The 144179-nt window shown below is 41.7% G+C and overlaps 2 protein-coding genes across 2 annotated transcripts; one reads left to right on the top strand and one right to left on the bottom strand.

Moving 5' to 3' along the window:
- Nucleotides 1–1622: 1622 nt before the first annotated feature.
- On the bottom strand, nt 1623–40544 carry LOC139407496 (trichohyalin-like). The gene is made up of 16 exons (XM_071151290.1): nt 38462–40544; nt 38120–38323; nt 37887–37958; nt 37740–37790; nt 37563–37613; nt 36305–36628; nt 35470–35856; nt 35142–35324; nt 34816–34869; nt 34116–34187; nt 33551–33964; nt 32938–33249; nt 31554–31865; nt 30196–30507; nt 29364–29623; nt 1623–2201 (listed from the first exon to the last, which is right to left on the bottom strand). The coding sequence occupies exons 1-16, from the start codon at nt 40542–40544 to the stop codon at nt 1623–1625; spliced, it is 5670 nt and encodes a 1889-aa protein (XP_071007391.1).
- A 2428-nt stretch (nt 40545–42972) lies between these two features.
- On the top strand, nt 42973–66615 carry LOC139406438 (ceramide kinase-like). The gene is made up of 13 exons (XM_071149022.1): nt 42973–43301; nt 59766–59900; nt 61184–61306; nt 62370–62495; nt 63171–63237; nt 63467–63612; nt 64196–64270; nt 64701–64853; nt 64961–65066; nt 65173–65258; nt 65382–65587; nt 65740–65951; nt 66091–66615. The coding sequence occupies exons 1-13, from the start codon at nt 43151–43153 to the stop codon at nt 66179–66181; spliced, it is 1677 nt and encodes a 558-aa protein (XP_071005123.1). The 5' UTR covers nt 42973–43150; the 3' UTR covers nt 66182–66615.
- Nucleotides 66616–144179: the final 77564 nt, after the last annotated feature.

The raw sequence follows: 144179 nt of genomic DNA on the forward strand, positions 1-144179 counted from the left end.
CAGGCATCAGTATTTTCATTTGCCTCTGCTCTTCACTGTTTGTAATATGCATGCCCGCGCTGGAGTAGCGACAGCTCCTCTAATACTTGTGGGGCCCTACCTCATATTGAATGCTATTGTTTTGGGGTGGTTTGCACACAATTCTTCTCCTGCTTGCAAACAGAGATTACTCGGGACATATTTTGGTTTGGAACAATTTGTGTGTGCAGGTGTACTGTTCTGTCACGTACTGTTGAACCTAGAGAGGGAACCTGCTCCTCTGAGAGGAAGCCTGCATCTCCCAATCTATATCATTACTGCCCTCTGATAAGCTGCTCAACTGTGAATGAGAGAACCTGAGGACAGGACAGTCACTGCATTGTTTGCTTCAATGCCCTTCACCACATGGCTTTCAAAGGGTACCACATTACCATATTGTATCTATGTTGTACCTATGTTTGTTTTTCAAATGGTGAGATGAGAAGAAGAGAATAGATTCTGAATCAACCTCTTCTAGAGGGAAAGGCAAACTATTCATGGATTTCTAATTTTTATTTCCCAAGAACCTTCCCGTTTCTCTTACTGCTAAAAGATGCTGGGATAAACCCTTGAGTCTTTCAAGGCAGAGTTGTGTGGAAAGCTGTCACATTGTCAATTCTAATTAGCTGGACACACATTTCTTGGGTATGTATCATCTGGAGCCCATGGGAGTTTGGGAGATTGTTTTTCATGGTTCTGGTTTGCTGTGGAGGCAGTGTTTTTGTTAATGATGTTGAGGTTAAACAGATGTTGAAGTTAAGGTGTGTGCGTGAGTGCCTGTGGTGTGCCATATGAAGAACCCACTTACCGTTAATATAGCCTTAATATGTCTTCAAATGAGATGAGTGGAGCTTCCAAGCACATCATTATTTCAAGAAAAGTCATTAACATCAAGGTGACAGAGAAATACCCACAATTTAAGCCTTGATTCCCTCTTTCAAAATGTGATGCCTTGTGTTTTCTTATGATGGGAATTTGAGAACGTGTGTAAAATTAGCATTTCAGAATCCTCTACTTAGTGAAATAAGTCTATTTTTTAAAGCTGAATCTGGGGGTTATCCATTGAAAAACACAATCTCTTCTCACAGACATCTAGAAATTGGTGTGTCACCTTTCTATGTGACTTGATGAAATTCCTAAATCAATCATGAAAAAGGATGGTTAGTTCGATGGAGCGAAAGGAAAGTCAGTGAACCTTTAGGGGGTCAGTTGGTTGAAGCTACACATTTCCAAGCGATGTTGTTTGAAACTCTCAGAGTTGTTGTCTGATGAAAACAGACATTGTGTCACCTCACGTTATAACCTTGTTCTCCTGTTCATAGACACAATAAAGAGAAGAAGGGGGGGAGGGCTAGTCAGTTGTACAACTGAATGCATTCAACTGAAATGTGTCTTTCGCATTTAACCCAACCTCTGAATCAGAGGGGCTTCCTTAATCGACATCCACGTCTTCGGCGCCCAGGGAACAGTGGGTTAACTGCCTTGCTCAGGGGCGGAACGACAGATTTTTACCTTGTCAGCTCTGGGATTCGATCCAGCAACTTTTCCGGTTACTGGCCCAACGCTCCCACCCATGTGCTGCCCAAAATGTCTCCCCTGGATGATCACATGTGCTGATGCTTCATTGTGTGGCATTTCCCACTTCTTTCAGAATAGGTGGAGTTGGGAGAGTAGGTGGAGTGGGGAGAGTAGGTGGAGTTGGGAGAGTAGGTGGAGTTGGGAGAGTAGGCGGAGTGGGGAGAGTAGGTGGAGTTGGGAGAGTAGGTGGAGTTGGGAGAGTAGGTGGAGTGGGAAGAGTAGGTGGAATTGGGAGAGTAGGTGGAGTTGGGAGAGTAGGCGGAGTGGGGAGAGTAGGTGGAGTTGGGAGAGTAGGTGGAGTTGGGAGAGTAGGTGGAGTGGGAAGAGTAGGTGGAGTTGGGAGAGTAGGTGGAGTTGGGAGAGTAGGTGGAGTTGGGAGAGTAGGTGGAGTGGGAAGAGTAGGTGGAGTTGGGAGAGTAGGTGGAGTGGGGAGAGTAGGTGGAGTGGGGAGAGTAGGTGGAGTGGGGAGAGTAGGTGGAGTTGGGAGAGTAGGTGGAGTGGGAAGAGTAGGTGGAGTTGGGAGAGTAGGTGGAGTGGGGAGAGTAGGTGGAGTTGGGGCAAGTGAAATTGGTTTGTGAGTGGAAAACGTTTATTGGTTGAACACGCTGGTTGAATCAACGTTGTATCCACAACATTTCATGAAATTAAGTTGAACCAATGTGAAATAGACATTGAATTGACGTCTGTGCCCAGTGGGTTTTGTGGCTTCAGCGGTTTTAACAACAGATCTGTACCAACATTATGTGAATGTTTGTGTGAACGTTTGTCAGTGTTTGTGCTAATCCAGAGTGAGTATGAGGTAGGCGACGAGGCATTCGTTGTGATCGAGCGGGTTTCTGTTTCCGCCTGCGACGCTTGTTGGCCATCTGGAGGGAAGCGCATTGCCCATTAATCACCTCCCTCGGGAGTGACTTTGTTAAACATTCTGCTCAGGTGAACTTCACTAATCCACTGCTCTTTCTTTACCTTTTCAATCCCCTCTCTCTCTCCTCCTCTCTCGCTTTTTCTCTCTCGCCTTCTCTCTCTCCCGCTCTCTCTCTGAGATAGTATTTTGATAGTGATAACATTTTCTTCCTAACATGAACTGTATTCAACTGCTGGACGTGGAAAGGGAATCTCATTGGTTCATTGTTCAGTATAGGGATTCAAAGGTAAACTGAAAACTTAGCAGGCAGTGCACTGTCATGCATCCACTCGCCACGACGTGGCAGTGTGTCTACATGAATGACAACCATAGTGCATAAAGGAAGCCACAGTTGCTGGCTGCACTGTTAAGGATGGTGCATAGTAAATGACTGGCCTCTTTCTGTAATGGACTTTCCATCTGTTGTTTTAAGTTTGTACGGTACACACACACACACACACTCTCTCTCTCCTCATCACTCCTTGGAGGAGGAAGGTTGCTAAGAGTTGTACTTAGATCTCCCTTATGTGTGGGCTTCCAAAAAAGACAAATGAATCACTTTGGATAATCGAGTATTGGAGGAGGGCTCCTTCAGTAATGACACACACACACACACACACACACACACACACACACACACACACACACACACACACACACACACACACACACACACACACACACACACACACTCTCTCTCTCTCTCTCTTCCCCCTCAGACCTCTGCTGTACTCCTCTGAAGTGCCTGACCGGGGAGAGCAGTTAGAAGCCTGAAGGAAGTAAACACTGTATATAATTTAGGATGAATGCACTGTATCATCCCACGCTCCTCTCCTCAGCTCACACAGTGGTCCACAGGTGGTAGTTCCAGTACCTGGCCCCCCTGCTTATTGCATTCCAGGTGCCGGGCTGAGAGTGTTTACTGTGAGAATATGCCTGGTTGTGCTCAGAGCCATCCACTCTTTTTCAGAGAACTCATGAGGACTCACAAGACAGGCCACATCGCTTTAATAGGCTGGAAGACAAGGAGAGCAGTAAGCTGGAAGACAAGGAGAGCAATAGGCTGGAACACAAGGAGGCCAGTAGGCTGGAACACCATAGGAAATCAGTTGGCTGGAACACAGGAGAACAGTAGGCTGGAACACAGGAGATCAGTAGTCTGGAACACAATGTGATCAGTAGACTGGAACACAAGGAGGCCAGTAGTCTGGAACACAAGGAGATCAGTAGGCTGGAAGACAAGGAGGCCAGTAGGCTGGAACACAAGGAGATCGGTAGTCTGGAACACAAGGAGATCAGTAGTCTGCAACACAAGGAGGTCAGTAGGCTGGAACACAGGCAGCCAGTAGGCTGGACCACAGGAGAACAGTAGGTTGGAAAACAGGAGATTAGTAGGCAGGAAGACAAGGAGGCGAAACCTCTGGCCTCACTGTCTTCTGTGTGTGTGTGTGTGTGTGTGTGTGTGTGTGTGTGTGTGTGTGTGTAGATGTATATTGCCTAAAAAAAACAATTTGACACATCAGATATACAGTACCAGTCAAAAGTTTAGAAACACCTACTCATTCAAGCGTTTTTATTTATTTGTACTATTTTCTACATTGTAGAATAATAGTGAAGACATCAAAACTATGAAATAACACATGGAATCATGTAAATTATGTAACAAAAAAAGTGTTAAACAAATCAAAATATATTTTATATTTCAGATTCTTCAAAGTAGCCACCCTTTGCCTTGATGACAGATTTGCACACTCTTGGCATTCTCTCAACCAGCTTCAGGAGGTAATAACCAGGAATGCATTTAAATTAACCGGTGTGCCTTGTTAAAAGTTAATTTGTGGAATTTCTTTCCTTCTTAATGTGTTTGAGCCAATCAGTTGTGTTGTGACAAGGTAAGGGTGGTATACAGAAGACAGCCCTATTTGGTAAAAGACCAAGTCCATATTATGGAAAAAAACAGCTCAAATAAGCAAAGATAAACGACTGTCCATCATCACTTAAAGACATGAAGGTCAGTCAATCCTGAACATTTCAAGAACTTTGAAAGTTTCTTCAAGTGCATTCGCAGAAACAATCAAGTGCTATAATGAAACTGGCTCTCACGAGGACCACCACAGGAAAGGAAGACACAGAGTTAACTCTGCTGCAGAGGATACGTTCATTAGAGTTACCAGCCTCACAGAGTTCAAGTAATAGACACATATCAACATCAACTGTTCAGAGGAGACTTCATGAATCAGGCCTTCATGGTTAAATTGCTGCAAAGGAACCACTACTAAATGACACCAATAAGAAGAAGAGACTAGCTTGGGCCAAGAAACACAAGCAATTGACATTAGACTGGTGGAAATCTGTCATTTGGTCTGATGAGTCAAAATGTGAGATTTTTGGTTCCAACCACAGTGTCTTTGTGAGACACAGAGTAGGTGAACGGATGATCTCCCCATGTGTGGTTCCAACCGTGAAGCATGGAGGAGGAGGTGTGATGGTGTGGGGGTGCTTTGTTGGTGACACTTTGTGATTATTTAGAATTCAAGGCATCCCTATCTGGTTTGCTCTTAGTGGGTCTATCATTGTTTTTTCAACAGGGCAATGACCCAACACACCTCCAAGCTGTGTAAAGGCTATTTGACCAAGAAGGAGAGTGATGTAGTGTTGCATCAGATGACCTGGCTTCCACAATCACCCGACCTCAACCCAATTGAGATGGTTTGGGATGAGTTGGACCGCAGAGTGAGAGAAAAGCAGCCAACAAATGCTCAGCATATGTGGGAACTCCTTCAAGACCTTTGGAAAAACATTCCAGGTGAATTTGGTTGAGAGAATGCCAAAAGTGTGCAAAGTTGTCATCAAGGCAAAGGGTGGCTGGTTTGAAGAATCTCAAATATAAAATATATTTTGATTTGTTGAATACTTTTAACGTTACTACATGATTCCACATGTGTTATTTCATAGTTCTGATGTATTCACTATTATTCTACAATGTAGAAAATAGTTAAAATAAACAAAAACCCTTGAATGAGTAGCTGTATCCAAACTTTTTACTGGTACTGTACATCTTCCAGCTTTCTCCAACTCGCTTTCCCCTCGTCCGCTGCTGTTAATGTGTGTGTTTGTTTATTTCCTCACCATAACTATGATGCTATGTATGTATGGAGCCTTGCATCACTTTAGAGACCCATTCAGTTAACTCCCCGCTTGCATGATAAATGGACCCCCACAGGTGTGATGTTTCCCCCCAAATAGCTCAACTAATGTGGGTGTACAGGAGGCATGGTGGATGGGTAAATGTAGTGTTCAGGGGGGTGTACCCAACCTGTCTCAGTGGTCCCCAGGTGATTACAATACTGCAAGCCCACCAGGCACTCTCATGTAGATAGATACACATAAAGGAGAGGAAGAGAGGTTGTTCTCTTTGATTTATATCCTTATCATAGATTATAACTTTGGTGTTAGAAGAGTTCAAACACAGCAATCTGTGGGAAGGTTGTAGAGTGGGGTAATGTCCATGATATTGTACATGTTGCTCCATGCGACTTGCACGAACACATCACAATAGCTGGTACTGGATCATGGACCAACCACACAGGCAAGTAGCAGAATTTGTTATTGCCAGATTTGATGCAATCTCGGAACCCACAACCACATCTAGTTAGCTAACTCAGTTTACTTCTGGTGTGAAACATTAAGCAGGGATCAGCGTACCAAACACGCCAGGATCTGAATCAGAAAATGTTCTAAATGAATATAAGTGCTTCTCTCTGGTCTAATCAGCATCTCATAGGGGTGATTGGATTGGTTTACTCCTTTGAGCAGCTTCTTCCTCCAAATCCCATTGTCTAAATGTCCTCAACATTGAGTCCCCATCAGACTTCAGCTAGCCTCCTGGCCTTCACAGGGAGACAAACACTCAACAGTCTCCACTAGGTCCTGGAACACTGTGTGGTACCTCATCAAGGGCCCATCTGCCATTCACACTGCAGCACTTTGTCCACAGAGGACCAGAGATAATGATAACAGTGAGTACATTTGCCACAAAGCACTGGGTGACCTCCTTTTCAGACACCCTAGCTGGCTGGGTGATTGAGCTAACTGGACCACATCCTGTGTTCTGTTGTTTGTTGCTTAGGGCCTCATCCATCCAGGCAACAGATAGAGACAAAATGCCAGGCAATCATGGACAGTTAGCAAGATACAAACAGAGGCAGTTAGCAAGGCAGCCATTATTGTCTTTCATAATTAGCGAGTGTTTTATAATTAGCCGTTAGCTAATGGACTGATGGCGGCCCTGTTCTGTCACTGTGGTTGCAGAGGCTGGACCGACGCCTCCCATGGTTTTGAACTAAATGGCAAGTTAGTCAGGTCACTTAAATGTGCCCAACAAATGTCCCTGGCTGCACCCAGAGAGATTCGGACTGCCATTTGGCCACGCTCCTAGAACTTTTCTGTGACACTGCCCCTAGGGCTGGATGGGAGGGACAGCTGGTGCCAATGACAAATCGTAGAGGGGTGTGTTTTTTTAAACATTTTTATTACATCGGGGAGTCACTCTTTGGCATCTGGACAAAATCCCAAAGTCTCCACGCGACTCCATTTGACTGCCTCTGCCATGGTCCAACTGCTCTACATACGGTGGAGAGAAACACACATTTCTTCTTAATCGCTATTACTACCAATGAGCCTGTCCTCCTATAGCTCCTCCCACCAGCCTCCTCTGTGTAATTCACTCCCATTAGGAACTCTACTTTCCCTCCCAACACTTTTCACCTGGAAAGGCTAAATAACATATGTGCTCTCAGATTGCAATTAGAGTTCATATGGGAACGCTCTGGTTTCGCAGGCTTGTGACATTGACTGAAATATTGGAGGTCACGTCCTGATTAAGGTTGTATGAAACCATACAATTTTGGCCATAGAAGGAGCTATGACTGTATTGGCTTTTACCTGTCCCATAATTTCAGATCTAGTGCCCACGAGGTACGGACTGTGGTTAGATTTGGGACTGAGTGACAGTGTTTGACCTACTAAGATGATTGATGGCAGTAATTTTGAGCCGGTGTCTACCTGGAGACATACAGGATGTATGGCTGAGATCTGAGGCACGATGGTAGTGATCTGTGGGGAGAAGATGAAAGAGGATGTAGGGGAAAGGTGTTATGACTGCAGGGAGGAGACCCAGGGTCAAACAGCATGGAGGGGAGCTGGAAGAGGGAGTTTAACAGCACAGGTCTCTACTATCGGACAGCGTCAATCTCCCATGTTTTTTATAAGACTCTGAAGACTCAATGCCAAACATAGAAAAATGTCAACTAAATGCAGCAGGGAACATAGCATTGAATTGGATAAATCGTTCCATCCCAGCATCTCCTCTACCATGTGGAATCCTCCTGCATATAACTACAAACTTGGCTTGATTCTGCAATCTTTACGTGGACTTCAGATGATGGAGGTTACAGTGTCTCTCACATAGACATGACATCGTTGTATCTGTCCCATTATGGCGTCTGTGAGAGCAATGAAGGTGCCATTGAGACCATCTCCATTTTGAAGTTGTCCATGTTCTTCTACTACTACATTTATGAGTTGGTAAACAAACTGAAAGGGTGCATACTGACACTGGGAGTGTGTTGTTTGAACATATATAAAGCCAAGTTTGGCGATTTACTGCCACCTGCAGTTATGGAACATTTGCTCATTAATATAATTAATTGGCCTCCTGGTGACCTGGATGGATTTATGTGATCATCCTTAACCCATAGGAAGTCCCACCCAGTTGACTACTTCAAAATGGTGAAAGTCTGATCAAAGATGCTGCTAAAACAGGATTTTGGCCACTAGAGTCCTCTATCTATCTCTATGGTCTATCATGCTAAAAAGCAAGCATAACCATTTCAGTAATTCCCCATTAGGCCAGAAGATGTGGCTATGTCACATGGTTCTGGAGTCCCTAAAGTGTATATGTGTGTACAGTGCGTGCACATCAAATCAAATGTATTCATAAAGCCCTTCTTATATCAGCTGATATCTCAAAGTGCTGTACAGAAACCCAGCCTAAAATCCAAACAGCAAGCAATGCAGGTGTAGAAGCATGGTGGCTAGGAAAAGCTCCCTTGAAAGGCCGGAACCTAGTAAGAAACCTAGAGAGGAACCAGGCTATGAGGGGTGGCCAGTCCTCTTCTGGCTGTGCCGGATGGAGAATATAACAGAACATGGCCAACATGCGTACCCCGGCTTGTGAGTATGCATTCACATGTAACAATCAGTTTGAACACACAAACATTGAGTCATGAAGACCTTTCTCTTTTGCGTGCTCTCCTGTGTAATTGTATTGTATGGTGAGAAAAGGTTTGAGTGAAAACAAATTTCATTGGGGCACTATTCCACAGAGCCTTTACCTTTCACATAAGCCAGAGCCCTCCTTGTACTGTTGGGCTTATCACTAGCACTAATGGGGTATTCTAGAGGGCCCATTTACTCTCCTCAATAGCACTGGTGACCGCTGAAAGTAATGGCCAATGAAACATCTGTGCGAGTAATACTACTTTTTGTTCACTGTCCTTCTAAATTAGATTTTTGGCAAAGTTCAGAGAGAAATCAACTGGCTGTATTGAATACAGCACTTTAGGGGCACTATGTGGTGAGCAGGTTTAGATTTTATGGCAATGTTCCAATTCTCTGAAATGGCTTCTTAACTGAAAGGTCTGGGACTAGGTTCCAATACTCTAGTTTTCCCCTTTCCCAACACATATCCTCATTAGGTTGGCTTACAACAATCTTCGCTTGTGGGGGAAGTTGAGACATTTTTGACATTCAGCAACATATTGAAGCTTATAGAGACCCCAGCTGATGTATAGAACAATCTTAAAATGACCTACTTGGCTTTGAAACAAGCATCATGAAACCTCTTAACACAAATTAATTTGACTTGGAGAAAATCCGTTTTTTGGACCTAACCTGCTTACCACTTTTTCCATGCGGTTTCTTCCCTCAGACTCAATGAAATGGTCAAATTATACATTTTGTGTATGGTTTCCTACTTAACTTACCCCTTTGTTTCAACCTACCCCACTCTCACCTATAAACTGTAATGTGGAAGAGCTTTGGAGAGCTGTCAAAACATTGGAAAAGGGAACAGAAACATCTAGACACAGAAGGGAAATGATAGAGGAAAACCTTCAAGCACTGTGTAATCAAACGTAGGCAATGCTCTTTGTGATGTCAGTCTGGGCCCGTCTCTGGGGCAGCAGAACGGAGATTGGCTTGTGGGTTGAGACCCACACAGCACAGGAAGAGGAAGTGGCAGGGAATACATTACCTGCATGTTTGGCATGACACCCTCTGCAACTTGGCAGATTGATGTTTCCTGAAAACAGAGATAGGCATGAGGGTTCCACTGATGAGGGGATATGTGTGATGTTTCTGAGGGTGTTACTTTCTGGGGAGTTTTGTTTTATTGCATTTGAGGTGGAACTGTCACTGCTACAAATTTCAAATACATTTTCTACTTTGTTACTGCAGCTTGTAAGGAAGGGTATGTTGTCTTCTACAGTATTTTCCACCCCATTTGGTGAGAGTCAGAGGGCATAATACATCAGTTTTTCATTGGCTGAGTGTCGAGAGGGTGAGCTTTTGATTGGCCTGGGGGTGAGAGAAGATGGAGAAAATTGATATTTGATTGGTTGAGAGGAGAAGGCCGACAAGGTCAGTTCTCCCTGCCACAAAGGCAGCCAACCCCATGATCAATATGGTCATTTTCCCTGTTCACTGAACTCTGTATCCCTTTCTCTCTTCCCTCCACTAAATGAATTGACAGTAAATGGACCATAGGGGGAGAGGGACATAAGGATCTAATGATAATCTGTTGGGTGAACTGTGAAGAGGGGACCCAGTTTATTCCCATTACTGGGAGTTAGTTACTTGTATTGTCTCTTTCTACACCTGATGTTCATGCTCTTGCTGTATGCGGTTGGAGTAGAGCAGGCAACCCTGTTCCTGAAGGATTGTTTCCCAACTAGGCACCACACTGAGCTGGTTACTTAATTGATCAGTACGGTGATTGCTTAAATTCAACACACCTGGTGTTCCAGGTCAGTTAAAGGTAGACTCAGCGAAATGCCGTTGCCACGAGCAACACCGCAGCTATTGAGATGAGCGGGATGCAAGACTTCGCTCTGGTTCGCTTCACGGCGTTCACAGCGGGACCGAAACAGCAGTTGAGCCTCATGCTCCAACGCTCTGCGGAAATTGACCACTATACTGTGTACTTTCTGCATCTATATTATCAGTCTACTATTAAAAACATGAAGTTACTGCGACACACAAGGACCAGGGTTGTCTACCCCTGGAGTAGAGGATATGAGTATTTATTTTCAATTAATTATTCTCAAATGTGAGTTCATAGTTTCAGACACACTATCAATGATTTATCTACTTGCTAAGATTACATTGTATTTCACTTTCATTAGAGATGAGCAGAAATGCTGGCTTAGCATTATGCAATTTGCAGTCACCCACATTGGTGCCAACACGGCGCCAATTTAAATTGTGAAACTCAAACCTAGTTCGCCAAATTCAGTGTATTTATGGCTTTGACGCTACGGTGTCATTAAGCTTCTTCACCAGCATGTCTTCAGTAGGAGCAGACCCTTTAGCGGAACAGCGAAAAGGAGCTGAAAGCCAGCAAATGGCAACACATGCTGTTTATGAACACTATTCCTGCTGGATGATCTCCAAATGAATCTATCCAGTCAATTAGACCCACAGTGGGACACCAACCATTACAGTTGCATATGAGTACGTTTGCTTAATAGCATCATTTATAGGAAAGTGTGTGTGTGTGTAACAGCAAGCATTACTGTAATAACTTACAGCATCATTAGTTGTGCAAAAGCACCTGCGTGTATCAGTGAAACAGTCCAGTTGCTCACGTATCAGCCATAGCAGCAGGGAGAGATAGGCAACAGATAAATACAAATGGATTCTACAAATACAAGATACTCTAAAGACCAAAGTATCAAACTAAAATACAAAATACTTTGGCAAAGTATTCTACTTAGATAAAATACCAGTACTGTATTTTGTATTTTCTAAATTTACAAAAAATACACACCTTCACTACAATAACATTCTCTGTAACAGTAACCCCTCCCAAAAAATACAGTGTTTTTTTTGCTATTAATGTTCTATGTGATTGTTATCTACCTTAGTTTAATGCACTGACTGTAAGTTGCTCTGCTAAATTACCTAAATGAATAAATACAAAGCACACAAGGTATCATTATTGGCCTTGGTGTGGAGCTCATGAGACTAATAGATCAGCGTGATTTTTAGTGTTCATTTTTAAAAATTACATTACAATTTTGGTCATTTAGCACACTCTATTATCACAACATAGTGCCAACAACATTTCACATAATAGTGAACCAGAATGAAAAAATTTATAGAAAGATATTAACTAACTAACTAACTAACTATAACTATAGTTTTGGTAAGTCGGCCTGTACAGGGATCAACATCAGCGGACATCAGTGGAAATTTCAGAGTGACAGCTAATAGTACTTGATACAACTCAAACTTTCATTAAAACACACATGCAGGGTACTCAATTAAAGCTACACTCGTTGTGAATCTAGCCAACATGTCAGATTTTTTAAATGCTTTTCGGCGAAAGCATGAGAAGCTATTATCTGATAGCATGCAACCCCCGAAATACACAAAGGGGACGTAAACAGAATAATTAGCGTAGCCGGCGCTACACAAAACGCAGAAATAAAATATAAAACATTCATTACCTTTGACAAGCTTCTTTGTTGGCACTCCTATATGTCCAATAAACATCACAATTGGGTCTTTTTTTCGATTAAATCCGTCCATGTATACCCAAAATGTCCATTTATGAAGGCCGTCTGATCCATGGAAAAGCACCGTTCCAAAACGCACCGTAATTTTTTTAAATTAAAAAAAGTTACCTATAAACTTTGACAAAACACTTCAAACTACTTTTGTAATCCAACTTTAGGTATTAGTAAACGTTAATAATCGATCAAATTGATCACGGGGCGATGTGTATTCAATAGCAGCATGTTTTGAAATCATGGTCCACATTCTCTCTTTCATTACTTCCTGTGGTGTGCTCGACGACAGGAAGTGCCTATTCCTCATGTTACCAAGGATTAATTTAAAATCAATTGACAGTACTGCGTGTGGAAGCTGTAGGCATTGTAAACAGGGACCTATCTATTTTCCCTTGCCATAGACAATACAGAGACTGGCGGAGGGATATTTTTTGGTTTTCCTTAGGATTTTTCCTGCTAAACGCGTTCTGTTATAGTCACAGACATGATTTAACCAGTTTTATAAACTTCAGAGTGTTTTCTATCCACACATACTAATCATATGCATATACTATATTCCTTGCATGAGTATCAGGACGTTGAAATGTTGCGCGATTTTTAACAAAAAGCTGCAAAATTTACTTCTAAAGTTGTGACAAAATGGCTTATGGACAACAAAGTCGAGGTATTGGAGCGGCCATCACAAAGCCCTGACCTCAATCCTACAGAACATTTGTGGGCAGAACTTAAAAAGCATGTGCGAGCAAGGAGGACTACAAACCTGACTCAGTTACACCACCTCTGTCAGGAGGAATGGGCCAAAATTCACCCAACTTATTGTGGGAAGCTTGTGGAAGGCTACCAAAACGCTTGATCTAAGTTAAACAATTTAAAGGCAATGCTACCAAATACTATTTGAGTGCATGTAAACTTCTGACCCACTGGGAATGTGGTGAAAGAAATAAAAGCTGAAATAAATCATTCTCTCTACTATTATTCTGACATTTTACATTCTTAAAATGAAGTGGTGATCCTAACTGACCTAAAACAGGGAATTTTTACTCAGATTAAATGTCAGGAATTGTGAAAAACTGAGTTTAAATGTATTTGGCTGAGGTGTATGTAAACTTCTGACTTCAACTCTGTGTGTGTTTATATATATATATATATATATATATATATATATATATATATGTATATATATATATATATATATATATATATATATATATATATACAGTGCCTTGCGAAAGTATTCGGCCCCCTTGAACTTTGCGACCTTTTGCCACATTTCAGGCTTCAAACATAAAGATATAAAACTGTATTTTTTTGTGAAGAATCAACAACAAGTGGGACACAATCATGAAGTGGAACGACATTTATTGGATATTTCAAACTTTTTTAACAAATCAAAAACTGAAAAATTGGGCGTGCAAAATTATTCAGCCCCTTTACTTTCAGTGCAGCAAACTCTCTCCAGAAGTTCAGTGAGGATCTCTGAATGATCCAATGTTGACCTAAATGACTAATGATGATAAATACAATCCACCTGTGTGTAATCAAGTCTCCGTATAAATGCACCTGCACTGTGATAGTCTCAGAGGTCCGTTAAAAGCGCAGAGAGCATCATGAAGAACAAGGAACACACCAGGCAGGTCCGAGATACTGTTGTGAAGAAGTTTAAAGCCGGATTTGGATACAAAAAGATTTCCCAAGCTTTAAACATTCCAAGGAGCACTGTGCAAGCGATAATATTGAAATGGAAGGAGTATCAGACCACTGCAAATCTACCAAGACCTGGCCGTCCCTCTAAACTTTCAGCTCATACAAGGAGAAGACTGATCAGAGATGCAGCCAAGAGGCCCATGATCACTCTACATGAACTGCAGAGATCTACAGCTGTGGTGGGAGACTCTGTCCATAGGACAACAATCAGTCGTATATTGCACAAATCTGGCCTTTATGGAAGAGTGGCAAGAAAGCCATTTCTTAAAGATATCCATAAAAAGTGTTGTTTAAAGTTTGCCACAAGCCACCTGGGAGACACACCAAACATGTGGAAGAAGGTGCTCTGGTCAGATGAAACCAAAATTGAACTTTTTGGCAACAATGCAAAACGTTATGTTTGGCGTAAAAGCAACACAGCTGAACACACCATCCCCACTGTCAAACATGGTGGTGGCAGCATCATGGTTTGGGCCTGCTTTTCTTCAGCAGGGACAGGGAAGATGGTTAAAATTGATGGGAAGATGGATGGAGCCAAATACAGGACCATTCTGGAAGAAAACCTGATGGAGTCTGCAAAAGACCTCAGACTGGGACGGAGATTTGTCTTCCAACAAGACAATGTTCCAAAACATAAAGCAAAATCTACAATGGAATGGTTCAAAAATAAACATATCCAGGTGTTAGAATGGCCAAGTCAAAGTCCAGACCTGAATCCAATCGAGAATCTGTGGAAAGAACTGAAAACTGCTGTTCACAAATGCTCTCCATCCAACCTCACTGAGCTCGAGCTGTTTTGCAAGGAGGAATGGGAAAAAATGTCAGTCTCTCGATGTGCAAAACTGATAGAGACATAACCTAAGCGATTTACAGCTGTAATCGCAGCAAAAGGTGGCGCTACAAAGTATTAACTTAAGGGGGCTGAATAATTTTGCACGCCCAATTTTTCAGTTTTTGATTTGTTAAAAAAGTTTGAAATATCCAATAAATGTCGTTCCACTTCATGATTGTGTCCCACTTGTTGTTGATTCTTCACAAAAAAATACAGTTTTATATCTTTATATTTGAAGTCTGAAATGTGGCAAAAGGTCGCAAAGTTCAAGGGGGCCGAATACTTTCGCAAGGCACTGTATATATAACGTAAGTATATACATATTTCAAATACAAGTAATATAAATATTACCCATATCTGCCAACAGGATGGGCAATTTGCATATCCTGAAAATAATTGAACTGATAAATACATGAAAATGTATTGAATAGTCACCCATCAGGAAACACGGAGTCAGACGTCATAAGAGCTTTCAACAACGGGCTAGAAAATGGTAATAAAAACATTTAGATTTACCTCCCCCTAGATACAAGTAAATGGGAAACAAAACTGTACACGCTTATGTTCCTCTTAGTCATGAGTTGGATTTTTAGATAAACTCTGCATTGCGGTGGTTCAATGAGTTGACTGATAGTATGGAAGGATAGGGATAGCAGGGGGAGGATGGCGATAGAAGGTGCAAGAGAGAGAAAGGGGTTTCTGACTGGAAGACAGAATTCTGCCAGTTTCTCCATGTGACCCCGGTCTAGGCTGGCAGAGAAGTGAACTGCTGCCTAAACAGCACTGAACACTAACTGCAGCCTGGCTGGGATCTCTTGCTCTCTCGCCAGGCACACTCTGAGTCTCGCCACTCACTGACTTAGAGTGAGGGCAGTTGTGGAGAGGTTTATGCACACAAACACACACTGGGTGGAAACAGCTGTTCATTTGTTGCATGATGGATATTTGTCTCTCTAATGTCCTCGAGGAAACTCAGAATGAGCCTGGATGGTCATTAGTGTAACTATACCTGTGAAGTAAATACATATAGAAAATGGAGAGAGAGTGTGTCTGCATGCGTGTGTGCCTGCTTGAGTTTGAGAGTGTGTGTGTAAGAGAAGGGCTATATAAATACATTTGATTTGATTTGTGTCTGTGTGCGTGTGTGTCTGTTTGTGTGTCTTGGTTGTTTGTGTGAAATTGTCATATCTTTGCAGATGTGACAGCGAGTGGAAAATGACCCTGCTTCATTGCCATGCTGGTCCAGACATCACTGTAATGTGTGACCGGCATCATAACAGTGAGCAAAGACAGCGGTTGGGAGAGGAAGGGAGCAAAAATATATCCTCATCATGCCAGGGGCAGTGGCATTAAAGTGCTGGTGTAGCTTTATTTTTCTGCTCGCTGTCATTTTATGTAACGAGCCCATTAAACCGGGTGGCGTCTAATTTGTCAACTCCCTCGCAAATATGTGTTCGTCAACAAAATGGGGCGTGCACCAGCATTTGGTGTCATTGAAGGTCCTTTAAGATAACAAAAGAGCACGCACTGGCTTTGTGTCGCAAATCTGTATTGATAATAGAGTTGTGAGCCTTGGAGACAGGCGGCTAGCTTTCATCGACTTGGTAAAGCCCTGAATCCAGGTCATTTCTCCCTTAAGTTTATTGACCTGGCTTTTCAAACAGATATTGCACTAACAAATGCTTTCATTTGTGTCACAAAATAATTGTATTTAAACCGATAAATCAGATTCTTCACTTCTTGTGTAAGGTTATGCCCAATCGATTTACTTCTAGTCTCTTTCACCCGCTAGTCTCTTTCAACCGCTAGTCTCTTTCAACCGCTAGTCTCTTTCACCCGCTAGTCTCTTTCAACCGCTAGTCTCTTTCAACCGCTAGTCTCTTTCACCCGCTAGTCTCTTTCACCCGCTAGACTCTTTCAACCTCTAGTCTCTTTCACCCGCTAGTCTCTTTCAACCGCTAGTCTCTTTCACCCCCTGACAACAAATTCTGACTTATTGAATAGACAATGCATTATCTTAGTGTTGGAAATGAATGTCTGGCAAACCATCCTTACATTGGCCGATTGCAGCAGTCATAACACAGTCCACACACTCATTCAGAAGTTGAATGACTATTCATTCAGTCATTTACTAAGAATCTTACACTTTCTTCATATAGATCTGTAACATCTTGGAACCTACAAGATCACTAAGGGGGCTTTCTGTTGTACGCTTGTTTGGGGTTTTATTGGTGCAAAAAGTATTATTATCAGGGTCTCAGTTGTAGCTTCATGATGATTTTTTTGTATTTATTAAGCGACGGCAATGGCAACAGCTAGTCTTACTGGGGTTCGACATAACGAAAATTACAGACAGAAGACTTTAAAATGTACATATATTTAAAAACATGAACATGTAGTGTGTATATCTATCAGTTACACATACATGTCGGTACATGCACACAACAAGTAGGTCACATGGGGGAGAGGCGTTGTGCCGTGATGTGTTGCTTTATTTGTTTTTTGAAACCAGGTTTGCTGTTCACTTGCGCAATTTAAGATGGAGGAAGTTCCATTCACTCATGGCTCTGTATAATACTGTACGTTTCCTTGAATTTGTTCTGGACCTGGGGACTGTGCAAGGACCCCTGGTAGCATGTCTGGTGAGGTACGTGTGTGTGTGTCAGTGCTGTTTGTAAGTTGACTATGCAAACAATTTGGAATTTCCAACACATTAATGTTTCTAAGAAAAACAAGAAGTGACGCTGTCAGTCTTTGCTCAACTATTAGCCAATAGAGACTGGCATGCATAGTATTAATATTAGCCCTCTGATTACAATGAAGAGCAAGACGTGCAGCTCTGTTCTGGGTCAGCTGCAACTTAACTAGGTCTTTCTTTGCAGCACTTGACCACATGACTGGACAATAATCAATAAAAGATCAAACTAGAGCCTGCCGTACATGCTTTGTGGAGTTTGGTGTCAAAAAGCAGAGCATATTATGGACAGACCTCTCCCCATCTTTACAACCATTGAATCTACACTATATAGACAGAAGTATGTGGACACCCCTTGAAATTAGTGGATCCACCACCTGTTGCTGACAGATGTATATAATTGAGCACACAGCCATACAATCTCCATAGACAAACATTGTCAGTAGAATGGCCTTACTGAAGAGCACAGTGACATTCAACGTAGCACCGACATAGGATGCCACCTTTCCAACAAGTCAGTTCGTCAATGGTTTGCCCTGCTAGAGCTGACCCGATCAACTGTAAGTGCTGTTATTATGAAGTGGAAACGTCTAGGAGCAATGACGGCTCAGCCGCGAAGTGGTAGGCCACACAAGCTCACTGAATGGAACTGCCGAGTGCTGTAGTGCATAGCGTGTAAAAATCGTCTGTCCTCAGTTGCAACACTCACTACTGAGTTCTAAACTGCCACTCGAGCAGCCGCACACAAGCCTAAGATCACCATAAGCAATGCCAAGTGTCAGCTGGAGTGGTGTAAAGCTCGCCGCTATTGGACTCTGGTGCAGTGCGAACACATTCTCTGGAGTGATGAATCAAGTTTCACAACTTGGCAGTCCTTCGAATGAATCTGGCTTTGGCGGATGTCAGGAGATTGCTACCTACCCCAATTCATAGTGCCAACTGTAAAGTTTGGCGGAGGAGGAATAATCGTTTGGGGCTGTTTTTTATTGTCGGGCTAGGTCCCTGTGTTCCAGTGAAGGGATATCGTAACACTACAGCATGCAATTACATTCTAGACGATTCTGTGCTTCCAACTTTGTGGCAACAGTTTGGGGAAGGCCCTTTCCTGTTCCAGCATGACAATGCCCCCATGCACAAAGCGAGGTCCAGACAGAAATGGTTAGTCGAGATCGGTGTGGAAGAACTTGACTGGCCTGCACAGCACACTGACCTCAACCCCATTGAACACCTTTTGGCTGAATCATTGACTGTGAGCCAGGCATAATTGCCACAACATCAGTGCCCGACCTCACTAATGCTCTTGTGGCTAAATCAAGCAAGTACCCTCAGCAATGTTCCAACATCTAATGGAAAGTCACCCCAGAAGAGTTGAGGTTGTTATAGCAGCAACGGGGGGACCAACTCCATATGAATGACCACGGAATGAGATGTTGACGAACAGGCGTCCACATCTAGTGGTCATCTAGTGTATGTATTTTGACAGTTTAAATTACTTTGTTCTATCTGAGATTGTAGTCTCCTTAACTTGTTCAACAACCACACCATTCATTACCAGATTCAGCTGAGGTCTATAACTTAGGGAATGATTTGTACCAAATACAATGCTCTTAGTTTAAGAGATGTTCAGGACCAGTTTATTACTGGCCACCCATTCCAAAATTGTCTGCAACTCCTTGTTAATGGTTTCAGTAACTTCATTAGTTGTGGTTGCTAATGCGTATATGGTTAAATCATCAGCATACATGGACACAAATGCTTTGTTTGGTGCAGTGGCAGGTCATTGGTAAAAATAGAAAAGAGTAGAGGGCCTAGAGAGCTGCCCTGCAGTACACCACACTTTACATGTTTGAAATTAGAGAAGCTTCCAATAAAGAAAACCCTCTGTGTTCTATTAGATAGATATATCTGAATCCACAATCCACGTCAATAATATCAATGGCTGCACTGAAATGTATCTGTACAGCTCCCACAATCTTCTTATAAACATTTATTTTAACCAATCATCCAGTCATTTGTGTCAGTACATTACATGTTGAGTGCCCTTCTCTATAAACATGCTGAAAGTCTGTTGTTAATTTGTTTACAACGAAATAGCATTGTATTTGGTCAAGCATTGTTTTTGATAGGTCTGCTGTTAGAACCAGTAAAGGCTGCTTTACCACTCTTGGGTAGCGCAATGGCTTTGGCTTCCCTCCAGGCCTGAGGACAACTAATTTCCTCAAGGCTCAGATTGAAGATATGACAAATAGGAGTGGCACTAGAGTTAGCTACCATACTCAGTAGCTTTCCGTCTATGTTGTCAATACCATGAGGTTTGTCTTTATTGATAGATAATTATTTTATCTCCCACACTAACTTTTCAAAATGTTAACTTACAATGCTTTTCTTTCGTTATAGTTTTTTTCCTGCATTAGTACAATGTCTCATTGTTCATTTAAAAAAAATATTCGGCAAGTCGGTTAAGAACAAATTCTTATTTACAATGAAGGCTAAACCGGCCAAACACAGACGACGCTGTGCGCCGCCCTATGGGACTCCCAATCACAGCCAGTCGTAACTCCCTGGTTCGAATCCATGCTGTGTCAGTAGTGAGGCCTCTAGCACTGAGATGAAGTGCCTTAGACCGCTGCTGTGACAACGTTGCGTTAGGAGGTAGGTGAAGGAGTCATGCGCAGGAGAGCAGAGATGTCTGAGATGCGTACTTTTAATAGGGAAGTCCACCAAATACAAGTATGGCACAATCCAAAAGTAAAACGCCCTCGACAACAGAGACACCCGTTACTCACGCAAGGAGGAACAAACAAAGCTCCTAAATAACACACTCTTATTCAATGCGTGAAACAGAAAATAGGGCGAAACCTCACCGAGCTACATCACAAAATAAAACAATCCCGCACAAACCTAGGCAGGCAACAGGGTAAATATATACACACAGAAATGAAGGCAAATGAAACCAGGTGTGAAATAACCAAAGACAAAACAAACAGAAAAGAAAAAAAGGATCGGTGATGGCTAGTAGGCCAGCGTCGCCGAGCGCCGCGTCGCCGAGCGCCGCCCGAACAGGGAGAGGAACTACCTTCGGTGGAAGTCGTGACAGCTGCACCACTCTGGAGCCCCTTGTTGTTGGCATTTCCTGCTTAAGTCTGCCCATTTTGCCAATGAAATCATAATTAAAATGATTGGCAACATCAAATGGTTTTGTGATGAATAAGCCATAATTTTCCCTACATTATTTATGTTATTGAACTTAACTTCATAATACGGTTTCTGCTTCTTTTTGTTGAGTTTAGTCTCATCATTTCTACATCTGTAGGAATTCAGCCAATCAGATGTGCAGCCAGACGTATTAGCCACTCCTTTTTGTTGAGTTTAGTCTCATCATTTCTACATCTGTAGGAATTCAGCCAATCAGATGTGCAGCCAGACGTATTAGCCACTCCTTTTTGTTGAGTTTAGTCTCATCATTTCTACATCTGTAGGAATTCAGCCAATCAGATGTGCAGCCAGACGTATTAGCCACTCCTTTTTGTTGAGTTTAGTCTCATCATTTCTACATCTGTAGGAATTCAGCCAATCAGATGTGCAGCCAGACATATTAGCCACTCCTTTTTGTTGAGTTTAGTCTCATCATTTCTACATTTGTAGGAATTCAGCCAACCAAATGTGCAGCCAGACGTATTAGCCACTCCTTTTGCCCCATCTCTTTCAACCATACAGTTTTTCAATTCCTCAACTATCCATGGGGCCTTAACAGTTCCAACAGTCAGTTTCTTAACAGGTGCATGTTTATCAATAATTGGAAGAAGCAATGTCATAAATTCATCAAGTGCAGCATCTGTATGGCCCTTACTGTTCACATCAAACCAACAAATATTTGTAACATTATCCACATAAGAATCACAGCAAAATAATGGAATGTTGTATTTCCTGGATATAGCCACTATATTGTGATCACTGCATCTAAATGTGTATGGATACCGCTATAGAACAAATTTAGAACAAAGAGTGCTGTGTACAGTTGAAGTCAGAAGTTTACATACACCTTAGCCAATTACATTTAAATTCAGTTTTCACAATTCCTGACATTTAATCAGAGTAAAAATTCCCTGTCTTAAGTCAGTTAGGATCAACACTTTATTTTAAGAATGTGAAATGTCAGAATAATAGTAGAGAGAATGATTTATTTCAGCTTTTATTTCCCTTCTGACTCATTCCCAGTGGGTCAGAAGTTTACATATACTCAATTAGTGTTTGGTATTTGGTTTCACTTTAACTTGGGTCAAACGTTTGGGTCAAACGTTCCGGGTAGCCTTCCACCAGCTTCCCACAATAAGTTGGGTGAATTTTGTCCCATTACTCCTGACAGAGCTGGTGTAACTGAGTCAGGTTTGTAGTCCTCCTTGCTCGCACATGCTTTTTCAGTTCTGCCCACAAATTTTCTATGGGATTGAGGTCAGGGCTTTGTGATGGCCACTCCAATACCTTGACTTTGTTGTCCTTAAGCCATTTTGCCACAACTTTGGAAGTATGCTTGGGGTCGTTGTCCATCTGGAAGACCCATTTGCGACCAAGCTTTAACTTCCTGACTGATGTCTTGAGATGATGCTTCAGTATATCCACATAATATTCTTACCTCATGATGCCATCTATTTTGTGAGGTCCACCAGTCCCTCCTGCAGCAAAGCACCCCCATAACATGATGCTGCCACCCCTGTGCCTCACGGTTGGGATGGTGTTCTTCGGCTTGCAACCTCCCCCTTTTTTCTCCAAACATAACGATGGTCGTTATGGCCAAACAGTTCTATTTTTGTTTCATCAGACCAGAGGACATTTCTCCAAAAAGTACGATCTTTGTCCCCATGTGCAGTTGCAAACTGTAATCTAGCTTTTTTATGGAGGTTTTGTAGCAGTGGCTTCTTCCTTGCTGGCCGGCCTTTCAGGTAATGTAGATATAGGACTTGTTTTACTCTGGATATAGATACGTTTGTACCTGTTTCCTCCAGCATCTTCACAAGGTCCTTTAATGTTGTTCTGGAATTGATTTGCACTTTTCGCACACAAGTACATTCATCTCTAGAAGACAGAACGCGTCTCCTTCCTGAGTGGTATGACGTCTGCGTGGTCCCATGGTGTTTAGACTTGCATACTATTGTTTGTACAGCTGAACGTGGGTACCTTCAGTCATTTTGAAATTGCTCCCAAGGATGAACCAGACATGGAGGTATACCATTTTTTCTGAGGTCATGGCTGATTTCTTTTCATTTTCCCATGATGACAAGCAAAGTGGCACTGAGTTTGAAGGTAGGCCTTGAAATACATCCACAGGTACACCTCCAATTGACTCAAATTATGTCAATTAGCCTATCAGATCTGTTAAAGGCACAGTCAACTTAATGTATGTACACTTCTGACCCATTGTAGTTGTGATACAGTGAATTATAAGTGAAATAAACAATTGTTGGTAAAATTACTTGTCATGCACAAAATAGATGCCCTAACTGACTTGCCAAAAGTAAGACATTTGTGGAGTGGTTGAAAAACAAGTTTTAATGACTCCAACCTAAGTGCATGTGAACTTCCGACTTCAACTGTAGGTGGTGTTGAGGGGCAATGGGGGTGTTTGTGCTGGAGAATGCAACTTCATTACACTTGTATTGAGAAAGCTTACTAGACAGAGTTGATCTGTGTCATGCAGTGTAGGGCTTCATTAAGCCTCCTCTGCCATGCTGTGGCTGCGTTTACACTGCACTTCCCACAGTTCTGCATTTGCACCACACATACCAAAGTCCGTAGGGGTGATGGATAGGGCCCCACAGCTCCTAGTGGAGTAATAGCCTCTTAAACACACACACACACACACACACACACACACACACACACACACACACACACACACACACACACACACACACACACACACATCACACTCCGTAGGGGTGATGGCTAGGGCCCCACAGCTCCTAGTGGAGTAATGCACAATTGTGTTCTGCATCACCCACTTCTATATATATATATATATATATATGTTATATATATGTTATATCCTTTTTTGGGTTTGTCAACAAAATGTGTCACAGGCCAGCGTTTGGTGTCATTGAAGGTCCTTTCAGATAACACAAGAGAACACACTGGCTTGGGTGGCAAGTCTGTATTGATAATAGAGTTTGCATTATTGGAAATTGATGGAAATTGATGTAAAAAATGTATCACTAGCCACTTTAAACAATGCTACTTAATATAATGTTTACATACCCTACATTACTCATCTCATATGTATATACTGTACTCGATACCATCTACTGCATCTTGCCTATGCCGTTCTGTACCATCACTCATTCATATATCTTTATGTACATATTCTTTATCCCTTTACACTTGTGTGTATAAGGTAATAGTTGTGGAATTGTTAAGTTAGATTTCCTGTTGGTAATTACTGCATTGTCGTAACTAGAAGCACAAGCATTTCGCTACACTCGCATTAACATCTGCTAACCATGTGTATGTGACATATAAAATTTGATTTGATTTTGAGTTGTGAGCTTTGGAGACATGCTGCTACTGTAGCTTTCATCGACTTGGTAAAGCCCTGAATCGAGGTCATTCCTCCCACTAAGTTAATAGACTTGCTTTTTGAAATATATTTTACACTAATAAATTGCTTTCATTTGTGTTTGTGGTGATTTAAACTGATACATCCTTTCCAATAGTACAGTCTTACTGATTCCCCCATTTTTGTGTAAGCTTCAGCTAGTAGCCTAGCGGTAAAAGAGGTGAGCCAGCAACTGGAGGGTTACCAGTTCGAATCCCTGGTCAAAGAAATGAGACGCAAAGAAGTGAGCTAGTAACCGGAGGGTTGCTGGTGTGAAATCCTAGATACCATATCCTGCCGTTGTGCTCTTGAGCAAGGCACTTAATCCCCCACAACAGCAGTGCCCAGTGTGGCAGCCTCCTGCACCTCTCCTAAACCTGTGTATGTACACTGAGTATACCAACAATTAAGAACATCTTTCTAATATTGAGTTGCAACCCCCTTTTGTCCTCAGAACAGTCTCAATTTGTCAGGGCATGGACTGTACAAGGTGTTGAACGTGTTCCACAGGGATGCTGGCCAATGTTGACTCCAATGCTTCCCACAGTTGTGTCAAATTGGCTGGATGTCCTTTGAGTGGTGGACCATCCTTGATACACAGGTAACTGTTGAATGTGAAAAACACGGCAGGGTTGCAGTTCTTGACACAAATCGGGGGCACCTGCTTGGCACGTACTACCATACCCCGTTCAAAGGCACTTAAATCTTTGGTCTTGCCCATTCACCCTCTGAATGGCACACATACACAATCCATGTCTCAGTTGTCTCAAGGCCTAACAATCCTTCTTTAACCTGTCTCCTCCCCTTCATTTAGACTGATTGAAATGACATCAATAACGGATCATAGCTTTCACCTGGTCAGTCTATGTCATGGAAATAGCAGGTGTTCTTAATGTTTTGTATACTCAGTGTTTGTATTTCGGAGGGCTTAGGTTAATAGCGGAAGTCAAATTTCAGTTGGACCTTGTGTGTAATTGACCAATAAAGTGATCTCCATCTTAATTGCTCTTGGTACTGATTCTAAATGAGCAAGTCAATCTCAAATGGATTTGGCACATTGCCTACTTTAATACATTTATCAGATATGACCCAAATATAGCTTGTGTTTTTCAGAACACTGCTGGTAATTTTGCACATGGAGCATTTCTTTATAGCGGAGGCTCAATTCAATTTCCAATTCCTGAGAACATCTGACCACAGAACCCTGCCACCAGCAGGGCCTGGGGTCTTGAATTCTCTCCGGTGAAATTACCCTACATTGACTGACTCTACAGTCTTGCTTGACAGGTCATCTTTTTCCAGAGGCAGCATGGTGAAAAAAGCTGCTCATTCTATTATCTTCAGGTCCATGTCACAACCTTTCAAATGCTCTGGTCCCTCCACTTTATTAGGTTAGGGAACATTATTTTAATGCAGGTGTCCATTTTCTCTCAGGTGTATTAAAGTTCCCTAACCTTTGTTTCCTTCTGACCGTCTCAGTAAGCTGGAAGTTAATCAAGTCCAGTCACAAGGACATGGGTAAGACAAATCTCTTCCAACAGCATTTTATACAGATGGACATTGTGAATGATCAACTGCATTTTATACAGATGGACATTGTGAATGATCAACAGCATTTTATACAGATGGACATTGTGAATGATCAACTGCATTTTATACAGATGGACATTGTGAATGATCAACAGCATTTTATACAGATGGACATTGTGAATGATCAACAGCATTTTATACAGATGGACATTGTGAATGATCAACTGCATTTTATACAGATGGACATTGTGAATGATCAACTGCATTTTTTACAGATGGACATTGTGAATGATCTACTGCATTTTATACAGATGGACATTGTGAATGATCAACTGCATTTCCAATGTATTTAACTGAAATTGATAATCATAGCTTCCTGTGTGTCTTATTGTGAATTAGTGGGATTTGATTATGCCTAATCAAGTTACTTAATAAGAGAAGAGCCTATCTTCTATGTAAAACTACCTCATCCCCTGACAACAGATTTAGACTTGAATAGACAATTTTAAAAATTTATTTTACCTTTATTTACACAGGTTTTTTTCATTGAGATAACATCTCTTTTCCAAGAGAGACCTGGTCCAATAACAGCAGGGGGAACAACGTTTCAGACAAAACAACTTACATACACAATATTAAACAGAACTATAAACACACATACAGTACAACAAACAATTTACATTAAAAACACAAACATATTGACTAAAAACAGCTGGCCTAAAAACAATTACACTCTTCTATGATATATACGTCGATCAAGTGTTTAAGAAGTACACCATGCTCAACCTTACGATCTACAAGACACTCTTCTTTAAGAAGTACACCATGCTCAACCATACGATCAACCAGACACTCTTCTTTAAGAAGTACGCCATGCTCAACCATCTGATCAACAAGACCCTCTTCTTTAAGAAGTACACCATGCTCAACCATACGATCAACCAGACACTCTTCTTTAAGAAGTACACCATGCTCAACCATACGATCAACCAGATACTCTTCTTTAAGAAGTACACCATGCTCAACCATCCAATAAACAAGACACTCTTCTTTAAGAAGTACACCATGCTCAACCATCCAATCAACAAGACACTCTTCTTTAAGAAATACCACCACCATTTTTTAAATCCAGGATGCATAAGCAACATTCTCGTTTCCTACCTTCTCTCCTACGGCGACCAGAAACTCCACCGTGACAGTAGCTTCAGTAACACACCTAAAGCCGTGCCGAAGTGACAGGGACGGCATCCCCATTCGGGCTGCCATCCGCGCCAAAATCAGGGTCATTTCGATACGAAAAACAAAATACTTAATTCTACCACAACAAAAATAATAACCTTAATCATGCACAGAAGAAAACCAAACAATGCCACCAAGAAATAGCAAACCGAAAGAAAGTTGTGAATATCTAACTCTCCACAACACACGCACTCCTTCACTCAAACAATTCCCAGCATGCACCAAACACTCCCAGCATGCAGAGAGAGAGAGAGAGAGAGAGAGAGAGAGAGGATGGGAGGTAGGGACTATAAGTGTCTTTTAGGAGGTGAAGCCACGTCTTGAATTTCCACACTCTGACCTGGACACTTTTTAATGAAGGCTAGAATAAAGGATGAGTCTGGTGTGGTTCTCTCACTATGAGATGAAAGGATGAGTCTGGTGTGGTTCTCTCACTATGAGATGAAAGGATGAGTCTGGTGTGGTTCTCTCACTATGATATGAAAGGATGAGTCTGGTGTGGTTCTCTCACTATGAGATATGTTAGTATATGATGGTTTGCTAGAGTGTAGACTACCTGTGTTGCTGCTGCCCTGACACACAAGTGCAACTCCCGACTGAAGAAGGGGTGGACATGGGTCGGAGGGTCGGAGATGCAACCACTCCTCTCTATGTCTTTCTGCCTCTCTCTGCTGCGTGTAGTCCAACCAGACCGAGAATTGGTGATGATGTAAATCAAGTGTTATCAAGTGTTAATCAAATGGTATGCTGCTGGGGCAGTACTGTTGATATTTAAACTAAGGTGCTCAGGCACAGGTAGACCCCTATCTGTACCACAAGGTTTCATTTACAGTTTTTAGGACTACAAACTGGCGAGCTCTATGGCCACAACCATCTGTGACAATCCTAAAGAGAGAAAGAATGCTTTGAGTACAAAACTGTGGGTACATTAGAGACCATTTTCTCTGGCACGCTCAATCCTGTAGCATATCTTTCAAGTCTAATGTGACAAAAAAAATATTGGAGAATCTAAGGCTGGTGAATGTTTTTTTGAAAGACTAACCCTGGAGGTTAGGAATCTGGGCTAGTATGCATACTGTTTCTCTCTAGCAAAACAAAGAACACAGAATTGGTCTTGACCTGACCCTTAAAAACAATGTGCACACACAAACCATTGATGATAAAATTATTTTATTATTTTATAATGCTTGAAGAATTTAAAAATGTATATAGAAAACAAGGGAAAGAATGAAAATGAATTTCAGAAAATATTTTTCAAATTGCAGAGGTCACTTCTTAGCAAGGAAAACGTCAGGAACTGAAAAAAGACCCAACAAAAGTATCACTGTTAGAATCATGTAATACTGTGTCAAACAAACTTCACTTATCAGTTGTAACATTCTCCTCTCTTACCTATGCATTCTGACTTTTTTTGCATTCCTTTTTTTTGCGCACAAGGGGTTTCAAGACTTTAGCCAAACGATTTTTCCCAGCTGCAAATATAGAGACTTCTGAGAGAGAGAGAGAGAGAGAGAGAGAGAGAGAGAGAGAGAGAGAGAGAGAGAGAGAGAGAGAGAGAGAGAGAGAGAGAGCATGATCCAAAACAAACATCAGCCATGTATCCTAAAATAGACTTGAGTAAACATCCAACAGTTCTATTCCAATTGAGTACCAGAGCCTATAGTCTGTCTGTCTGTCTGTCTGTCTGTCTGTCTGTCTGTCTGTCTGTCTGTCTGTCTGTCTGTCTGTCTGTCTGTCTGTCTGTCTGTCTGTCTGTCTGTCTATCTGTCTGTCTGTCTGTCTGTCTGTCTGTCTGTCTGTCTGTCTGTCTGTCTGTCTGTCTGTCTGTCTGTCTGTCTGTCTGTCTGACCTTTGCATTTTACTGGCTGTTGATCATACGGGTCCTTGCTCTTTAGCCCTGATGCAGTGAAAATAGAGTAATCTAAGGACAGAAAGGAATATACATGAATGGAGATTTGATAGGACAACAACACACAGCAATAAAAGTATAGTTAAGGCCTATAAGCTGTTTCAATGCACTAGAGGAGTACTGTGTTAATAAACTGCAGTCACACATAACTCAGTACCTTAGTGAGATACAATGATGTTACTTAAATGTAATAGTTTTATTAGCCTCCCCATGAGGATTAAGATGGCGTCGTCTGAGTACAATGTGATGCTAAACCACCCTGAAGGAGGCTGCAAAGCCGAAACATCTGTGTACGCCATCCCTGATGCAGTTCAAATGTATTTAATTTTACTTATTTTAATTTATGGGATTTACGCACCAACCTAACTTTTGGGAGAGAGCAATGGTGCTCTTCGCTATTAAACCACAGAGAATGAAATGTTTTCAGTTCGAGTCCCCTGTCACTTTGCCTGGTCCTACCTATACACTGTGGTTGTCTGGTCTGTTTGCTTGTCCCTTCCTGATTCTCTACACTGTCCAGGTGATCCTGAAGGGCCTTCTCATTCCTCAGCCTGCGCTGCTCTTCTTTAGACTCTTTGGCCATGTCTTTATCTCTCCTATCCTTCTGACCAGGCCCCCGTCTCCCCTCTTCCACCATCCTCTCATATTTTTCCATAATGAGCTCTGCATCTGTCTTTGGCACTGTCACTTTGTCATTCAAATCTTTTTTTTGGACAATCTCACTTTTATTACTCACTTTGGCCTGCTGAACCGGGGGGACCTTGGCCATGCCTGAGAGACAGAGAGACAGAGAGACAGAGAGACAGAGAGACAGACAGACAGACAGACAGACAGACAGACAGACAGACAGACAGAGAGACAGAGAGACAGAGAGACAGAGAGACAGAGAGACAGAGAGACAGAGATAGATAGAGGAAAACAGTGAACATGTGTGTGTGCGTGCGTACGCGTTTAATAAAAGTATAGTTAAGGCCTATAAGCTGTTTCAATGCACTAGAGGAGTACTGTGTTAATAAACTGCAGTCACACATAACTCACTACCTTAGTGAGATACAATGATGTTACTTAAATGTAATAGTTTTAGTAGCCTCCCCATGAGAATTAAGATGGCGTCGTCTGAGTACAATGTGATGCTAAACCACCCTGAAGGAGGCTGCAAAGCCGAAACATCTGTGTACGCCATCCCTGATGCACTTCAAATGTATTTATTTTTACTTATTTTTATTTATGGGATTTACGCACCAACCTAACTTTTGGGAGAGAGCAATGGTGCTCTTCGCTATTAAACCACAGAGAATGAAATGTTTTCTGTTCGAGTCCTCTGTCACTTTGCCTGGTCCTACCTATACACTGTGGTTGTCTGGTCTGTTTGCTTGTCCCTTCCTGATTCTCTACACTGTCCAGGTGATCCTGAAGGGCCTTCTCATTCCTCAGCCTGCGCTGCTCTTCTTTAGACTCTTTGGCCATGTCTTTATCTCTCCTATCCTTCTGACCAGGCCCCCGTCTCCCCTCTTCCACCATCCTCTCATATTTTTCCATAATGAGCTCTGCATCTGTCTTTGGCTCTGTCACTTTGTCATTCCCATCTTTCTTTTGGACAATCTCACTTTTATTACTCACTTTGGCCTGCTGAACCGGGGGGACCTTGGCCATGCCTGAGAGAGAGAGAGACAGAGAGACAGAGAGACAGAGAGACAGAGAGACAGAGACAGAGAGACAGACAGACAGACAGACAGACAGACAGACAGACAGACAGACAGACAGACAGACAGACAGACAGAGAGAGAGACAGAGAGACAGAGAGACAGAGAGACAGAGATAGATAGAGGAAAACAGTGAACATGTGTGTGTGCGTGCGTACGCGTTTAAGAGAGAGAAAGAGAGAGATAGAGACAGAGTGAGAGATATATAGAAAGAAAGAAAATGATCCAAAACAAACATCAGCCATGTTTCCTAAAATAGACTTGAGTAAACATCAAACAGTTCTATTCCAATTGAGTACCAGAGCCTATAATGTGCTTGTGTGCTCTGTCTGTGTCTGTCTGTCTGTCTGTCTGTCTGTCTGTCTGTCTGTCTGTCTGTCTGTCTGTCTGTCTGTCTGTCATCCTTTTTACCGACACCTCACTGTGCCATCAAATACTTTGGGAAAAGTCTGTCCCTCTCTATCCCCCTTCATGTTTTACCTTTGCATTTTACTGCCTGTTGATCATACCGGTCCTTGCTCTTTAGCCCTGATGCAGTGAAAATAGAATAATCTAAGGACAGAAAGGAATATACATGAATGGAGATTTGATAGGACAACAACACACATAATAAAAGTATAGTTAAGGCCTATAAGCTGTTTCAATGCACTAGAGGAGTACTGTGTTAATAAACTGCAGTCACACATAACTCACTACCTTAGTGAGATACAATGATGTTACTTAAATGTAATAGTTTTAGTAGCCTCCCCATGAGAATTAAGATGGCGTCGTCTGAGTACAATGTGATGCTAAACCACCCTGAAGGAGGCTGCAAAGCCGAAACATCTGTGTACGCCATCCCTGATGCACTTCAAATGTATTTATTTTTACTTATTTTAATTTATGGGATTTACGCACCAACCTAACTTTTGGGAGAGAGCAATGGTGCTCTTCGCTATTAAACCACAGAGAATGAAATGTTTTCTGTTCGAGTCCTCTGTCACTTTGCCTGGTCCTACCTATACACTGTGGTTGTCTGGTCTGTTTGCTTGTCCCTTCCTGATTCTCTACACTGTCCAGGTGATCCTGAAGGGCCTTCTCATTCCTCAGCCTGCGCTGCTCTTCTTTAGACTCTTTGGCCATGTCTTTATCTCTCCTATCCTTCTGACCAGGCCCCCGTCTCCCCTCTTCCACCATCCTCTCATATTTTTCCATAATGAGCTCTGCATCTGTCTTTGGCACTGTCACTTTGTCATTCCCATCTTTCTTTTGGACAATCTCACTTTTATTACTCACTTTGGCCTGCTGAACCGGGGGGACCTTGGCCATGCCTGAGAGAGAGAGAGACAGAGAGACAGAGAGACAGAGAGACAGAGAGACAGAGAGACAGAGAGACAGAGAGACAGAGAGACAGACAGACAGACAGACAGACAGACAGACAGACAGACAGACAGACAGACAGAGAGACAGAGAGACAGAGAGACAGAGAGACAGAGAGACAGAGAGACAGAGATAGATAGAGGAAAACAGTGAACATGTGTGTGTGCGTGCGTACGCGTTTAAGAGAGAGAAAGAGAGAGATAGAGACAGAGTGAGAGATATATAGAAAGAAAGAGAATGATCCAAAACAAACATCAGCCATGTTTCCTAAAATAGACTTGAGTAAACATCAAACAGTTCTATTCCAATTGAGTACCAGAGCCTATAATGTGCTTGTGTGCTCTGTCTGTGTCTGTCTGTCTGTCTGTCTGTCTGTCTGTCTGTCTGTCTGTCTGTCTGTCTGTCTGTCTGTCTGTCTGTCTGTCTGTCTGTCATCCTTTTTAACGACACCTCACTGTGCCATCAAATACTTTGGGAAAAGTCTGTCCCTCTCTATCCCCCTTCATGTTTTACCTTTGCATTTTACTGCCTGTTGATCATACCGGTCCTTGCTCTTTAGCCCTGATGCAGTGAAAATAGAATAATCTAAGGACAGAAAGGAATATACATGAATGGAGATTTGATAGGACAACAACACACATAATAAAAGTATAGTTAAGGCCTATAAGCTGTTTCAATGCACTAGAGGAGTACTGTGTTAATAAACTGCAGTCACACATAACTCACTACCTTAGTGAGATACAATGATGTTACTTAAATGTAATAGTTTTAGTAGCCTCCCCATGAGAATTAAGATGGCGTTGTCTGAGTACAATGTGATGCTAAACCACCCTGAAGGAGGCTGCAAAGCCGAAACATCTGTGTACTGATGCAGTTCAAATGTATTTATTTGTACTTATTTTAATTTACGGGTTTTACGCACCGACCTAACTTTTGGGAGAGAGCAATGGTGCTCTTCGCTATTAAACCACAGAGAATGAGATGTTTTCTGTTCGAGTCCCCTGTCACTTTGCCTGGTCCTACCTATACACTGTGGTTGTCTGGTCTGTTTGCTTGTCCCTTCCTGATTCTCTACACTGTCCAGGTGATCCTGAAGGGCCTTCTCATTCCTCAGCCTGCGCTGCTCTTCTTTAGACTCTTTGGCCATGTCTTTATCTCTCCTATCCTTCTGACCAGGCCCCCGTCTCCCCTCTTCCACCATCCTCTCATATTTTTCCATAATGAGCTCTGCATCTGTCTTTGGCTCTGTCACTTTGTCATTCCCATCTTTCTTTTGGACAATCTCACTTTTATTACTCACTTTGGCCTGCTGAACCGGGGGGACCTTGGCCATGCCTGAGAAAGAGAGACAGAGAGACAGAGAGACAGAGAGAAAGAGAGACAGAGAGACAGATAGACAGACAGACAGACAGGCAGACAGGGGATTGGAAATAAACATAATCTCTGTTATTTAGAGCCTAGTGTGTCTCAGTTGGTATTTCATGGTGCTTGCAACACCAGGGTTGTGTTTTCGATTCCCACGGGGGGCCAGTATAGTCGCTCTGAATAAGATCATCTGATCTATGACTAAAATGTAAATGTTAAATGTAAAAAGACAGCTCTACTGGTTATAGCATGGTCCTCCAACCCTCCTGACCTTTACACTTAGCTGGCTGTTCCTGACGAGACCTCTGAAGGACCTCTATCTCTGTCTTCTCTTGGTTCATTCCCCCACTTGTCAGGTCATTTTCTCCTTTGACCTTTACTGGCTGATATGTCTGAGGGTTCTGAGTCTTTCCCTCTGCTACAGCCCTCTGCTCTTGGTTTATCTTTCCAATCTTTTCTCTTGAGACCTCTCCATCAATCCTATCTGTATTCGGTAATGGTGTAACTGTGGAATCTTTGTTTTGTCTTTTCTTCTCATTGTCCTCTTTCCACTTTTGCCATACTTCTTCAGTTATGAATTCATCATCACTATCATAGTCACTCTCTGACCAGTCTGTGTCGATGTCCAGGTCCTGTTCACCTTTGACCTTTGTTGCCTGGTCTGTCTGAGTCTTTCCTCCAGCTGCTGCAAACACAGACAAGAGAAAATAGGAACAGACATAGACAGATATAACAGATATATAACAGATATATAACAGATACAACACAGAGACACAGCTTTCAAGCTAGCTAAGCACTCATCATTGCATCATTGTGGTAGTTCTAGACTTTTTCACCTTTGCACACTGCTGGCTGGTCCTCCTGAGGTTTCAGAGTCTTTGACTCAGTTGCAGTAACCATGGAGACAGCTGACAAGATAAAGTCAAATTACTGGTGTTAATATCAAAAGGAGTGTGTTTGATAATAATACCTTAAACACTAAAAGATGTACAGTGTTGACGATGATTTCATACTGAACATGCTTTCAAATGAACTAAACTCAATGTAGTTTACTAGACAAGTTGTAGGACAGTTTGAATATCAATGGTCCAACATATCAATATATTCATGTAGTAGGCTGCAATCCAAATATGAATGTGTGACTACCATAGACTTAATGGTTTCAGTGTACAAAATAACTGTAAACTAAGATGACAAGAAAATCAAAATATATATTATCCACTGGACACAGACGTCAGTTTAACGTCTAGTTTTAATTTATATTTGATTCAGTTGACAACTAATGTGAAATAAACAAAATGTAAACCATATAATTGGATTTAGATGAAAAGTTATGTGGAAAAAAACATCCTGAAATTCCTTTACATTGATGATGTTTTGCAAATCCAAGTAGTTTTCCATATTGATTCAATGTCATTTCATAAAATAGATACTTTTTTTGTGGAAAGAAGGGTGATTCAACCAGTTTGTGCCCAGTGGGTAGTGGGTCTTATGTGACACAACAATTCATAATGCTGCACCCATCCTCTTTCTTACCTTTGCACTGGTGGGTCTGCTGAGTCTGAGCACCAGCTGAAAAGATGGATAAATCTTTCGGGGGAGAGAGGTGGGCAAGAGGAAAGATTGATAAACATACTGAGGGAATTCATGCTCACTTCACAATCTGAACTTCTCCTTATCATCTAGTGGTCTCTCTCTCTCTCTCTCTCTCTCTCTCTCTCTCTCTCTCTCTCTCTCTCTCTCTCTCTCTCTCTCTCTCTCTCTCTCTCTCTCACCTTTGCATTTTGCTGGCTGGACCTTTTTATTCTCTTGGTTTATGATGTCTCTCTCAGCTGTATTTCCATCATGTTGGACTTGTGTACACGCTTTCTTTTCCTCAATGTCCACGCTCCACTTTGTCCATTCGTCTTTACCTATGAACTCATTGTCACTATCCATTGTTCCCTCACTGTCATAGTCACTCTCTGACCAGTCAATGTCCAGGTCCTGTTCACCTTTGACCTTTGCTGCCTGGTCTGTCTGAGTGTTCCGAGTCTGTCCTCCAGCTGCAGCAAACACAGACAAGAGAAGAGAGAGAAAGTACATTACTAGACAGACATAACACCTTGGAACATGCTTTAAAACTAGCTCAGCACACATCATTTTAAAAATGTGCTTCAATTCAGACGTAAATAAATGGTGTCTTTTAACCTTTGCACTTTGCTGGCTGGTCCGCGCGAGGGTCTTGAGTCTTAACCTCCTCCTCAGCTAAGATGGAGAACTCTGTTTTCTCAAGGGTGTGGTCTGTAATGTCTTCATGACGCATCTCTTTGTCTTTCTTGACGTTTGTTTTCTCACTCTTGTCATCACTGCTATCTGTGGTTTCCTCGTCACTCTTCTCTGTCTTTCTCTTACTTTGGAGGTCATCTGTCTGTTCTTCATCCTTCTCTTTCTTTTCTTCCATTTGGTGAATTTCCTTTATTTCACTGTCACTTTCTATTACTTCCTCAATCTCACTGTTGTCACTCTCTAACCAGTCTATGTCCCGGTCGTTTTCACCCTTGACCTTATCCCTTGCTGCAACAAACCCAGAGAGATCTAACACGAGGAGGAAAAGGAGTGTCATTAAAGGGACTTTCACGCAATGAGAACACAAAGCCATAATGACTTGAACATGGTTTCAAACACACTCAGCACTCATCGCTGGATCCATATACACTGCAACTCCAAATAAGGGCCTTGTAATATTTGCACTTTGAAAATATTCTGCAGTTGAGAAATGCATGTATGCCCTCAATCACCCAAACTCATTCTTACCTTTGCACTGTGAATGTGTGACCTGAGCACCAGCTGAAAGTATGGATAAATCTGGGAACGAGGGAAGTAGGAGAGAGAAAATATATACATATAAGTGAGGGCTTCAAGTGAGGGTTTCAGTGAGGGTGTTTCAGACCACCTTACATTCTGAACTTCAAACACAGTTATTGTTCTACATATCACCTTTATTTTTTTAGAATCCTCTCTATATCTCTCCATCTTTGTTTACCTTTGTACGTTGTTCTCTGGTTCTCCTGAATGACCTCTTTCTTTTCATCTCCATCTTTCTCATCCTTCTCTGAGTTTATTCTGTGTCTTTGAAAATCAACACTATCTGTCGTTTCTCCACCAATCTCATTAGTATTCCCATCCGTCTGGAGTTGTGGAAGACCTTTCTCTTCATCCGTTGGGTATATCTCTTCACTCATGAACTCATCGTCACTGCAACTGTAGTCAGTCTCTGGCCAGTCTACATTAATGTCCAGGTCCTTTTCACCTTTGACATTTGCTGAGTCCTGAGTCTTTCCTCCGGCTGCAGCAAACACAGACAAATCTGACAAGAAAAGAGAGAGAATGGACATTAATACACACAGAAAAACAGAAATAAGAGAAGCGCCTTGAACATGCTAATAAACTATCTCAGCATTCACATTGTATCAATATGTTATAATCCAGGTCCCAGTTTCCCAAAAGCATCATAAGGATATGTTAATCATTAGAACCTTCATAGGAGCATTGTTAAATCTCAGAGCTGTTTCCCAAAACCATAATTAGTAAAGTTGCAGTTGAAAATGCTGCCTCAGACCACTCAAGGTTCAGCTAAGTGCTTTGTTAAATGCTTTTTTTGCCCTTCCGCATCACCTTCTATGCAGAAGATCTCCCCTAAACATAGAAACAAGACGTTTATCTGTCTCTGTGACTGACGATAACTTCGGATTGAAGTTGACTACAAATAAACAGTTGTCAATGTCTTGGCAATTCAACAAGCGAAGTTCAGTAGGCTACACAGGCCTGTATTTCAATCCTATTAAAATATATTTAATCTTCGGTCAATTGACTTCTATTTGTAGACTTTACGGTCCGTAATTTTTGCCTCAATATATATTTCATGATGTTTAACTACATGTGCCAAATGAATCTGTGATTTAGTGCATTATTATAGGTTAAGCATCAGAAAAATCCGCCTCAATATTTTGCAGCCATGAGGTGGTAATAGCTCTCTAGGAGCTGATCCGTCATCAGTACTGTGGAATAATTCTAATGTTAAGGTAAGATTTTAATGGAGAAATCTGATCAAAGAGCAGCCCTGCCTTTCTTTCAATCAATATCGACACCTTCTCCAACAATGCACTTAGTGAACGTTCTCTCTGCGTGGTGTTTTGTTGAAACGCATGTGACATCTTCGGCCGTTATAAGAAAGCTGCATCACTTAAACACTAGTAAGCTTCAGTTCCATCGCTATCGGGAAACCGGGCTTTGGTCTTTACCTTTACACTTTGCTGGCTGCTCCTCCTGAGGTTTCAGAGTCTTTGACTCAGCTGCAGCAACCAAGGAGACATATATGAAGAAATAAGAACATTAAGGATATTAATACCAACAGTGGGGGAGGGGGGTGCAGTTGTATAACACTTTCAATGTACAAAATAACTGTAAACTAAGATGACCTTTGCACTGGGTCTGTTTGACCTCAGCACCAGCCAAGAAGATGGAGGAATCTGGAGGAGAGGGAGGTGGTATACAGACAGTGTAAGTGAAAGTGTTGAAACTACCCTCACATATCACACTTTATTCTCTGTCTATCCCCTTTTTACCTATGAGCTTTGCTGGTTGATTCTTGTCAGGGTCCTGAATCTTAACCTCCTCAGCAACAGAGATGGAGTAATCTGACATTTGAATAAAATGGTGTGTGAAGATGTGGGTGAAAAGGTAATTGTTAATGATTTCATGGGAGTTTCCTACAATTACAAAATATTAGTGATGATTTGTACATGCTATCAAACAAGATCAGCACTCCTCAATGTAATTCCACTGACTGCCTTCTTACCTCCGCACGTTGCTGGTTGGTCTGTTTCCTCATCAATCTCAAAATCAGCTGTAATTTCCTCAGTCTCACTGTCACTCTCTGACCAGTCATTGTTCAGGTCCATTTCACCTTTGACCTTTGCTGCCTGGTCTGTCTGAGTGTTGTTAGTCTTTCCTTCAACTGCTAGTTGATCCTCGTCTGGGCCCTGAGTCTTAACCATTGCCGCTGCGAAAATGGAAAAATCTGAAAGAGATGACAAATGTTTGAAAAGGTAAGTGCCATTGATATCAGTGGAGTTCTCTACATTTAATGACAGATCAGTGATCATTTACATATGTTGTCAAACAACTCTTTTTTTTTTACCTTTGCATGTTTCCGATTGGTCTTCCTGAGGATGCTGAGTCTCTCCCTCTGCTCCAGCAAGTATCCTGTCCTCCTTCTTCTCCTCCTGACTCTCTAACTGTCCTGTGTCCTTTTGGTCATCCTTTTCTTTCTCTTGGTTGGATTTGACCCTCTCACTGTCATTGCTATCTGACCCCTTTCCAGGAGCCAAAGTGAGCTCGTCAGATTCTGTCGCTCCATTGGTTTTGTATGTCTCTGTGTCTTGGCTTTGAACCTCTTTTCTCTCACCCTCCTCTCTCTTTGTGTTGCTTTGGGTTGTCTTCTCTTTCTCAACGTTGTTGTCCGTATTGTCTTTGTCAACCATGCCTTTCTTCATGTTTGGTTTCCCACTCTTATCATCCTCACATTCACTTCTTATCACATTTCTTACTGTTCTCTCATCACTCTCAATATCTGTCTTATCTTCAACCTCCTCCTCCTCATCCGTTTCCTTTATTTCTTCACTAATGTCCTCAGTGTCACTGTCGATTATTACCTCAATCTCGCTGTAGTCACTCTCTGACCAGTCTATATCACCTGCCAGGTCATTTTGAACTTTGACTTTTCCTGGTTGATCATTCTGACAGTAATTTGAAGCTACCTTCTCCTCAACAAGCATATTTTTATGTCCATCCTTTTGTTTCATCTCAGTGAAACCATCATCATCATCATCACTACTGTTACATTTTTCCTCAGTCAGGAGTGCTTCCATCGTTTCATTCTTCTCTTTGTCTGTCTTCTTCTGGTGTGCTTTGGCACTTTTACCGTCATCACAATCTGAACATTCTGAATCACTTCTGTGTTTCGGACATTCATGACTTCCGAAGTGAAATTCCCACACATCCAAGGCTGTCTTGTTCAGCTCTTTCATCCTCACTGTGTCTTCCACCCTCTTTCTTTCCTCCTTCTCCTCCTCCATCATGGTATTCTCTGCATGCTGTCTTTCCATCTTTTTCATCCTCTCCTCCAACTCTCTCATTTTTCCAAACATTTCATTCTTCATGTCTTCCAGTTTCCTCATTTTCATTTCCTCTTCTCTTTTTCTCATATCTTTTCTAATCTGACTATCAAGTTCTCTCTTCCTGTCCTCCTCCTTCTCCTCCCTCTCCTCCAGCTCTCTCATTTGTTTCTCCATATGTGTCATATTTTCTTCTGCAATCTGTCTCTGCCTCTTTTCTATCATTAGGTCCTCTTCCAGTTTCTTCATTTTCATTTCCTCATCTTTTTTTCTCATATCTTCTCTAATCTGACTCTCAAGTTCTCTCTTCATCTCCTCCTCCAACTCTCTCATTTTCCCAAACATTTCATTCTTCATGTCTTCCAGGTTCCTCATTTTTATTTCCTCCTCGTGCTTTCTTTTCTCATATCTAATCTGACTCTCAAGATCTCTCTTCCTGTCCTCCTCCCTCTCCTTCAGCTCTCTCATTTGTTTCTCCATATGTGTCATATTTTCTTCTGCAATCTGTCTCTGCCTCTTTTCTATCATTAGGTCCTCTTCCAGTTTCCTCATTTTCATTTCCTCTTCTCTTTTTCTCATATCTTCTCTAATCTGACTCTCAAGTTCTCTCTTCCTCTCCCCCTCCCTCTCCATCATTTGTTTCTCCATGTGTGTCAAATTGTCTTCTGCATTCTGTCTCTGTCTCTTTTCTTTCAGGAGCTCTCTCCTGTCTCCTTCCCTTGCTTCCTTCACACACTTTTCTCCCATATTATTTTCATCTTCCTTTCTCTCTTCCAGGTTTCTTCTCTTTCCATCACTCAGTGTCTCTGTCAGACTGGCTTGCTTTTTCAGCATCTGTTGTTCTTCTCCCATCTTTCTCTTTCCTTCTTCAACCTTTCTCTTTGTCTTCCTTTCTGCTTTCATCCATGCCTCTTCCTTTCGGATGTCTTCTTCCCTCCTGTAAAACTCTTTCCATTCCTCCACTCTCTTATTTTCAAATATCTCCCACTCATCTCTCTCCTCCTGTCTCTTCTTCTGGAGCTCCATCTGTTTCTCTACCTTCTGCCTCTCAGATTTCTCCCTGAACCTCCTCATTTCCTCCTCCATCCCTCTCTCCCTTTCCCTCATTCTAATATCCATTAACAGCAACTCTTCATCCTTCATTTGATTTATTTTTGCATGCGTAAATATTTAGCATCCTATAGGATGCTGCTAAAGAAAACAAGTCCTTAAACAACCTAAAGACGGCATCGGCATCAAAAGGCATCAAGCAAGTCACTTTTAACAGTTCATTATAGCCATTCAAACTACTGTTAAAGCATTTAACCTATGCGGTGTCTTTCATCAATGCCTACATTTCTAGTGCCTCTAATAGTGCCTCTAATACATTATCTTGCATCTCACCATAAGACAGCCCTGTATCCAAATTTATAAAGCTGTGACCAACCAATTATGCAAACTTCTCTTTATACTATATATTTTGTGTAAATCTTTTCTAAATGTTTATAGTATAGTACACTATGCTGTTAAATGTGTTTTAAGACATTACTAATCAATTGAAACTCCTCAGTAATCAAGCTCAGGTTCGGTAATCCAGATTATACAGTTATCAGTTTAGATTAATGCAAACCAATCTTTAACCAAGAAAATATTAATTTAAACATAAGACAGGAGTTAGATACTTGCAGTAGGCTACGCAAATGGATATGAATTTCTATCGTATTTGCCTAAAACCGTCCTCTCCATTATAGTAGATTCACCATAACTTTTGGAAAAATGTATAAACATGACTTACCAATATGATGACCTTCTCCAACTAACCTTCTCTCGGAATGTTCTCCCACCTAAGATTCTAGCCTAATAGCAAGAGGATTCTATCTTCTTATGACCGCATGATCCCTTATGACATCACTCCAAGAACACAATTACTCATCCTCAATGCTTCACTGTGTGCAACTACAGACTCCAAGTTCATTGTTTTATTTATGTCACCTTTATTTAACCAGGTAGGCCAGTTGAGAACAAGTTCTCATTTACAACAGCAACCTGGACAAGATAAAGCATAGCAGTGCGACAAAAACAACAACACAGAGTTACACATAAACAAACGTACAGTCAATAACACAAAGGAAAAGAGAAAAAGAAAGATCTATGTACAGTGTGTGCAAATGTAGAAGAGTAGTGGAACTCACACAGCCACTACATAACATAGATGTGTTGTGTTCCAATAAAACCACTGAGGCTTTGTTAGTGAGATCATTGATTTTACAGTACTGGCCATTGAAGACATTGTTTTCCTGAATGATCTACTGCAGTGACTAACTGGCACATAAGTTGATCTGCTTTGCAGCAATACATTTGGTAAGAAATGCATTCACTCCCTTTCAACATCCAAACTTCATGGAATTAACAAAAACATAATTTTACAGTACTGTTTATGACCTACTTGAACTTAAAATGAGGCCTCAAACGAGAGACCAGAGAAAGAAGAAACACTGCCTCACGCCATGGAAGATTTAATTACAAACCACCTCCAGTAGAGATTAAAGACCTACTGCAGCCAAATGTACTAGGTGCTTTTAGCAATGCGGCTGTATTTACAGAACATACACTAACATTGCTTCAATTGTACTGGGTGGTACAACAACAGTCCGTGAGAAGCAAGAAGTTAAATACAATTCCATTTAAACTTACTGTACCAGTGGGTAGGGTGGTTGGACATTATGACGGGGGAATACGAGACAAATTATCTAAAGGATAATATTATTGAACAGACTTTACAAATGTGGGTCTGTAGTAGACCCACTTCCTCTTCTCTTACCTCATGTCAAAATAAAACTCCCCCACAAGTGATTCATTTTTTGTCCACCTATAACGGAAGTGCAAGGACTATAAGTGCTGGATAGAACATAGACTTAGATAGACATGGCATCGTTGTATCTGTTCTATTATAGCATCTGTGCAAGCACGGGCAGTGCCATTGAGACCATCTCCATTTTGAAGTAGTCCATGTTCTTCTACTACTACATTTATGAGTTGGTAAACAAACTGAAAGGGTGCATACTGACACTGGGAGTGTGTTGTTTGAACATATATAAAGCCAAGTTTGGCGATTTACTGCCACCTGCAGCTACGGAATGCTTACTCACGAGTGTAATTCATTGGCTGATCCACGCTGGTGACCTGGATGGAATTATGTGATCCTTCCTTAACTCCTAGGAAGTCCCACCCAGTTGACTACTTCGAAATGGTGAAAGTCCTCAATGGTGCTGCCCATGCTAAAACGAGTAGCTTTTGGGCACTAGAGTCCTGTATCCATCTCTATGGGATACAAGTAGTAGGCCTAACATGAAAGTCCGTTTGAGTGTGTCTGAAGTTTTGAAAATACATAACACTTATTTAATTGTATTTATTTTACCCATATATGGCTACACATAGGCCTACAATCATATTCATTCCATTTTATTGAAATATTTGCTCTCTAAACCTGCTCATCGCAAAGCCTCTTTCTCCAGCACCAAAATTAGAATACGTTGTGACGCCATGCGTAATTTTCAGCCCTTCCCCTTTTGATGAATCCGCTATTCAATTGTGGCAGTCGAAAACAGCAACGTTGTTTCCTTATGTATAAAATGGTTCTCAGTAACCTGATAAATTACTAAAGAAATGCTTCGACTAAGATAATATTAATACGCTCTCTAAGTCACCCAGTGCGGTGGCTTACTGGTGAAGGCATGGAAAAACAACCGAGGTTATTGGCATCCCAACTCTTCCTGAAAAACAGCGTCTTCGAAGTATTGTTAAACGGTGTGCTTCTGACATGGAAAGAGATTCCGGCCAATAAAAAAGTAGTTTCGGGCAGCATACATCACCCCTTCAAAGTCGGTAAGTGTCATAAGATAAACAGGGTATTAAGTGTGAAGATATATGCTACTAAAATACTCCGACTGAGATCGATGGACAGAGGTGATTTATAGCCTATAGTATGTTCTCTTTGTTGGATATATTCGCTGTCCAGGTGACGTGCGCAGACTAAGGTTAGTCTTAAAATATGTCAGTTATTCGTTGCTGCACCTAACCTTTTTGCTGATGAAAGACCATACATCATTGTTATTGTCAACGAATGACATGGTATGTTAAAGCCTACTGTATAGGCCTATTCGAAACCGAGAGTGACAATTTAGTGCAGTCTTTTATTTTAATGTACATTTTTTATCGTAGCAGCGAGACTATCCATTTCCCAGAACTATGTTTTAAATGAACGCAAGCCAATTATGAGCTGTTGGATGACAACTGCGGCCCTGGTTTGGGTAGCGTCGCTATGTCGGGTCAATTGGATGGTACGCCATTTGTTCTTGGAGTTCTTCTTTATGAGTTGCCTGACATTTGTCATCACCTCATACGGTAGGGCTAATAACCACTATAGCGCTTGCACGGTAGCCTTCATGTTTTACGCATCCTTCATGTTGTCAGTCTATTCCCAGTACATTTAAACGCACAAAGCATAATAATTCTAGGCTGTTCATTATGTATTAGCCTTTATTATAGGCTAATTAGATTCAGTAATGTATTGATATTCAGATTGAAATTGTTATTATAGCCTACTAGGTTACATGAGCCAACATGTCTGAATGGAATAGGCTGCGTTTGCCTACACAGGCAGCCCAATTCAGAAGTTTGTCACTAATTGGTCTTTTGACCATTCAAATCAGATATTTTCACATTAGATATTTTACAGGTCAAAATACCATTTAGTGAAAAAAATATCAGAATTGGGCTGCCTGTGTAAACTGAGCCATAGTACGACATCCCTTGTCACCTGAGATTCAGACGAAGAGCAAACATAGAGACAGGGGTCTCGTCTTTGTGTCTGTGGCATTATAGGTCTAACAGCATTGGCAGTGCCATTGAGGCTATCTCCAGTTTGAAGTAGTAGTTTTTCTTCTTCACGATTGGCTGATCCGTCAAGATGACCGTTGGACATGACTCCAACAAGTTCACCAGGAAAGATCAGCCAATGAAGTCGAAGTCCCACCCAGTTGACTACATTGAAATGGTGGAAGCCCTCAATGGCACTACCCATGCTAATACGGACTTTAAGCCTCGATCATTCTCCTATGGGAGCAAAGCATATCCACATGGGGACGTATGGAATGTGCTTACGTTTGACATTTGAGTAATTTAGCAGATGCGACTTACAGGAGCAATTGGAGTTAAATGCCTTGCTCAAGGGTGCATCGACAAAGATTTCATCTAGTCTGTGCAGGGATTTGAACCAGCAACCTTTTGGTTACTGGCTCAACGCTCTTAACAGCTAGGCTACCTGCCGGCACTGTTTTACTCTGTATGGTCTGTTGAACTAAATGTGGCAGTAGGCCTACCACCCCTGAAACCAGGCCTAAATGGAAATTGACTCTACTAAAATCCTTTTGGATATTCAAAGCATCTTATTGTGGTGAATTCAAAAGCATAGGCTACACTAGAGATATGAGGGAAGAGAGCGGGTTCACGCTCCTTATGGTCAATGATAGGCCACGTAGAATTTATAGGAATCCACGGACAATTGTCGTCAACCAATCCAAACAATTTAGATTTCCAAGTCAGTAAATCAACAATATAACATGTTTGATGCTAATTTGGATATTTAATAACTTATCTAAAAATATTACGAAATTCTATGATTTTTATGATCGCTATCACAGATTGAGTTGCAGTCTTGTCTGCGGCCTAATTCTGTAGTAGACCCTGTGCCATTCAGATTCTCTCATTCTAACAACGGACAGGACAGCCTCACCAAAAGCAAACACACCCATCACTTTCACTGTCAATGAATAGAGGAAGGCCTAGCACGGGTCTTCCACAATGTAGTTCCTGGCACATGTTTCCATCAGGTGTTGTTGTAATGTTTCAAACAGTCCAATGCAAACCCATCCATATTTGTTTAAAGATTAACGGTGAACACTCTGAATCAGAGCTGAGAAGGGCATTCACTCATGATGTCACTCACCACACTATGATGGATAAGGGCCTACTGTTCTGTTGACATTTTCCCTCTGCTTGCTTGGCCCTTTGACATTTCCATGGAGGGCTAATGTTAGCTAGTCTGATTTGGTGTTAGTAGAAACATGTGTCCTGCAAAGCAGGCCCATAACCCACCAAGGGTTTTTAATTTCTCCCGCTCCTCATCCCCCAACCCAACTTTCTTTCTATGGCTGTTATTAGCGAAACCAGTACACTAGTTGCACAACTAGGAAAGATCTGGCTAGTGCATAGGACAACGGTGACTTGTGTTTTCCAGAGCAGCTCCATACAATATGGCTGGTACAGTATGTTGTTGACCTACCCTTGTTGTGAGGAGCTAATTGATTTCAGTTATGTAATACTGTTCAATAAGTCATTGGGGTCAACCCTGGTGTTCAGTTTGAGCACCAGGGGTATGAGGAGGAAAGTCATGAATAATTGCTGTGTGTGTGTGTCAGTATATTTCAAAGGAAAGAAGATAATCTTCAAACATTCCAAATATCAATTGTATTGATCTTCTCATTCAATGGAGAAACTGTCAAATGAGAACCTAAGGTTTAGGGTCAAACTAGGTAGGTAGGCCTTGATGAGTACAGTTTGTCTGTGATGACTCGGGCTGGGATCCAATCTGAAACTGCGCCATTTAAAGGCCGCTACAGACCCTACTCAAACAGAACGATGGAGTGCCGTATACGGTCCGTTCTAAAATTTGAGCCAAACAAAAGTACGTAGAAAACAACGCCTGTTACCTGAAGCGTTTACCATGAATGCGATCTCTACTAACACGGTCACATTACCTTTTAAAACCTGCCTTGTCTAATGGCATGATCATATTGACTCCTGTCCTTGGACATCATTTTCATTGACAACAGAGAGGAGTTTACATAATGACCCAGAGCACTGGAGCAAAGTAGCCTCGGTTTTTCGGATGACTGCCTTGCCTGGTTCACCAATTACTTTGCAGACAGAGTTCAGTGTGTCAAATCGGAGGGCATGCTGTCCGGTCCTCTGGCAGTCTCTATGGGGGTGCCACAGGGTTCAATTCTCGGGCCGACTCTTTTCTCTGTATATATCAATGATGTTTCTCATGCTGCGGGCGATTCCCTGATCCACCTCTACGCAGACGACACCATTCTATATACTTCCGGCCCGTCCTTGGACACTGTGCTATCTAACCTCCAAACGAGCTTCAATGCCATACAGCACTCCTTCCGTGGCCTCCAACTGCTCTTAAACGCTAGTAAAACCAAATGCATGCTTTTCAACCGTTCGCTGCCTGCACCCGCACGCCTGACCAGCACCACCCTGGATGGTTCCGACCTTGAATATGTGGACATCTATAAGTACCTAGGTGTCTGGCTAGACTCTAAACTCTCCTTCCAGACCCATATCAAACATCTCCAATCGAAAATCAAATCAAGAGTCGGCTTTCTATTCCGCAACAAAGCCTCCTTCACTCACGCCGCCAAACTTACCCTAGTAAAACTGACTATCCTACCGATCCTCGACTTCGGCGATGTCATCTACAAAATTGCTTCCAACACTCTACTCAGCAAACTGGATGCAGTTTATCACAGTGCCATCCGTTTTGTCACTAAAGCACCTTATACCACCCACCACTGCGACTTGTATGCTCTAGTCGGCTGGCCCTCGCTACATATTCGTCGCCAGACCCACTGGCTCCAGGTCATCTACAAGTCCATGCTAGGTAAAGCTCCGCCTTATCTCTGTTCACTGGTTACGATGGCAACACCCACCCGTAGCACGCGCTCCAGCAGGTGTATCTCACTGATCATCCCTAAAGCCACCTCATTTGGCCGCCTTTCGTTCCAGTCCTCTGCTGCCTGTGACTGGAACGAATTGCAAAAATCGCTGAAGTTGGAGACTTTTATCTCCCTCACCAACTTCAAACATCTGCTATCTGAGCAGCTAACCGATCGCTGCAGCTGTACATAGTCTATTGGTAAATAGCCCACCCATTTTCACCTACCTCATCCCCATACTGTTTTTATTTATTTATTTTTCTGCTCTTTTGCACACCAATATCTCTACCTGTACATAACCATCTGATCATTTATCACTCCAGTGTTAATCTGCATAATTGTAATTATTTGCCTACCTTCTCATGCCTTTTGCACACAATGTATATATAGACTCCCCTTTTTTCTACTGTGTTATTGACTTGTTAATTGTTTACTCCATGTGTAACTCTGTGTTGTCTGTTCACACTGCTATGCCTTATCTTGGCCAGGTCACAGTTGCAAATGAGAACTTGTTCTCAACTAGCCTACCTGGTTAAATAAAGGTGAAAAAATAAAAATAAAAAAAATAATAAAGGCCCTACCCCCTTCACTTCACAATCACTGGCCTCCCTATTTCATGCCTGACCCATATCCAGATAGCTAGGTTAGCCTTTATTCTCGTTGTTTGTCTTGAATGTCTCGAGCTGAATGGAGTCGGTAAACATCGGTATCTATTCTTAGCTCGGCACAATATCATGTTGGCTTATTCTGTGACTATGTATTAGGAACACCTTCCAAATATTGAGTTGCCCCCCCCCCTACCCCCCCATAGCTTTCATCTGGTCAGTCTGTCATGAAAAGAGCAGATGTTTTGCCTACTCAGTGTTTATCACTAGAAATATTGTTGATATTAGTAAACCATGACCCAAGGAGTTGATAACATTGGCCAACTAAGTATCTGAGAATCAAGTGTGTTATGTAGCATTTAGGCCTGCGATCAAATATGGTATGACTAACCATTATAATGTCCTCGGCTCCAAAGGACCAATGGTGTACATTCAGCAGGCCAATGTTAAGACCTATATCTCTTACAGTGACATTGTTATAGCTGTAAGTTGTCATAACAAAATGAAATTATCCTGTCATACTTATGTGGTGGCTTCCCATGTGGACAATATATCTGTCTAGAGATAAAACGGACTAGTGACCTCCCTGTGTCGTTAGTTCTTTCATCTTGAGGCTGTCAAAGGTCTCTTCATTTATTTCAGAATGGATGGGCTTTGGCGTCGAATCTATTCATTTCAGGAGCTGGAAAAAGTCCATTAAATTCAGAGATATCTGATGTTCCAAGGACAAAAGTCTGGAAAATGAGCAATCACAAGCAGCGTTGTTGAAATAATCATCTCTCCAGATGAAAGGGGAATAGTCTTTGATAAAAACACTTTTTTTTCAGGCTTAAAGGGTAAATTAGTTTCAACTTATTTCTCATAAGATTATTATTTTCCATTCTCCACCTAAAAGGGATCAAATTACACAAGACCTTATCTCAGAGTAGATTGAAAGCTGGCTCCACTGTCTTCAGTGGCAAAATCTGCTGCACCTGAGAGAAACGCACGTTGAACTAAGACAGAGAGGAAGCGGTAATCTGCTGCATCTGAGAGAAACACACGTTGAACTAAGACAGAGAGGAAGCGGTAATCTGCTGCACCTGAGAGAAACACACGTTGAACTAAGACAGAGAGGAAGCGGTAATCTGCTGCACCTGAGAGAAACGCACGTTGAACTAAGACAGAGAGGAAGCGGTAATCTGCTGCACCTGAGAGAAACGCACGTTGAACTAAGACAGAGAGGAAGCGGTAATCTGCTGCATCTGAGAGAAACGCACGTTGAACTAAGACCGAGAGGAAGCGGTAAAGTGAGAGGCCCAACTATGCTGAAACCCGTCTCCTTTCCTGCAGGTGCAATTTATATTTTTTTCATTCGTTTAAAAAAAAAAAATGCCCACCAAGCAAGGAGTTTTTGTCTGGGGGTCAATGAGTGTCGAATTTGACCAACAAAGAAATGAATGGCTTATTTGTTACGTGAGGTTTCTTTGATTTGAATAGAAGTTTCATAATAAGGAGGACACGTGACATCCCTGCAACCTCCAGAAAAAAGTTGTCTCGAGATGGATGTGCATATTCATGGTATGAGGCTAGTAGCATAGCATCTCTCCATTGAATACAGGCGGTTGATGTAAATAACCCTCATTGAGTATTCAAAAAAAAGATTACAATAATGAGATGTATCCACCAATCCAAAGAAAATATAGACCTGAGCTAGACTGTCTGCTTTAATTGGAGGTTATTTTCATACATATCGGGTTAACTCTTTGTACATAGTCCCCCCATTTTAGGGGACCAAATGTATTGAGAGCGATTCACTTGTGTTAGAGTAGTCAAGTGTTTAGTATTTGTTTCCATATTGCTAGCACACAATGATTACATCGAGTCACTTTTATTATAAATAAGAATAGAATGTTACTAAACCCTTCTACATTAATGTGTAGTAAATTTACAAAGACCTGGGGATTTCTTGGCACTGAATATGAACATGTGAATGCTATCATTATTACGGATAGTCCTGAATAAATTGTGAATATTGAGTGACAATGTTTGCAGCTCAAATATCATACCACCAAGACATGCTCACTTCTCACCATTATAATAATGGGAGATTTGCAGGGGGTCGATATTTATGCCTCTAACTTTCTCATCAATATTCAGGATTATCCATATTCATGGTAGCATTAACAGTAATGTCGTGTTTAGAAACATCCTATTCTTATTTACAAAAGTGACTCCAAAATGACACATTGTTTACTATTCATTTCTATTGTGCAGAACATAATCTGAAACACAACCAAAACAAACTGCAAATGCATCCAACAAGTTTGTAGCGACACAAGCTTGATTTAATCACTGCATTCTAGGAATATGGGACCATATTAGTGAATTTATCCCAATACTTCTGGTCCCCTAAAATGGGGCCACAATGTACAAAAAGCATTGTAATTTCGAACCAATTTATCCGATATGGATGAAAAAACCCTCAAACTTTAACCTAGTAGTCATTATACCAATGTGAAATCCAAAGTGCTGGAGTACGGAGCCAAAACAACATGTGTCACTGTCCCAATACTTTTGGAGCTCACTAGAGTGACTAGTTTGAACTGCGTTTGCCAGCTGTATTTGACGGGGTTCCCTTTGCTTGACAATGTTCCTATATCTCCGATCAGATGTAAAGGACATAAAAGTTGAAGAGATTAAATGAAACCCATTTGCTATGAAGAGGCCTAGTGAATCGGGCTGAATTTTGAAGTTCATCTTGACGAGTATGCTTTTAACCTCTCTAGGGTAGGTGAGATGTTAACGTCCCACCAGGCGAACATCCGGTGAAACTGCAGAGAGCTAACATTCTAAATACACCATTTGTTATAGTAAACATTCTTGTAAATACATGTATTTTACATAATTTAAAAGATGAACGTCATATTAATCCAGCTGCTGTGTCAGATTTCAAAAATCCGTTACTGCGAAAGCAAACATGCTATTTTTAGGGGGACGGCGCCACGCACACACACAAGTATTACTAGCATTTTCCAACCAAGCATTTGCGTCTGGAAAGTCAGAAATAGCAATAAAATAAATTGCTTACCATTAAAGATCATCCTCTGGTGGCAATGCCAAGTGTCCTAACTACACAGTGAATGTTGGTTTTGTTTGTTAAAATCCATTTTTTATAGCCTAACACGAAACACTTGTAAAGCGCTTGCGTCGTGATTTCCATCTCATTCAACTTTGGATGACGCATTTGTGGTAATTACACACACTAAACAAACGTTTATCCAGTCATGGATCATTTCATTGCAATCCTCTGGTTGTTACTAACACAACCATACTTGATGGTTCTTTTCCCGGGACGTATTGACCGAAACAAACCGATTTGAAGACACCAATCAATGACATCATTGCGCACCAATGGTAGGACCCGTCTATCGTTGATTGACTGTATTTTGGCCCAATGACCACTGATCATCTTGAAAGATAGCCTATGAGCTGAGGTAAACAGCAATATGTAATGGTTATAAGTTTGAAGACGAGCCTTTGTCGTAAACTCTGGCGTAAAAGAGGTTCATTCGCCATTGCAAATCCTACTTGACGGAGCCACGGGTGTTACGCATAGCAGTACATATTCAATGAGCCGCCAATGTCTAGGTGTCCATCTCCTTCTGAAGCTTGTTCATCCAGCCGGACCCATGCTGTCTTCGGCTCCACACTTACCCGGCCATCTAGAGTTGTGAAGTCAGTGACAAAGAAGTGGAGGTGGGGAAGAGAGAAACCTGCAGACAGAGGACCAGAGGGTCGTTGGCACTCTGTGTTAGAAGATGATGTGGAACCAAATCCACCAGTTTTTAGACCCAAAAGGCAGCCAGGACCTCAACTAGACATGACTGCAAAGTACAGCCCCCTTCAACTTTTTCAACTGTCTTTCACCTCGTCAGTTGTTGATTTCCCTGGTGTCAAACACCAATAGGTACGGGGCTAAGAAGCAGGCAGGAAAGAAAGAGGCATGGAAGACCATTTCCATGTCAGACCTTTTAATACTAATTTTCAATGGTCATTTACATGGGGCTGGTGAAGTTGAAAACTCTAAGAGCGGACATTTTCCAGTAGTCCCTATCAACTGCCTTTCCCCATGACTGTCATGTCTTGTAAAAGGTTTCTGACTATCTCACGGGTGCTTCACATCAGAGACCCAGAAGTTGATTGGGTGAATGACGAAGAGAGGCACACCAAGGTTTGATAGGCTGTGCAAAATCAAACCTCCCTACCCCAACACCGTTGAGGCCTGCAAGACCTATTTTCAGCCCGCCCAGAACCTGTCCATCGATGAGAAGATGGTAGCCTCAAAGGCCAGAATCAGCCTCAAACAATACATCCGTAACAAACCAACCAAATGGGGTTACAAACTATTTGTTTTGGCTGATTTCTGTGTGTGCCTACACTTGCAATTTTGTTGTTTATGAAGGGGAAAACAGTTTTGCTACCGGTAATGGACTGAGTTATGATTCCGTTATGGAGTTATTGGATTTTCAACTGCTGGGGAAGGGCTACAAACTGTTTGTGGACAACTTCTACACAAGCCCGACCCTGTTTACAGAGCTGAGGAAGCGGGATGTGTGGGCTTGTGGCACCATTCGGACCAACAGAGTGGGCTTTCCAAAGACAAAGGTGAACGACATGCCTAAGCGGGCTGAGCGGGATACCATGCAATGGATCCGTGAAGATGGCCTGCTCTTTGTGAAGTGAATGGATACCAGAGAGGTGGTCATGTGCTCCATTATCCACAAGTCCTTCAGTGGAGATCACGTCGTCAGGCGTGTGAAGGATGGTGACGGGGCATGGACCACAAAAAATATACATTTGTGTGGGACACCTGTGTGACTTCATGCTCAATGTCATGTAGCTCGCTAATTTTCGAAGTTATCTGTCCAAAACTTTGCTCAGCTATTGTTGCCATCTTATGTTCTTCATTCAAATCATCCACAGCATCCTATCTGTTTGTTTGGCTGTTCTTGGTCATTTGAAAGATGATGCAGCAACAATAAAAAACAGAAAACAAACGTTTATTTCCTTGTATTTTCTTCTACCAGATCTATTGTGTGTTATCCTCCTACATTCAATTCACATTTTCCACAAAATTCAGTGTTTCCTTTCAAATGATACCACGAATGTGCATATCCTTGCCTCTGGGCCTGAGCTACAGGCAGTTAGATTATGATATGTCTTTAGGCGGAAATTGAGACGAAGGGGGAGGTACCCCAAAGAAGTTAAAGTAATTGCAAAAAGGTTCCTATGTAGTGACAGGACACAGAACACCCTTGACCCCCATTTAGGCTTACATCAAATACAGTGAGCTGTTTGTGTAGTGGTGCTCCTAGTTGTAATGGAGTGTGGTGTGGTTTCTTGCCCTCAGCCAATGGTGATATTCCCACAGGGAATTTCACACACACATCATAAATGGCTCTGTGTTCACAACCTTGGTAAGTATGTACAAAATGTGTGGTCAAGTATTACCGAGATGTTTGTGTACAATATCTAAAGAAAAGTGGTGCAAGTAAGCACATTCTCTGCTGATGCAGTTGCATGTTTCACATTTATGTGAAAATGAGGGAACTTTTGTGAACACGGTTCTCTAACCGAATTGGTTTGACCTGGTTTGTAAAAGGGTTGGCACCTCTTGGGACATTGTGAAGGATGAGGAGATTAGGGCTGGGTGATATATCAAATTAAGTTGATTATGCGTCTCATATACAGTGGGGCAAAAAAGTATTTAGTCAGCCACCAAATGTGCAAGTTCTCCCACTTAAAAAGATGAGGCCTGTAATTTTCATCATAGGTACAATTCAACTATGACAGACAAAATGAAAAATCCAGAAAATCACATTGTAGGATTTTTTATGAATTTCTTTGCAAATTATGGTGGAAAATAAGTATTTGGTCAATAACAAAAGTTTATCTCAATACTTTGTTATATACCCTTTGTTGGCAATGACAGAAGTCAAACGTTTTCTGTAAGTCTTCACAAGGTTTTCACACACTGTTGCTGGTATTTTGGCCCATTCCTCCATGCAGATCTCCTCTAGAGCAGTGATGTTTTGGGGCTGTTGCTGGGCAACATGGACTTTCAACTCCCTCCAAAGATTTTCTATGGGGTTGAGATCTGGAGACTGGCTAGGCCACTCCAGGACCTTGAAATGCTTCTTACAAAGCCACTCCTTCGTTGCCCGGGTGGTGTGTTTGGGATCATTGTCATGCTGAAAGACCCAGCCACGTTTCATTTTCAATGCCCTTGCTGATGGAAGGAGGTTTTCACTCAAAATATCACGATACATGGCCCCGTTCATTCTTTCCTTTACACGGATCAGTCGTCCTGGTCCCTTTGCAGAAAAACAGCCCCAAAGCATGATGCTTCCACCACCATGCTTCACAGTAGGTATGGTGTTCTTTGGATGCAACTCAGCATTCTTTGTCCTCCAAACACGACGAGTTGAGTTTTTACCAAAAAGTTATTTTGGTTTCACCTGACCATATGACATTCTCCCAATCTTTTTCTGTATCATCCAAATGCTATCTAGCAAACTTCAGACGGGCCTGGACATGTACTGGCTTAAGCAGGGGGACACGTCTGGCACTGCAGGATTTGAGTCCCTGGCGGCGTAGTGTGTTACTGATGGTAGGCTTTGTTACTTTGGTCCCAGCTCTCTGCAGGTCATTCATTAGGTCCCCTGTGTGGTTCTGGGATTTTTGCTCACCGTTCTTGTGAACATTTTGACCCCACGGGGTGAGATCTTGCGTGGAGCCCCAGATCGAGGGAGATTATCTGTGGTCTTGTATGTCTTCCATTTCCTAATAATTGCTCCCACAGTTGATTTCTTCAAACCAAGCTGCTTACCTATTGCAGATTCAGTCTTCCCAGCCTGGTGCAGGTCTACAATTTTGTTTCTGGTGTCCTTTGACAGCTCTTTGGTCTTGGCCATAGTGGAGTTTGGAGTGTGACTGTTTGAGGTTGTGTACAGGTGTCTTTTTATACTGATAACAAGTTCAAACAGGTGCCATTAATACAGGTAATGAGTGGATGACAGAGGAGCCTCTTAAAGAAGAAGTTACAGGTCTGTGAGAGCCAGAAATCTTGCTTGTTTGTAGGTGACCAAATACTTATTTTCAACCATCATTTGCAAATAAATTCATAAAATCCTACAATGTGATTTTCTGGATTTTTTTCCCTCATTTTGTCCGTCATAGTGTACCTATGATAAATTACTGACCTCATCTTTTTATGTGGGAGAACTTGCACAATTGGTGGCTGACTAAATACTTTTTTGCCTCACTGTATATGTGTGTGTGTATGTATGCACCAGTCAGACACATCTACTCATTCAAGGGGATTTTCTTTATTTTTGAGAATAATAGTGAAGACATCAACTATGAAATAACACAATGAAATAACACTTGGAATCATGTTGTAACTGAAAAAGTGTTTGAGGTTCTTCAAAGCAGCCACCCAGCTGCCAGCTTCACCTGGAATGCTTTTCCAATAGTCTTGAATGAGTTCCCACATATGCAGAACACTTGTTGGCCGCTTTTCTATCACTCAGCGGTCTATCATCCCAAACCATTTTAACTTCTCTAGGGGTAGTGGCAGCATTCGGAATTTTGGATAAAAAGCATGCCCAAATTAAACTTCCTGCTACTCGGGCACAGAAGATATGATATGCATATAACTGGTAGATTTGGATAGAAAATGCTCTAAAGTTTCCAAAACTGTTAAAATAGTGTCTGTGAGTATAACATAACTGATTTGGCAGGTGAGAATCCACTTCCTGAAATCCATTCAGGAAGTAGTTTTTTTGGGGGGGAGGTTGTAGTTTTCTATTCAATGCCATTACAGTATCCATTGACTTAGGACTCAAATTGCAGTTCCTATGCCTTCCAGTAGATGTCAACAGTCTTTAGAAAATGTTTTGGGGTGTATTCTGATAAATGAGGGAGTAAGACCAGTCTGAATGAGTGGACCCTGCTGTGTCACAGAGCTTTTTCATGCGCAATCCCGAGAGTGCCTTTCCATTTTATATTGACGACGTTATTGTCCGGTTGAAATATTATTGTTTATTTAGGCTAAAAACAACCTGAGGATTGAATATAAACATCGTTTGACATGTTTCTATGAACTTTACGCATACAATTTGGATTCTTTTGTCTGCCCATTTTGACTGCGTTTGAGCCTGTGAATTACTGAAGAAAACGCGCGAACAAAACTGAGGTTTTTGGATCTATTTTTTTTTCTTAGCTCTCATGGTCTAGTTAAAAATACCTCTAAGGTATGCAAAGACTGACATGAGGAAATCTGATTCACTACCCAATTTAGAAATTGCACTTCCTGCCGACCCCTCGCACCTCACTATTTTTAGGGACAGGGATGGTGCCTCACAGTAGAGGCCTTCACGGATCCAAAAAGTTTATCATACAGACACGATATGCATGAATATATATATTTTTTATATAGATACCTGTTCCAAACGGACCCGAGAACCACTCGACCCATTGCATATAGGCCTGGTCGGCTCTAGACTCGATCCGAGTGAGGGAAGCAGCAGAAAAGTCAATTTTTAATAAACCAGAGCTGAGGTAGAAAGTGGTGACGCTCTAGCAGGTGGCGTGCTGTGTGTAGGCTACAGTGAGAGTGAGTGAGTGACTCAGGGTGCAGGGAGGGAGACGCAGCAACCAATCAAGCCAACTTGCGCTATAGTAGACTAATAGCTGCCAATAGGATTGCGTAGTACTTGTCTTGATTGCATCAAACCGGGATAAGCTAGCTAGCTAAGCTTATTGAGGCTGCATACACTTTCTTGTCCTACACAGTTACAAATAACATCTCCATTCAGAATAATAAGTAACAGCCTACCTGTTGGCTCTTGGTCTTGTAGCCTAATCTTGCCTTTTAACTTCCACCTTCCATTGATTAGACATCTCTTAACTTTTGCCGCACACTGAGGCTCTATGACTGTAGCCTGTTGGTGCTTTCATGACTTATGATTGGTCAACAACAAGCTAAACGCATCACTCATGAAAAGCAAGAGCAGCAGCATCAATTATACAAGCACCTGCTCCCTCGCCTCTCCTCTTCTCTCCCCTGTAGCAGTCTCGTATGGGTCCTTCCAGACGTCAGGTAAAATTGCACATACCCGATAGTAAGACTAATTAAAATCTGATCAGACCCGTCACGGGTTCTGGATCTGGACCCTCTCGTGTATTCGTGTACAGGTGGATCCATGAAGACCTTTCCATCAGCTTGTTGAGCTTGTTGAGCCAAGTTACTCCCGCCATACCTCTCCTCTATAGTGGCCTTTATTTACACTCCTTAGCCAATGGGGTTGTTGGCACCTCCAGCAATGGTGGACTTTATCTTTGATAAATCTCACATGTTATTAACATGTCATAGGTCATGGACGGGTACTTTAAAAGTTGACTTCTCAGTCGACACAAACTGCATTCGAGGTCAGCTTGAAGGGTTGGGGTATGCAGACAGGTAGCGGACAGAAATAAAACACACTACCATTCCAAAGTTTTTTGGTCACTTAGAAATGTCCTTGCTTTTGAAAGAAAAGCACATTTTTGGTCCATTTTAAAATAAAAACAAATTTATCAGAAATACAGTGTAGACATTGTTAATGTTGTAAATTACTATTGTAGCTGGAAACGGCAGATTTTTAATGGAATATCTACATAGGCGTACAGAGACCCTTTATCAGCAAGGTGTTCTGTTCTGTGTTCCAATGGCGTGTTAGCTAATCCAAGTTGACCATTTTAAAAGGCTAATTGATCATTAGAAAACCCGTTTGCAATTGTTAGCATTGCTGAAAACTGTTATACTGATTTAAAAAAAACAATAAAACTGTCCTTTAGACTAGTTGAGTATCTGGAGCATCAGCATTTGTGGATTCAATTACAGGCTCAAAATTGCCAGAAACAAAGATATTTCTTCTGAAACTCGTCAGTCTATTCTTGTTCTGAGAAATTAAGGCGAAAAATTGCGAAGAAACTGAAGATCTCGTACAACGTTGTGTACTACTCCCTTCACAGAGCAGCGCAAACTGGCTCTAACCAGACTAGAAAGAGTGGGAGGCCCCGGTGCACAACTTATCAAGAGGACAAGTACATTAGTGTCTAGTTTGATAAGCAGACACCTCACAAGTCCTCAACTGGCAGCTTCACTGTTGATGTTGAGACTGGTGTTTTGCGGGTACTATTTAATGAAGCTGCCAGTAGGACTGGGCGATATGGCAAATAAATTAGCACGATATTTATATATGAACCTTATCAAACCGTGGTTAGAGCATTGGGCCAGTAACCAAAAGATTGTTCGATCGAATCCCCGAGCTGAAAAGGTACAAATCTGTCGTTCTACCCCTGAACAAGGCAGTTAACCCACTGTTCCCCGATAGACCGTCATTGTAAATAAGAAGTTGTTCTTAACTGACTTGTATAGTTAAATAAAGTTTACCTTTTTTTATTATGTGAGCTACACATAAAATTATACTTGAAGGAAAATTGTTCCATGTTTTCGGCCAGGGAGCACGCACCTGTGGTCAATTAAATTGATAAGCCTCTTGAGACCTTCCTTTTCGACTGTGCTAATTGGTAGCATGTCCTTAGCAATGCAATGTATAATAGCATTTGTGATGTCTTGTCTACGTTGGTTTGTAGGGCATAAACGCTGTCAGTGTTGACTGCTTCGGGCAAACATCCCTAGATTGGCTGGTGCTCGAGGGGCTTTTATCATCAACTCAAACTTCCTACATGTTTCTAAGAGTGATTTTGATTCAGATGTTGAAACAGGTTTGTCGTATTACCAGACTTGGTAGCCACCTGTCTATGGCACAATTTGTACCGAACATTGCTCTGCTCTTTGTCGGACTTCAAAAAGCCAAACCACTTCCAAATTACTGAAACAGTTGAACCCTTTTTAGCAATAATTTCTTCGTTGGAAGCGGCTCCTTCTCCATGGCTATCACTGCCACTGTTTTCGCCTACATTACTCATTTTTCCTGGTTAATAGTGGCTACTCCATGACTTGAGGTGCTAAGTGTTTTTTAGTGGGCGTATACCTCTCCTTGTGCATATTGTCACTTCTCTGCACACTCCTGCTGCGTCACAGAGGTGAAATGGACTGCTGTACCTAACTATTCTATATCAACATTATCAAAAGTGAATCTAAACGTTTTATATAGTTATTGAGAGAAGTAATTATCTCTAATTATTGATATTGATTTATCGCCCAGCCATAGCTACCAGTTGAGGACTTGTGAGCCGTCTGTTTCTCAAACTAGACTCTAATGTACTTGTCCTCTTGCTCAGGTGTGCCCCGGGACCTCCCACTCTTTCTATCATTAATGAATGATCAACACAGAAGTCTCACGAGGTCATTAATGTTTCCCTGATTTCCTATAGAGCTGTTATAGAACTGCTGTGGGCACAAAAACAAATGAATGCAGGGCCGGCTCATGATAATGACTTCAGGAAAATGGTGGTAATAACAGGCACCATTAATGTAGGAGTTGCCCTAACAATATGGTATTGTTTGGTCCATAGTGATTGATCTAATCTTTCTCCAAATGATCCCCTTCTATTATCCATCAGTAGTGCTCTCTATGGCAGGAGCGGTCAACAGCTATACAGCACTAATGGTTCTCCCCCTCCTTGCCTTCTCTGTCCAACACTACCTCCACCCTAATGCTGAAATCAAACTGTTAATAGCCCATTAGAGCTCCCATCTCATCACATTAACTTTATTAGCAGGAAGCTATCCAAGCTGTAATTGATACAGCCAGCCAAGTTTGTTTGGGTAGGTAAAAAAGGGCTTGAGATCCTGGCACATAGTCTCTCTTGTTTTGTGTGTGTGCTTTTCCAATACATTTCATTTCTAAAGGGTAAATCTCTGGTTACTGCCACATTGTGACAGATTGATTTGGTGTGTTTAACAGGTAGCAGCCACAGCGTGTCCGTGTCTGAGATCCTAGCAGTCCGGGAGCTCGATGTGGATGGCGGGACCAAAGATGATGGCAGGTGGCAGAAAATGCCCCAGAAACTGACTGAGGCCTATCCATATGCATTCACAGGTACAAATTGTTGGTCATCTAGAGCAATCTACAGATAATGGATTCAATATGTAGTGTGCTTACCCATAAAATGTATGAAGTCACTCAAGGTTTATACATATGTCCATTCAATAGAGAATTCCTTCTGAAAAATTATAGTCCAAACCATGTCTCTACCATATACACTGCTTTCAGAAAATATTCATACCCCTTGACTTATTCCACATTTTGTTTATACAGCCTGAATTCAAAATAGATTAAAATAAAAATTCTCACCCATCTACACACAATACCCCATAATGACAAAATTAAAACATGTTTTAGAAATTGTTGCAAATTTATGAAAAATGAAATGCATAGATTTAATTTGCATAAGTATTCACATCCCTCAGTAAATACTTTAGAAGCACCTTTGGTAGCAATTACAGCTGTGAGTCTTTCTGGGTAAGTCTCCTGAGCGCTTTCCACACCTGGATTGTGCAACATTTGCCAATTTCTTTCAAAAAATTATTCAAGCTCTGTCAGATTTGGTTGTTGAACATTGCTGGAGAACCATTTTCAGGTCTTGCCATAGATTTACAAGTAACCTTGTCAAAACTGTAACTTGGCCACTCAAACATTCACTGTCTTCTTGGTAAGCAACTCCATTATACATTTGGCATTGTGTTTTAGGGTATTGTACTGCTGAAAGGTGAATTAATCACCCAGTGTCTGGTGGAAAGCAGACTGCTCTTAGCTCCGTTTCTTTTTTTAATCCTGAAAAACTCCAGTCCTTAACGATACAAGCATACCCATAACATGATGCAGCCACCACTATGCTTGAAAATATTAAGAGTAGTACTCAGTAATGTGTTGGATTTGTCCCAAACATAACACTTTGTATTCAGGACAAAAAGTGAATTGCTTTGCCACTTTGTTCGCAGTATTACTTTAGTGCCTTGTTGCAAATATGTTTTGGAATATTTGTATTCTGTACAGGCTTCATTTTCACTCTTAGGTTAGTCTTGTGGAGTAACTACAATGTTGTTGATTCATCCTCAGTTTTCTCCTATCACAGCCATTAAACTCTGCAACTGTTTTAAAGTCATCATTGGCCTCATGGTGAAATCCCTGAGCGGTTTCTTTCGTCTCCGTCAACTGAGTTAGGAAAGACGCCTGCATCTTTGTAGTGACTGGGTGTATTGATATACCTTCCAGTGTAATTAATAACGTCACCATGCTCAATACGGTAGATAAAACCGCAATGTAAATTAGTTTTGTTAAGCCTCTGTACCCTGTCACCCCTTCGCGTCCCCCTTCCACAGTGTCCTATGTGGAGAGAGCGAGGCAGCACCGCTGGCAGTGTAGTGACGTCACCTTTCACTGTTCAGAGGGGGCGCTGCGTCAGCAGTGGATCCAGACCATCAGAGAGCAGCTCACAGCACTAAGTATGGCTGAGTATTACTGACAATGAATATGTTTTGTGAAGTTTGGCTGCAAAGCTCACTCAGAAATGAGTGGCCGCCATTCTGTTCTGTTAATCAGTGTACTGAGCGATTAACCATCATTTCATATTTTTTCCGGTCATTAAACAACTCATTGACCGTCTGTTCAATTACTTGAATTCAATCTAGTTTTTTTTTTTATGTGAGCCCAGAGTGCCATTTCTCTAGAGAGAAATTAAATAATTCACGACAGAAATCATGTAAACTATGTGGGACAAGGGGCTGAAGGGAGTTGTCATTTTCATTAAGCAAATATTCAACCTAGTTCAGCTCAGAAACATGATAATTAACTACAATCCAATTGTGGCAGTTTTTTTTATAGTTTTGGACAGAGATCAGAGCGGTTGCCAACATCAGTCCAAAATAAGCCCAATGTGTTTCTATGTTCTTATTTTGGACCTGAACTTGTCGCCTGCCTTTGACAACGGCTCCCATTGTTAGGGCAGAGACATCATTATATACAGATCTCTGGACGGATACACTTTTACGCTTGCTATGTTAGGTTAGATGCACAAAGAGCGGAATGTACACAATGCTGAGAGGGACAGAGACAGTTTGAAAGTATGCCTTATCTACTTTGAAGAACTAGTTAAATGATTTCGTCAGACAGCTCTGCAACATAAGCTACTTAGGAAGGCTACCTAAATAGAATTACTAGACAGTACAGTATGGGGAGCACAGAGATAATGTTAGTTTTGGCTCGCTGACTGCTACTACCTGAGCAGAGATGAGATGACTTTAAGGAACTGATATTTGATTTCATAGGAAATTACTGTTTTTCTATTGATATCTACCAAGGTGGACCTGACAGAGACAATGTAATATTTTCTATGTTTTGGCAGTTATTTTGTTTTTTAAAGCATTAAATACATTATTGAAAACCGTGATTCTTTTTTCAAAAATCAAACCGAACCGACCTCAAAGAGCACTAATTGTTCAGTACTATTGCTCAGCCTACAGCCTAGAAATTGATCTGGGGAAAAATCTTTCACTTGATTTTTTGCAGCTAGCAGACCCAAGCATTTGCTGGTGTACATCAACCCTCATGGGGGCAAGCAGCAAGGCGAGTGCATTTATGAGCAGAAAGTCGCGCCTCTCTTCGCCTGTGCCTCCATCTCCACAGACGTGATTGGTGAGTTCCTGCCAAAGACATTAAACATGCTTTAATAAAAGATGGGCCAAGTCAAATTGTTCACTGTAGGCAAATGGGCACAAGCTCTCTCAGGCCGCACAGGAATATGACATCATTTACGGCCGCCATCTATCATCCTAGTTCCTCATTGGAAAGGATGATGGTCGATGAATACTGGATTCCTTTACATCCGGTTTACTTCTCAGACTAGAGAAAGACTGGACATTTGTCAAGTCACACATTTTGACGAATTGCATTTAACTATACAGCTGCTTGGGTTGATATCAAGATATTGATACAGTATTTGAACAATTGTAAAAATAAAATAAAAATCTAAGGTGGGTGTGAAAATGTTTGCACATAAAATCAAACTAGTCCTTTGGCTACAAATTGTTTCAATGTCTAACAATTAGAGAAGAGAAAATGTACTTTAGGACTTCCTCTATCTCAGACTTCTTTATGGAAAATGCTTAGTCGATATATTGCTCCAAGCGAGTGAATGATTACTCCCTAAGTCCAAAATATCGATTTATGCAACAAATTAGGAAAACATCATGCGATATAAATGAATCAATTGTAAACCTGTTCATGTTGACATTTCAAGTGTGTATCTCAACTACAAGAAGCACTTGAAAGACAAACGTCTAACTCTTTCCTGGTCATTTGTTGTCATAGTTACAGAGCATGCCAATCATGCCAGGGACCACCTGAAGACAGAGGCGGAGTTAAAGAAATATGATGGGTGAGTCGAGGATGGAGATGTTCTCAATGTCATTGTCGCTATAATGACAGGTCTGTTTTAAAGACCTCTTTGTAGTCTGGTTTTCAGCTCAACCGTCACTAAATCATATTCAACCAATCACAGTTGAACTAAAAACACCCCCAAGTATATTAATCTCAAACGACAAACAAAAATATCAGTTTTGTTGTTCTGACCTTTGTGTGTTACATGACCTTTGACCTCTATGCAGAGTGGTGTGTGTGGGCGGGGACGGCATGTTCAGCGAGATAGTTCACGGCCTGGTCTCTCGAACACAGAGGGAAAACGGAGTGGACCAGAACAGCCCGGAGGAGAAGCTGGTACCCTGTAGTCTCCGCATCGGCATAATACCCACAGGTTAGTCAAGGCCCCACGCAGACATTCACAAGCACATGCATGTATGTACACATTCTATATATGCCATCTGCAAGCATTCTCCTCTCTTTTTGTCTTGTCTTGATTATTTATATTTAATATTTTGGATTTAATGTAACAATGTTCTTGTCTATAGCTATTTTGTTTTATGTGGAAGAGTAGCTCCTGCATGTGCAACAGCTAACAGCTAAAAAACACATCACTATGTTTACACAGCAATGATCACATAATAAGCTATCAATAGCTCAGTTTATAAACTAATGTCAACCATGAGGTCCATTTCATGTACACTAGCTGTGTTGATTTCCGCATTCCATTTTTCCATCTTACACACACACACACACACACACCCTGGCCGTGATCCCACTCTCCAAGGGTGTTGGGATATGCAATAAAAAACATTTCCAATACATACATGCATATTAGTACACACTTGTACATGTATGAGAGAGGACAATTATAAGCACCCACCAAATTATTATTATTACAAACACACACACTGCTAGCTTTTGTCTGTGTAGTCAGGAACATAATGTATCATTGTCTTGTTTTGTGTGGTATCCAGGTTCAACGGACTGCATCTGCTATGCCACTGTTGGCATCAATGACCCTGTGACCTCAGCTTTACATGTCATAGTGGGTGGGTGCAGTTATCTACATTGAAATATTAACAGCACTTCCAATTAAATTGCCTTTAAAAATAGTGTAACTGACATTTGTATACAGCACAGACTAGTAGCATAAGCGTTCTTTGTCACTGTTCCAGGTCATTCCTGGAGATTCATTGTGAATAGAAATGTCTCGTGTTAGACACTTCTATGTTATCGCTATGGCACACTCAGCTGACCAACAATTGACAGCCATGACCTACTTATTCAGAGCTTTTGAGTTAAGATGAAACTGCTGGAGGTCAGTGTGGGTGGGTGGATGGGTGTGCAGGTGTGTTTTTTTTAATAGTAAAAGCACATGGTGTGTCATCATACCTCTTTAAGACACTGTACCCCACACACACAGTATCTGTGGAGGATCACTCATACTAGACTTGGGGGGGGGGGGGGGCGTATTCACAGGAGACTCCCAGCCAATGGACGTGTGCTCGGTCCATCACAACAACACGTTCTTGAGGTATTCCATCTCCCTGCTTGGATATGGTTTCTACGGCGACGTGCTGGCAGACAGTGAGAGGAAACGCTGGATGGGACCAGCCAGATACGACTTTTCAGGTGGGTCAGAGGAGTAGCTTTAGCTGTTTTAGGAAATACAACCATTGTTACTGTTGTGGTAGTCTGTTGTCATTGCAAGTGATATGGCATGATGTCGTTTTGTGCAGGTTTTAAGACGTTTCTGACACATCACCACTATGAAGGGGCTGTGTCTTTTCTACCAGCAACTGACATACTGGGAACACCGCAAGACAAGACCAGGTGTAGAGCTGGGTATGTAACACTGTACACCAGTTGTGTAGTTTAGTATTACATGTTTGTCTAGATGTTGCAAATGAGATTGCTCACTTGGCTAGCCAACTCCATTCCTGCTTTCCAGGTGCTTCATATGCCAGCACGACGGGCAGCTGTATTCAGGGGATTCCCCAGAGGAATCCAAGACTGCTCCAGATGTCTCAGACAGAGGTAGGTACAGTATCTCTGCCTGAACGCACATATGGCCTCAACTCCACACGCCATGGGTCTCTACTGAAACCTGCTCAATGTTTTCACCACAAAGCCCCAACCTCTGTTTCTGTTCTATCCCAGAATATGAAATGGGGTGGGGGGTGGTCAGAGGGAAGTTCCTGGCCATCAACGCGGCCAGTATGAGCTGTGCCTGTCCCCGTAGCCCCAAGGGCCTGTCCCCCGCCGCCCACCTCGCTGACGGCACCACCGACCTCATCCTCGTACGCAAGTGCTCCCGGTTCAACTTCCTGCGCCACCTGCTACGCCACACCAGCAAAGACGACCAGGTAACCACACTGGATGGGGCTACTGCATTGGTTTCTTGATTTCTGTGGGTACTCCAACCCGGGTCCATAGCAGTGGTTGCATGAGATGGTTAACTCGCCACTTTCCTGTATCAGGGATTTCACTTTCTCACTTCTGTTCCTCCCCCCTTCAGTTTGACATGACCTTTGTCGAGGTGCACCGTGTGCGGCGCTTCCGCTTCACGCCACGCCACTGCCAAAACGACTCGGAGCTGGACCTGAGGGAGAACGGCAAGCAGCTCTTCAGCCAGATCTGCCGGGACCACCCGGCCTGCAGCTGCAGCCCTGCCTATAGCAGCTGGAACTGTGACGGCGAGATCCTCCCCCACGCTGCCATTGAAGTCGGGTACGCAACCCTCTACATGGAAATATAACACACTTCTAAAAGTTTATTTTCTGCACTGTGCTGTCTTCAACATTTTAATTGATTTCCTGCCTTTGTTTTTTTCCCTGACAATGTTTTTCTTTGTATTCTGCCCTGCCAGAGTTCACTGCCAGTTGATCAAGCTGTTTGCGCGAGGGATCGAAGAGCAGCCTTTGTTTGAGGACCTCGCCAACCCCCCGTGTGCACTCTAGGTCCCATCACCCCTCCGCTGCCCTACCCTATCAGTCACTGGAACAGTCCTACAGCGTTTCAAAGCCTCCCTCTGCTGTCACTTACCTTAGCCCTGTGCACTACCTTTCTCTAATGTACTTTCTGGGGCCATTTTGGAGGTCACAATTTCACAGGTCAAAGAGTGCTGGTGCTGGTACATTTACGGAGGTTCATTATCCACTATAGCGAAGAAGAAATCATGAACATTTTAAAAGAATGTACCCCCTTCCTGCTATCCTTTTGCAATAAAGATATGTTAACCAACACTTAACGTGCTGTTCAACATTTGTAGAACTTCCGTTTGCACGTGTTGGAATGTATGTTGCTCCAAATGATGAAGAATTGTTACAAAGCTTTGTTTGTTTATTTATCCATTTGGAGAAACACAATATTAAAGGATGTTTGAATGTTTCTAGCTGCTTGCCTTGTTTGATGTTATTTCCCTGCACCTAAAAAGCATGAATTTGAATACATTTGTGTGGATGATAGGATATTGGATGAACCAGAGCACACTATGGGTGCCAGATGCCAGCTAGCCTGTCACCTTAATGTGGTAATTTAATATGTCCTATATACAGTGCCTTGCGAAAGTATTCGGCCCCCTTGAACTTTGCGACCGTTTGCCACATTTCAGGCTTCAAACATAAAGATATAAAACTGTATTTTTTTGTGAAGAATCAACAACAAGTGGGACACAATCATGAAGTGGAACGACATTTATTGGATATTTCAAACTTTTTTAACAAATCAAATACTGAAAAATTGGGCGTGCAAAATTATTCAGCCCCCTTAAGTTAATACTTTGTAGCGCTACCTTTTGCTGCGATTACAGCTGTAAGTCGCTTGGGGTATGTCTATCAGTTTTGCACATCGAGAGACTGAAATTTATTCCCATTCCTCCTTGCAAAACAGCTCTAGCTCTGAGGTTGGATGGAGAGCATTTGCGAACAGCAGTTTTCAGTTCTTTCCACAGATTCTCGATTGGATTCAGGTCTGGACTTTGACTTGGCCATTCTAACACCTGGATATGTTTATTTTTGAACCATTCCATTGTAGATTTTGCTTTATGTTTTGGATCATTGTCTTGTTGGAAGACATCTCCGTCCCAGTCTCAGGTCTTTTGCAGAAACCATTCTGGTTTTCTTCCAGAATGGTCCTGTATTTGGCTCCATCCATCTTCCCATCAATTTTAACCAACTTCCCTGTCCCTGCTGAAGAAAAGCAGGCCCAAACCATGATGCTGCCACCACCATGTTTGACAGTGGGGATGGTGTGTTCAGGGTGATGAGCTGTGTTGCTTTTACGCCAAACATAACGTTTTGCATTGTTGCCAAAAAGTTCAATTTTGGTTTCATCTGACCAGAGCACCTTCTTCCACATGTTTGGTGTGTCTCCCAGGTGGCTTGTGGCAAACTTTAAACAACACTTTTTATGGATATCTTTAAGAAATGGCTTTCTTCTTGCCACTCTTCCATAAAGGCCAGATTTGTGCAATATACGACTGATTGTTGTCCTATAGACAGAGTCTCCCACCTCAGCTGTAGATCTCTGCAGTTCATCCAGAGTGATCATGGGCCTCTTGGCTGCATCTCTGATCAGTCTTCTCCTTGTATGAGCTGAAAGTTTAGAGGGACGGCCAGGTCTTCGTAGATTTGCAGTGGTCTGATACTCCTTCCATTTCAATATTATCGCTTGCACAGTGCTCCTTGGGATGTTTAAAGCTTGGGAAATCTTTTTGTATCCAAATCCGGCTTTAAACTTCTTCACAACAGTATCTCGGACCTGCCTGGTGTGTTCCTTGTTCTTCATGATGCTCTCTGCGCTTTTAACGGACCTCTGAGACTATCACAGTGCAGGTGCATTTATACGGAGACTTGATTACACACAGGTGGATTGTATTTATCATCATTAGTCATTTAGGTCAACATTGGATCATTCAGAGATCTTCACTGAACTTCTGAAGAGAGTTTGCTGCACTGAAAGTAAAGGGGCTGAATAATTTTGCACGCCCAATTTTTCAGTTTTTGATTTGTTAAAAAAGTTTGAAATATCCAATAAATGTCGTTCCACTTCATGATTCTGTCCCACTTGTTGTTGATTCTTCACAAAAAAATACAGTTTTATATCTTTATGTTTGAAGCCTGAAATGTGGCAAAAGGTCGCAAAGTTCAAGGGGGCCGAATACTTTCGCAAGGCACTGTAGCTACAGTATACCACCAGACTGGCTAGAGTCACACTGAAAACTCAATGTACTGTAGCGTATCAACAGTTTATGCCCTGAAACATGTGACTTAGTAGCATTAAAATAGACGCAGCAGACTGATTTTTACCAGGCTATTTCTGCCATTGCTGCGATGTCATTCCATGTTAATATTATGTGGTGTCTGAGGTTGCTGTCAGAAAAGTGCTGCAGTGCTTGGTGTCTTGCGTATCATATTGCCTTCTGCACACGCTGTTCTGGGTGTCTTTTCCCCGCACTGTCAAGCTGGCCTTGCTGGTGTGACCCCGCACTGTCAAGCTGGCCTTGCTGGTGCGACCCCTCACTGTCAAGATGGCCTTGCTGGTGCGACCCCTCACTGTCAAGCTGGCCTTGCTGGTGCGACCCCGCACTGTCAAGCTGGCTGGCTAGATGTGGTGATGCAGCCTGGTTTAGATGTCATGCTGTTATGGTGATGCAGCCTGGTTTAGATGTCATGCTGCTGTGGTGATGCAGCCTGGTTTAGATGTCATGCTGCTGTGGTGATGCAGCCTGGTTTAGGTGTCATGCTGCTGTGGTGATGCAGCCTGGTTTAGATGTCATGCTGCTGTGGTGATGCAGCCTGGTTTAGATGTGGTGATGCAGCCTGGTTTAGATGTCATGCTGCTGTGGTGATGCAGCCTGGTTTAGATGTGGTGATGCAGCCTGGTTTAGATGTCATGCTGCTGTGGTGATGAAGCCTGGTTTAGATGTCATGCTGCTGTGGTGATGTAGCCTGGTTTAGATGTCATGCTCCTGTGGTGATGCATTCTGGTTTAGATGTCATTGTGTAGTGATTTTGCCTAAAACGTCTGGTATACTCCCTCATACCATTGACTTAACACTGCAGCTAGTACTGGAGGTCACATAGCATCCCCCGTGTCTGAAAGTAAAAGATTGATCTGAGATGTGTGTCTTCAGGAATAAATATACACGCTTGATGAAGAGCTCTAGTCTGCCTTGATTTTGGAAGGATATAATTACAATCTCAAATCAAATGTTATTGAATTTGTATGTCACATGCCTTGTAAACAACAGGTGTAGACTAACAGTGAAATCCTTACTTACTGACCCAACAATGCAGAGAGGGGGAGAAATTGAAAAATAGTAACACAAGGAATAAATACACAATGAGTAACGATATCTTGGCTATATACACAGGGTACCAGTACCGATTCGATGTGCAAGGGCATTAGGTAATTGAGGTTGGTATGTACATGCACTCAGTGGCCAGTTTTAGGTACACCCCTCGTTCACCAAAATGGTTCGCTCCTACAGGCGGTGAGTCACATGGCCATGGCTTGCTACATAATGCAGGCAGACAGGCATCGAAGTATTCATTTACTGTTAGAATAGGCAAAGCAAGAGACCTACTGTAAGCGACTCCGAGTGTGTTATGATCGTCCGTTCCAGTATCTTAGAAACGGCCGGCTGGACGTTTCTAAGATACTGGAACCGACGATAATAACAGGCTCGGAGTCGCATACAGTAGGTTTACCGTGATCGGTGAGACAAACCAAAAACATCCAGTCAGCGGCTCGTTGATGAGAGGTTGAAGGAAAATGTCAAGAATCGTGCAAGCTAACAGGCAGACCACAAACCGTTAATTAGCAGCATAGTACAACAGTGGTGTGCAGAACGGCATCTCAGAACGGACAACTCATTGGTCCTTGTCACAGATGGGCTATTGCAGCAGATGACCACACCAGGTCACACTCCCATCAGTTAAAAAGAAGTGGCTCCAGTGGGCACGCAATCACAACAGTGGACAATTGATTTGAAAAACATTGCATGGTCCGATGAACTGGAACACGCTGCCGTATACATCGATCCAGAGCATCCCTAACATGCTCAATGGATGACATGTCTGAGTATGCAGGCCATGGAAAACGGGGACATTTTCAACTTCCAGGAATTGTGTACAGATGTACAGACGACATGGGGTTGTGCATTATCATGCTGAGACGTGGCGATGGCAACGGATGAATGGCACGACAATGCACCTCAGGATCTCTTCACGGTTCCTCTGTGCATTCAAATTGCCATCGATAAAATGCAATTGTGTTTGATGTCTGTAGCTTATGCCTGTCCATACTAGAACCCCAACTCCACCATTGTCCACCGAAGTCTGTTACGATGCCAAACTGCAGTCAGGTCAAGACCCTGGCGAGCACAACGAGCACGCAGATGAGCTTCCCTGAGTTGGTTTCTGACAGAAATTCTTTGGTTGTGCAAACCCACAGTTTCATCAGCTGAACGGGTGGCTGTTCTCAGACAATCCCGCATGTGAAGAAGCTGGATGTGGAGGTCCTGGGCTGGCGTGGTTACATGGGGTCTGCGATTGTGAGGCCCGTTGGAAAAACTGCCAAATTCTCTAAAACGATGCTAGAGGCAGCTTACGGTAGAGAAGTTATCTGGCAACAGCTCTGGTGGACATTCCTGCTGTCAGCATGCCAATTGCCCATTCCTTTACAGCTTGAGACACCTGTGACATTGTGTTGTGTGACAAAACTGCACATTTTAGTGGCCTTTTATTGCCCCCCGCACAAGGTGTACCTATGTAATTATCATGCTGATTAATCAGCTTCTTGATATGCCACACCTGTCAGGTGGATGGGTCTTGGCAAAGGATGAATACTCACTCACAGGGATGTAAACTAGCTTTTTGTGTCTATGGAACATTTCTGGGATATTTTATTTCAGGTCATGAAACATGGGACCAACACTTTATATTTTTGTTCAGTATAGATGGGTGAACCTAATTAACTGTCCACTGAGTGTATAACTAGGTATAAAGTGACTAGGCAACAGGGTAGATAATAAACAGTAGGAGCAGCGTATATGATGAGTCAAAGTTCGTGCAAAAATGGTCAATGCAAATAGCTACCCGGATTAACTATTTAGCAGTCTTATAGCTTCGGGGTATGAGCTGTTCAAGGTCCTGTTGGCTCCAGACTTGGTGCGTATGTACCTTTTGGCCTGCGGTAGCAGAGAGAACAGTCTATGACTTGGCTGGCTGGAGTCTTGAGGATCTGAGGGCCCATGCCAAATCTTTTCAAAGTCCCGTGGGGGAAGAGGTGTTGTCGTGCCCTCTTCAATGCTGTGTTGGAGTGTGTGGACCATGATAGATCCTTAGTGATCTGGAAACTGAGGAACTTGAAACTCTCGACCAGCTTGTGGTGTGTACTTTATTATAATCTAAGGACATGTTAATTCCGCTATGCCACAGAATCTTCTACATGAATGTGGATGATACCATGATTACGGATAATCCTGAATGAATCGTGAATAATGATGAGACACACATATCATACTTCTCAAAAAAAGCCTGTCTTGGAGGTATGATATTTGTGCGTCTAACTGTCTCACTTGGTATTGTTCACGATTCATTCCGAATGATCCGTAACCATGGTAGCACCCATATGAATGTAGAAGTGTTTAGAAATTCTGATTTACAATAAAAGTGACTCCAAAATGGCACAATACATGATTTACTATTAATTTCTACTGGGCACAAACTAATCTGAAACACAACCAAAACAAACAGCCAATGCGTCCAATAAATGTGTCGTCACAAGCTTGATGTAGTCATTGTGTGGTAGGAATATGGGACCAAATGCTTAACGTTTTATTACCTTAATGCACTTAAGTGAATTTGTCCCTGTACTTTTGCTCCCCTAAAATGAGGGGACAATCCACAAAAAGTGTTGTAATTTCAAAATGGTTCACCCGGTATGGATGAAAACAACCTCAAATTAAAGCTGACAGTCTGCACTGTAACCTCATAGTAATTGTACCATTTCAAATCAAACAATGACTATTGTATAAAGCTCATCTAAGAAAACATTTCTTAGAAAGTATACATTTTTGTAACAATGTAGCTGCTATAATACGGAACAATCAAAGACTGAGTACATTGTAGAATACTCTTTCAGAAAATTGCCTTAAAGTGAAGTTACAGCTGTGTCAGAAGCTGTGTCACTGACTGGTCCACCACTGTCACATCCTTGAGCAATTTTTTTCAATATGACTTGGTGTGTGAAATAACAATGTTTGAACTGTTCTGACACGGTATCTGCTTAAAAGCTCAGCAAATTCTCAGCTTGCATTCTGTCAGATTGGGCATATTTGTCAAGGGACTAAGAGACATCCTGACTCATGTCATTTCAAAAGCAAACAACGCCATCACTCCAATCCCCAATCCACTGTCTCCCTCTGTGTATTCCGCAAAGGACTCAGCTTTGTTCATTTTCTACTCTAGTTTTCCTCAAATCCAGTCTCAGAATGGTCTTGTGCGTGCAGCTGAGATGAAGGATGCTTCTTAAACGTTCAGTTTGTCTAACTGTAGTTAGAGATTTTCATGAGCCCCTTGGGGATGGGGTTACAAAGTACAGAGTACATGCAGAGTGCCGAGTTACAACGTGCAGAGTAACAACGTGCAGAGTCAGCCTCTTGAAATCTATGAGGAGAGGTACAGTAGAACAATTGAGCGAGAATCATTCTTAACATGCTAGTTTCTCAATATCATTAATTTCATGAATTGAAAAAGAGTACTATGGGATATGCTGTTTGAGTAAGGTTAAGTGATATTTTCAAGATCTTATAAAATTTTAATGATGTATGTCCTTATGCATTAGTTAAGGGGATGTGAAAGGATCTGGCCTGAGATAGCGGTGTGTAATGTTTGAGTGGTACCCCTTTTCCACTCACTGTAAATTAGCTCGATGTGCATAAGTAGGACATTGCTGCAGATAGAGATGCACTGAAACGTCCTCTACTTGGGGGAAGAGAGAAGGGCTCTTTAATATGATATGTGCCGTCTGGCCTCCTAGATTAGGACCAGGAAAGAGACAAATGAAAGAAGAGGCTGAAGTACAAGAGTATTTTACCCAAGGGGGCACATTGACCAATCCCTTCTCTTCTTTTCAAATTACACCATCTACTTAGGCATCCTCGTTTTGCGAGGAATCTTGCCTACATTCCCAATTCCTCTCTGACCATCCTCTCTGAATTGTCCACCAGGCAGCCATTAAGACAGATGATCCTCCATCCATCCAAGATCCTTTAGCTTTAGCTCAGCAGAACCGAATTATGCCGATTCATCAGCCACTGTGACACCTTCCCCTCCACAAGCACTAGGCTAACTCTTGAACTCCGGTGTGTGCAGTTTGGTTCACCTCCAGACCCGTTAGAAGCTCAACGTATCAGCGGGGCACTCCTAATGCTGCATTCTTAAAGCTGGAGGTGCCTCCTTCATTTATGCCTACCCAATTTACAGTACAGGAGCCCTGAGAGTTGCTGACTGTAGCAGAGTGCGGTTTCCCTTATGGAGTGGAGAGCAGTGTGTGTGTTTGAGAGGCCATTACTCCACTAGGAGCTGTGGGGCCCTAGCCGTCACCCCTACGGTGTGTGGTGTGTGTGTGTGTTTGAGAGGACATTACTCCACGAGGAGCTGTGGGGCCCTAGCCGTCACCCCTACGGAGTGTGGTATGTGTGGTGCCAATGCAGCGCTGTGGGAAGTGCCGTGTAAACGCAGCCACAGCATGGCAGAGGAGGCTTAATGAAGCCCTACACTGCATGACACAGATCAACTCTGTCTAGTAAGCTTTCTCAATACAAGTGTAATGAACTTACATTCTCCAGCACAAACACCCCCATTGCCCCTGAACACCACACACTCAGAATTCTCTCATCATGAGATTACAACTGAGACCCTGATGTTAGTACGTTTTCACCAATAAAACCTCAAACAAATGTACAACAGAAAGCTCCCTTATTGATCTTGCAGGTTTCAAGATGTTACAGATCGGTATGAAGAATGATGTGGAGATTCGTCTGTTTTGGTTGACAGTGTAATATTCTGAGTACATGACTGTATAAATAGTATTTAAACTTCTGAATAAATGTGTGGACTTCTTATTGACTTTAAATGTTATTTTTAACCTTCATTTTAACATGGAGACAGAGACCTAGGTCTCTTTTTCAAACGTGCCCTGTGTAATACAGCTACGCCTGGTGCAATTGGCGGTTTGCCAGACATTCATTTCCAACACTATGATGCAATAATGCATTTGGGCCCACTGTTGTTCATTTTGTATATCAACAACGTTGGGGATCTTATTGAAACAGCGGATGTTCATTTTTATGTAGATGATACTGTTCTTTATTCAAGTGGTAGTAGTTTGTCTTTAGCTTTTGAAAATGCCCAAAGAGCATTTAACATCATACAACAGAATCTGTATGATTTAAAGCTGAGTAAAACAAAATGCATGGTATTTTCAATTGCCAGGCATGTTACAAATCATGTCATTGCTACATTGACTGGACATACTATAGAGCAAATTAAAGTGTACAAATATTTGGGTGTGTGGGTTGATGATAAGCTGAGCTTCACTATGCATGTAGAGAACTTGATAAGGAAGCTCAAGCTGAAAATAGGATTTTATTACCAGCATTGTTTATTACCAGCATTGCAAGGCTTGTTTTTCTTTTGAGGCCAGGAAGGAGCTGGTACGATGTACATTACTGTTGGTTTTAGATTTTAGTGATGTTATATATATGCAGGCCTCAGCCACTACCCTGAGAGCACTTGATTCAGTGTATCATGCAGCCCTCAGGTTCAGTACAAATCAGAAACGTCTAACACATCATTGGGATCTCTACAGTGCTGTTGGCTGGTCGTCATTGACCTTGCGTAGGCTTAAACACTGGTATACACTGATTTATCAGGTCATATTGTAGGCTTAAACACGGGTATACACTGATTTATCAGGTCATATTGTAGGCTTAAACACTGGTATACACTGATTTATCAGGTCATATTGTAGGCTTAAACACTGGTATACACTGATTTATCAGGCCATATTGTAGGCTTAAACACTGGTATACACTGATTTATCAGGCCATATTGTAGGCTCAAACACTGGTATACACTGATTTATCAGGCCATATTGTAGGCTTAAACACTGGTATACACTGATTTATCAGCTCATATTGTAGGCTTAAACACTGGTATACACTGATTTATCAGGTCATATTGGGTCAAATGCCATTTTATCTCCGTTCTTTTTTAGACAGGTCAGTAAATAAATATAAATTATGGTCCCATTCTGATTTGCTTCTAACAGGACCAAAAATTAGAACAGGTCATGGTAGAATTGTATAGTTTTAGTTTTAGTTACTTAGCACCGTGGTCCTGGAATTCTCTCCTGAACATTTTAAAATGTGATGATCTAGTTTCGTTGGTGGAGTTTAAAGAAGAGTGTCTTGTTGATCGGATGGTTGAGCATGGTGTACTTCTTAAAGAAGAGTGTCTTGTTGATTGGATGGTTGAGCATGGTGTACTTCTTAAAGAAGAGTGTCTTGTAGATCGGATGGTTGAGCATGGTGTACTTCTTAAAGAAGAGTGTCTTGTTAATCGGATGGTTGAGCATGGTGTACTTCTTAAAGAAGAGTGTCTTGTAGATCGTATGGTTGAGCATGGTGTACTTCTTAAAGGAATGTTTATTCAAGTTACGCCGCTTTTTTCTCCGTCAACAAGGGTAACGATTTCAAATGTACTGCTGTTTATTCCAAATGAGCTATTGGAGTGCGAGTTATTGCGCTTTGGGAAGTTCGCCAGTTCAATTAAGGTTGTCCCGTTGGGTTGCAAACACCCGGCGTTGAAACAGGTTATGTCATTTCTGCGACAGGTGTTTATGTTTTTGGACTCACCGGAGCAGACTTTAGAGTTATCGTTTAAAATCAAGTATGACAATAGAATGTATATGGCTTATGCTAGTACGGGTAGTCAACAGTGTTTTGAGTGTGGGGATGTTGGTCATAAGCGACATGCCTGCCCAAAAAGGGAGAAGGCCGAGGAAGGGGTGCAGGTAGTCCTCGTAACGCCTGGGCCCACTGATGTAGGGACAGGTGGACTGACAGCGGTAGAGCAGCCAAAAGCACCTGTTGCTGAGGTTATCCGTGTTGAGGGCACGGGTTTGCAACTTGTATTAGAGGGAAATGTTATGCTACAGAAAAGTATTGTTGTAGAAGGTAAGGATGTATCTGAAGAGCCAGTTCCTCAGACTGGTTTGCAGGTGCCCAGTACGAGTGCTGGGGTAAAGGAGGGGGTTCATGTGGAGCTAGGCTCCCAGGTAGTGGAGGAGGTGCCCACTACGAATGCTGGGGTAAAGGAGGGGGTTCATGTGGAGCTAGGCTCCCAGGTAGTGGAGGAGATGCCCACTACGAGTAACGGGGTACAGGAGGGGGTTCATGTGGAGCTAGGCTCCCAGGTAGTGGAGGAGGTGCCCACTACGAATGCTGGGGTAAAGGAGGGGGTTCATGTGGAGCTAGGCTCCCAGGTAGTGGAGGAGATGCCCACTATGAGTAATGAGGTACAGGAGGGTTTTCATGTGGAGCTAGGCTCCCAGGTAGTGGAGGAGATGCCCACTACGAGTGCTGGGGTTCATGTGGAGCTAGGCTCCCAGTTAGTGGAGGAGGTGCCCACTATGAGTAGTGATGTTCAGGTGGGGCTAGTCTCGCAGGTAGTGGAGGAGATCAAATCAAATCAAATTTATTTATATAGCCCTTCGTACATCAGCTGATATCTCAAAGTGCTGTACAGAAACCCAGCCTAAAACCCCAAACAGCAAGCAATGCAGGTGTAGAAGCACAGTGGCTAGGAAAAACTCCCTAGAAAGGCCAAAACCTAGGAAGAAACCTAGAGAGGAACCAGGCTATGTGGGGTGGCCAGTCCTCTTCTGGCTGTGCCGGGTGGAGATTATAACAGAACATGGCCAAGATGTTCAAATGTTCATAAATGACCAGCATGGTCGAATAATAATAAGGCAGAACAGTTGAAACTGGAGCAGCAGCACGGCCAGGTGGACTGGGAACAGCAAGGAATCATCATGTCAGGTAGTCCTGAGGCATGGTCCTAGGGCTCAGGTCCTCCGAGAGAAAGAGAGAATTAGAGAGAGCACACTTAAATTCACACAGGACACCGAATAGGACAGGAGAAGTACTCCAGATATAACAAACTGACCCTAGCCCCCCGACACATAAACTACTGCAGCATAAATACTGGAGGCTGAGACAGGAGGGGTCAGGAGACACTGTGGCCCCATCTGAGGACACCCCCGGACAGGGCCAAACAGGAAGGATATAACCCCACCCACTTTGCCAAAGCACAGCCCCCACACCAGTAGAGGGATATCTTCAACCACCAACTTACCATCCTGAGACAAGGCTGAGTATAGCCCACAAAGATCTCCGCCACGGCACAACCCAAGGGGGGGGGGGGGGGGGGGGGGGGGGCGCCAACCCAGACAGGATGACCACATCAGTGAATCAACCCACTCAGGTGACGCACCCCCTCCAGGGACGGTATGAGAAAGCCCCAGTAAGCCAGTCTCTCAGCCCCTGTAATAGGGTTAGAGGCAGAGAATCCCAGTGGAAAGAGGGGAACCGGCCAGGCAGAGACAGCAAGGGCGGTTCGTTGCTCCAGAGCCTTTCCGTTCACCTTCCCACTCCTGGGCCAGACTACACTCAATCATATGACCCACTGAAGAGATGAGTCTTCAGTTAGGACTTAAAGGTTGAGACCGAGTTTGCGTCTCTGACATGGGTAGGCAGACCGATCCATAAAAATGGAGCTCTATAGGAGAAAGCCCTGCCTCCAGCTGTTTGCTTAGAAATTCTAGGGACAATTAGGAGGCCTGCGTCTTGTGACCGTAGCGTACGTGTAGGTATTTACGGCAGGACCAAATCAGAGAGATAGGTAGGAGCAAGCCCATGTAATGCTTTGTAGGTTAGCAGTAAAACCTTGAAATCAGCCCTTGCTTTGACAGGAAGTCAGTGTAGGGAGGCTAGCACTGGAGTAATATGATCACATTTTTTTGGGTTCTAGTCAGGATTCTAGCAGCCGTATTTAGCACTAACTGAAGTTTATTTAGTGCTTTATCCGGGTAGCCGGAAAGTAGAGCATTGCAGTAGTCTAACCTAGAAGTGACAAAAGCATGGATTAATTTTTCTGCATCATTTTTGGACAGAAAGTTTCTGATTTTTGCAATGTTACGTAGATGGAAAAAAGCGGTCCTTGAAATGGTCTTGATATGTTCTTCAAAAGAGAGATCAGGGTCCAGAGTAACGTCGAGGTCCTTCACAGTTTTATTTGAGACGGCTGTACAACCATTAAGATTAATTGTCAGATTCAACAGAAGATCTCTTTGTTTCTTGGGACCTAGAACAAGCATCTCTGTTTTGTCCAAGTTTAAAAGTAGAAAGTTTGCAGCCATCCATTTCCTTATGTCTGAAACACATGCTTCTAGCGAGGGCAATTTTGGGGTTTCACCATGTTTCATTGAAATGTACAGCTGTGTGTCATCCGCATAGCAGTGAAAGTTAACATTATGTTTTCGTATGACATCCCCAAGAGGTAAAATATATAGTGAAAACAATAGTGGTCCTAAAACGGAACCTTGAGGAACACCGAAATTTACAGTTGATTTGTCAGAGGACAAGCCATTCACAGAGACAAACTGATATCTTTCCGACAGATAAGATCTAAACCAGGCCAGAACTTGTCCATGTAGACCAATTTGGGTTTCCAATCTCTCCAAAAGAATGTGGTGATCGATGGTATCAAAAGCAGCACTAAGGTCTAGGAGCACGAGGACAGATGCAGAGCCTCGGTCTGATGCCATTAAAAGGTCATTTACCACCTTCACAAGTGCAGTCTCAGTGCTATGATGGGGTTTAAAACCAGACTGAAGCATTTCGTATACATTGTTTGTCTTCAGGAAGGCAGTGAGTTGCTGAGCAACAGCCTTTTCTAAAATTTTTGAGAGGAATGGAAGATTCTATATAGGCCGATAGTTTTTTATATTTTTTGGTTCAGATGCCTGGTACGAGTGCTGAGGTGCAAGTGGGGAGTGTTGAAAGGGATGTGGTAGAGGGGAGTCAGTTGTCTGTGGTCTCAGCTGAGGATCAGGAGAAGGATATGGATATCTCTTTTGATATGACAGCTGCTGGTGAGGACTCAGTTTATGATCTAGAGGAGGTAAATGAGTTTCTGGATCAGACTTTTGGGAAATCTGTCAAATTGGCAGATTATTTTGATGTTGATAAGTTTGTGAGGTCAGCTGTGATGTTACAGAAGACGGTGGGGTTAGATCAATTGAGTGAGAAGAAGCGGTTTCGCTTGAGGAAATGTATTACTGCTGTTGCAGCAGCAAAAGGTGGTGGGAAACGTAGTCAGGTTAAGAGAAGAAAAAAAAATAATGATGATGATCATGCTTCATAGGGTGTCTTTTTTCTCGTTGGTTTCTCTGTGGTTTCTTCTGCTTTTCTTTTCTCTTTTCTATATGGAGGTACTAAGGGTAGGTTCTCTCAATATTAATGGGGGAAGGGACAGGAATAAGAGGGCTTGGGTATTAGAAGTAATAAAACAGAAAAGGCTTAATGTAGTTTTCCTACAGGAGACACATAGTGATGAGGAAAATGAGGTTGACTGGGGTACGTGGTGGGAGGGGCAGCATGTACTCAGTCATGGTACTAATTCCAGTGCTGGGGTGGCAATCTTGTTTTCCTCAGGCTTAGGGGTGACTGTGGTATCTACAACAGAGATTGTCAAGGGTTGGGTTTTATTGGTCAAGGTGGATGTTATGTTTTTTTTATTTTTTATTTTTTAATGTTTTGCTCCTAATGAGGGTACAGAGCGTATTGCTATATTTGATCAAATAAAGGAAACCTTAAGACAGTGTGATCAAGAGGGGTGTATGGTTTTGGGGGTGACTGGAACTGTACAGTGGATTTTACTGTTGATCGCACCGCTGAAGAACCTCACCTACGTTCAGCCCCTTGCCTGTCTGGCCTATTAACTGAGTTTGAGCTTTCTGATGTGTGGAGAGTAAGGAATGCAAAAGTTAGGCAATACACATGGCTAAAAATTAATGAAGGTCGTGTCAGTGCAGCAAGGTTAGACAGGTTGTATGTATCTGAGCAATACTGTAGTAGGGTTGGAAAGTGTGCCATTACTCCATTGGATTTCTCTGATCATCATATTGTTACTGTTGATATTCACTTGTCCTGTCCACAAAGGTCATCAACCTTACTGGTATTTTAATGTTAAATTGTTACATGATGTCATGTTTTGTGAAAGGTTTTTGTTGTTTTGGGAAAAATGGAGGGTTATAAAAGGAAATTTTGAATCCTTGAGACAATGGTGGGAGGTTGGGAAGGCCCAAATACGAGTATTTTGTCAACAGTATACTGTTCTGTCTCAAATTGAAGTTAAAGAGACTATCAAGGCCCTTGAACAGGACATCAAATCTATTGAATTGAAGCTGCTCACTCAGAACGACCCTGGACTAGTCATGAACTTACAGGACAAGAGACATGAACTGAGGTCGTTTCTGCATGAAAGAGTGAAGGGTGGCTTGATTAGGTCTCGTTTCGCTTCCCTCAAGGATATGGATGCTCCTAGCGCTTTTTTTTAAACCTAGGGCAGTCGACATTGCAACGTAAACAGATGGTCTGCCTTCGTCTCCCTGATGGGAAGGTGACCACGGATGACAGTGAAATGCGTCAACATGCCGTGGATTTCTACTCGTCCCTCTATAAGGCGGAGGATTGTGACTCTCTGTGTACTGAACAGTTGTTACACGATCTTCCTCAATTGGGACCTGAGCAGAGAGTCGCATTGGACACTGACATTACACTGCAAGAGCTGTCCACAGCAGTTATGCAGCTCTCAACAGGCCGAGCCCCTGGCATCGATGGTTTACCATCTGAGTTTTAAAGGCACTTTTGGGGGTCTATTGGGGAGGATTTTTATGAAGTGGTGTGTGAATCTTTTCATGAGGGTTCTCTTCCTGTATCTTGTCAACGTGCGGCGCTTTCACTGTTGCCAAAAAAGGGGGATTTGGCTCTCATAAAAAATTGGAGACCTGTTGCTTTGCTGTGTGCAGAATACAAAATTGTTTCTAAATGTCTCTCAAACAGGTTGAAAGAGTATCTGGGATTGTTGATCCACAAGGACCAGTCCTACTGTGTACCTGATCGCTCTATTGTTGACAACTTGTTTCTGATAAGAGATGTTTTAGACATTTGTAAACTGTCTGATGTAAATGTGGGTTTACTTTCGTTGGATCAGGAGAAGGCTTTTGATCGTGTGGACCACCAGTACTTAAAACAATGAAAGCCTTTGGGTTTGGGGATGTTTTTCTGTCTTGGATGAATGTACTGTATGCTGGGGCCTCGTGTATGGTGAAGGTGGGTGGTGGTTTGAGTTGCCCCATCCCTGTCCAAAGGGGCATCAGGCAGGGATGCCCAATTTCAGGGCAGTTATATAGACTGGCGATTGAACCAATGCTTTGTTTTTTAAGAGCGAAGCTTACTGGTTTCTCTGTGCCAGGTGAAATGAAGGGTCCCACGATAGCACTGTCTGCGTATGCAGATGACGTGATATTTTTTATTACAGGGGGTGAGGATGTTAAGGTTCTCTCAAACGCTTTAGAGGTGTACGAGGGGGCCTCCTCAGTCAATTGGGGAAAGAGTGAAGCACTGTGGGCAGGTCAGCTTCAGACGGGGTCCGCTCCACGGTTACCAGGGGGGCTTCAGTGGGGCAGAGATGGGATGAAGACTTTGGGGGTTTTCCTAGGCTCCGATGTCTTTCAGAAAAAGAACTGGGAGGGTGTAGCAGAGAAAGTGTGTGCCAGACTGTCAAGGTGGAAATGCTGCCCCAGCTGTCTTATAGGGGAAGGGTCCTGGTAGCTAATAATCTTGCTGCCTCTACCCTGTGGCACAGACTAATGATTTTGCAGCCACCAAAGGGTCTGATAGAAGAGCTTCAGAGGACCCTTGTCAATTTCTTCTGGTCTGGACAACACTGGATTAAAGCTGCAGCCCTGTACCTGCCACTGCACGAGGGTGGGCGAGGCCTGGTGGACATTTCCTCTAGGATCATGGCTTTCCGGCTCCAAGCAGCCCAGAGATTGTTGTACAGAGACTGTTCTAGCTGGGTCGAAACAGCCTACATATTGATGAGGAGAGCGGACTGTTTGGGCTTAGACAAGCACCTTTTCCTCTTAAAGCTGGAGGGGGGTGATTTGCCTGGCCTGGCTCCATTTTATGAGTATGTTATGCAGGCTTGGAGAGTCTTGGTCAAGTCCCGTAAGGCCTGCACGCTTTTTGAAGAGCCTCTTTTTCACAACACTGCCATCCAGTCCCGTGTTCTGGGTTCAGCTAGCCTACGTTCATGCCTGTTAGGCGTGGGGTGTGCTGGGTCATCTGATGCGGAGCAGGAGCAGATCGTTGGAGGAGCTGGGAGAAAGAGCGGGGATCCGATCATCTCGCCTACTGAGGAAGATCGTCGCTGAGGTCTGCGACTCCTTGCCAGTGCTTCATCTGCAGTATGTGACTGACACTTCCAATTCGAATCGGTGGAAGGAGGGTCTGGATTATGTGTTCCTTGCACTGATTGTTAGTGCTGCGAAGGGGGCATTTGAGGAGGACGTGGGGATGCTGCTTCCTTCGATACCCCGGAGCTGGGGGAGTTCAAGGAGGTGGGAAAGAAGGCCATGTACAGAATATGTGTAAAGGTGTCCCATGCCTCTTCCCTGGAAGGGGTAAAATCGACAAGGTGGGCGGGTGTGCTTGGTCCAGGTGCCTCTCCAAAAGGCTGTTGGCGATCATTATACAAACTGCCTATTGATAAGAGGACAGTTGACCTCCAATGGAGGATAATACATGGAGCTATAGCCACCAACATGCATCTGGTACACCTGGACCCTACTGTTGGGGAGGGGTGTCCACTCTGTGCCGAGTCTGACTCTCTGGCACATCTGTTTTTACTGTGTCCCAGGTTGGTCGGGATGATTGAACTGATCACTGATTGGTTCTCAACGTTGGAAGAGGTTTTCTCTTCCCAACTGTATATATTTGGGCCAAAGTACAGGTTCAGTCAAAAGGGTGTTGTGTTGTGTTGCTTAACCTCTAGCGATTAGCAATCCCGTATCCGGGAGCGTAATCATAGCCTCAAGCTCATTACCATAACGCAACATTAACTATTCATGAAAATCGCAAATGAAATGAAATAAATATATTGGCTCACAAGCTTAGCCTTTTGTTAACAACACTGTCATCTCAGATTTTCAAAATATGCTTTTCAACCATAGCTACACAAGCATTTGTGTAAGAGTATTGATAGCTAGCATAGCATTAAGCCTAGCATTCAGCAGGCAACATTTTCACAAAAACAAGAAAAGCATTCAAATAAAATAATTTACCTTTGAAGAACTTCGAATGTTTTCAATGAGGAGACTCTCAGTTAGATAGCAAATGTTCAGTTTTTCCAAAAAGATTATTTGTGTAGGAGAAATCGCTGCGTTTTGTTCATCACGTTTGGCTAAGAAAAAAACACGAAAATTCAGTCATTACAACGCCGAACTTTTTTCCAAATTAACTCCATAATATCGACAGAAACATGGCAAGCGTTGTTTAGAATCAATCCTCAAGGTGTTTTTCACATATCTATTCGATGATAAATCATTCCTGGCAGTTTGGTTTCTCCTCTGAACCAAATGGAAAATTGCATGCAGCTGGAGATTACGCAATAATTTCGACCGGAGGCACCTGGTAAATGTAGTCTCTTATAGTCAATCTTCCAATGATATGCCTACAAATACGTCACAATGCTGCAGACACCTTGAGGAAACGACAGAAAGTGTAGGCTCATTCCTGGCGCATTCACAGCCATATAAGGAGACATTGGAAAACAGCGCATTCAAAATCTGGGGCACTTCCTGTATGAAATTTCATCTTGGTTTCGCCTGTAGCATTAGTTCTGTGGCACTCACAGACAATATCTTTGCAGTTTTGGAAACGTCAGAGTGTTTTCTTTCCAAAGCTGTCAATTATATGCATAGTCGAGCATCTTTTCGTGACAAAATATCTTGTTTAAAACGGGACCGTTTTTTTATCCAAAAATTAAAAGAGCGTCCCCTATATCGAAGAAGTTCATTTTGTGTTAGGGGCAGAAAAATGAGCGATATGGAAGACCCGAAAGAACAGTATTCGGGGACAGGGGTCTGTGGATGTGGTGGGAATGCTTGGTTGAGTTTGCCTATTATAAACTTGTCAACAATATTGATCTGTTTTTGAGTATGTGGGGTATTCAGAGGCTGTTGTGTTTAGTTACTGTGGAGGAGGAATTGGAATTGTGTTTTTAAAACTGTGGTTTTGCATGAGTATTTATTGTGTGGTGAAACCCCAGACCCCATAAAGATTATTTAAAACTCAAAAACTCTCCTTGCTAAGAAGTGACCTCTGCAATTTGAAAAATATTTTCTGAAATTCATTTTCATTCTTTCCCTTGTTTTCTATATACATTTTTAAATTCTTCAAGCATTATAAAATAATAAAATCATTGTATCATCAATGGTTTGTGTGTGCACATTGTTTTTAAGGGTCAGGTCAAGACCAATTCTGTGTTCTGTGATTTGCTAGAGAGAAACAGTATGGATACTAGGCCAGATTCCTAACCTCCAGGGTTTGCAAAGTCTTTCAAAAAAACATTCAGCCTTAGATTCTCCAATATTTTTTTTGTCACATTAGACTTGAAAGATATGCTAACAGAATTGAGCGTGCCGGAGAAAATGGTCTCTAATGTACCCACAGTTTTGTACTCAAAGCATTCTTTCTCTCTTTAGGATTGTCACAGATGGTTGTGGCCATAGAGCTCGCCAGTTTGTAGTCCTAAAAACTGGAAATGAAACCTTGTGGTACAGATAGGGGTCTACCTGTGCCTGAGCACCTTAGTTTAAATATCAACAGTACTGCCCCAGCAGCATACCACTTGATTAACACTTGATAACACTTGATTTACATCATCACCAATTCTCGGTCTGGTTGGACTACACGCAGCAGAGAGAGGCAGAAAGACATAGAGAGGAGTGGTTGCATCTCCGACCCTCCGACCCATGTCCACCCCTTCTTCAGTCGGGAGTTGCACGTGTGTGTCAGGGCAGCAGCAACACAGGTAGTCTACACTCTAGCAAACCATCATATACTAACATATCTCATAGTGAGAGAACCACATCAGACTCATCCTTTCATCTCATAGTGAGAGAACCACACCAGACTCATCCTTTCATCTCATAGTGAGAGAACCACATCAGACTCATCCTTTCATCTCATAGTGAGAGAACCACACCAGACTCATCATTTCATCTCATAGTGAGCGAACAACACCAGACTCATCCTTTCATCTCATAGTGAGCGAACCACACCAGACTCATCCTTTATTCTAACCTTCATTAAAAAGTCTCCAGGTCAGACAGTGTGGAAATTCAAGATGTGGCTTCACCTCCTAAAAGACTCTCTCTCTCTCTCTCTCTCTCTCTCTCTTTCTCTCTCTCTCTCTCTCTCTCTCTCTCTCAGACAGACAGACAGTGATAGGGGCAGACATACAGTAAATTACTCAAATGTCAAACGTAATCACATTCCATAAGTCCCCATGTGGATATGCTTTGCTCCCATAGGAGAATGATCGAGGCTAAAAGTCCGTATTAGCATGGGTAGTGCCATTGAGGGCTTCCACCATTTCAATGTAGTCAACTGGGTGGGACTTCCACTTCATTGGCTGATCTTTCCTGGTGAACTTGTTGTAGTCATGTCCAACTGTCATCTTGACGGATCAGCCAATCGTGAAGAAGAAAAACTACTACTTCAAAATGGAGATAGCCTCAATGGCACTGCCAATGCTGTTATACCTATAATGCCACAGACACAAAGAGGAGACCCCTGTCTCTATGTTTGCTCCTCGTCTGAATCTCAGGTGACAAGGGATGTCGTACTATGGCTCAGTTTACACAGGCAGCCCAATTCTGATCTTTTTTTCACTAAATGGTATTTTGACCTGTAAAATATCTAATGTAAAAATATCTGATTTGTACGTTTGTTTATGTGTAACTCGTGTTGTTGTTTTTGTCGCACTGCTATGCTTTATCTTGGCCAGGTTGCAGTTGTAAATGATAACTTGTTCTCAACTGGCCTACCTGGTTAAATAAAGGTGAAATAAATAAAACAATGAACTTGGAGTCTGTAGTTGCACACAGTGAAGCATTGAGGATGAGTAATTGCGTTCTTAGAGTGATGTCATAATGGATCATGCGGTCATAAGAAGATAGAATCCTCTTGCTATTAGGCTAGAATCTTAGGTGGGAGAACATTCCGAGAGAAGATTAGTTGGAGAAGGTCATCATATTGGTAAGTCATGTTTATACAGTACATTTTTCCAAAAGTTATGGTGAATCTACTATAATGGAGAGGACGGTTTTAGGCAAATATGATTATGTTTAAATTAATATTTTCTTGGTTAAAGATTGGTTTGCATTAATTTATCTAAACTGATAACTGTATAATCTGGATTACCAAACCTGAGCTTGATTACTGAGGAGTTTCAATTGATTAGTAATGTCTTAAAACACATTTAACAGCATAGTGTACTATACTATAAACATTTAGATAAGATTTACACAAAGTCTATAGTATAAAGAGAAGTTTGCATAATCGGTTGGTCACAGCTTTATACATTTGGATACAGGGCTGTCTTGTGGTGAGATGCAAGAAAATGTATTAGAGGCACTAGAAATGTAGGCATTGATGAAAGACACCGCATAGGTTAAATAATTTACTAGTAGTTTGAATGGCTGTAATGAACTGTTAAAAGTGACTTGCTTGATGCCTTTTGATGCCGATGCCATCTTTAGGTTGTTTAAGGATTTGTTTTCCTTTAGCAGCATCCTGTAGGATGCTAACATTTACGAACTCTCTTTTAGAGCTCATTCGTTATGGAAGTGCACAGTATTGGTCAGAGCGACTGGCATGTTGAGGTGGGCCTGCTAAGGAAAGAGGTAGGCCTGCTAAAGCAATGGGCCTGTATGGAGGAGATGAGACGGATAGAGAGACAGAAGATGGAGATGTATGCAGAAGAGAGACAACAGCAGGATTACCAGCATCTGGAGATGAATAGAGAGAAGGTGTTGAAGGAGGTGGAGAGGGACAGACTTGAGAGGATGAAGAGGGAGGAGAAGAAGGAGCATGCAAAAATAAATCAAATGAAGGATGAAGAGTTGCTGTTAATGGATATTAGAATGAGGGAAAGGGAGAGAGAGATGGAGGTGGAAATGAGGAGGTTCAGGGAGAAATCTGAGAGGCAGAAGGTAGAGAAACAGATGGAGCTCCAGAAGAAGAGACAGGAGGAGAGAGATGAGTGGGAGATATTTGAAAATAAGAGAGTGGAGGAATGGAAAGAGTTTTACAGGAAGGAAGAAGACATCCGAAAGGAAGAGGCATGGATGAAAGCAGAAAGGAAGACAAAGAGAAAGGTGGAAGAAGGAAAGAGAAAGATGGGAGAAGAACAACAGATGCTGAAAAAGCAAGCCAGTCTGACAGAGACACTGAGTGATGGAAAGAGAAGAAACCTGGAAGAGAGAAAGGAAGATGAAAATAATATGGGAGAAAAGTGTGTGAAGGAAGCAAGGGAAGGAGACAGGAGAGAGCTCCTGAAAGAAAAGAGACAGAGACAGAATGCAGAAGAAAATTTGACACACATGGAGAAACAAATGATGGAGAGGGAGGGGGAGAGGAAGAGAGAACTTGAGAGTCAGCTTAGAGAAGATATGAGAAAAAGAGAAGAGGAAAGAAAGCATGAGGAGGAAATGAAAATGAGGAAACTGGAAGAGGACCTAATGAAAGAAAAGAGGCAGAGACAGATTGCAGAAGAAAATATGACACATATGGAGAAACAAATGAGAGAGCTGGAGGAGAGGGAGGAGGACAGGAAGAGAGAACGTGAGAGTCAGATTAGAGAAGAGAAAAGGAAGCACGAGGAGGAAATAAAAATGAGGAAACTGGAAGACATGAAGAATGAAATGTTTGGAAAAATGAGAGAGTTGGAGGAGGAGAGGAAGAGAGAACTTGAGAGTCAGATTAGAGAAGATATGAGAAAAAAAGATGAGGAAATGAAAATGAAGAAACTGGAAGAGGACCTAATGATAGAAAAGAGGCAGAGACAGATTGCAGAAGAAAATATGACACATATGGAGAAACAAATGAGAGAGCTGAAGGAGAGGGAGGAGGACAGGAAGAGAGATCTTGAGAGTCAGGTTAGATATGAGAAAAGAAAGCACGAGGAGGAAATAAAAATGAGGAACCTGGAAGACATGAAGAATGAAATGTTTGGGAAAATGAGAGAGTTGGAGGAGGAGAGGAAGAGAGAACTTGAGAGTCAGATTAGAGAAGATATGAGAAAAAGAGAAGAGGAAAGAAAGCATGAGGAGGAAATGAAAATGAGGAAACTGGAAGAGGACCTAATGAAAGAAAAGAAGCAGAGACAGATTGCAGAAGAAAATATGACACATATGGAGAAACAAATGAGAGAGCTGGAGGAGAGGGAGGAGGAGAGGAAGAGAGAATTTGAGAGTCAGATTAGAGAAGATATGAGAAAAAGAGAAGAGGAAATGAAAATGAGGAAACTGGAAGAGGACCTAATGATAGAAAAGAGGCAGAGACAGATTGCAGAAGAAAATATGACACATATGGAGAAACAAATGAGAGAGCTGGAGGAGAGGGAGGAGGACAGGAAGAGAGATCTCGAGAGTCAGATTAGAGAAGAGAAAATAAAGCACGAGGAGGAAATGAAAAGGAGGAAACTGGCAGACATGAAGAATGAAATGTTTGGAAAAATGAGAGAGTTGGAGGAGGAGAGGAAGAGAGAACTTGAGAGTCAGATTAGAGAAGAGAAAATAAAGCATGAGGAGGAAATTAAAAGGAGGAAACTGGCAGACATGAAGAATGAAATGTTTGGAAAAATGAGAGAGTTGGAGGAGGAGAGGAAGAGAGAACTTGAGAGTCAGATTAGAGAAGAGAAAAGAAAGCACGAGGAGGAAATGAAAATGAGGAAACTGGAAGACATGAAGAATGAAATGTTTGGAAAAATGAGAGAGTTGGAGGAGAGGATGAAAAAGATGGAAAGACAGCATGCAGAGAAGACCACGATGGAGGAGGAGAAGGAGGAAAGAAAGAGGGTGGAAGACACAGTGAGGATGAAAGAGCTGAACAAGACAGCCTTGGATGTGTTGGAATTTCACTTTGGAAGTCATGAATGTCCGGAACACAGAAGTGATTCAGAATGTTCAGATTGTGATGACGGTAAAAGTGCCAAAGCACACCAGAAGAAGACAGACAAAGAGAAGAATGAAACGATGGAAGCACTCCTGACTGAGGAAAAATGTAACAGTAGTGATGATGATGATGATGGTTTCACTGAGATGAAACAAAAGGATGGACATAAAAATATGCTTGTTGAGGAGAAGGTAGCTTCAAATTACTGTCAGAATGATCAACCAGGAAAAGTCAAAGTTCAAAATGACCTGGCAGGTGATGTAGACTGGTCAGAGAGTGACTACAGTGAGATTGAGGAAATAATCGACAGTGACACTGAGGACATTAGTGAAGAAATAAAGGAAACGGATGAGGAGGAGGAAGTTGAAGATAAGACAGATATTGAGAGTGATGAGAGAACAGTAAGAAATGTGATAAGAAGTGAATGTGAGGATGATAAGAGTGGGAAACCAAACATGAAGAAAGGCATGGTTGACAAAGACAATACGGACAACAACGTTGAGAAAGAGAAAACAACCCAAAGCAACACAAAGAGAGAGGAGGTTGAGAGAAAAGAGGTTCAAAGCCAATACACAGAGACATACAAAACCAATGGAGCGACAGAATCTGACAAGCTCACTTTGGCTCCTGGAAAGGGGTCAGATAGCAATGACAGTGAGAGGGTCAAATCCAACCAAGAGAAAGAAAAGGATGACCAAAAGGACACAGGACAGTTAGAGAGTCAGGAGGAGAAGAAGGAGGACAGGATACTTGCTGGAGCAGAGGGAGAGACTCAGCATCCTCAGGAAGACCAATCGGAAACATGCAAAGGTAAAAAAAAAAGAGTTGTTTGACAACATATGTAAATGATCACTGATCTGTCATTAAATGTAGAGAACTCCACTGATATCAATGGCACTTACCTTTTCAAACATTTGTCATCTCTTTCAGATTTTTCCATTTTCGCAGCGGCAATGGTTAAGACTCAGGGCCCAGACGAGGATCAACTAGCAGTTGAAGGAAAGACTAACAACACTCAGACAGACCAGGCAGCAAAGGTCAAAGGTGAAATGGACCTGAACAATGACTGGTCAGAGAGTGACAGTGAGACTGAGGAAATTACAGCTGATTTTGAGATTGATGAGGAAACAGACCAACCAGCAACGTGCGGAGGTAAGAAGGCAGTCAGTGGAATTACATTGAGGAGTGCTGATCTTGTTTGACAGCATGTGAAAATCATCACTAATATTTGATAATTGTAGGAAACTCCCATGAAATCATTAACACTTACCTTTTCACCCACATTTTCACACACCATTTTATTCAAATGTCAGATTACTCCATCTCTATTGCTGAGGAGGTTAAGATTCAGGACCCTGACAAGAATCAACCAGCAAAGCTCAAAGGTTAAAAGGGGATAGACAGAGAATAAAGTGTGATATGTGAGGGTAGTTTCAACACTTTCACTTACACTGTCTGTATACCACCTCCCTCTCCTCCAGATTCCTCCATCTTCTTGGCTGGTGCTGAGGTCAAACAGACCCAGTGCAAAGGTCATCTTAGTTTACAGTTCTTTTGTACATGGAAAGTGTTATACAACTTCACCCCCCTCCCCCACTGTTGGTATTAACATCCTTAATTTTCCTATTTCTTCATAGATGTCTCCTTGGTTGCTGCAGCTGAGTCAACGACTCTGAACCATCAGGAGGAGCAGCCAGCAAAGTGTAAAGGTAAAGACCAAAGCCCGGTTTTCCGATAGCGATGGAACTGAAGCTTACTAGTGTTTAAGTAATGCAGCTTTCTTCTAACGGCCGAAGATGTCACATGCGTTTCAACAAAACACCACGCAGAGAGAACGTTCACTAAGTGCATTGTTGGAGAAGATGTCGATATTGATTGAAAGAAAGGCAGGGCTGCTCTTCGATCAGATTTCTCTATTCAAATCTTACCTTAACATTAGAATTATTCCACAGTACTGATGACGGATCAGCTCCTAGAGAGCTATTACCACCTTATAGCTGCAAAATATTGAGGCGGCTTATTCTGATGCTTACCCTATAATAATGCACTAAATCACAGATTCATGTGGCACATGTAGTTAAACATCATGAAATATATATTGAGGCAAAAATTACAGACCGTAAAGTCTACAAATAGAAGTCAATTGACCGAAGATTAAATAGATTTTAATATGATTGAAATACAGGCCTGTGTAGCCTACTGAACTTCGCTTGTTGAATTGCCAAGACATTGACAACTGTTTATTTGTAGTCAACTAGAGGCCAAAGATATCGTTAGTCACAGAGAGACAGATAAACGTCTTGTTTCTATGTTTAGGGGAGATCTTCTGCATAGAAGGTGATGAGGAAGGGCAAAAAAAGCATCTAACAAAGAACTTAGCTGAACTACGAGTGGTCTGAGGAAGCATTTTCAACTGCAACTTGACTAATTATGGTTTTGGGAAACAGCTCTGAGATTTAACAATGCTGCTATGAAGGTTCTAATGATTAACATATCCTTATGATGCTTTTGGGAAACTGGGACCTGGATTATAACATATTGATACAATGTTGAATGCTGAGATAGTTTATTAGCATGTTCAAGGCGCTTCTCTTATTTCTGTTTTTCTGTGTGTATTAATGTCCATTCTCTCTCTTTTCTTGTCAGATTTGTCTGTGTTTGCTGCAGCTGGAGGAAAGACTCAGGACTCAGCAAAGGTCAAAGGTGAAAAGGACATGGATAATGACTGGTCAGAGAGTGACAGTGAGATTGAGGAAATTACAGCTGATTTTGAGATTGATGAGGAAACAGACCAACCAGCAACGTGCGGAGGTAAGAAGGCAGTCAGTGGAATTACAATGAGGAGTGCTGATCTTGTTTGACAGCATGTGAAAATCATCACTAATATTTTGTAATTGTAGGAAACTCCCGTGAAATCATTAACACTTACCTTTTCACCCACATTTTCACACACCATTTTATTCAAATGTCAGATTACTCCATCTCTATTGCTGAGGAGGTTAAGATTCAGGACCCTGACAAGAATCAACCAGCAAAGCTCAAAGGTAAAAAGGGGATAGACAGAGAATAAAGTGTGATATGTGAGGGTAGTTTCAACACTTTCACTTACACTGTCTGTATACCACCTCCCTCTCCTCCAGATTCCTCCATCTTCTTGGCTGGTGCTGAGGTCAAACAGACCCAGTGCAAAGGTCATCTTGGTTTACAGTTCTTTTGTAAATTGAAAGTGTTATACAACTGCACCCCCCTCCCCCACTGTTGGTATTAATATCCTTCATTTTCCTATTTCTTGTTAGATGTCTCCTTGGTTGCTGCAGCTGAGTCAAAGACTCTGAACCCTCAGGAGGAGCAGCCAGCAAAGTGTAAAGGTAAAGACCAAAGCCCGGTTTCCCGATAGCGATGGAACTGAAGCTTACTAGTGTTTAAGTGATGCAGCTTTCTTATAACGGCCGAAGATGTCACATGCATTTCAACAAAACACCACGCAGAGAGAACGTTCACTAAGTGCATTGTTGGAGAAGGTTTCGATATTGATTGAAAGAAAGGCAGGGCTGCTCTTTGATCAGATTTCTCCATTCAAATCTTACCTTAACATTAGAATTATTCCACAATACTGATGACGGATCAGCTCCCAGAAAGCTATTACTACCTCAAGGCTGCAAAATATTGAGGCGGCTTATTCTGATGCTTACCCTATAATAATGCACTAAATCACAGATTCATGTGGCACATGTAGTTAAACATCATGAAATATATATTGAGGCAAAAATTACAGACCGTAAAGTCTACAAATAGAAGTCAATTGACTGAAGATTAAATATATTTTAATAGGATTGAAATACAGGCCTGTGTAGCCTACTGAACTTCGCTTGTTGAATTGCCAAGACATTGACAACTGTTTATTTGTAGTCAACTTCAATCCGAAGTTATCGTCAGTCACAGAGACAGATAAACGTCTTGTTTCTATGTTTAGGGGAGATCTTCTGCGTAGAAGGTGATGAGGAAGGGCAAAAAAAGCATTTAACAAAGCACTTAGCTGAACTACGAGTGGTCTGAGGCAGCATTTTCAACTGCAACTTGACTAATTATGGTTTTGGGAAACAGCTCTGAGATTTAACAATGCTCCTATGAAGGTTCTAATGATTAACATATCCTTATGATGCTTTTGGGAAACTGGGACCTGGAATATAACATATTGATAAAATGTTGAATGCTGAGATAGTTTATTAGCATGTTCAAGGCGCTTCTCTTATTTCTGTTTTTCTGTGTGTATTAATGTCCATTCTCTCTCTTTTCTTGTCAGATTTGTCTGTGTTTGCTGCAGCCGGAGGAAAGACTCAGGACTCAGCAAAGGTCAAAGGTGAAAAGGACCTGGATAATGACTGGTCAGAGAGTGACAGTGAGATTGAGGAAATTACAGCTGATTTTGAGATTGATGAGGAAACAGACCAACCAGCAACGTGCGGAGGTAAGAAGGCAGTCAGTGGAATGACAATGAGGAGTGCTGTTCTTGTTTGACAGCATTTTAAAATCATCACTAATATTTTAAAATTGTAGGAAACTCCCGTGAAATCATTAACACTTACCTTTTCACCCACATTTTCACACACCATTTTATTCAAATGTCAGATTACTCCATCTCTATTGCTGAGGAGGTTAAGATTCAGGACCCTGACAAGAATCAACCAGCAAAGCTCAAAGGTAAAAAGGGGATAGACAGAGAATAAAGTGTGATATGTGAGGGTAGTTTCAACACTTTCACTTACACTGTCTGTATACCACCTCCCTCTCCTCCAGATTCCTCCATCTTCTTGGCTGGTGCTGAGGTCAAACAGACCCAGTGCAAAGGTCATCTTGGTTTACAGTTCTTTTGTACATTGAAAGTGTTATACAACTGCACCCCCCTCCCCCACTGTTGGTATTAATATCCTTAATTTTCCTATTTCTTGTTAGATGTCTCCTTGGTTGCTGCAGCTGAGTCAAAGACTCTGAACCATCAGGAGGAGCAGCCAGCAAAGTGTAAAGGTAAAGACCAAAGCCCGGTTTCCCGATAGCGATGGAACTGAAGCTTACTTGTGTTTAAGTAATGCAGCTTTCTTATAACGGCCGAAGATGTCACATGCGTTTCAACAAAACACCACGCAGAGAGAACGTTCACTAAGTGCATTGTTGGAGAAGGTGTCGATATTGATTGAAAGAAAGGCAGGGCTGCTCTTTGATCAGATTTCTCCATTCAAATTTGACCTTAACATTAGAATTATTCCACAATACTGATGACGGATCAGCTCCTAGAGAGCTATTACCACCTCATGGCTGCAAAATATTGAGGCGGCTTTTTCTGATGCTTACCCTATAATAATGCACTAAATCACAGATTCATTTGGCACATGTAGTTAAACATCATGAAATATATATTGAGGCAAAAATTACAGACCGTAAAGTCTACAAATAGAAGTCAATTGACTGAAGATTAAATATATTTTAATAGGATTGAAATACAGGCCTGTGTAGCCTACTGAACTTTGCTTGTTGAATTGCCAAGACATTGACAAGTGTTTATTTGTAGTCAACTTCATGCAGAAGTTATCGTCAGTCACAGAGAGACAGATAAACGTCTTGTTTCTATGTTTAGGGGAGATCTTCTGCGTAGAAGGTGATGCGGAAGGGCAAAAAAAGCATTTAACAAAGCACTTAGCTGAACTACGAGTGGTCTGAGGCAGCATTTTCAACTGCAACTTGACTAATTATGGTTTTGGGAAACAGCTCTGAGATTTAACAATGCTCCTATGAAGGTTCTAATGATTAACATATCCTTATGATGCTTTTGGGAAACTGCGACCTGGATTATAACATATTGATACAATGTTGAATGCTGAGATAGTTTATTAGCATGTTCAAGGCGCTTCTCTTATTTCTGTTTTTCTGTGTGTATTAATGTCCATTCTCTCTCTTTTCTTGTCAGATTTGTCTGTGTTTGCTGCAGCCGGAGGAAAGACTCAGGACTCAGCAAAGGTCAAAGGTGAAAAGGACCTGGATAATGACTGGTCAGAGAGTGATAGTGAGATTGAGGAAATTACAGTTGATTTTGAGATTGATGAGGAAACAGACCAACCAGCATGGTGCGGAGGTAAGGCAGTCAGTGGAATTACAATGAGGAGTGCTGATCTTGTTTGACAGCATGTGAATATCATCACTAATATTTTGTAATTGTACGAAACTCCCATGAAATCATTAACACTTACCTTTTCACCCACATTTTCACACACCATTTTATTCAAATGTCAGATTACTCCATCTCTATTGCTGAGGAGGTTAAGATTCAGGACCCTGACAAGATTCAACCAGCAAAGCTCAAAGGTAAAAAGGGGATAGACAGAGAATAAAGTGTGATATGTGAGGGTAGTTTCAACACTTTCACTTACACTGTCTGTATACCACCTCCCTCTCCTCCAGATTCCTCCATCTTCTTGGCTGGTGCTGAGGTCAAACAGACCCAGTGCAAAGGTCATCTTAGTTTACAGTTCTTTTGTACATTGAAAGTGTTATACAACTGCACCCCCCTCCCCCACTGTTGGTATTAATATCCTTCATTTTCCTATTTCTTGTTAGATGTCTCCTTGGTTGCTGCAGCTGAGTCAACGACTCTGAAACCTCAGGAGGAGCAGCCAGCAAAGTGTAAAGGTAAAGACCAAAGCCTGGTTTCTCGATAGCGATGGAACTGAAGCTTACTAGTTTTTAAGTGATGCAGCTTTCTTATAACGGCCAAAGATGTCACATGCGTTTCAACAAAACACCACGCAGAGAGAACGTTCACTAAGTGCATTGTTGGAGAAGGTGTCGATATTGATTGAAAGAAAGGCAGGGCTGCTTTTTGATCAGATTTCTCCATTAAAGTCTTACCTTAACATTAGAATTATTCCACAATACTGATGACGGATCAGCTCCTAGAGAGCTATTACCACCTCATGGCTGCAAAATATTGAGGCGGCTTTTTCTGATGCTTACCCTATAATAATGCACTAAATCACAGATTCATTTGGCACATGTAGTTAAACATCATGAAATATATATTGAGGCAAAAATTACAGACCGTAAAGTCTACAAATAGAAGTCAATTGACTGAAGATTAAATATATTTTAATAGGATTGAAATACAGGCCTGTGTAGCCTACTGAACTTTGCTTGTTGAATTGCCAAGACATTGACAAGTGTTTATTTGTAGTCAACTTCATGCAGAAGTTATCGTCAGTCACAGAGAGACAGATAAACGTCTTGTTTCTATGTTTAGGGGAGATCTTCTGCGTAGAAGGTGATGCGGAAGGGCAAAAAAAGCATTTAACAAAGCACTTAGCTGAACTACGAGTGGTCTGAGGCAGCATTTTCAACTGCAACTTGACTAATTATGGTTTTGGGAAACAGCTCTGAGATTTAACAATGCTCCTATGAAGGTTCTAATGATTAACATATCCTTATGATGCTTTTGGGAAACTGCGACCTGGATTATAACATATTGATACAATGTTGAATGCTGAGATAGTTTATTAGCATGTTCAAGGCGCTTCTCTTATTTCTGTTTTTCTGTGTGTATTAATGTCCATTCTCTCTCTTTTCTTGTCAGATTTGTCTGTGTTTGCTGCAGCCGGAGGAAAGACTCAGGACTCAGCAAAGGTCAAAGGTGAAAAGGACCTGGATAATGACTGGTCAGAGAGTGATAGTGAGATTGAGGAAATTACAGTTGATTTTGAGATTGATGAGGAAACAGACCAACCAGCATGGTGCGGAGGTAAGAAGGCAGTCAGTGGAATTACAATGAGGAGTGCTGATCTTGTTTGACAGCATGTGAATATCATCACTAATATTTTGTAATTGTACGAAACTCCCATGAAATCATTAACACTTACCTTTTCACCCACATTTTCACACACCATTTTATTCAAATGTCAGATTACTCCATCTCTATTGCTGAGGAGGTTAAGATTCAGGACCCTGACAAGATTCAACCAGCAAAGCTCAAAGGTAAAAAGGGGATAGACAGAGAATAAAGTGTGATATGTGAGGGTAGTTTCAACACTTTCACTTACACTGTCTGTATACCACCTCCCTCTCCTCCAGATTCCTCCATCTTCTTGGCTGGTGCTGAGGTCAAACAGACCCAGTGCAAAGGTCATCTTAGTTTACAGTTCTTTTGTACATTGAAAGTGTTATACAACTGCACCCCCCTCCCCCACTGTTGGTATTAATATCCTTCATTTTCCTATTTCTTGTTAGATGTCTCCTTGGTTGCTGCAGCTGAGTCAACGACTCTGAAACCTCAGGAGGAGCAGCCAGCAAAGTGTAAAGGTAAAGACCAAAGCCCGGTTTCTCGATAGCGATGGAACTGAAGCTTACTAGTTTTTAAGTGATGCAGCTTTCTTATAACGGCCAAAGATGTCACATGCGTTTCAACAAAACACCACGCAGAGAGAACGTTCACTAAGTGCATTGTTGGAGAAGGTGTCGATATTGATTGAAAGAAAGGCAGGGCTGCTTTTTGATCAGATTTCTCCATTAAAGTCTTACCTTAACATTAGAATTATTCCACAATACTGATGACGGATCAGCTCCTAGAGAGCTATTACCACCTCATGGCTGCAAAATAGTGAGGTGGCTTATTCTGATGCTTACCCTATAATAATGCACTAAATCACAGATTCATTTGGCACATGTAGTTAAACATCATGAAATATATATTGAGGCAAAAATTACAGACCGTAAAGTCTACAAATAGAAGTCAATTGACTGAAGATTAAATATATTTTAATATGATTGAAATACAGGCCTGTGTAGCCTAATGAACTTCGCTTGTTGAATTGCCAAGACAGTGACAACTGTTTATTTGAAGTCAACTTCAATCCGAAGTTATCGTCAGTCACAGAGACAGATAAACGTCTTGTTTCTATGTTTAGGGGAGATCTTCTGCGTAGAAGGTGATGCGGACAGGCAAAAAAAGCATTTAACAAAGCACTTAGCTGAACTACGAGTGGTCTGAGGCAGCATTTTCAACTGCAACTTGACTAATTATGGTTTTGGGAAACAGCTCTGAGATTTAACAATGCTCCTATGAAGGTTCTAATGATTAACATATCCTTATGATGCTTTTGGGAAACTGGGACCTGGATTATAACATATTGATACAATGTTGAATGCTGAGATAGTTTATTAGCATGTTCAAGGCGCTTCTCTTATTTCTGTTTTTCTGTGTGTATTAATGTCCATTCTCTCTCTTTTCTTGTCAGATTTGTCTGTGTTTGCTGCAGCCGGAGGAAAGACTCAGGACTCAGCAAATGTCAAAGGTGAAAAGGACCTGGATAATGACTGGTCAGAGAGTGACAGAGAGATTGAGGAAATTACAGCTGATTTTGAGATTGATGAGGAAACAGACCAACCAGCAACGTGCGGAGGTAAGAAGGCAGTCAGTGGAATTACAATGATGTGTGCTGAGCTAGTTTGAAAGCATGTTCAAGGTGTTATGTCAGTCTAGTAATGTACTTTCTCTCTCTTCTCTTGTGTGTGTTTGCTGCAGCTGGAGGACAGACTCAGAAAACTCAGACAGACCAGGCAGCAAAGGTCAAAGGTGAACAGGACCTGGACATTGACTGGTCAGAGAGTGACTATGACAGTGAGGGAACAATGGATAGTGACAATGAGTTCATAGGTAAAGACGAATGGACAAAGTGGAGCGTGGACATTGAGGAAAAGAAAGCATGTACACAAGTCCAACATGATGGAAATACAGCTGAGAGAGACATCATAAACCAAGAGAATAAAAAGGTCCAGCCAGCAAAATGCAAAGGTGAGAGAGAGAGAGAGAGAGAGAGAGAGAGAGAGAGAGAGAGAGAGAGAGAGAGAGAGAGAGAGAGAGAGAGAGAGAGAGAGAGAGACCACTAGATGATAAGGAGAAGTTCAGATTGTGAAGTGAGCATGAATTCCCTCAGTATGTTTATCAATCTTTCCTCTTGCCCACCTCTCTCCCCCGAAAGATTTATCCATCTTTTCAGCTGGTGCTCAGACTCAGCAGACCCAGCAGTGCAAAGGTAAGAAAGAGGATGGGTGCAGCATTATGAATTGCTGTGTCACATAAGACCCACTACCCACTGGGCACAAACTGGTTGAATCACCCTTCTTTCCACAAAAAAAGTATCTATTTTATGAAATGACATTGAATCAATATGGAAAACTACTTAGATTTGCAAAACATCATCAATGTAAAGGAATTTCAGGATGTTTTTTTCCACACAACTTTTCATCTAAATCCAATTATATGGTTTACATTTTGTTTATTTCACATTAGTTGTCAACTGAATCAAATATAAATTAAAACTAGACGTTAAACTGACGTCTGTGTCCAGTGGATAATATATATTTTGATTTTCTTGTCATCTCTGTTTACAGTTATTTTGTACACTGAAACCATTAAGTCTATGGTAGTCAAACATTCATATTTGGATTGCAGCCTACTACATGAATATATTGATATGTTGGACCATTGATATTCAAACTGTCCTACAACTTGTCTAGTAAACTACATTGAGTTTAGTTCATTTGAAAGCATGTTCAGTATGAAATCATCGTCAACACTGTACATCTTTTAGTTTTCAAGATATTATTATCAAACACACTCCTTTAGATATTAACACCAGTAATTTGACTTTATCTTGTCAGCTGTCTCCATGGTTACTGCAACTGAGTCAAAGACTCTGAAACCTCAGGAGGACCAGCCAGCAGTGTGCAAAGGTGAAAAAGTCTAGAATTACCATAATGATGCAATGATGAGTGCTTAGCTAGCTTGAAAGCTGTGTCTCTTTGTTGTATCTGTTATATATCTGTTATATCTGTCTATATCTGTTCCTCTTTTCTCTTGTCTGTGTTTGCAGCAGCTGGAGGAAAGACTCAGACAGACCAGGCAACAAAGGTCAAAGGTGAACAGGACCTGGACATCGACACAGACTGGTCAGAGAGTGACTATGATAGTGATGATGAATTCATAACTGAAGAAGTATGGCAAAAGTGGAAAGAGGACAATGAGAAGAAAAGACAAAACAAAGATTACACAGTTACACCATTACCGAATACAGATAGGATTGATGGAAAGGTCTCAAGAGAAAAGTTTGGAAAGATAAACCAAGAGCAGAGGGCTGTAGCAGAGGGAAAGACTCAGAACCCTCAGACATATCAGCCAGTAAAGGTCAAAGGAGAAAATGACCTGACAAGTGGGGGAATGAACCAAGAGAAGACAGAGATAGAGGTCCTTCAGCGGTCTCGTCAGGAACAGCCAGCTAAGTGTAAAGGTCAGGAGAGTTGGAGGACCATGCTATAACCAGTAGAGCTGTCTTTTTACATTTAACATTTACATTTTAGTCATAGAGCAGATTATCTTATTCAGAGCGACTATACTGTCCCCCCGTGGGAATCGAAAACACAACCCTGGTGTTGCAAGCACCATGAAATACCAACTGAGACACACTAGGCTCTAAATAACAGAGATTATGTTTATTTCCAATCCCCTCTGTCTGTCTGTCTGTCTGTCTGTCTGTCTGTCTGTCTGTCTGTCTCTCTGTCTCTCTGTCTCCCTGTCTCTCTTTCTCAGGCATGGCCAAGGTCCCCCCGGTTCAGCAGGCCAAAGTGAGTAATAAAAGTGAGATTGTCCAAAAGAAAGATGGGATTGACAAAGTGACAGAGCCAAAGACAGATGCAGAGCTCATTATGGAAAAATATGAGAGGATGGTGGAAGAGGGGAGACGGGGGCCTGGTCAGAAGGATAGGAGAGATAAAGACATGGCCAAAGAGTCTAAAGAAGAGCAGCGCAGGCTGAGGAATGAGAAGGCCCTTCAGGATCACCTGGACAGTGTAGAGAATCAGGAAGGGACAAGCAAACAGACCAGACAACCACAGTGTATAGGTAGGACCAGGCAAAGTGACAGGGGACTCGAACAGAAAACATCTCATTCTCTGTGGTTTAATAGCGAAGAGCACCATTGCTCTCTCCCAAAAGTTATGTTGGTGCGTAAAACCCGTAAATTAAAATAAGTAAAAATAAATACATTTGAACTGCATCAGGGATGGCGTACACAGATGTTTCGGCTTTGCAGCCTTCTTCAGGGTGGTTTAGCATCACATTGTACTCAGACAACGCCATCTTAATCCTCATGGGAAGGCTAATAAAACTATTACATTTAAGTAACATCATTGTATCTCACTAAGGTACTGAGTTATGTGTGACTGCAGTTTTTAAACACAGTACTCCTCTAGTGCATTGAACCAGCTTATAGGCCTTAACTATACTTTTATTATGTGTGTTGTTGTCCTATCAAATCTCCATTCATGTATATTCCTTTCTGTCCTTAGATTACTCTATTTTCACTGCATCAGGGCTAAAGAGCAAGGACCCGTATGATCAACAGCCAGTAAAATGCAAAGGTAAAACAGACAGACAGACAGACTGACTATAGGCTCTGGTACTCAATTGGAATAGAACTGTTTGATGTTTACTCAAGTCTATTTTAGGAAACATGGCTGATGTTTGTTTTGGATCATTTTCTTTCTTTCTATATATCTCTCACTCTGTCTCTATCTCTCTCTTTCTCTCTTTTAAACGCGTACACACGTGTTCACTGTTTTCCTCTATCTATCTCTGTCTCTATCTATCTCTGTCTCTGTCTGTCTGTCTGTCTAAGAACAAATTCTTATGGTTTAACTGCCTGTTCAGGGGCAGAAAGACAGATTTTTACCTTGTCAGCTCGGGGATTTGAACTTGCAACCTTTCGGTTACTAGTCCAACGCTCTAACCACTAGGCTACCCTGCCGCCCCCGGCCACTGAAGCTCGTTTGGAGGTTAGATAGCACAGTGTCCAAGGACGGGCCGGAAGTATATAGAATGGTGTCGTCTGCGTAGAGGTGGATCAGGGAATCGCCCGCAGCAAGAGAAACATCATTGATATATACAGAGAAAAGAGTCGGCCCGAGAATTGAACCCTGTGGCACCCCCATAGAGACTGCCAGAGGACCGGACAGCATGCCCTCCGATTTGACACACTGAACTCTGTCTGCAAAGTAGTTGGTGAACCAGGCAAGGCAGTCATCAGAAAAACCGAGGCTACTGAGTCTACCGATAAGAATATGGTGATTGACAGAGTCGAAAGCCTTGGCAAGGTCGATGAAGACGGCTGCACAGTACTGTCTTTGAACTGCATCATGGGTGGCGTACACAGATGTTTCGGCTTTGCAGCCTCCTTCAGGGTGGTTTAGCATCACATTGTACTCAGACGACGCCATCTTAATCCTCATAGGAAGGCTAATAAAACTATTACATTTAAGTAACAGCAGTGTATCTCACTAAGGTACTTACTGAGTTATGTGTGACTGCAGTTTATTAACACAGTACTCCTCTAGTGCATTGAAACAGCTTATAGGCCTTAACTATACTTTTATTATGTGTGTTGTTGTCCTATCAAATCTCCATTCATGTATATTCCTTTCTGTCCTTAGATTACTCTATTTTCACTGCATCAGGGCTAAAGAGCAAGGACCGGTATGATCAACAGCCAGTAAAATGCAAAGGTAAAACATGAAGGGGGATAGAGAGGGACAGACTTTTCACAAAGTATTTGATGGCACAGTGAGGTGTCAGTAAAAAGGATGAGAGATATAGAGACAGACAGACAGACAGACAGACAGACAGGCAGGCATGCAGGCAGGCAGGCAGGCAGGCAGGCAGACAGACAGGCAGACAGACAGACAGACAGACAGACAGACAGACAGACAGACAGAGCACACAAGCACACTATAGGCTCTGGTACTCAATTGGAATAGAACTGTTTGATGTTTACTCAAGTCTATTTTAGGAAACATGGCTGATGTTTGTTTTGGATCATTTTCTTTCTTTCTATATATCTCTCACTCTGTCTCTATCTCTTTCTTTCTCTCTCTTAAACGCGTACGCACACCCACTCACGCACACGCGTTCACTCTGTTTTCCTCTATCTATCAATTCAATTAAATTCAAGGGCTTTATTGGCATGGGAAACATGTGTTAACCTTGCCAACGCAAGTGATGTAGATAATATATAAAGTGAATATATAAAGTGAAATAAACAATAAAAATTAACAGTAAACATTACACATACAGAAGTTTCAAAACAATAAAGACATTACAAATGTCATATTATATATATACATTGTTTTAACAATGTCTATCTCTATCTCTATCTCTGTCTCTCTCTCTCTCTCTCTCTCTCTCTCTCTCTCTCTCTCTCTCTCTCTCTCTCTCTCTCTCTCTGTCTCTCTCTCTGTCTCTCTCAGATTACTCCATCTTCTCTGTGGGCCAACAGGGGGTTGCACAGCCCCCTCCAGCCCAGCAGAATAAGACACCCTCCCCCTGCAAAGGTAATAGCAAGAGCAGTTTGATTCATCGGCACATCAATAAGAATGTATAAGAGCAGCCATTTTTAATAATCTTCAACAACCCCAGAGTCTCTTCCCCCTTATCCCCTGTCTCTCTTTCAATTCAATTCAAATGGATTTATTGGCATGGGAAACATAAGCAAGTGAAATAGATAATAAACACAAGTGAAATAAACAAATTAAGAGTAAACATTACGTTCACAAAAGTTTCAAAGGAATAGAGACATTTAAAATGTCATATTATGGCTATGTACAGTGTTATAAGTACAAAAGGGAAAATAAATAAACATAAATATGAGTTGTATTTACAATGGTGTTTGTTTTTCACTGGTTGCCCTTTTCTTGTGGCAACAGGTCACATATATTGCTGCTTTGATGGAACGCTGTGGTATTTCACCAAAATAGATATGGGAGTTCATCAAAATTAGATTTGTTTTGGAATTCTTTGTGGGTCTGTGTAATATGATGGAAATATGTGTCTCTAATATGGTCATACATTTGTCAGGAGGTTAGGAAGTGCAGCTCAGTTTCCACCTCATTTTGTGGGCAATATCACATAGCTTGTCTTCTCTTGAGAGCCAGGTCTGCCTATGGCGGTCTTTCTCAATAGCAAGGCTATGCTCACCTAGTCTGTACATAGTCAATGCTAATCTCTCTGTCTCTCTCTCTGTCTCTGTCTCTGTCTCTGTTTATCTCTCTCTCTCTCTCTCTCTCTCTCTCTCTCTATCTCTCTCTCTCTCTCAGATGTCTCTATATTTGCAGCTGGGAAAAATCGTTTGGCTAAAGTCTTGAAACCCCTTGTGCGCAAAAAAATGAAGTCAGAATGCATAGGTAAGAGAGGAGAATGTTACAACTGATAAGTGAAGTTTGTTTGACACAGTATTACATGATTCTAACAGTGATACTTTTTGTTGGGTCTTTTTTCAGTTCCTGACGTTTTCCTTGCTAAGAAGTGACCTCTGCAATTTGAAAAATATTTTCTGAAAAGCATTTTCATTCTTTCCCTTGTTTTCTATATACATTTTTAAATTCTTCAAGCATTATAAAATAATAAAATCATTTTATCATCAATGGTTTGTGTGTGCACATTGTTTTTAAGGGTCAGGTCAAGACCAATTCTGTGTTCTTTGTTTTGCTAGAGAGAAACAGTATGGATACTAGCCCAGATTCCTAACCTCTAGGGTTTGCAAAGTCTTTCAAAAAAACATTCACCAGCCTTAGATTCTCCAATATTTTTTTTGTCACATTAGACTTGAAAGATATGCTACAGGATTGAGCGTGCCAGAGAAAATGGTCTCTAATGTACCCACAGTTTTGTACTCAAAGCATTCTTTCTCTCTTTAGGATTGTCACAGATGGTTGTGGCCATAGAGCTCGCCAGTTTGTAGTCCTAAAAACTGTAAATGAAACCTTGTGGTACAGATAGGGGTCTACCTGTGCCTGAGCACCTTAGTTTAAATATCAACAGTACTGCCCCAGCAGCATACCATTTGATTAACACTTGATAACACTTGATTTACATCATCATCAATTCTCGGTCTGGTTGGACTACACGCAGCAGAGAGAGGCAGAAAGACATAGAGAGGAGTGGTTGCATCTCCGACCCTCCGACCCATGTCCACCCCTTCTTCAGTCGGGAGTTTCACGTGTGTGTCAGGGCAGCAGCAACACAGGTAGTCTACACTCTAGCAAACCATCATATACTAACATATCTCATAGTGAGAGAACCACATCAGACTCATCCTTTCATCTCATAGTGAGAGAACCACACCAGACTCATCCTTTCATCTCATAGTGAGAGAACCACACCAGACTCATCCTTTCATCTCATAGTGAGAGAACCACACCAGACTCATCCTTTCATCTCACAGTGAGAGAACCACAACAGAATCATCCATTATTCTAGCCTTCATTAAAAAGTGTCCAGGTCAGACAGTGTGGAAATTCAAGATGTGGCTTCACCTCCTAAAAGACACTTATAGTCCCTACCTCCCATCCTCTCTCTCTCTCTCTCTCTGGGTATCTCTGTCTCTCTCTCTCTCAGGCATGGCCAAGGTGCCCCTGGTTCAGCAGACCAAAGTGAGTAATACAAGTGAGATTGTCCAAAAGAAAGATGGGAATGACAAAGTGACAGAGCCAAAGACAGATGCAGTGCTCATTATGGAAAAATATGAGAGGATGGTGGAAGAGGGGAGACGCGGGCCTGGTCAGAAGGATAGGAGAGATAAAGACATGGACAAAGAGTCTAAAGAAGAGCAGCGCAGGCTGAGGAATGAGAAGGCCCTTCAGGACCACCTGGACAGTGTAGAGAATCAGGAAGGGACAAGCAAACACACCAGACAACCACAGTGTATAGGTAGGACCAGGCAAAGTGACAGGGGACTCGAACAGAAAACATTTCATTCTCTGTGGTTTAATAGCGAAGAGCACCATTGCTCTCTCCCAAAAGTTAGGTTGGTGAGTGAAACCCGTAAATTAAAATAAGTAAAAATAAATACATTTGAAGTGCATCAGGGATGGCGTACACAGATGTTTCGGCTTTGCAGCCTCCTTCAGGGTGGTTTAGCATCACATTGTACTCAGACGACGCCATCTTAATCCTCATGGGGAGGCTAATAAAACTATTACATTTAAGTAACATCATTGTATCTCACTAAGGTACTGAGTTATGTGTGACTGCAGTTTATTAACACAGTACTCCTCTAGTGCATTGAAACAGCTTATAGGCCTTAACTATACTTTTATTATGTGTGTTGTTGTCCTATCAAATCTCCATTCATGTATATTCCTTTCTGTCCTTAGATTACTCTATTTTCACTGCATCAGGGCTAAAGAGCAAGGACCGGTATGATCAACAGCCAGTAAAATGCAAAGGTAAAACATGAAGGGGGATAGAGAGGGACAGACTTTTCACAAAGTATTTGATGGCACAGTGAGGTGTCAGTAAAAAGGATGAGAGATATAGAGACAGACAGACAGACAGACAGACAGACAGACAGACAGACAGACAGACAGACAGACAGACAGACAGACAGACAGACAGACAGACAGACAGACAGAGATAGAGGCAGACATACAGTAAATTAATCAAATGTCAAACGTAAGCACATTCCATACGTCGCCATGTGGATATGCTTTGCTCCCATAGGAGAATGATCGAGGCTAAAAGTCCGTATTAGCATGGGTAGTGCCATTGAGGGCTTCCACCATTTCAATGTAGTCAACTGGGTGGGACTTCCACTTCATTGGCTGATCTTTCCTGGTGAACTTGTTGTAGTCATGACCAACGGTCATTTTGACGGATCAGCCAATCGTGAAGAAGAAAAATTACTACTTCAAAATGGAGATAGCCTCAATGGCACTGCCAATGCTGTTATACCTATAATGCCACAGACACAAAGAGGAGACCCCTGTCTCTATGTTTGCTCCTCGTCTGAATCTCAGGTGACAAGGGATGTCGTACTATGGCTCAGTTTGCACAGGCAGCCCAATTCTGATCTTTTTTTCACTAAATGGTATTTTGACCTGTAAAATATCTAATGTAAAAATATCTGATTTGTACGTTTGTTTATGTGTAACTCGTGTTGTTGTTCTTGTCGCACTGCTATGCTTTATCTTGGCCAGGTTGCAGTTGTAAATTATAACTTGTTCTCAACTGGCCTACCTGGTTAAATAAAGGTGAAATAAATAAAACAATGAACTTGGAGTCTGTAGTTGCACACAGTGAAGCATTGAGGATGAGTAATTGCGTTCTTAGAGTGATGTCATAATGGATCATGCGGTCATAAGAAGATAGAATCCTCTTGCTATTAGGCTAGAATCTTAGGTGGGAGAACATTCCGAGAGAAGATTAGTTGGAGAAGGTCATCATATTGGTAAGTCATGTTTATACAGTACATTTTTCCAAAAGTTATGGTGAATCTACTATAATGGAGAGGACGGTTTTAGGCAAATATGATTATGTTTAAATTAATATTTTCTTGGTTAAAGATTGGTTTGCATTAATTTATCTAAACTGATAACTGTATAATCTGGATTACCAAACCTGAGCTTGATTACTGAGGAGTTTCAATTGATTAGTAATGTCTTAAAACACATTTAACAGCATAGTGTACTATACTATAAACATTTAGATAAGATTTACACAAAGTCTATAGTATAAAGAGAAGTTTGCATAATCGGTTGGTCACAGCTTTATACATTTGGATACAGGGCTGTCTTGTGGTGAGATGCAAGAAAATGTATTAGAGGCACTATTAGAGGCACTAGAAATGTAGGCATTGATGAAAGACACCGCATAGGTTAAATAATTTACTAGTAGTTTGAATGGCTGTAATGAACTGTTAAAAGTGACTTGCTTGATGCCTTTTGATGCCGATGCCATCTTTAGGTTGTTTAAGGATTTGTTTTCCTTTAGCAGCATCCTGTAGGATGCTAACATTTACGAACTCTCTTTTAGAGCTCATTCGTTATGGAAGTGCACAGTATTGGTCAGAGCGACTGGCATGTTGAGGTGGGCCTGCTAAGGAAAGAGGTAGGCCTGCTAAAGCAATGGGCCTGTATGGAGGAGATGAGACGGATAGAGAGACAGAAGATGGAGATGTATGCAGAAGAGAGACAACAGCAGGATTACCAGCATCTGGAGATGAATAGAGAGAAGGTGTTGAAGGAGGTGGAGAGGGACAGACTTGAGAGGATGAAGAGGGAGGAGAAGAAGGAGCATGCAAAAATAAATCAAATGAAGGATGAAGAGTTGCTGTTAATGGATATTAGAATGAGGGAAAGGGAGAGAGAGATGGAGGTGGAAATGAGGAGGTTCAGGGAGAAATCTGAGAGGCAGAAGGTAGAGAAACAGATGGAGCTCCAGAAGAAGAGACAGGAGGAGAGAGATGAGTGGGAGATATTTGAAAATAAGAGAGTGGAGGAATGGAAAGAGTTTTACAGGAAGGAAGAAGACATCCGAAAGGAAGAGGCATGGATGAAAGCAGAAAGGAAGACAAAGAGAAAGGTGGAAGAAGGAAAGAGAAAGATGGGAGAAGAACAACAGATGCTGAAAAAGCAAGCCAGTCTGACAGAGACACTGAGTGATGGAAAGAGAAGAAACCTGGAAGAGAGAAAGGAAGATGAAAATAATATGGGAGAAAAGTGTGTGAAGGAAGCAAGGGAAGGAGACAGGAGAGAGCTCCTGAAAGAAAAGAGACAGAGACAGAATGCAGAAGAAAATTTGACACACATGGAGAAACAAATGATGGAGAGGGAGGGGGAGAGGAAGAGAGAACTTGAGAGTCAGCTTAGAGAAGATATGAGAAAAAGAGAAGAGGAAAGAAAGCATGAGGAGGAAATGAAAATGAGGAAACTGGAAGAGGACCTAATGAAAGAAAAGAGGCAGAGACAGATTGCAGAAGAAAATATGACACATATGGAGAAACAAATGAGAGAGCTGGAGGAGAGGGAGGAGGACAGGAAGAGAGAACGTGAGAGTCAGATTAGAGAAGAGAAAAGGAAGCACGAGGAGGAAATAAAAATGAGGAAACTGGAAGACATGAAGAATGAAATGTTTGGAAAAATGAGAGAGTTGGAGGAGGAGAGGAAGAGAGAACTTGAGAGTCAGATTAGAGAAGATATGAGAAAAAAAGATGAGGAAATGAAAATGAAGAAACTGGAAGAGGACCTAATGATAGAAAAGAGGCAGAGACAGATTGCAGAAGAAAATATGACACATATGGAGAAACAAATGAGAGAGCTGGAGGAGAGGGAGGAGGACAGGAAGAGAGATCTTGAGAGTCAGGTTAGATATGAGAAAAGAAAGCACGAGGAGGAAATAAAAATGAGGAACCTGGAAGACATGAAGAATGAAATGTTTGGGAAAATGAGAGAGTTGGAGGAGGAGAGGAAGAGAGAACTTGAGAGTCAGATTAGAGAAGATATGAGAAAAAGAGAAGAGGAAAGAAAGCATGAGGAGGAAATGAAAATGAGGAAACTGGAAGAGGACCTAATGAAAGAAAAGAAGCAGAGACAGATTGCAGAAGAAAATATGACACATATGGAGAAACAAATGAGAGAGCTGGAGGAGAGGGAGGAGGAGAGGAAGAGAGAATTTGAGAGTCAGATTAGAGAAGATATGAGAAAAAGAGAAGAGGAAATGAAAATGAGGAAACTGGAAGAGGACCTAATGATAGAAAAGAGGCAGAGACAGATTGCAGAAGAAAATATGACACATATGGAGAAACAAATGAGAGAGCTGGAGGAGAGGGAGGAGGACAGGAAGAGAGATCTCGAGAGTCAGATTAGAGAAGAGAAAATAAAGCACGAGGAGGAAATGAAAAGGAGGAAACTGGCAGACATGAAGAATGAAATGTTTGGAAAAATGAGAGAGTTGGAGGAGGAGAGGAAGAGAGAACTTGAGAGTCAGATTAGAGAAGAGAAAATAAAGCACGAGGAGGAAATTAAAAGGAGGAAACTGGCAGACATGAAGAATGAAATGTTTGGAAAAATGAGAGAGTTGGAGGAGGAGAGGAAGAGAGAACTTGAGAGTCAGATTAGAGAAGAGAAAAGAAAGCACGAGGAGGAAATGAAAATGAGGAAACTGGAAGACATGAAGAATGAAATGTTTGGAAAAATGAGAGAGTTGGAGGAGAGGATGAAAAAGATGGAAAGACAGCATGCAGAGAAGACCACGATGGAGGAGGAGAAGGAGGAAAGAAAGAGGGTGGAAGACACAGTGAGGATGAAAGAGCTGAACAAGACAGCCTTGGATGTGTTGGAATTTCACTTTGGAAGTCATGAATGTCCGGAACACAGAAGTGATTCAGAATGTTCAGATTGTGATGACGGTAAAAGTGCCAAAGCACACCAGAAGAAGACAGACAAAGAGAAGAATGAAACGATGGAAGCACTCCTGACTGAGGAAAAATGTAACAGTAGTGATGATGATGATGATGGTTTCACTGAGATGAAACAAAAGGATGGACATAAAAATATGCTTGTTGAGGAGAAGGTAGCTTCAAATTACTGTCAGAATGATCAACCAGGAAAAGTCAAAGTTCAAAATGACCTGGCAGGTGATGTAGACTGGTCAGAGAGTGACTACAGTGAGATTGAGGAAATAATCGACAGTGACACTGAGGACATTAGTGAAGAAATAAAGGAAACGGATGAGGAGGAGGAAGTTGAAGATAAGACAGATATTGAGAGTGATGAGAGAACAGTAAGAAATGTGATAAGAAGTGAATGTGAGGATGATAAGAGTGGGAAACCAAACATGAAGAAAGGCATGGTTGACAAAGACAATACGGACAACAACGTTGAGAAAGAGAAAACAACCCAAAGCAACACAAAGAGAGAGGAGGTTGAGAGAAAAGAGGTTCAAAGCCAATACACAGAGACATACAAAACCAATGGAGCGACAGAATCTGACAAGCTCACTTTGGCTCCTGGAAAGGGGTCAGATAGCAATGACAGTGAGAGGGTCAAATCCAACCAAGAGAAAGAAAAGGATGACCAAAAGGACACAGGACAGTTAGAGAGTCAGGAGGAGAAGAAGGAGGACAGGATACTTGCTGGAGCAGAGGGAGAGACTCAGCATCCTCAGGAAGACCAATCGGAAACATGCAAAGGTAAAAAAAAAAGAGTTGTTTGACAACATATGTAAATGATCACTGATCTGTCATTAAATGTAGAGAACTCCACTGATATCAATGGCACTTACCTTTTCAAACATTTGTCATCTCTTTCAGATTTTTCCATTTTCGCAGCGGCAATGGTTAAGACTCAGGGCCCAGACGAGGATCAACTAGCAGTTGAAGGAAAGACTAACAACACTCAGACAGACCAGGCAGCAAAGGTCAAAGGTGAAATGGACCTGAACAATGACTGGTCAGAGAGTGACAGTGAGACTGAGGAAATTACAGCTGATTTTGAGATTGATGAGGAAACAGACCAACCAGCAACGTGCGGAGGTAAGAAGGCAGTCAGTGGAATTACATTGAGGAGTGCTGATCTTGTTTGACAGCATGTGAAAATCATCACTAATATTTGATAATTGTAGGAAACTCCCATGAAATCATTAACACTTACCTTTTCACCCACATTTTCACACACCATTTTATTCAAATGTCAGATTACTCCATCTCTATTGCTGAGGAGGTTAAGATTCAGGACCCTGACAAGAATCAACCAGCAAAGCTCAAAGGTTAAAAGGGGATAGACAGAGAATAAAGTGTGATATGTGAGGGTAGTTTCAACACTTTCACTTACACTGTCTGTATACCACCTCCCTCTCCTCCAGATTCCTCCATCTTCTTGGCTGGTGCTGAGGTCAAACAGACCCAGTGCAAAGGTCATCTTAGTTTACAGTTCTTTTGTACATGGAAAGTGTTATACAACTTCACCCCCCTCCCCCACTGTTGGTATTAACATCCTTAATTTTCCTATTTCTTCATAGATGTCTCCTTGGTTGCTGCAGCTGAGTCAACGACTCTGAACCATCAGGAGGAGCAGCCAGCAAAGTGTAAAGGTAAAGACCAAAGCCCGGTTTTCCGATAGCGATGGAACTGAAGCTTACTAGTGTTTAAGTAATGCAGCTTTCTTCTAACGGCCGAAGATGTCACATGCGTTTCAACAAAACACCACGCAGAGAGAACGTTCACTAAGTGCATTGTTGGAGAAGATGTCGATATTGATTGAAAGAAAGGCAGGGCTGCTCTTCGATCAGATTTCTCTATTCAAATCTTACCTTAACATTAGAATTATTCCACAGTACTGATGACGGATCAGCTCCTAGAGAGCTATTACCACCTTATAGCTGCAAAATATTGAGGCGGCTTATTCTGATGCTTACCCTATAATAATGCACTAAATCACAGATTCATGTGGCACATGTAGTTAAACATCATGAAATATATATTGAGGCAAAAATTACAGACCGTAAAGTCTACAAATAGAAGTCAATTGACCGAAGATTAAATAGATTTTAATATGATTGAAATACAGGCCTGTGTAGCCTACTGAACTTCGCTTGTTGAATTGCCAAGACATTGACAACTGTTTATTTGTAGTCAACTAGAGGCCAAAGATATCGTTAGTCACAGAGAGACAGATAAACGTCTTGTTTCTATGTTTAGGGGAGATCTTCTGCATAGAAGGTGATGAGGAAGGGCAAAAAAAGCATCTAACAAAGAACTTAGCTGAACTACGAGTGGTCTGAGGAAGCATTTTCAACTGCAACTTGACTAATTATGGTTTTGGGAAACAGCTCTGAGATTTAACAATGCTGCTATGAAGGTTCTAATGATTAACATATCCTTATGATGCTTTTGGGAAACTGGGACCTGGATTTTAACATATTGATACAATGTTGAATGCTGAGATAGTTTATTAGCATGTTCAAGGCGCTTCTCTTATTTCTGTTTTTCTGTGTGTATTAATGTCCATTCTCTCTCTTTTCTTGTCAGATTTGTCTGTGTTTGCTGCAGCTGGAGGAAAGACTCAGGACTCAGCAAAGGTCAAAGGTGAAAAGGACATGGATAATGACTGGTCAGAGAGTGACAGTGAGATTGAGGAAATTACAGCTGATTTTGAGATTGATGAGGAAACAGACCAACCAGCAACGTGCGGAGGTAAGAAGGCAGTCAGTGGAATTACAATGAGGAGTGCTGATCTTGTTTGACAGCATGTGAAAATCATCACTAATATTTTGTAATTGTAGAAAACTCCCGTGAAATCATTAACACTTACCTTTTCACCCACATTTTCACACACCATTTTATTCAAATGTCAGATTACTCCATCTCTATTGCCGAGGAGGTTAAGATTCAGGACCCTGACAAGAATCAACCAGCAAAGCTCAAAGGTAAAAAGGGGATAGACAGAGAATAAAGTGTGATATGTGAGGGTAGTTTCAACACTTTCACTTATACTGTCTGTATACCACCTCCCTCTCCTCCAGATTCCTCCATCTTCTTGGCTGGTGCTGAGGTCAAACAGACCCAGTGCAAAGGTCATCTTAGTTTACAGTTCTTTTGTACATTGAAAGTGTTATACAACTGCACCCCCCTCCCCCACTGTTGGTATTAATATCCTTAATTTTCCTATTTCTTGTTAGATGTCTCCTTGGTTGCTGCAGCTGAGTCAAAGACTCTGAAACCTCAGGAGGAGCAGCCAGCAAAGTGTAAAGGTAAAGACCAAAGCCCGGTTTCCCGATAGCGATGGAACTGAAGCTTACTAGTGTTTAAGTAATGCAGCTTTCTTCTAACGGCCGAAGATGTCACTTGCGTTTCAACAAAACACCACGAAGAGAGAACGTTCGCTAAGTGCATTGTTGGAGAAGGTGTCGATAATGATTGAAAGAAAGGCAGGGCTGCTCTTTGATCAGATTTCTCCATTAAAATCTTACCTTAACATTAGAATTATTCCACAATACTGATGACGGATCAGCTCCTAGAGAGCTATTACCACCTCATGGCTGCAAAATATTGAGGCGTCTTTTTCTGATGCTTACCCTATAATAATGCACTAACTCACAGATTAATTTAGCATATGAAGTTAAACATCATGAAATATATATTGAGGCAAAAATTACAGACCGTAAAGTCTACAAATAGAAGTCAATTGACTGAAGATTAAATATATTTTAATAGGATTGAAATACAGGCCTGTGTAGCCTACTGAACTTCGCTTGTTGAATTGCCAAGACATTGACAACTGTTTATTTGTAGTCAACTAGAGGCCGAAGTTATCGTTAGTCACAGAGACAGATAAACGTCTTGTTTCTATGTTTAGGGGAGATCTTCTGCATAGAAGGTGATGCGGAAGGGCAAAAAAAGCATTTAACAAAGCACTTAGCTGAACTACAAGTGGTCTGAGGCAGCATTTTCAACTGCAACTTGACTAATTATGGTTTTGGGAAACAGCTCTGAGATTTAACAATGCTCCTATGAAGGTTCTAATGATTAACATATCCTTATGATGCTTTTGGGAAACTGGGACCTGGATTATAACATACAATGTTGAATGCTGAGATAGTTTATTAGCATGTTCAAGGCGCTTCTCTTATTTCTGTTTTTCTGTGTGTATTAATGTCCATTCTCTCTCTTTTCTTGTCAGATTTGTCTGTGTTTGCTGCAGCCGGAGGAAAGACTCAGGACTCAGCAAATGTCAAAGGTGAAAAGGACCTGGATAATGACTGGTCAGAGAGTGACAGAGAGATTGAGGAAATTACAGCTGATTTTGAGATTGATGAGGAAACAGACCAACCAGCAACGTGCGGAGGTAAGAAGGCAGTCAGTGGAATTACAATGATGTGTGCTGAGCTAGTTTGAAAGCATGTTCAAGGTGTTATGTCTGTCTAGTAATGTACTTTCTCTCTCTTCTCTTGTCTGTGTTTGCTGCAGCTGGAGGACAGACTCAGAACACTCAGACAGACCAGGCAGCAAAGGTCAAAGGTGAACAGGAGCTGGACATTGACTGGTCAGAGAGTGACTATGACAGTGAGGGAACAATGGATAGTGACAATGAGTTCATAGGTAAAGACGAATGGACAAAGTGGAGCGTGGACATTGAGGAAAAGAAAGCATGTACACAAGTCCAACATGATGGAAATACAGCTGAGAGAGACATCATAAACCAAGAGAATAAAAAGGTCCAGCCAGCAAAATGCAAAGGTGAGAGAGAGAGAGAGAGAGAGAGAGAGAGAGAGAGAGAGAGAGAGAGAGAGAGAGAGAGAGAGAGAGAGAGAGAGAGAGAGAGAGAGAGACCACTAGATGATAAGGAGAAGTTCAGATTGTGAAGTGAGCATGAATTCCCTCAGTATGTTTATCAATCTTTCCTCTTGCCCACCTCTCTCCCCCGAAAGATTTATCCATCTTTTCAGCTGGTGCTCAGACTCAGCAGACCCAGCAGTGCAAAGGTAAGAAAGAGGATGGGTGCAGCATTATGAATTGCTGTGTCACATAAGACCCACTACCCACTGGGCACAAACTGGTTGAATCACCCTTCTTTCCACAAAAAAAGTATCTATTTTATGACATGACATTGAATCAATATGGAAAACTACTTAGATTTGCAAAACATCATCAATGTAAAGGAATTGCAGGATGTTTTTTTCCACATAACTTTTCATCTAAATCCAATTATATGGTTTACATTTTGTTTATTTCACATTAGTTGTCAACTGAATCAAATATAAATTAAAACTAGACGTTAAACTGACGTCTGTGTCCAGTGGATAATATATATTTTGATTTTCTTGTCATCTTAGTTTACAGTTATTTTGTACACTGAAACCATTAAGTCTATGGTAGTCACACATTCATATTTGGATTGCAGCCTACTACATGAATATATTGATATGTTGGACCATTGATATTCAAACTGTCCTACAACTTGTCTAGTAAACTACATTGAGTTTAGTTCATTTGAAAGCATGTTCAGTATGAAATCATCGTCAACACTGTACATCTTTTAGTTTTTAAGGTATTATTATCAAACACACTCCTTTAGATATTAACACCAGTAATTTGACTTTATCTTGTCAGCTGTCTCCATGGTTACTGCAACTGAGTCAAAGACTCTGAAACCTCAGGAGGACCAGCCAGCAGTGTGCAAAGGTGAAAAAGTCTAGAATTACCATAATGATGCAATGATGAGTGCTTAGCTAGCTTGAAAGCTGTGTCTCTTTGTTGTATCTGTTATATATCTGTTATATCTGTCTATATCTGTTCCTCTTTTCTCTTGTCTGTGTTTGCAGCAGCTGGAGGAAAGACTCAGACAGACCAGGCAACAAAGGTCAAAGGTGAACAGGACCTGGACATCGACACAGACTGGTCAGAGAGTGACTATGATAGTGATGATGAATTCATAACTGAAGAAGTATGGCAAAAGTGGAAAGAGGACAATGAGAAGAAAAGACAAAACAAAGATTACACAGTTACACCATTACCGAATACAGATAGGATTGATGGAAAGGTCTCAAGAGAAAAGTTTGGAAAGATAAACCAAGAGCAGAGGGCTGCAGCAGAGGGAAAGACTCAGAACCCTCAGACATATCAGCCAGTAAAGGTCAAAGGAGAAAATGACCTGACAAGTGGGGGAATGAACCAAGAGAAGACAGAGATAGAGGTCCTTCAGCGGTCTCGTCAGGAACAGCCAGCTAAGTGTAAAGGTCAGGAGGGTTGGAGGACCATGCTATAACCAGTAGAGCTGTCTTTTTACATTTAACATTTACATTTTAGTCATAGATCAGATGATATTATTCAGAGCGACTATACTGTCCCCCCGTGGGAATCGAAAACACAACCCTGGTGTTGCAAGCACCATGAAATACCAACTGAGACACACTAGGCTCTAAATAACAGAGATTATGTTTATTTCCAATCCCCTCTGTCTGTCTGTCTGTCTGTCTGTCTGTCTGTCTGTCTGTCTGTCTGTCTGTCTGTCTCTCTGTCTCTCTGTCTCTCTGTCTCTCTTTCTCTCTGTCTCTCTGTCTCTCTGTCTCTCTTTCTCAGGCATGGCCAAGGTCCCCCCGGTTCAGCAGGCCAAAGTGAGTAATAAAAGTGAGATTGTCCAAAAGAAAGACGGGAATGACAAAGTGACAGAGCCAAAGACAGATGCAGAGCTCATTATGGAAAAATATGAGAGGATGGTGGAAGAGGGGAGACGGGGGCCTGGTCAGAAGGATAGGAGAGATAAAGACATGGCCAAAGAGTCTAAAGAAGAGCAGCGCAGGCTGAGGAATGAGAAGGCCCTTCAGGATCACCTGGACAGTGTAGAGAATCAGGAAGGGACAAGCAAACAGACCAGACAACAACAGTGTATAGGTAGGACCAGGCAAAGTGACAGGGGACTCGAACAGAAAACATCGCATTCTCTGTGGTTTAATAGCGAAGAGCACCATTGCTCTCTCCCAAAAGTTATGTTGGTGCGTAAAACCCGTAAATTAAAATAAGTAAAAATAAATACATTTGAACTGCATCAGGGATGGCGTACACAGATGTTTCGGCTTTGCAGCCTCCTTCAGGGTGGTTTAGCATCACATTGTACTCAGACGACGCCATCTTAATCCTCATGGGAAGGCTAATAAAACTATTACATTTAAGTAACATCATTGTATCTCACTAAGGTACTGAGTTATGTGTGACTGCAGTTTTTAAACACAGTACTCCTCTAGTGCATTGAACCAGCTTATAGGCCTTAACTATACTTTTATTATGTGTGTTGTTGTCCTATCAAATCTCCATTCATGTATATTCCTTTCTGTCCTTAGATTACTCTATTTTCACTGCATCAGGGCTAAAGAGCAAGGACCCGTATAATCAACAGCCAGTAAAATGCAAAGGTAAAACATGAAGGGGGATAGAGAGGGACAGACTTTTCACAAAGTATTTGATGGCACAATGAGATATAGGTTAAAATGATGAGTGATATAGAGACAGACAGACAGACAGACAGACAGACAGACAGACAGACAGACAGACAGACAGACAGACAGAGCACACAAGCACACTATAGGCTCTGGTACTCAATTGGAATAGAACTGTTTGATGTTTACTCAAGTCTATTTTAGGAAACATGGCTGATGTTTGTTTTGGATCATTTTCTTTCTTTCTATATATCTCTCACTCTGTCTCTATCTCTTTCTTTCTCTCTCTTAAACGCGTACGCACGCCCACTCACGCACACGCGTTCACTCTGTTTTCCTCTATCTATCAATTCAATTCAATTCAAGGGCTTTATTGGCATGGGAAACATGTGTTAACCTTGCCAACGCAAGTGATGTAGATAATATATAAAGTGAATATATAAAGTGAAATAAACAATAAAAATTAACAGTAAACATTACACATACAGAAGTTTCAAAACAATAAAGACATTACAAATGTCATATTATATATATACATTGTTTTAACAATGTCTATCTCTATCTCTATCTCTGTCTCTCTCTCTGTCTCTCTCAGATTACTCCATCTTCTCTGTGGGCCAACAGGGGGTTGCACAGCCCCCTCCAGCCCAGCAGAATAAGACACCCTCCCCCTGCAAAGGTAATAGCAAGAGCAGTTTGATTCATCGGCACATCAATAAGAATGTATAAGAGCAGCCATTTTTAATAATCTTCAACAACCCCAGAGTCTCTTCCCCCTTATCCCCTGTCTCTCTCTCAATTCAATTCAAATGGATTTATTGGCATGGGAAACATAAGCAAGTGAAATAGATAATAAACACAAGTGAAATAAACAAATTAACAGTAAACATTACGTTCACAAAAGTTTCAAAGGAATAGAGACATTTAAAATGTCATATTATGGCTATGTACAGTGTTATAAGTACAAAAGGGAAAATAAATAAACATAAATATGAGTTGTATTTACAATGGTGTTTGTTTTTCACTGGTTGCCCTTTTCTTGTGGCAACAGGTCACATATATTGCTGCTTTGATGGAACGCTGTGGTATTTCACCAAAATAGATATGGGAGTTCATCAAAATTAGATTTGTTTTGGAATTCTTTGTGGGTCTGTGTAATATGATGGAAATATGTGTCTCTAATATGGTCATACATTTGTCAGGAGGTTAGGAAGTGCAGCTCAGTTTCCACCTCATTTTGTGGGCAATATCACATAGCTTGTCTTCTCTTGAGAGCCAGGTCTGCCTATGGCGGTCTTTCTCAATAGCAAGGCTATGCTCACCTAGTCTGTACATAGTCAATGCTAATCTCTCTGTCTCTCTCTCTGTCTCTGTCTCAGATGTCTCTATATTTGCAGCTGGGAAAAATCGTTTGGCTAAAGTCTTGAAACCCCTTGTGCGCAAAAAAATGAAGTCAGAATGCATAGGTAAGAGAGGAGAATGTTACAACTGATAAGTGAAGTTTGTTTGACACAGTATTACATGATTCTAACAGTGATACTTTTTGTTGGGTCTTTTTTCAGTTCCTGACGTTTTCCTTGCTAAGAAGTGACCTCTGCAATTTGAAAAATATTTTCTGAAAAGCATTTTCATTCTTTCCCTTGTTTTCTATATACATTTTTAAATTCTTCAAGCATTATAAAATAATAAAATCATTTTATCATCAATGGTTTGTGTGTGCACATTGTTTTTAAGGGTCAGGTCAAGACCAATTCTGTGTTCTTTGTTTTGCTAGAGAGAAACAGTATGGATACTAGCCCAGATTCCTAACCTCTAGGGTTTGCAAAGTCTTTCAAAAAAACATTCACCATCCTTAGATTCTCCAATATTTTTTTTGTCACATTAGACTTGAAAGATATGCTACAGGATTGAGCGTGCCAGAGAAAATGGTCTCTAATGTACCCACAGTTTTGTACTCAAAGCATTCTTTCTCTCTTTAGGATTGTCACAGATGGTTGTGGCCATAGAGCTCGCCAGTTTGTAGTCCTAAAAACTGTAAATGAAACCTTGTGGTACAGATAGGGGTCTACCTGTGCCTGAGCACCTTAAATATCAACAGTACTGCCCCAGCAGCATACCATTTGATTAACACTTGATAACACTTGATTTACACCATCATCAATTCTCGGTCTGGTTGGACTACACGCAGCAGAGAGAGGCAGAAAGACATAGAGAGGAGTGGTTGCATCTCCGACCCTCCGACCCATGTCCACCCCTTCTTCAGTCGGGAGTTTCACGTGTGTGTCAGGGCAGCAGCAACACAGGTAGTCTACACTCTAGCAAACCATCATATACTAACATATCTCATAGTGAGAGAACCACATCAGACTCATCCTTTCATCTCATAGTGAGAGAACCACACCAGACTCATCCTTTCATCTCATAGTGAGAGAACCACACCAGACTCATCCTTTCATCTCACAGTGAGAGAACCACACCAGACTCATCCTTTATTCTAGCCTTCATTAAAAAGTGTCTAGGTCAGACAGTGTGGAAATTCAAGATGTGGCTTCACCTCCTAAAAGACACTTGTAGTCCCTACCTCCCATCCCCTCTCTCTCTCTCTCTCTGGGTATCTCTGTCTCTCTCTCTCTCAGGCATGGCCAAGGTGCCCCTGGTTCAGCAGACCAAAGTGAGTAATACAAGTGAGATTGTCCAAAAGAAAGATGGGAATGACAAAGTGACAGAGCCAAAGACAGATGCAGTGCTCATTATGGAAAAATATGAGAGGATGGTGGAAGAGGGGAGACGCGGGCCTGGTCAGAAGGATAGGAGAGATAAAGACATGGACAAAGAGTCTAAAGAAGAGCAGCGCAGGCTGAGGAATGAGAAGGCCCTTCAGGACCACCTGGACAGTGTAGAGAATCAGGAAGGGACAAGCAAACACACCAGACAACCACAGTATATAGGTAGGACCAGGCAAAGTGACAGGGGACTCGAACAGAAAACATTTCATTCTCTGTGGTTTAATAGCGAAGAGCACCATTGCTCTCTCCCAAAAGTTAGGTTGGTGAGTGAAACCCGTAAATTAAAATAAGTAAAAATAAATACATTTGAACTGCATCAGGGATGGCGTACACAGATGTTTCGGCTTTGCAGCCTCCTTCAGGGTGGTTTAGCATCACATTGTACTCAGACGACGCCATCTTAATCCTCATGGGGAGGCTAATAAAACTATTACATTTAAGTAACATCATTGTATCTCACTAAGGTACTGAGTTATGTGTGACTGCAGTTTATTAACACAGTACTCCTCTAGTGCATTGAAACAGCTTATAGGCCTTAACTATACTTTTATTATGTGTGTTGTTGTCCTATCAAATCTCCATTCATGTATATTCCTTTCTGTCCTTAGATTACTCTATTTTCACTGCATCAGGGCTAAAGAGCAAGGACCGGTATGATCAACAGCCAGTAAAATGCAAAGGTAAAACATGAAGGGGGATAGAGAGGGACAGACTTTTCACAAAGTATTTGATGGCACAGTGAGGTGTCAGTAAAAAGGATGAGAGATATAGAGACAGACAGACAGACAGACAGACAGACAGACAGACAGACAGACAGACAGACAGACAGACAGACAGACAGACAGACAGACAGACAGAGATAGAGGCAGACATACAGTAAATTAATCAAATGTCAAACGTAAGCACATTCCATACGCCGCCATGTGGATATGCTTTGCTCCCATAGGAGAATGATCGAGGCTAAAAGTCCGTATTAGCATGGGTAGTGCCATTGAGGGCTTCCACCATTTCAATGTATTCAACTGGGTGGGACTTCCACTTCATTGGCTGATCTTTCCTGGTGAACTTGTTGTAGTCATGACCAACGGTCATTTTGACGGATCAGCCAATCGTGAAGAAGAAAAATTACTACTTCAAAATGGAGATAGCCTCAATGGCACTGCCAATGCTGTTAGACGCTATAATGCCACAGACACAAAGAGGAGACCCCTGTCTCTATGTTTGCTCCTCGTCTGAATCTCAGGTGACAAGGGATGTCGTACTATGGCTCAGTTTACACAGGCAGCCCAATTCTGATCTTTTTTTCACTAAATGGTATTTTGACCTGTAAAATATCTAATGTAAAAATATCTGATTTGTACGTTTGTTTATGTGTAACTCGTGTTGTTGTTCTTGTCGCACTGCTATGCTTTATCTTGGCCAGGTTGCAGTTGTAAATTATAACTTGTTCTCAACTGGCCTACCTGGTTAAATAAAGGTGAAATAAATAAAACAATGAACTTGGAGTCTGTAGTTGCACACAGTGAAGCATTGAGGATGAGTAATTGCGTTCTTAGAGTGATGTCATAATGGATCATGCGGTCATAAGAAGATAGAATCTTCTTGCTATTAGGCTAGAATCTTAGGTGGGAGAACATTCCGAGAGAAGATTAGTTGGAGAAGGTCATCATATTGGTAAGTCATGTTTATACAGTACATTTTTCCAAAAGTTATGGTGAATCTACTATAATGGAGAGGACGGTTTTAGGCAAATATGATTATGTTTAAATTAATATTTTCTTGGTTAAAGATTGGTTTGCATTAATTTATCTAAACTGATAACTGTATAATCTGGATTACCAAACCTGAGCTTGATTACTGAGGAGTTTCAATTGATTAGTAATGTCTTAAAACACATTTAACAGCATAGTGTACTATACTATAAACATTTAGAAAAGATTTACACAAAATATATACTATAAAGAGAAGTTTGCATAATTGGTTGGTCGCAGCTTTATACATTTGGATACAGGGCTGTCTTATGGTGAGATGCAAGATAATGTATTAGAGGCACTATTAGAGGCACTAGAAATGTAGGCATTGATGAAAGACACCGCATAGGTTAAATGCTTTAACAGTAGTTTGAATGGCTATAATGAACTGTTAAAAGTGACTTGCTTGATGCCTTTTGATGCCGATGTCGTCTTTAGGTTGTTTAAGGACTTGTTTTCTTTAGCAGCATCCTATAGGATGCTAAATATTTACGCATGCAAAAATAAATCAAATGAAGGATGAAGAGTTGCTGTTAATGAATATTAGAATGAGAGAAAGGGAGAGAGGGATGGAGGAGGAAATGAGGAGGTTCAGGGAGAAATCTGAGAGGCAGAAGGTAGAGAAACAGATGGAGCTCCAGAAGAAGAGACAGGAGGAGAGAGATGAGTGGGAGATATTTGAAAATAAGAGAGTGGAGGAATGGAAAGAGTTTTACAGGAAGGAAGAAGACATCCGAAAGGAAGAGGCATGGATGAAAGCAGAAAGGAAGACAAAGAGAGAGGTTGAAGAAGGAAAGAGAAAGATGGGAGAAGAACAACAGATGCTGAAAAAGCAAGCCAGTCTGACAGAGACACTGAGTGATGGAAAGAGAAGAAACCTGGAAGAGAGAAAGGAAGATGAAAATAATATGGGAGAAAAGTGTGTGAAGGAAGCAAGGGAAGGAGACAGGAGAGAGCTCCTGAAAGAAAAGAGACAGAGACAGAATGCAGAAGAAAATTTGACACACATGGAGAAACAAATGATGGAGAGGGAGGGGGAGAGGAAGAGAGAACTTGAGAGTCAGATTAGAGAAGATATGAGAAAAAGAGAAGAGGAAATGAAAATGAGGAAACTGGAAGAGGACCTAATGATAGAAAAGAGGCAGAGACAGATTGCAGAAGAAAATATGACACATATGGAGAAACAAATGAGAGAGCTGAAGGAGAGGGAGGAGGACAGCAAGAGAGATCTTGAGAGTCAGATTAGATATGAGAAAAGAAAGCACGAGGAGGAAATAAAGATGAGGAACCTGGAAGACATGAAGAATGAAATGTTTGGGAAAATGAGAGAGTTGGAGGAGGAGATGAAGAGAGAACTTGAGAGTCAGATTAGAGAAGATATGAGAAAAAAAGATGAGGAAATGAAAATGAAGAAACTGGAAGAGGACCTAATGATAGAAAAGAGGCAGAGACAGATTGCAGAAGAAAATATGACACATATGGAGAAACAAATGAGAGCGCTGAAGGAGAGGGAGGAGGACAGCAAGAGAGATCTTGAGAGTCAGATTAGATATGAGAAAAGAAAGCACGAGGAGGAAATAAAAATGAGGAAACTGGAAGACATGAAGAATGAAATGTTTGGGAAAATGAGAGAGTTGGAGGAGGAGAGGAAGAGAGAACTTGAGAGTCAGATTAGAGAAGATATGAGAAAAAAAGATGAGGAAATGAAAATGAAGAAACTGGAAGACATGAAGAATGAAATGTTTGGAAAAATGAGAGAGTTGGAGGAGAGGATGAAAAAGATGGAAAGACAGCATGCAGAGAAGACCACGATGGAGGAGGAGAAGGAGGAAAGAAAGAGGGTGGAAGACACAGTGAGGATGAAAGAGCTGAACAAGACAGCCTTGGATGTGTTGGAATTTCACTTTGGAAGTCATGAATGTCCGGAACACAGAAGTGATTCAGAATGTTCAGATTGTGATGACGGTAAAAGTGCCAAAGCACACCAGAAGAAGACAGACAAAGAGAAGAATGAAACGATGGAAGCACTCCTGACTGAGGAAAAATGTAACAGTAGTGATGATGATGATGATGGTTTCACTGAGATGAAACAAAAGGATGGACATAAAAATATGCTTGTTGAGGAGAAGGTAGCTTCAAATTACTGTCAGAATGATCAACCAGGAAAAGTCAAAGTTCAAAATGACCTGGCAGGTGATATAGACTACAGTGAGATTGAGGAAATAATCGACAGTGACACTGAGGACATTAGTGAAGAAATAAAGGAAACGGATGAGGAGGAGGAGGTTGAAGATAAGACAGATATTGAGAGTGATGAGAGAACAGTAAGAAATGTGATAAGAAGTGAATGTGAGGATGATAAGAGTGGGAAACCAAACATGAAGAAAGGCATGGTTGACAAAGACAATACGGACAACAACGTTGAGAAAGAGAAAACAACCCAAAGCAACACAAAGAGAGAGGAGGTTGAGAGAAAAGAGGTTCAAAGCCAATACACAGAGACATACAAAACCAATGGAGCGACAGAATCTGACGAGCTCACTTTGGCTCCTGGAAAGGGGTCAGATAGCAATGACAGTGAGAGGGTCAAATCCAACCAAGAGAAAGAAAAGGATGACCAAAAGGACACAGGACAGTTAGAGAGTCAGGAGGAGAAGAAGGAGGACAGGATACTTGCTGGAGCAGAGGGAGAGACTCAGCATCCTCAGGAAGACCAATCGGAAACATGCAAAGGTAAAAAAAAAAGAGTTGTTTGACAACATATGTAAATGATCACTGATCTGTCATTAAATGTAGAGAACTCCACTGATATCAATGGCACTTACCTTTTCAAACATTTGTCATCTCTTTCAGATTTTTCCATTTTCGCAGCGGCAATGGTTAAGACTCAGGGCACAGACCAGGCAGCAAAGGTCAAAGGTGAAATGGACCTGGACAATGACTGGTCAGAGAGTGACAGTGAGACTGAGGAAATTACAGCTGATTTTGAGATTGATGAGGAAACAGACCAACCAGCAACCAGCAACCCTGACAAGAATCAACCAGCAAAGCTCAAAGGTAAAAAGGGGATAGACAGAGAATAAAGTGTGATATGTGAGGGTAGTTTCAACACTTTCACTTACACTGTCTGTATACCACCTCCCTCTCCTCCAGATTCCTCCATCTTCTTGGCTGGTGCTGAGGTCAAACAGACCCAGTGCAAAGGTCATCTTAGTTTACAGTTCTTTTGTACATTGAAAGTGTTATACAACTGCACCCCCTCCCGCACTGTTGGTATTAATATCCTTAATTTTCCAATTTCTTCATAGATGTCTCCTTGGTTGCTGCAGCTGTGTCAAAGACTCTGAAACCTCAGGAGGAGCAGCCAGCAAAGTGTAAAGGTAAAGACCAAAGCCCGGTTTCCCGATAGCGATGGAACTGAAGCTTACTAGTGTTTAAGTGATGCAGCTTTCTTATAACGGCCGAAGATGTCACATGCGTTTCAACAAAACACCACGCAGAGAGAACGTTCACTAAGTGCATTGTTGGAGAAGGTGTCGATATTGATTGAAAGAAAGGCAGGGCTGCTCTTTGATCAGATTTCTCCATTCAAATCTTACCTTAACATTAGAATTATTCCACAATACTGATGACGGATCAGCTCCCAGAAAGCTATTACTACCTCAAGGCTGCAAAATATTGAGGCGGCTTATTCTGATACTTACCCAATAATAATGCACTAAATCACAGATTCATTTGGCACATGTAGTTAAACATCATGAAATATATATTGAGGCAAAAATTACAGACCGTAAAGTCTACAAATAGAAGTCAGTTGACTGAGATTAAATAGATTTTAATATGATTGAAATACAGGCCTGTGTAGCCTACTGAACTTCGCTTGTTGAATTGCCAAGACATTGACAAGTGTTTATTTGTAGTCAACTTCATGCCGAAGTTATCGTCAGTCACAGAGAGACAGATAAACGTCTTGTTTCTATGTTTAGGGGAGATCTTCTGCGTAGAAGGTGATGCGGAAGGGCAAAAAAAGCATTTAACAAAGCACTTAGCTGAACTACGAGTGGTCTGAGGCAGCATTTTCAACTGCAACTTTACTAATTATGGTTTTGGGAAACAGCTCTGAGATTTAACAATGCTCCTATGAAGGTTCTAATGATTAACATATCCTTATGATGCTTTTGGGAAACTGCGACCTGGATTATAACATATTGATACAATGTTGAATGCTGAGATAGTTTCTTAGCATGTTCACGGCGCTACTCTTATTTCTGTTTTTCTGTGTGTATTAATGTCCATTCTCTCTCTTTTCTTGTCAGATTTGTCTGTGTTTGCTGCAGCCGGAGGAAAGACTCAGGACTCAGCAAAGGTCAAAGGTGAAAAGGACCTGGATAATGACTGGTCAGAGAGTGACAGTGAGATTGAGGAAATTACAGTTGATTTTGAGATTGATGAGGAAACAGACCAACCAGCAACGTGCGGAGGTAAGAAGGCAGTCAGTGGAATTACAATGAGGAGTGCTGATCTTGTTTGACAGCATGTGAATATCATCACAAATATTTTGTAATTGTACGAAACTCCCATGAAATCATTAACACTTACCTTTTCACCCACATTTTCACACACCATTTTATTCAAATGTCAGATTACTCCATCTCTATTGCTGAGGAGGTTAAGATTCAGGACCCTGACAAGAATCAACCAGCAAAGCTCAAAGGTAAAAAGGGGATAGACAGAGAATAAAGTGTGATATGTGAGGGTAGTTTCAACACTTTCACTTATACTGTCTGTATACCACCTCCCTCTCCTCCAGATTCCTCCATCTTCTTGGCTGGTGCTGAGGTCAAACAGACCCAGTGCAAAGGTCATCTTAGTTTACAGTTCTTTTGTACATTGAAAGTGTTATACAACTGCACCCCCCTCCCCCACTGTTGGTATTAATATCCTTCATTTTCCTATTTCTTGTTAGATGTCTCCTTGGTTGCTGCAGCTGAGTCAAAGACTCTGAAACCTCAGGAGGAGCAGCCAGCAAAGTGTAAAGGTAAAGACCAAAGCCCGGTTTCCCGATAGCGATGGAACTGAAGCTTACTAGTGTTTAAGTGATGCAGCTTTCTTATAACGGCCGAAGATGTCACATGCGTTTCAACAAAACACCACGCAGAGAGAACGTTCACTAAGTGCATTGTTGGAGAAGGTGTCGATATTGATTGAAAGAAAGGCAGGGCTGCTCTTTGATCAGATTTCTCCATTCAAATCTTACCTTAACATTAGAATTATTCCACAATACTGATGACGGATCAGCTCCCAGAAAGATATTACTACCTCAAGGCTGCAAAATATTGAGGCGGCTTATTCTGATACTTACCCTATAATAATGCACTAAATCACAGATTCATTTGGCACATGTAGTTAAACATCATGAAATATATATTGAGGCAAAAATTACAGACCGTAAAGTCTACAAATAGAAGTCAATTGACTGAAGATTAAATATATTTTAATATGATTGAAATACAGGCCTGTGTAGCCTACTGAACTTCGCTTGTTGAATTGCCAAGACATTGACAACTGTTTATTTGTAGTCAACTAGAGGCCGAAGTTATCGTTAGTCACAGAGACAGATAAACGTCTTGTTTCTATGTTTAGGGGAGATCTTCTGCATAGAAGGTGATGCGGAAGGGCAAAAAAAGCATTTAACAAAGCACTTAGCTGAACTACGAGTGGTCTGAGGCAGCATTTTCAACTGCAACTTTACTAATTATGGTTTTGGGAAACAGCTCTGAGATTTAACAATGCTCCTATGAAGGTTCTAATGATTAACATATCCTTATGATGCTTTTGGGAAACTGGGACCTGGATTATAACATATTGATACAATGTTGAATGCTGAGATAGCTTATTAGCATGTTCAAGGCACTACTCTTATTTCTGTTTTTCTGTGTGTATTAATGTCCATTCTCTCTCTTTTCTTGTCAGATTTGTCTGTGTTTGCTGCAGCCGGAGGAAAGACTCAGGACTCAGCAAAGGTCAAAGGTGAAAAGGACCTGGATAATGACTGGTCAGAGAGTGACAGTGAGATTGAGGAAATTACAGTTGATTTTGAGATTGATGAGGAAACAGACCAACCAGCATGGTGCGGAGGTAAGAAGGCAGTCAGTGGAATTACAATGAGGAGTGCTGATCTTGTTTGACAGCATGTGAATATCATCACAAATATTTTGTAATTGTACGAAACTCCCATGAAATCATTAACACTTACCTTTTCACCCACATTTTCACACACCATTTTATTAAAATGTCAGATTACTCCATCTCTATTGCTGAGGAGGTTAAGATTCAGGACCCTGACAAGAATCAACCAGCAAAGCTCAAAGGTAAAAAGGGGATAGACAGAGAATAAAGTGTGGTATGTGAGGGTAGTTTCAACACTTTTACTTATACTGTCTGTATACCACCTCCCTCTCCTCCAGATTCCTCCATCTTCTTGGCTGGTGCTGAGGTCAAACAGACCCAGTGCAAAGGTCATCTTAGTTTACAGTTCTTTTGTACATTGAAAGTGTTATACAACTGCACCCCCCTCCCCCACTGTTGGTATTAATATCCTTCATTTTCCTATTTCTTGTTAGATGTCTCCTTGGTTGCTGCAGCTGAGTCAAAGACTCTGAAACCTCAGGAGGAGCAGCCAGCAAAGTGTAAAGGTAAAGACCAAAGCCCGGTTTCCCGATAGCGATGGAACTGAAGCTTACTAGTGTTTAAGTAATGCAGCTTTCTTATAACGGCCAAAGATGTCACATGCGTTTCAACAAAACACCACGAAGAGAGAACGTTCGCTAAGTGCATTGTTGGAGAAGGTGTCGATAATGATTGAAAGAAAGGCAGGGCTGCTCTTTGATCAGATTTCTCCATTAAAATCTTACCTTAACATTAGAATTATTCCACAATACTGATGACGGATCAGCTCCTAGAGAGCTATTACCACCTCATGGCTGCAAAATATTGAGGCGGCTTATTCTGATGCTTACCCTATAATAATGCACTAAATCACAGATTCATTTGGCACATGTAGTTAAACATCATGAAACATATATTGAGGCAAAAATTACAGACCGTAAAGTCTACAAATAGAAGTCAATTGACTGAAGATTAAATAGATTTTAATATGATTGAAATACAGGCCTGTGTAGCCTACTGAACTTCGCTTGTTGAATTGCCAAGACAGTGACAACTGTTTATTTGAAGTCAACTTCAATCCGAAGTTATTGTCAGTCACAGAGACAGATAAACGTCTTGTTTCTATGTTTAGGGGAGATCTTCTGCGTAGAAGGTGATGCGGAAGGGCAAAAAAAGCATTTAACAAAGCACTTAGCTGAACTATGAGTGGTCTGAGGCAGCATTTTCAACTGCAACTTGACTAATTATGGTTTTGGGAAACAGCTCTGAGATTTAACAATGCTCCTATGAAGGTTCTAATGATTAACATATCCTTATGATGCTTTTGGGAAACTGGGACCTGGATTATAACATATTGATACAATGTTGAATGCTGAGATAGTTTATTAGCATGTTCAAGGCGCTTCTCTTATTTCTGTTTTTCTGTGTGTATTAATGTCCATTCTCTCTCTTTTCTTGTCAGATTTGTCTGTGTTTGCTGCAGCCGGAGGAAAGACTCAGGACTCAGCAAATGTCAAAGGTGAAAAGGACCTGGATAATGACTGGTCAGAGAGTGACAGAGAGATTGAGGAAATTACAGCTGATTTTGAGATTGATGAGGAAACAGACCAACCAGCAACGTGCGGAGGTAAGAAGGCAGTCAGTGGAATTACAATGATGTGTGCTGAGCTAGTTTGAAAGCATGTTCAAGGTGTTATGTCTGTCTAGTAATGTACTTTCTCTCTCTTCTCTTGTCTGTGTTTGCTGCAGCTGGAGGACAGACTCAGAACACTCAGACAGACCAGGCAGCAAAGGTCAAAGGTGAACAGGACCTGGACATTGACTGGTCAGAGAGTGACTATGACAGTGAGGGAACAATGGATAGTGACAATGAGTTCATAGGTAAAGACGAATGGACAAAGTGGAGCGTGGACATTGAGGAAAAGAAAGCATGTACACAAGTCCAACATGATGGAAATACAGCTGAGAGAGACATCATAAACCAAGAGAATAAAAAGGTCCAGCCAGCAAAATGCAAAGGTGAGAGAGAGAGAGAGAGAGAGAGAGAGAGAGAGAGAGAGAGAGAGAGAGAGAGAGAGAGAGAGAGAGAGAGAGACCACTAGATGATAAGGAGAAGTTCAGATTGTGAAGTGAGCATGAATTCCCTCAGTATGTTTATCAATCTTTCCTCTTGCCCACCTCTCTCCCCCGAAAGATTTATCCATCTTTTCAGCTGGTGCTCAGACTCAGCAGACCCAGCAGTGCAAAGGTAAGAAAGAGGATGGGTGCAGCATTATGAATTGCTGTGTCACATAAGACCCACTACCCACTGGGCACAAACTGGTTGAATCACCCTTCTTTCCACAAAAAAAGTATCTATTTTATGACATGACATTGAATCAATATGGAAAACTACTTAGATTTGCAAAACATCATCAATGTAAAGGAATTGCAGGATGTTTTTTTCCACATAACTTTTCATCTAAATCCAATTATATGGTTTACATTTTGTTTATTTCACATTAGTTGTCAACTGAATCAAATATAAATTAAAACTAGACGTTAAACTGACGTCTGTGTCCAGTGGATAATATATATTTTGATTTTCTTGTCATCTCTGTTTACAGTTATTTTGTACACTGAAACCATTAAGTCTATGGTAGTCACACATTCATATTTGGATTGCAGCCTACTACATGAATATATTGATATGTTGGACCATTGATATTCAAACTGTCCTACAACTTGTCTAGTAAACTACATTGAGTTTAGTTCATTTGAAAGCATGTTCAGTATGAAATCATCGTCAACACTGTACATCTTTTAGTTTTTAAGGTATTATTATCAAACACACTCCTTTAGATATTAACACCAGTAATTTGACTTTATCTTGTCAGCTGTCTCCATGGTTACTGCAACTGAGTCAAAGACTCTGAAACCTCAGGAGGACCAGCCAGCAGTGTGCAAAGGTGAAAAAGTCTAGAATTACCATAATGATGCAATGATGAGTGCTTAGCTAGCTTGAAAGCTGTGTCTCTTTGTTGTATCTGTTATATATCTGTTATATCTGTCTATATCTGTTCCTCTTTTCTCTTGTCTGTGTTTGCAGCAGCTGGAGGAAAGACTCAGACAGACCAGGCAACAAAGGTCAAAGGTGAACAGGACCTGGACATCGACACAGACTGGTCAGAGAGTGACTATGATAGTGATGATGAATTCATAACTGAAGAAGTATGGCAAAAGTGGAAAGAGGACAATGAGAAGAAAAGACAAAACAAAGATTACACAGTTACACCATTACCGAATACAGATAGGATTGATGGAAAGGTCTCAAGAGAAAAGTTTGGAAAGATAAACCAAGAGCAGAGGGCTGCAGCAGAGGGAAAGACTCAGAACCCTCAGACATATCAGCCAGTAAAGGTCAAAGGAGAAAATGACCTGACAAGTGGGGGAATGAACCAAGAGAAGACAGAGATAGAGGTCCTTCAGCGGTCTCGTCAGGAACAGCCAGCTAAGTGTAAAGGTCAGGAGAGTTGGAGGACCATGCTATAACCAGTAGAGCTGTCTTTTTACATTTAACATTTACATTTTAGTCTTAGATCAGATGATCTTATTCAGAGCGACTATACTGTCCCCCCGTGGGAATCGAAAACACAACCCTGGTGTTGCAAGCACCATGAAATACCAACTGAGACACACTAGGCTCTAAATAACAGAGATTATGTTTATTTCCAATCCCCTCTGTCTGTCTGTCTGTCTGTCTGTCTGTCTGTCTGTCTGTCTGTCTGTCTGTCTGTCTGTCTGTCTGTCTGTCTGTCTGTCTGGTGGAAGAGGGGAGACGGGGGCCTGGTCAGAAGGATAGGAGAGATAAAGACATGGCCAAAGAGTCTAAAGAAGAGCAGCGCAGGCTGAGGAATGAGAAGGCCCTTCAGGATCACCTGGACAGTGTAGAGAATCAGGAAGGGACAAGCAAACAGACCAGACAACCACAGTGTATAGGTAGGACCAGGCAAAGTGACAGGGGACTCGAACAGAAAACATCTCATTCTCTGTGGTTTAATAGCGAAGAGCACCATTGCTCTCTCCCAAAAGTTATGTTGGTGCGTAAAACCCGTAAATTAAAATAAGTAAAAATAAATACATTTGAACTGCATCAGGGATGGCGTACACAGATGTTTCGGCTTTGCAGCCTTCTTCAGGGTGGTTTAGCATCACATTGTACTCAGACAACGCCATCTTAATCCTCATGGGAAGGCTAATAAAACTATTACATTTAAGTAACATCATTGTATCTCACTAAGGTACTGAGTTATGTGTGACTGCAGTTTTTAAACACAGTACTCCTCTAGTGCATTGACCCAGCTTATAGGCCTTAACTATACTTTTATTATGTGTGTTGTTGTCCTATCAAATCTCCATTCATGTATATTCCTTTCTGTCCTTAGATTACTCTATTTTCACTGCATCAGGGCTAAAGAGCAAGGACCCGTATGATCAACAGCCAGTAAAATGCAAAGGTAAAACAGACAGACAGACAGACAGACTGACTGACTGACTATAGGCTCTGGTACTCAATTGGAATAGAACTGTTTGATGTTTACTCAAGTCTATTTTAGGAAACATGGCTGATGTTTGTTTTTGATCATTTTCTTTCTTTCTATATATCTCTCACTCTGTCTCTATCTCTCTCTTTCTCTCTCTTAAACGCGTACACACGTGTTCACTGTTTTCCTCTATCTATCTCTGTCTCTATCTATCTCTGTCTCTCTGTCTCTCTGTCTCTCTGTCTCTCTGTCTCTCTCTCTCTCTGTCTGTCTGTCTGTCTGTCTGTCTGTTTGTCTGTCTGTCTGTCTCTCTGTCTCTCTGTCTCTCTGTCTCTCTGTCTCTCTGTCTCTCTCTCTCTCAGGCATGGCCAAGGTCCCCCCGGTTCAGCAGGCCAAAGTGAGTAATAAAAGTGAGATTTTCCAAAAGAAAGATGGGAATGACAAAGTGACAGAGCCAAAGACAGATGCAGAGCTCATTTTGGAAAAATATGAGAGGATGGTGGAAGAGGGGAGACGGGGGCCTGGTCAGAAGGATAGGAGAGATAAAGACATGGACAAAGAGTCTAAAGAAGAGCAGCGCAGGCTGAGGAATGAGAAGGCCCTTCAGGATCACCTGGACAGTGTAGAGAATCAGAAAGGGACAAGTAAACACACCAGACAACCACAGTGTATAGGTAGGACCAGGCAAAGTTTTGTATTTATTTATTTTTGTTTTTTTTATTTCACCTTCATTTAACCAGGTAGGCTAGTTGAGAACAAGTTCTCATTTGCAACTGCGACCTAGCCAAGATAAAGCATAGCAGTGTGAACTGACAACACAGAGTTACACATGGAGTAATCAATTAACAAGTCAATAACACAGTAGAAAAAAAAAGAAAAATAAAGAGAGTCTATATACATTGTGTGCAAAAGGCATGAGGAGCTAGGCGAATAATTACAATTTTGCAGATTAACACTGGAGTGATAAATGATCAGATGGTCATGTACAGGTAGAGATATTGGTGTGCAAAAGAGCAGAAAAGTAAATAAATAAAAACAGTATGGGGATGAGGTAGGTAAAAATGGGTAGGCTATTTACCGATAGACTATGTACAGCTGCAGCGATCGGTTCGCTGCTCAGATAGCAGATGTTTGAAGTTGGTGAGGGAGATAAAAGTCTCCAACTTCAGCGATTTTTGCAATTCATTCCAGTCACAGGCAGCAGAGAACTGGAACGAAAGGCTGGAACGAAAATGAGGTGTTGGCTTTAGAGATGATCAGTGAGATACACCTGCTGGAGCGTGTGCTACGGGTGGGTGTTGCCATCGTGACCAGTGAACTGAGATAAGGCGGAGCTTTACCTAGCATGGACTTGTAGATGACCTGGAGCCAGTGGGTCTGGCGACGAATATGTAGCGAGGGCCAGCCGACTAGAGCATACAGATCGCAGTGGTGGGTGGTATAAGGTGCTTTAGTGACGAAACGGATGGCGCTGTGATAAACTGCATTGAGTTTGCTGAGTAGAGTGTTGGAAGCAATTTTGTAGATGACATCGCCGAAGTCGAGGATCGGTAGGATAGTCAGTTTTACTAGGGTAAGTTTGGCGGCGTGAGTGAAGGAGGCTTTGTTGCGGAATAGAAAGCCGACTCTAGATTTTATTTTTGATTGGAGATGTTTGATATGAATCTGGAAGGAGAGTTTACAGTCTAGCCAGACACCTAGGTACTTATAGATGTCCACATATTCAAGGTCGGAACCATCCAGGGTGGTGATGCTAGTCAGGCGTGCGGGTGGAGGCAGCGAACGGTTGAAAAGCATGCATTTGGTTTTACTAGCGTTTAAGAGCAGTTGGAGGCCACGGAAGGAGTGTTGTATTTTTTAATTTTTTTAAATTTTACTAGGCAAGTCAGTTAAGAACAAATTCTTATGGGTTAACTGCCTGTTCAGGGGCAGAAAGACAGATTTTTACCTTGTCAGCTCGGGGATTTGAACTTGCAACCTTTCGGTTACTAGTCCAACGCTCTAACCACTAGGCTACCCTGCCGCCCCCTGCCACTGAAGCTCGTTTGGAGGTTAGATAGCACAGTGTCCAAGGACGGGCCGGAAGTATATAGAATGGTGTCGTCTGCGTAGAGGTGGATCAGGGAATCGCCCGCAGCAAGAGCAACATCATTGATATATACAGAGAAAAGAGTCGGCCCGAGAATTGAACCCTGTGGCACCCCCATAGAGACTGCCAGAGGACCGGACAGCATGCCCTCCGATTTGACACACTGAACTCTGTCTGCAAAGTAGTTGGTGAACCAGGCAAGGCAGTCATCAGAAAAACCGAGGCTACTGAGTCTACCGATAAGAATATGGTGATTGACAGAGTCGAAAGCCTTGGCAAGGTCGATGAAGACGGCTGCACAGTACTGTCTTTGAACTGCATCATGGGTGGCGTACACAGATGTTTCGGCTTTGCAGCCTCCTTCAGGGTGGTTTAGCATCACATTGTACTCAGACGACGCCATCTTAATCCTCATGGGGAGGCTAATAAAACTATTACATTTAAGTAACAGCAATGTATCTCACTAAGGTACTGAGTTATGTGTGACTGCAGTTTATTAACACAGTACTCCTCTAGTGCATTGAAACAGCTTATAGGCCTTAACTATACTTTTATTGCTGTGTGTTGTTGTCCTATCAAATCTCCATTCATGTATATTCCTTTCTGTCCTTAGATTACTCTATTTTCACTGCATCAGGGCTAAAGAGCAAGGACCGGTATGATCAACAGCCAGTAAAATGCAAAGGTAAAACATGAAGGGGGATAGAGAGGGACAGACTTTTCACAAAGTATTTGATGGCACAGTGAGGTGTCAGTAAAAAGGATGAGAGATATAGAGACAGACAGACAGACAGACAGACAGACAGACAGACAGACAGACAGACAGACAGGCAGGCAGGCAGGCAGGCAGGCAGGCAGGTAGGCAGGCAGACAGGCAGACAGACAGGCAGACATACAGACAGACAGACAGACAGACAGACAGAGCACACAAGCACACTATAGGCTCTGGTACTCAATTGGAATAGAACTGTTTGATGTTTACTCAAGTCTATTTTAGGAAACATGGCTGATGTTTGTTTTGGATCATTTTCTTTCTTTCTATATATCTCTCACTCTGTCTCTATCTCTTTCTTTCTCTCTCATAAAAGCGTACGCACGCCCACTCACGCACACGCGTTCACTCTGTTTTCCTCTATCTATCAATTCAATTCAATTCAAGGGCTTTATTGGCATGGGAAACATGTGTTAACATCGCCAACGCAAGTGATGTAGATAATATATAAAGTGAATATATAAAGTGAAATAAACAATAAAAATTAACAGTAAACATTACACATACAGAAGTTTCAAAACAATAAAGACATTACAAATGTCATATTATATATATACATTGTTTTAACAATGTCTATCTCTATCTCTATCTCTGTCTCTCTCTCTCTCTCTCTCTCTCTCTCTCTCTCTCTCTCTCTCTCTCTCTCTCTCTCTGTCTCTCTCTCTGTCTCTCTCAGATTACTCCATCTTCTCTGTGGGCCAACAGGGGGTTGCACAGCCCCCTCCAGCCCAGCAGAATAAGACACCCTCCCCCTGCAAAGGTAATAGCAAGAGCAGTTTGATTCATCGGCACATCAATAAGAATGTATAAGAGCAGCCATTTTTAATAATCTTCAACAACCCCAGAGTCTCTTCCCCCTTATCCCCTGTCTCTCTTTCAATTCAATTCAAATGGATTTATTGGCATGGGAAACATAAGCAAGTGAAATAGATAATAAACACAAGTGAAATAAACAAATTAAGAGTAAACATTACGTTCACAAAAGTTTCAAAGGAATAAAGACATTTAAAATGTCATATTATGGCTATGTACAGTGTTATAAGTACAAAAGGGAAAATAAATAAACATAAATATGAGTTGTATTTACAATGGTGTTTGTTTTTCACTGGTTGACCTTTTTCCTTTTCTTGTGGCAACAGGTCACATATATTGCTGCTTTGATGGAACGCTGTGGTATTTCACCAAAATAGATATGGGAGTTCATCAAAATTAGATTTGTTTTCGAATTCTTTGTGGGTCTGTGTAATATGATGGAAATATGTGTCTCTAATATGGTCATACATTTGTCAGGATGTTAGGAAGTGCAGCTCAGTTTCCACCTCATTTTGTGGGCAATATCACATAGCTTGTCTTCTCTTGAGAGCCAGGTCTGCCTACGGCGGTCTTTCTCAATAGCAAGGCTATGCTCACCTAGTCTGTACATAATCAATGCTAATCTCTCTGTCTCTGTCTCTGTCTCTGTCTCTGTCTCTGTCTCTGTCTCTGTCTCTGTCTCTGTCTCTGTCTCTCTCTCTCTCTCTCTCTCTCTCTCTCTCTCGCTCTCTCTCTCTCTCTCTCTCTCTCTCTCTCTATCTCTCTCTCTCTCTCTCTCTCTCAGATGTCTCTATATTTGCAGCTGGGAAAAATAGTTTGGCTAAAGTCTTGAAACCCCTTGTGCGCAAAAAAATGAAGTCAGAATGCATAGGTAAGAGAGGAGAATGTTACAACTGATAAGTGAAGTTTGTTTGACACATTATTACATGATTCTAACAGTGATACTTTTTGTTGGGTCTTTTTTCAGTTCCTGATGTTTTCCTTGCTAAGAAGTGACCTCTGCAATTTGAAAAATATTTTCTGAAATTCATTTTCATTCTTTCCCTTGTTTTCTATATACATTTTTAAATTCTTCAAGCATTATAAAATAATAAAATAATTTTATAATCAATGGTTTGTGTGTGCACATTGTTTTTAAGGGTCAGGTCAAGACCAATTCTGTGTTCTGTGTTTTGCTAGAGAGAAACAGTATGCATACTAGCCCAGATTCCTAACCTTTAGGGTTTGCAAAGTCTTTCAAAAAAACATTCACCAGCCTTAGATTCTCCAATATTTTTTTTGTCACATTAGACTTGAAAGATATGCTACAGGATTGAGCGTGCCAGAGAAAATGGTCTCTAATGTACCCACAGTTTTGTACTCAATGCATTCTTTCTCTCTTTAGGATTGTCACAGATGGTTGTGGCCATAGAGCTCGCCAGTTTGTAGTCCTAAAAACTGTAAATGAAACCTTGTGGTACAGATAGGGTCTACCTGTGCCTGAGCACCTTAGTTTAAATATCAACAGTACTGCCCCAGCAGCATACCATTTGATTAACACTTGATAACACTTGATTTACATCATCATCAATTCTCGGTCTGGTTGGACTACACGCATCAGAGAGAGGCAGAAAGACATAGAGAGGAGTGGTTGCATCTCCGACCCTCCGACCCATGTCCACCCCTTCTTCAGTCGGGAGTTGCACGTGTGTGTCAGGGCAGCAGCAACACAGGTAGTCTACACTCTAGCAAACCATCATATACTAACATATCTCATAGTGAGAGAACCACATCAGACTCATCCTTTCATCTCATAGTGAGAGAACCACACCAGACTCATCCTTTCATCTCATAGTGAGAGAACCACACCAGATTCATCCTTTCATCTCATAGTGAGAGAACCACACCAGACTCATCCTTTCATCTCATAGTGAGAGAACCACACCAGACTCATCCTTTCATCTCACAGTGAGAGAACCATACCAGACTCATCCTTTATTCTAGCCTTCATTACAGGTCAGACAGTGTGGAAATTCAAGATGTGGCTTCACCTCCTAAAAGACACTTATAGTCCCTACCTCCCATCCTCTCTCTCTCTCTCTCTCTCTCTCTGTCTCTCTCTCTCTCTCTCTCTCTCTGTGTCTCTCTGTCTCTCTCTCTCTCTCTCTCTCTCTCTCTCTCTCTCTCTCTCTCTCTCTCTCTCTCTCAGGCATGGCCAAGGTCCCCCCGGTTCAGCAGGCCAAAGTGAGTAATAAAAGTGAGATTGTCCAAAAGAAACATGGTAATGACAAAGTGACAGAGCCAAAGACAGATGCAGAGCTCATTATGGAAAAATATGAGAGGATGGTGGAAGAGGGGAGATGGGGGCCTGGTCAGAAGGATAGGAGAGATGAAGACATGGCCAAAGAGTCTAAAGAAGAGCAGCGCGGGCTGAGGAATGAGAAGGCTCAGGATCACCTGGTCAGTGTAGAGAATCAGGAAGGAACAAGCAAACAGACCAAACAACCACAGTGTATAGGTAGGACCAGGCAAAGTGACAGGGGACTCGAACAGAAAACATTTCATTCTCTGTGGTTCAATAGCGAAGAGCACCATTGCTCACAGAGAGAGACAGACAGACAGACAGACAGACAGACAGACAGAGAGAGAGAGATAAAGCCCCTTGAATTGAATTGAGAGACAGAGAGAGCGAGTGAGACAGAGAGAAATAGAGAGGCAGACTGACTGACAGATAGAGAGACAGAGACAGAGAGAGAGAAACAGAGACATACCACACAAGTGCACTATAGGCTCTGATAGTCAATTGAAATATAACTTTTTGATGTTTACTCAAGTCTATTTTATGATTTTCTGTCTGTCTGTCTGTCTGTCTGTCTGTCTGTCGGTCGGTCGGTCGGTCGGTCTCTCTCTCTCGCCCCACTCTCTATCTCTAGCCCCCCTCTCTCTCTTTCTCTTTATCTATCTCCATCTTTATCTATCTCTCTATCTATCTATCTCTCACCCCCCCTCTCTCTCTTACTCGCCCTCTCTCTGTCTCTGTGCATGCCAATACATCAGCTTAATAGAGATACAAGTAAAATGCCTATATGTCAGCATGAATACATTTTCAAACACATATTCTCAGCTGCATAATGGTGTGGGATAGTGCCGTCTAGTTCAGGATGTGATCAATTATCCAGTCATTGCACAGTCTATTAAAGTAGGTGTATATAGAAATCAGCAACAGGGATGCCTGCCTGACAGCCATTATGAGTATGTACCATATGTTATTGAGAAATAGGTTCTGGGGGATCCTTGCCAATTGGATAAGGAGACAAAGCAAAGAGATGAGGAAAATATACTAGGAAAGAAAGTCAGCTCTCATTGCTGGGAAACATCACGAGATATGCACCCTGATGTCAAACGTACCCATAGATGGCAGTTCTCTCTCCATACAAACTGTGAGGGTTGCATGAAAGCTCAGCTGAACAGGCTCAGATATGCCCCCAGTTGCCAGATTGACAGTTGGCAGATTGACGGTTGCCAGATTGACGGTTGGCAGATTGACGGTTGCCAGATTGAGATTTACCTCTAATGCCCTGGCTCATCTATCCAGACTAGGGGGGATTTCTCCTGCGCTCCCTCTTCAGAAGTGTGCATCACTTCATTGTCATTTCATGAGGGAGTTGGGGAAAACTTATGATCTTCTGCATTTGTTGCTTAAAACAGAGTATGTTACAAAAGGTGTGTTTGATGCCAGTTTGTGTTCATCTGTAGATGTCTTGTTGGCCCAGAAACAATTCAATAGGCAGTTTAGTTATTACAAATATCTGGTTAGCACAGATACAATTTAATAGGCAGTTTAGTTATTGTGTAAATGTCTGGCTAGCACAGATACAACTAAATAGGTCATTTAGTTACTGTGTAAATGTCTGGCTAGCACAGATACAATTTAATAGGTCATTTAGTTATTATGTAAATGTCTGGCTAGCACAGATACAATTTAATAGGTCATTTAGTTATTGTGTTAATATCTGGTTAGCACAGATACAATTTAATAGGTCATTTAGTTATTGTGTAAATATCTGGTTAGCACAGATACAACTTAATATGTCATTTAGTTATTGTGTAAATGTCTGGCTAGCACAGATACAATTTAATAGGTCATTTAGTTATTGTGTAAATGTCTGGCTAGCACAGATACAATTTAATAGGTCATTTAGTTATTGTGTAAATGTCTGGCTAGCACAGATACACCTAAATAGGTAATTTAGTTATTGTGTAAATGTCTGGCTAGCACAGATACAACTTAATAGGTCATTTAGTTATTGTGTAAATGTCTGGCTAGCACAGATACAATTGAATAGGTCATTTAGTTAACATCACTATATCAGGAGGATGTTGCATATTCGTGAGCACACAGTACAGTCAGCAAAGTTAAACCTTCATACATGTTGACATCAACCAAAGGTTGGTATGATATTTACACATCATTTGTCAGCCTGCAGATGATGTGTCTGGCTTGCCTGGCTACCCAGACTCCTTGCTCTGGCCACACACTACGCCACACCCATGGATGTTAGTTTGTTCTCTGCAATGAGTCTGGATCTGAGTACCTCACCGACCTTCCACTGAATGCAAATATTTGGGGCCATCTGATTGGTCCAGAGCCAAAACACAACGTTGGTAAAGCGTCGGTTGGAAAATTCAACATTGGCTTTGATACTCTGGTTAGAGACAATCCAATTGCTGTTGACTTTGTTCTGTACAACGCCCCTCATGCCCCTCGTCACTACAAACGACTTCAATGACGGCAGTCTCAGACTAAAGTATGTAGCGAATGACAGAGCAGCGGAAGAGTCGGTCAGGCTAGTGTCTGGCATGATCACTAGTGTGTTAAAAAAATGTGCTTACTAGAACAGCCGGAACGTATTCAGCTGGAAAATGCCTTTTCAGGTAGGCAATCTCAGTTTGGCATGCCTGAAACTGGGAGATATTACATGTGAGATTGGGAGATATGTGTTGAGTCACATGCTTACTTTTATTTCTACCATTTCAGTTTTAAAAGAGGAGAGCAGCCTCCATGGCTCACCGGTTGCCATGGTGATTCTCCCGCATGCAGGGTCGAAACTCTCTCTCTTGCTCTCTCTCGCTCTGCATCACTCCACTGTTTTCACTCTTTATCTCTCCTCACAACTCTCTCTCTCTCTCTCTCTCTCTCAGGCTTCTTCTGCCTCTTCTTTACACTATGTGCCCTCCCTTTTTCTCTCTGTTTTTCACTTGCTTTCTTCACACCTTTCTCTGTTTTTCTCTCTCACTCACTTCCTTTCTCTCCTGCCTCACTCTCAGTGTTACAGCTGGGGGAGCTGCTGTTCCATACTACGGCTCTGTTCCCTAACGAATGTAGACACACACCCATGCACACACACACACACACACACACACACACACACACACACACACACACACACACACACACACACACACACACAACACACACACACAGAAGCGTGCACAGTATGCTAACATATATCTGGTGATTTTGGATAATAATCACAATTCAGGCAGAGATAGAAAAGATTAATTCACTGATAGCATGTGCTAAAAATAATACATAAAATATACATAAACAATGGCTGTGAAAAAATGTATATATATATATATATTTTGTATGCTAATTTTATTGACACTAGTCACCCGGTTTGGGCAAATGAATAACAAAAGACCGCATAACAGACCTTCTTACTTGGTACGATACGGTCATCTTCCTCTGTGTACTGTAGCTCACCAGAGGTCATTCACACTGCACTATGGTATTGACTATGACACTGCTGTGATAGAAATGGCTACCATTTTCCTGATAATACCTGTAATTGAGGAAAATGATACCTGTCTGGCCAAACCCTTTAGACGACAAGGTATAGTTTATGCTGTTGTGCCCTCATTCCTTGCAGGCCTACCTTGAATGACTCTGGAAACGTAAAACCAGGAATAGAGAACATTGGTGATAGTAATATCCTCCCAACATACCCTAAAGTGGCTCTTTCCTTATCTTGTTTGCAGGTTGACGTTATTGTCACGACTCTTGTCCTGGAGACAGAACTGAGAGATTTCCCCTTTGATAGGCAAGCTGCAAATAAAAACTGGCTATATTGTAAAATGTAATTTAAGGTAAGGTTTAGGCAGTGTGGTTAAGGTTAGGTTAGGTTTAAATTCAGCTAGTGACCACTCCGCAGAGCTGCCTCCAGAACAAGATTCATGCTGAAAAACTCTAACCTGCGTCTACATCTATCTAGAAAGAATAGACCGGTGAAAGCATACTCAAGGGTCCCTTTATGACATTCTCACATCAATTATTTTCAGTTTGAGACACTAGGAGAGTCAAGCTGGGTGCCATTTTAGAGTATTGGGATGCAACCACTGAGTGGCAGTGATGGATTTGACTTTTCTCTATGAAAAGCATTTAGGATCACTGGGGATAAGTAAGATAATGTATGTATAGGATGTGCTAGTCTACTAATGTCTACACACTGCATTCTTTCAAAGGTAGCTCTGCAGACCGTCCAGTCATGTCTCCTAACAGAACACGAGAATATGAAGGATGTAAACACAGGTGTGGATTTAACAGAGCAGAGAAATAGGTTATAAACAAGTAAAGATAGTTAAGCATACAGAAGCTACAGTATATCTTTCTCTCAAGTACACACATAAACAAATACACACATTTTTACGAGGTCGCACATACATTCTGACAGGTGCAGCCTCAGTAGGTGTGTGTGTGTGTGTGTGTGTGTGTGTGTGTGTGTGTGTGTGTGTGTGTGTGTGTGTGTGTGTGTGTGTGTGTGTGTGTGTGTGTGTGTGTGTGTGTGTGTGTGTGTGCGCGTGCAAGTGCGCGTGTGCGTTTGTGTGTGTGATTGATG

The sequence above is a fragment of the Oncorhynchus clarkii genome, chromosome 4, assembly GCF_045791955.1.
Source record: "Oncorhynchus clarkii lewisi isolate Uvic-CL-2024 chromosome 4, UVic_Ocla_1.0, whole genome shotgun sequence".
Lineage (NCBI taxonomy): Eukaryota > Metazoa > Chordata > Actinopteri > Salmoniformes > Salmonidae > Oncorhynchus > Oncorhynchus clarkii.

Bases quoted from the DNA above. Each gene is read 5' to 3' on its own strand.
- LOC139407496 (XM_071151290.1), bottom strand. From the start codon at position 40,544: ATGAGGGAAAGGGAGAGAGGGATGGAGGAGGAAATGAGGAGGTTCAGG. The intron at 37,959-38,119 runs GTAAGAAGGCAG...TTCAAATGTCAG, and splicing joins CCAACCAGCAACGTGCGGAG to ATTACTCCATCTCTGTTGCT. The intron at 29,624-30,195 runs GTAGGACCAGGC...TCTGTCTCTCAG, and splicing joins CAGACAACCACAGTGTATAG to GCATGGCCAAGGTCCCCCCG.
- LOC139406438 (XM_071149022.1), top strand. From the start codon at position 43,151: ATGGAAAAACAACCGAGGTTATTGGCATCCCAACTCTTCCTGAAAAAC. The intron at 59,901-61,183 runs GTACAAATTGTT...CCCCTTCCACAG, and splicing joins CTATCCATATGCATTCACAG to TGTCCTATGTGGAGAGAGCG. The intron at 65,588-65,739 runs GTAACCACACTG...TCCCCCCTTCAG, and splicing joins ACACCAGCAAAGACGACCAG to TTTGACATGACCTTTGTCGA.